The sequence below is a fragment of the Adiantum capillus-veneris genome, chromosome 28 (genome assembly GCF_014529385.1).
Source record: "Adiantum capillus-veneris isolate H3 chromosome 28, ASM1452938v2, whole genome shotgun sequence".
In the NCBI taxonomy this organism is placed as follows: domain Eukaryota; kingdom Viridiplantae; phylum Streptophyta; class Polypodiopsida; order Polypodiales; family Pteridaceae; genus Adiantum; species Adiantum capillus-veneris.
In genome coordinates this window covers 45,242,075-45,386,253 of record NC_140958.1, presented here as the reverse complement: position 1 = coordinate 45,386,253, position 144,179 = coordinate 45,242,075, and the positions used below count along the sequence as shown (strand labels likewise).

The window sequence follows — 144,179 nt, the reverse complement described above, 5'->3', positions numbered from 1 at the left end:
AAGCACACATGCTTATAGTCTCAAATCTCACTTTCAATGAGTGGCAAAAAATGTAGAGAGATTTTGACCTAGTTGTTTTTTGACCTCGAATGCATTTAAATGCTTAGCAATTATGCCCCAATACCCCGCCTATACTTACTTTGTGATTTTCTAGCTTAAATTTCTACTTATGATGAAATTTAGGCCATGGTTTGGTAATATCAAATGCTATGATTTATCATGATATGTTAACGTCAATGCGTAGAGATCTTACCTGTGGTTGCAACGCAATAGACGGCACTGCAATGTGACAACCGACAATGGAGATAGAAGAAGGAGAAGGAGAGAGGAGAGCCCCGTAAGCTCACGCTGTGCATTTCATTATCCAAAAACTTAATAAAAACTTTACAAAGTTGGCTTTTATACCTTAGCCAAGTTTTCTTAGGTCAAAAACTAATCATCTGGAAGCTCTAACCAAGAATTAAGTGATAGAATCTAGAAGCTTATAGCTCCGGCTCATAGATTACAATATCCACTCGTCAAATAGGAGTTACACTATTCTCAATTTATCAAAAGAATTTGCATTTTTACAATGAAGCTTTTGAAAAATGTTACATGGGTTAGCTTGCTACTAATAGGATCAAGCTTCATCCTTGGTTGACATCTTATTTGTTGGCCTAGTTCTCACTTTGCTAGCAACTACGAGCAGCGAATTTCCTAACAATAGCTACAAAAAGGAGCTACAATTAGACCAACCTCCTCAAGTTATTACTTAAAGAAATAGTAAGACATGCTTTTCTCACACACTTTCACAGGTGGAAGACCCACAAAAGGTATGGCAGTCTATTCAAGGCTTGGTACAGGGTGAAGGCAAGACCATAGAAGACTTTGTGAAGGCATTCAATGTGTTATGGAAAAAGTGGTGTACATCTTTGGGGGCTGAAATTCCTCCATCCATGTTGAAGAAGGACAGGTTTCTTGCAAGTTTAAGGAGTAGTCTGTGCTTGAAGTTGGAGCTTAATCAACCAAGGACATTTGAGGAGGCATTTGAAATTGATAAGAATAAAGAGTTGAAAGCAAGGGGACATGGTAACATCACTCTCCACAATAGAAGGGGTGATAAGAAAGGTTTGACATGGCTAGAAAGAAATCTTTGGATGCTCATTTTGATGAGAAAAGTGATAGGACTTTCTCATCTCTAATGACGCACACAAATGCTGCCACTATTACCATATACATGTCGTATTGATGTGTGTGCACACACTTAGGACCGCCGGGGCATTTTCCCCTCTTTAGGAAGTTTTTTTCCCCCGTGCATTGTATATACGCCCATTCATTCTAGGTCTATCTATCTTTCCATTGCACACTAACTAATACACTCTTTGTTGTGTGCCTTGAGCTTCCTTTGTCTTCACCAAGCTATGTTTATTTTCCTACAACCCTAATTCCAACAATTGGTATCATAGAGGGTTGCGTCCTCCCGGGCTTAGTCACCAGCAGCTTCAATACACGCCTGCTCACTTTCTCCGATTTTTGTGAGCTTTGGCGCGCGTTCGCAGGTCGACAAAAATTTCAAGCTATCTCACAGAGCTTAGTCTGCTCAGATTTCTGATTCAGGCTCATTTCGGCCTCCGTTTCCACTACAAGCAGTACTGCACACGTTATTTTGTCATTTTGTGCAGAATTTTTGTCAGAGCCGTTTTTGTATAACAGGTCCCTTATAGTCTTCTACGGTTTGTGCTATATATCACGTGTTGTTCCTGCTTCGTTTCTCCTCTTTTCGGGCAGTTTTCACATCAGCTGCAGCATTTACCATGGCTGACAACAACACAGTTGTGTACAAGATGTTTGTTGTGCGGAGGACGGATTGGATGGGGACAATTACCCTATGTGGGCTTACATGATACAACATATTCTTGTGTCAAAGGGCGTATGGAATATTGTGCAAGGCATTGATGTACGTCGTGGTTCTAAGGATATAGGCAATGTTGAGGATGTTGCAGGTCTTGCTACAAGGATTGCTGCTTTAGAGTTGTTTTGCCTACGGCACAACAAGCTCGTTGGGATGTAAAGGATGCACAGGCTCATGCGTTGATTGTTTGTGAAGCGCACCCTTACTCCTCACATTTGTTCAATGAAATTTGCAAAACAAGCTTGGGATATTCTGGCCGGTCTTTTTGCAAGCCGCAATGAGGCAAAAATTTCATTGTTGCGTAAAGAGCTGGAGTCAAAGATTATAGCATGAGGAAGATGATATGGACATTTTCCTTGCTGGTGTCAAGGATATCAATGAGCAACTTATTTCTCCAGGTGAAGTCATTTCAGACAATTCCCTTGTGCAGACTGTTCTTGATGCCTTACCAGACTTTTGCTAGTACTTAGAGACTTATGACCCAAGGAAATCTTGAAGCTGTCAAGTTTGATGCATTATGCACATTGCTGTTGCAAGAGTCACTTTCAAAAAAAAATAGGACTAGACAACGTGCAGTTGAACAGGCTTTTATTGCTGCTCAAAGAAAGGGTGGTAACAGCAATGCAACCACTTCTTATGGTTCTTTCCTTGTCGTTGATTTGGATGTTGGATAGGACTGCCAACACTATCTACACTGACAGTCAGAGCACATTGGCAATTGCGAGGAACCCAGTTTTTCATGCTCGCACAAAGCACATTGAGGTGCATGACCACTATGTCAGGGAGAGTGTCTCAACAGGAGAAATTAGCTTGGCTTATGTGCCAACACAGGACAACCTTGCAGATCTTTTCACAAAGGCATTATCTTGTGAGAAGTTTGAAGCTTTCCGCAAAGCTTTGGGCTTACTCCCCTTTGTGGACGGATCATGTCCTCAAGGCATGGAACTTCCCTTTACCTCATGTGCCAGCTCTTGTACACCGCTGCTCCTAGCCCTGGTATGGCCTGATATCCACCTCTATTTGAGTTTCATTCTGGTGTTGCATACTGCTCAATCCATGCTTGAAATGATAGCAATGTGGCTTGCGGGTTTTGAGGGTTGGGAATTGTTGGCCACTGGTATGCGATGTTCAATGGTCATAGTCTTTTGAGAAGGGATTTGTGGATTTGCTAGGGTTATATGTGGGCTTTTTCTTCTCTTCAGAATCTTGTGTCAACAATTCTAGTGTTGTCACTCTTCCTACATCCCTTGGAAGTATTGGCTCATATTCTTGTCCGTGCTTATTGACAAAAATGATATTGGTTCCTGTTGGTGTGTCATAAGAAAACAAGTACATGACATTTTGTCTGTGCTTAATTAATTAAGGTAGGGTTCCACGCATTGGTAGTAAGATGAGACCCTCCATCCTTGTGCTTGTAGATCGCTACATTATCCTAAACGGTAGCTATTTTTACCACTCTCTTGTCATGAATATACAAATCTCAAGGAAGGTTAAGCTTAGGAGGTAGTTCTTGAGTCTCCATGACCATCTTTCCAATTGCCATGTTGTCTCCATACTGATTGTAGTTTTTTGGGTCTCTGACAATGAGGTAGTGGTTTCCCTCTTCATCGTGGCATCTATCACCATCATCGTATACTCGAATTACTCCTAATCCTTGAGAGACCGTTCTTCAATACAGATGCACTTGCATCCTTGAGCATCCACATAAACTAGGGCTCCATAGGGGGTTTGTTCCCTCTAGGAAGATTGTCGTGTGTTTTGGTGTGGTCAAAGGGGTTTGGGAGGTGCTACCTTCTGCGGACCCTTGTTGTTAGAAGCCTCCTACTTGTTACTAGTTAGCCATCCAATGATATGATTTTTTAGAAGAAGTGTCAGTATTACTACCCTTCTCTATGATTGGTGCTAAGGGACCTATCCTAGCTTGGTTTATGCTCTCTTTCATTGATAGTAGACTCCCTTGGTCAGTCGCTACTCTATCACCTCTCAGAAGATATCTACTCGATGTCAAATACATGAAAACAGACAGACACTCTCTTGCAAAAATCCCAACCTCTTATTTGTGAGGTTAGCTAGCTCCTTAGTGCAGCCTTTGTTGTTGGATAACCTGGATATGTGTGTACACAAGATCAAGCACTTTGCCTCTTGGCCCTTTGAGTGATTAGTCCAATTTTCTCTCCAGATTCTTCACTAAAATTCAAAAACTTGCAAAAAATTTAAAACTTAGGTCAAAATTTGACAATTCAAGGCCTAACTTTAACAAGGTTTTTGAGAGTGATTATGGAGTCTGTTTGGCTCAACCAAGGTATTTCTAGAAACCTTGCAAGATGGCTTGTATGGTCAAATTCTCAATCTGGACCAAATGGAAGTAATCGTGGTAGCTGCCACTGATGAGCTTTTTGAGCCTAGTCACTTTTTGTTGGTTGGTCTCTATCTGATGAGTCTTTTAACACTTTGTATGAAGTGTTTGAATGCATTTTGATGCGTGTCTGGTCAATTATCAAAATTTGGCTTTTGACATTCAGTTTTTGGCTTTTATTGGTCCAAATGAGTCATGGAAGGTATATCTTGGATCCTTGCACTGCTAGGAATCAGATAAAACCTACTTGGTCCAAAACTGGCACATGTGACAGCAATCACGGTAGCTACCACTGAAGTGATTTTTGTGTTTTGACACTTCTTGCAGCTTTGTTTTTGCACCTATGGGGTCCTGAAGTTTTGGAGTTTGATCTATCAAAAGACACTTTGTTTCCTGAAGTCTGGTCCAGTTAGGAAATTTTAGCTGGCTCTACCATTGTTTAAACTTTTTTGACATGTGGAAAGTGGATTTGGTAAGTACAGGGCTTGGGGATCATCATGGTATTCTATGGAGATGAAAATGTGGCAGATGGCAACAATCACGGTAGCTGCCACTGATACCTGCCTCCTGTCGTGCTACTTCCTGTAGGTTCCTTTCCTTTGGGGCTTCCCAATGACACGTTGTGCCACTCAAAAAGACCACTTTTTGACCTCTATCCAAAGTTTTAAGCCCAGCTTAGCCAATTACAACAGAACCTACTCTAACTCTCAATTGATGACTCAAACAACAACCGAACTTTCCAGATATGTCTCCCTAAAGTATATGCAAGTGCACAAACAAGAATTCCTCAATTCACACGTCCCATTCTCAAATTATGCACACTTCTTGCCAACACCAAAACTTGATTTTAACCTAACTACTACATCTAATCTAAACAACAAAGTAACAAAATATAAAACAAAATGGAATAAAATGAAGTGAGAGCGAGGTAAATGATAGCGGAATTTTCAAATCACAAATTACAAGAAGAATCAAAGCGTGGACTCAATGCACAATGCACTAAAACCAACAACTAAGGTCATCCTAACCTATAAGGAAACCAAAAGACAATGTACAGCTCTTCGGTCTACCTCAAAAATCAGCAAGCCTCACTGACTCTCCTACCTAAAGATAAATGTAATGAGCTGTAACACTTGGGCACTGGGTAAAGAAGAACCTCACCTGACCTTTGCCACTTGTGTAAGTCCTACGCCCCTAGCAACGGCGGCAATGTTAGCGGACTGTCGCAATCGAACGAAGTAGCCTAGCGAGAACTCAAACCAACATAAATATGTCAATTTGAGGACGTAGCTGACTCGCCTAGTGCATGGAAACATCAAATGCAATGTCCTAATGACAATGCACTTAGGAGAAAGGTGTCATTCTCAAACGAAGAAGCAACTAAAGGGAAATATGCCTAAGTTTCCCTTGTGGTCTATATTTCACTCTGATGGTCATAGCGATGTCAAATAAACTCCAAATGGAATGAAACTTGAGATTAGGGGTCTCTAGGCTATAGGCAACAGGTTTCCAACAACAAAACCTGCAAAAGTCACCATCAGGTAGGTGAGCAACCGCAATTGTTGCCACCTCTTATCTTTACCAAAAATGACGAATGAGGGATCACTTGGATCCTCTTGAGGCCTATTTACCTCTGTTCATGCGTAGCTTCACTTAACACACCATTAACAACTCAAAATGAGCAAATAAACACACCAAGAAACCTAGAGCTAAAACCGTTCATTGTGTCACACACACAACCTCAAACATAGCACATTGAGCATGTACATGATGCCAAGAGTATGAGGTAGCAACACAAGAGATTTCATTAGCAATGCTTACCCCTACAAAGAGTAGTGAGTAGGCATACTCTTCACTATGTGAGCTCAAAATGTTATCCGATCCCTTAATAATTACAACTTTTGCCTTATATACCCAAGGTTAAAAATTAAATATTCTGCTAGAAAGAGATAATTATTTCAAAAATGTGGTGGACTAGGGAATCTAGTCTCTCAATTCAAGAATTACAATGCCGGATTTGGAGAAAAATAAATAATTAAGTGGATGAATTTTTGTAGACCCGTCCAAATTGGTGTGATTGAGTCCCTTTCTTCGATAGACCAAGAAAGGAGCTTGCCACTTCAATTCCATCCCAAGATTTTCACAATGATCATTTCTAGAGATATAAACACAAAAGGCATTCATAAGATCCTTCACAAACTTGCCAAGAAAGGGTGAGAACACCTTATTGACGTGCTTTTGGTACCACGCCAGCCATTCATAAGACCAAAAGGAAGCACACAATAACAAAAGCATCCCCATGGTGTGATAAATGTGGTCTTCTTTCAATCTTCTAAAGCCAAGGTGAGCTGAAAATGTCCAGAGAATCCATCACATACACTATACCTCTCATGCCTTGCAATAGAATCAAGTATGTCATCTATGGAAGGAAGAGGGTATGGATCTCTCTTCATAGCTACATTTAGAGGCTTAAAATCAACACGAATTCTCCACTTTCCATCCTTCTTTGGTGTGACAACAACACGATTCACCCATTCTATAGTACTCACAGGACATATAAACCTGCTTTGAGAAGCATGTCTATCTCTTTGTTTAAAGCATTAAAGTTGTACCCGTCCCATTCTCCTTAGCTTTTGGCGTACGGGCTGAGCTCCTTCCTTGATTGAAATGTGGATTTCCTCTCTTTTGAAGCTTCTAATTTCCTCATAAGAAGAAGTGATAAACAAATTGGAAAATTGTTGTATCATGTGTAGGTACTCACCCTTCTCATGACTAGTCAACTTGAGGGACAACATACCTTGTATCAGCTCCTCTTTGACATTAGGTTGAACTTTGGGTTGCATCAGCTCTTCAATTTTCTCATAAGAACTAGAGATACCCTCATTCTCCATAAGGCAAAGAATAATTTGTTTCTCATCATGACCTTCTTCAAGAAACAAGGAGAAAACATCTAGATCATTATCGCTGCTATCTTCCACCTCACTGCCACCATCCCCATTGTCTTCTTCTTCACTTGAGTACTCAATTCTAGATAGATTCACAAGGTACAGAATGGGGAATATATGCTTATATTATAATGCCTTTCGGCTTAACAATGCACCTGCCACACTTCAAAGGCTAATGGAGCACACCTTCAAAGAATACTTGTGGATATTCTTAGAAATTAGTTTCGATCTTGAATTTTGTGTATGATGAAAACAATATCTTTGCTTAATCTTTTGACATTGCAGTTCAATTCTCCCGTGATTATGTGTAGGTGTAGGGACAAGAAAGTGAGGGATGCAATTTCAAACTCGGTAGGTTAGTAAGGTACATCATATCTCTATTCCACTAACCTATTCTATATACTCTAAATGCTCATCATGCACTTAGTGTACTCTTGTGTGTTATCTTATAGACTTGTAAGATCCAAAGAAATAGAAATAGAAGCCATCTCTACCACTCAAATGCTTGTTGTAAAAACAATGTGTGCCATTGAGGATGCAATTTCTCGATCCGTTCTTGCTAGTCAAGTTCACCTCCTGGTTCATGTGGTTGAGAACATAGGTGTTTGTGAACATTTTCCATTACCCTTGTGCTGTTTTGATGAAGAAGAGGTTAAGTAGACAACTCAATGGATTTCCTACCTATCTCACTCTCTAAACGGACGTCAATGAGCATTCTTTGAAATTTTAGATTTTCTAGGTTCTAGACTCCTAATATAAGCTTAAAAGGTGGTCAAAAAGTGAAAACTAGTCTTGGGAGAGCCATGTAAACGTTGTGGTAAGTCAAACCAGCATCAAATTAAATTTTCAAAGTTTGGCTAAAAAAGAGATGATTATCTCCTCTATGATTAATGCATGCAAATCTTAGTCTTTCTAGCCAAAAGTGCTTGTAATCCTTTGTGAAAGACCTCAATGACACCAACATTTCAAAAACAAAAAGCAATTTTAGTTAGGTCTATAGACAATATTTTTTTTTTTGGGCGAGTTGAGATTGGGCTTTAAGCTCATGAGTGTTTTGTCAAGATGAAGTATAAACACCTTTTTGAAGGCTTGAGAAGTCTTGAGTTTCATTCGTGTACAAATTTCATGTTGGATCTACTTCCACCTCTGAGCAACACGTAAGTGAAGTTAAGTATACCAAAAATGATCCAACATGCTTGAAAACTCTTGACAAGTCTCAAAACACTTTGTACTAACTGTGGAAACAATTCAAAGTAAAACATTTTGCATATCTAGGCTCTATGATAATAATTATGATTATTATCAACAATCCTAAAATTGTTAAATTTTCATCATTTGGACATACCACAGGTTAAACCATAGTATATTGAGCCTCCAATTCAAACAAAAGAAACATCAGACAGACAAAGTGGACAACACCATAGCTTAGCTTCCCATTCAAGGAGCTCGTGCAAAATACAACTGCAAGATGATAGTTATAACTGTCCAACAAGATGTTATTGGCATAAAAGATTAGACTCAGCAAAATCCGACACAACAATATTTCGACTCAACAAATATCAGACTCAAAAAATATCAAACTCAGCATATGACTCAGTAGTATCTGGCTCAACAGTAAATTTGACTCAACAAAAATATGACTCAACAGAATTTTGACTCAACAAAAATCTGACTCAACATATATTATCTAGTCAGCACATGGCACGTCTCGATGGTGGATTTTGTAGAAATCCGACTTGAATCCACATATCCCTTGATAAAAAAACATTCATAGACTCTATTTGTACCTTTGCAACACTAACTGGACTAGGCACGGATATTTCAAACTCAGCAATATCTGAAGCCCTAACAACATCTGATTTTTGTCCTTCAACCACTACCTCTGAAGTTTTTGCAGATACTAGAATCTACTACTCCTCAAAGACTTGCTCTTGACATTCCCCATGCTCAAGCTGACGTGTGAGACCTTTTTTTGATTCATCCTTATTTAGATTGAAACAACAACCAATCTACTTCTTCCAATTCTCTGCAAACAACTAAAACCTATTCTTGCTCAATATCGACCTACGACATCAAAATTTGTCCTTCAAAACATTCACAACCAAAATTTTGATTCTCTTGATCATCCGCAATATATGGCATAATGGTTTGATTTTTTGAGTGAATTTACCAATCATCAGAATTAGCATCTATAACTCCTTTAATGTTCCTTCAGCACCTTTTGGCTACATTTTCACCTTTACGAATCTTTTTGGTGGAATTCCTCTTGAACCGATATGTTTTCTAGAAATTCCTTCTCAGCAAATCTGATTTCAAGAAATCTCATTTCTAGCAATTCGTTCTCTGCATTCATCTCACTATCCACCTCTTCAAATGGGCTTTGAATAACATGAACAACATCATGGTTATGTATGACATGCTTCTCCTCACAAATAGGGTAGCAACATTTCCCATATGCAAACAACATAAGTTTAAGCAATGGACCTTCCTCTTCCACTATCATCTAACTTCTCTAAGGCTCTTTCCATCTTGTTGTAGGAAGTTGCTTTCTGCAATTTGTAGCTAATGTTATGAATTTTTGTGCACAAATCCACCATGAACCACTTCCTACAAGAATCTCTCTTTGAGCACTCATCCACTACACAAGGATAATCATCCACCTCATGCATCTTACTCATGCAAACCTCACATTTATCTTTCTTCCTTTTACCCCCCATAACATTCACTTCATTAAAATACAACAATCATGTTTAACCCTCAAGATCGGTGCACCACACCAATCCGAGACCCATTAAATTTGCTAAACGAAGAGTCGCGGATGTTGTACTTGGATCTACAAAGTCCATTTAATTGGCTGCTTAAACCGATTGGGATATTTTAGTTTAGTGATGTATTTATATGTTTGGAAAAATTTAGTAAAAGATACCATTCTTGAAGTTATTTGCTTTGACATATCTAATTATCAACATCAGATTCAACATTATATTTCTATGTCTGATTTCAAAAAAATGTGCTTTTGTCTCTGCAAAATGAGCCATATTTTTGCCATTCTGCACAACTTGTATATGCAGAGGTTGAATATGTGCAACCTGAATCTGCAACACTTATAACAACAAAGTCTAAATTTTGGAATCTGCAATAATGCTTCTAATCAAACATGATGGCTGAAACCCATCATCTCTGTTTCTCCTGAATTTTTTCTCCTTGGTGTAACAATTTATCCTTTGGGGTAGGTTCTTTCATAGCATCATTACTCGTGAAACACAAATAGATACATCATACACATTAGAGAATGTTGGCACAACAAACAAAACAGGCACAACACGATTGCCAAATGTGTTGGCAATTGTTGATTCCTCCCAAGTCAACATCAAATGGACCGTCATGATCGCCAAATGTGTTGGGGTTCAAAAAACACACGAATCTCTCTCACACACATGCTCGCAAACAAAGAATAGACACTCACTCCATGATCAGACTCAACTGAAAATCAGACAGACAACTTCAGAGACAACAAAGAATGCACAAAAGATACATCAAACAAAGTGGAGAACACCATAGCTTAGATTCCCATCCACAGAACTCATGCAAAATACAACTGCAAGATGATAGTTATAACTGTCCAACAAGATGTTCTTGGCATAAAAGACGAGATTCGAAAAAATTCTACCCAGCGATATTTTGATTCAGTAAATATCAGACTTGGAAAATAATCTGACAACAAATATCAAACTCAGCATTTGACTCAACAACATCTGGTTCAATAGTAAATTTGCCTCAATAAAAATTTGACTCAGTAGAATTCTGACTCAACAAAAATCCGACCCAACATATAATAGACAATCAACAACTTTCTCCTGACTCAAAATTTTAACGTTTTGAATTTTTCTTGAAGGGAATTTGATCTATGATAGTAAGAGAGTGCATATGTGTTTTGGAAAAGTTTTGATTGAGGTAGCCATTTGCATTGTATCAAAATCTAGCAATCATTGAAATTGCTAAGAAATTGTGCAAAACTTGTTCAAAATTGTTAAAATCTAATTTAGAGCTCTCTGAACACACCCTAACCAGTAGGTATTAACAAAAGTGCAAGAAGAGGCATTTCTTTATCAATAGATAATAATCATGCTTATTATCTCTTGTCAGCTAGAAAATTTTTGATTTTTTTTGCCAAGGGTAGAGCATCTATCACATAGATAGCTCAAAAATTTTGAAGTCTTTTGGACATTGTTTGCTCCTAGAATCTGCATTTTGGAAATTGAAGGTTGCAGATTGGTCATTTGGCTATTTTTGCAATTTGGGACTCAAAATTTGTGGCCAACATTTACTGTACATACTTGCAAATAATAGAGTGACTAGTAGACTCTTTGGTTTTGTAGGACGAGTTGAGAGCAAGCGTGCAAAGAGAGGCTGTTCAAAAAAGGATAATTGTGATAACTAAATCGAGTTGGTATTGAATCAAAAGACCAGATATTCAATTTCATTAAGGATTGTCAGTCTAATATATGTACCTTAGGTTAGGATGTGTATTAGCAAATCAAGATTTCAACTGAGAAATAGAGATCAAACTGTCAATTGAAGAGAGAGTGTTAACAAAGAGGGACCCTTAAAGACCATAGTCGAATAAGCGCCAGATAATTACTATGATTCGATTTCAAAGATATCTTCTTTTTTCACTCATTTGGGTGTTGAAACCTTGCTACGGTTTAAGCATATATTAACCTTTTACAAAACCATTACTCATGAGGATTACGTGCTTAGGGTCGATGAACGTAGTGTTGAGTTTGAAGAGGAGGTTAGAGCCTATACATATGATTATCATAAATTAGCATGATTGATAATATGTGTGTGTGTGTGTGTGTGTGTGTGTGTGTGAGAGAGAGAGAGAGAGAGAGAGAGAGAGAGAGAGAGAACGAAAGCGACGACATGGCAATAAATCCACATAGAATACAAATTTTTTATGAATCATCTTCAAAAATATGCTTACAAATGGCATCATCTAGATCTAAACCTATGGCTCCTAAATCAACAAAGAGAGAAGTTTAATTGTCATTTGTAATGTGTTGGCTTCATCATCTTCAAATTCACCATCTTCCATCTCATCGTCATCATCATGACAATCATCCTCCTCGATAAGATTGACAATAAGACTTGATTCATCGATCTCTATCTCCCCTCGATCTCCTCCTCATCCAAAGTAGTAGGTGGAAGAGGGTCAAAGATGGTCTCCACTTCATTACAGGTAAAAATAGTCCTTCCTTAAGGTGTTCCTAGAATTAATAATCAAAAGTTGGGCTTGTGGATTGATGGAATATAGATGACCTATAGAAGAGAAGCTCAAAGTGAGTCACATTGGTATATTTTGGTACAAACAAATAAAGGTAAACTTGGTAGTTACTCACTTGCTCACAATTTCCTGGCAAAACTAAGTTGTCATACCTTCCTTTGTGATGTACACTAAAGTCCACCATGTAGATTCCATTCTCATGCCATCTAGACACACTTGAAAACCACTTGCACTCGAAGATGTAGATATGAAAGGCTCTAAAATCGACCTTTAGTATCCTTTCAATAGTCCCACAGTACCTACCTTATCACTATTTATGTCAAATTTTCCCATGATGCCACAATCCATGATGGTTCAACGCTTGTCAATGTGGCTTGTGCAAAAGTGTCGACTCTTTGACCACATAGAGTTGAGGGAAAGACACTATAGAATAGAAAAAGTATCCAATCAATTACATAGGTAACATTAGGAAAAACATGAACCCCAATGGGGTCTTGTAAGAGCAACCAATTAGATTTCAGTAAACATTAGGGCATAAAAGGGGGGCCATGGATAACCCATATCTACGTACCTCAAAACTATATCATGTAACATAACTATGGAAAGAACCTAGCAATGCACTCCAAAAGCACTATTGTCCGACAATTCGAAGTTAAATGCTCAAGTTATGGCCATTTCAAATAAAATGAAAAAGCTGGTGGGATCGTGGCCACAAGCGCATTCTCATTGGTGTAGAGAGTATATTCCAAAAGCATCTTTGACCCTAAATGACCCTTTTGGGGTTCATATGTTCCCTAATGATATTAAGTAAAAACTACAATACGGTTTATGTGTATGAGTACTCTACCTTTGGCATGCAACTTCATGCGAGCCTTGTGCAAACTTCCACACTTTTTCGGTGTTACATCCTCTCCATGCGCCTTTGCTTTGGTTATTCTCTTGTGGATCCACTTGAGATTAATAAGATCTAGGAACCTGGGGTTCCCTCCCACCTCCATGAGCTTTCTTCCATGCTTCCCTCTCTTGCATGCATTGCCTTTGCCATTGTCCACAAGTCCACTCATTTGGTCATAATCTTTGCATTGAAAAGTCATATTTTTTTGAGCATTTGGCATAGATACATGTCCATGTTAGATAATTTTCCCTTTACACTTGTCAAGTGTGAGCACTCTCCTTATTTGAGGACATCCGAGGCATAGAGGGATCAATAGAAGCCAAATATTCCAAGATATATACAAATGCCTCTTGCACAATCCATCCTTTGGCCATGCATGCCTCTAGTTGGGCCCGTAATCGCACCAAATCTTTGAGAGTTTTTTGAAACCTCTCAAGAAAGAACATCCATTATGCATGCACTACTCCACATATAGAGCTTTCACTTGTGAATGCATAGAAGCAAATGACACTTCAATCGGGCAATCCACAAAGTAGATACGGACATTGAAAGAAAGAGGGAGAATGTACAACACTCAGAGCAACAGCATATGATTCATTATCTAAAACTTCGAACTTTTTACATAAGTTGGTTTTTATACCTTAGCCAAGGTTTAAAAATGACAAACTAGCTCAAATTTGGGGTAGAATGGGACTTAAGATTATATCTGCGTAATACTGACTTACAAATTGGGAGCTCATAGACCTACCAACTTTACAACTCTATAAGAATAATTAAAAGTATAGGATTTGGACATGATGGGTTTTACATTAAAAAATGAAATGAAATTATAAAATTTGAGCTCAAAAGAAAGCATATTTGTTAGCTTGGTGCTAACAAGCTACCTTTATAAATGTGCAATAGTACGGGTTTGATCATTGCTAATGGTGTAACTTTATCGAGTGGAACCAATGGATTTATATGTAGAAAACATATTGTGGATAGTGTGATTGACTATATGCTACTCTTTAAAGCCATCATATATCGGATAAAGAGTTTTATGTTTGGCCAATGGACCCCATTATGTCCTCAGCATATCCTTTAGCAGTAGATTAATACTTGTAAATTGCGTTTGCCTATCCATATCTGGATTGGTGACAGCGTTGAGGTGTGTTTTTCCACCGTTTACAAATAGTCCTCCAAAATGACTGGTAAATTGGGATCACAAATTCTTACAACGTTGCTAAGTATTCAACAATTTCATGAACAACCAACTTGGTTAACTTAAGAGTGGAGAATAATAACATGTAGAAGTTTAGTCAACTTATCTACAAGCACCCAAACTGAGCCATGACCTCTAATGGTGATTGGTAGACCCACAATTAATCTTGTGGAAATATTGCACATATAGTGTGAAATTCTTTTTAAGCTATTAATTTCATGAATTTGCGTGCCACTCCAAATCAACCTTTGCTAAACAATAGGGCCCATAACACCTAGTGTGCATGCATTTAGCAAACACAAATCCAAACCTACATATCCATGACCATACTTGCCAATTCTTATGGTTAACATTATGCTCATAGCCCATAGGGAAATAACTAAATACTTTCCATGTGAAAGCCATGCTAACATGTTTGGACCATAATAGAATGTGAAAATCAAGCATTTCTAGGTACCAAATGAAACATTTTCATTTACAAAACATAGCTTTGCTACATGTGTAAACAAACATCCCTGTTAAATTTGTTTAACCATACTTGTAACCTTAACAAGTCTTACTAGGTATCTCACAAATTTTGGCCATTGAAATTGTTTTTGATACAACGTGCTCATATTCTCCACATGTGGAATATGTCTAATATAATGATGTCCGAAAAAATGAAATTCTTCAAGTATGATATGTACTTTTGTTTGGAGCTAACTATAAACACTCAGTGACATGAGTGAGAGGGACCCTGCTCCACACTGGCTAAACCAAACTCCATGAGTTCCTAGACCATGTTGTATCCCTTGTGACAATATGTGCCAAACAAAACCTAGCACGTAGGTGCATAACTACAGGATACAAAAATGTATCTGATACACTACTGTCCCAAACATGTTACAACATGTGCCAAACAAAACCTAGCATATAGGTGCATAAGTACAAGATACAAAAATGTATCTGGTACACTACTGTCCCCACAGTCTTTGCTTCTCCATGGCCTTGTCATGCGTCTGAAGAGTAAAATTGATGAAAAGATTCTAGCATATACATTCTACTACGAAAACTCAATCAATTCGTACTCATAATGAAATGAAAGCAAATTATATGCATACCACGAGGTTGAACTTGGTGTTCATTTACTTGTAGTCAAGTACACTATTCAAACCTGAACGGTGCACATGGAAGGTACATTATCAAATATTTTGGAGCATTATATTGTAAATGGTGGGGAAACACGCCTCAGTACTACCAATCATCTAGAGAGGATATGCAAATTACAAGGTTAATCTTGTGCTAAAGGATATGCTAAGCGCATACGCTAGCGCCAAGCAATCCAATTGGAAAGGTTATCTCTCTAGTTGCTTACCATAAAGCAAGGCATGTTGTAACTAAGTTTAGTCCATTCATATTTTGATTTGTTCTTGACCTCAACCACCAGCTATGGTGGGGTTGTTTACTGATGAAGAAGGATAACAAGTGAAAGGATTAATTTTTGCTAATGGGTTATGTCAACATGTTACTTGCATGGAAAGTGAGGAGAGATATTCTTTTAGACACCTCTTAGTTGTGGTAACTCATTTAGCATACTCTAGTGAGTTATAAATAAAGTTTACACACTATGTTGGATATAAGCCGACACAAAACGGTTGCAAGGAGAGAACAATGTGGAGAATCAAGATGTTCTTCTTGATTTAATTGAACCTCCTATTGAACCGTGTTCTGGTCAAATGGTTAGTTGGATCCAGAAAGGATTCCACTATGGAAAACATTGATGTTCTTATGAAGCTATCATCACTTTTGTTTTTTAGGACAAAAACGCTTCTCCAAGGGGGGAGTAATGTCAGGCCTAAGATAAGATTGGGTAGGCCAAGGATCAGGACAAACATGCAGGTCAAGGGGGTCCTATAAGTAGCATGGCCAAGGGCCTATATAGGGCACGATTGAGTGGTGATTTGCAGATGCTAGTCCCCTCAGTCCTTGTATTGGAGGATTGGGGACTAGCTTTGATACCAATATGAGACTAGGGTTGTCTGAACCTACACTCTCCGCCTATCCACTACCTTTATATAGGCACCCTTGAGCCATTCAAACTGCTGGCCCTCCTAGACTCTAGCCCTTGGCCTGGCATTTTTCCCCTCTCTACTGCTCAAAAGGCTCTCCTTGTCCGAAGCTAGTTGCGGCAACCACCTCCTGACTAGAAATCTGGCATCATGGCCATTGTGGTCGTCACCACATTGGAAGGGGGAAAGGGGAAACACACCCCAAAACACACATGCACCTCTCTATAGCTCATATGGAATCACAACACCTCGATCCACATAAAGAACTTTTCACAAACACTGTCCACAATAGCGATCCGGATGAACCGCCAACTTCTTTATTAATGACTTACTTGTGTTTGTGAAGTTTGGAAGCCAAATGGATAGTACAATGGGAGGTTACATGGGGAGTTGAAGAGCCTTCTTGGAAGATGGTGGGGCGGGGGGGGGGAGAGAGAGGTTGCTGGAAGGTGAAGAGGCACCACACACACACACACAAAGCAGCAACAACAAACTACAACCTTCGGACCTATCGGGTATTCAAATTTGTCGACTTTCAGAATTGCAAAGTGCCATTCTTGACTTGAGGGAAAGGTTATCTCTGCTATGGGTGGTCATCAGTAGTAGACATTATCTCTGCGCAACAACAAGGCTATCTTCAAGATGCCAAAAAGTCAATGACTCAAGACATGGACTCATGGGGGACTCACAAAGATAGGAGTAAAGGCTTGTAAGTTTAATATTCTCTCTCTCTCTCTCTCTCTCTCTCTCTCCCCCAAAAAAAAAAGAAAAAAAAAAGTGAACCTCAATCATAGATAGTATTCTCCTTAGCCGACTCCAAGACAATTCCATCTTTTACAATATGCAAAAACATTATGCTCTTGCGTGAGCCTCATCTTAAAAACATCACCCTAGGTGATGAGCAAGCTCAAGATCAAGCCTCTCATGCTACCTCCTAGGGACGTGTCTATAAGCCACGATCATGGAAAAGCTTCTCCTCATGGTGCTATGGGAAGAAAGGATACCAAATTTGATAAAAAGCTCGGTATGCTCTCATGTGCGCATGTGAGAGATTTTGAGTTGACTGGGTGGAGGTAGCGTAGGAGATCAAGGCCTTCTTGAGGGGAGCAATTCGATGTCTGGGAGTAGCAAAAGAATGTGGAAGCTCCTGTGAAATTTATAAAGGTTGGGAGAAAAAGGGCAGAACACATAGTGACCTCATATTCCCTACATGATACACCTATCTATATCTATATTATTTGTAATGGAAATGGCTTATGAACTTTGAGAGTAGCAGAAATTAGAGATAGCACTTTCATGGAATTACTTTGTGAGCATAGAGGGTGAACTTAATTGATGGTAGCAAAATAGTAATAGCATTTAGTTAACTTGGCACGAACAATATTTTTTCAAGAGAGAGAGTTTAGAGAACATGACAACAGTTGAGGACTGGATTTACGTGGATCCGGTCCCCCCTCCCATAGGCATTTGTATTATAGTTTCTCCCATTAAGAAAGACTTGGTACAATACAATCTTTGTGTTCCTTGTGACCTAGGTGATGCAATGAAGATGGAAAGCTTCATGCATCATGAACATAACATAAACTTTGTAGAAATCATTAACTATCCCCAAGCCTCAGTCCCAAAGTTTCAAACACCTTCGAAGGTGGGGAGAGCTAGCAAGGAATGAGGGTAGGGAAGAGGAAGAAGAAACATTTCATAGGAGAAAGAATTAGTTCCTCACTTATCATTACTCTTCTTGATAGCATACATAATAGCATAGTAATGAAGATGGAGAAGATGCCAAGCTTAAGCATTGAAGCATGGCTCTTGGTTGGATTTGCATTCCATAGCCAAGAGTGTTGGTGTAGGCTCTCAACCTCTCTACTTGCTTGGAGAAGGAGATGGAGCTCTTGCACTTTGCACTTCACACAATGAGAGAGTGTGTGGGAGAGTATACCCCTTAAGCAACCCCCTAGCTTGCTTTGGTCGACCCCCCCGTTGTAGCTCATGCTTAAATATCATTGGACCTCTCCATGCCTAGCCAATCACATGCAAGGGCATATCAAGCAACAAGGGTAGCCTTGGGACAAGTTCCCCCCTTTCCCCTTTGAGAGAGAGGACTTGATAAAATATTAAAATAATTAATTAAATCTACTTAATTATCATTGGACCCCTTGGGAGGCCAACCAATAGGCTTTGGATACTCCTTGAGGGTAACCTAGCAAGGGGCTTGACATGTGTCCCACTTGCCTCCTGACCAAGGGGTGCCCTTTGGGAGAGAGAGTGGTCAAGCAACCACCCCCCTACTTGCATGGCTCTCCCCCCTCTTTGTAGGGATATGATTTGACTTTTGTGACACCTCAAGCCCCTCAACCTTGGACCCAATTCTCACCACAAGCTTGGCCCTTAAGCCCTTAAGCTTGGGTTGGGTTCCCACCTCAAGTACAACCCTAGCATCTCAAGCATGACAAGCACCTCAAGCATCTCAATCATCAAGCACTTCAAGCATCTCAGTCATCAGGCACGAGAAGCACCTCAAGCTTGAGCTAGGTTCCCACCTCAAGCACAACCCTAGCTTACCTAAGGTCAAAGGACTTTTAACAGTAACTATTGCAGGTCTTCAATGAAGCTAACCTTAAGGTCTTTAAGCTCCATTGGTTAGCCTTGCTCTTTGACAGACCATCTCTCATTTGCCCCTTACCATTGGCCCCATGTTGAGATAGATCTGTAAGCACATGTCTATATCCTAACCCTTGTTCCCGTTTATTCTCCCACATGAAATGATCAGTTTAATATGAGAAAATTATTTGCGTTGGTTAGATATTAGATTTTATGACATTACCTCTCTCTTGAAATCATAGTCGCCCTCGACTATGAGGAGAAGAGATAAAGCCTTAGTCATTAGTCAATTTTGCTTAGCGGGTAGAGGTTCCCTTTTTACTCCTACGACATCTTTCCAAGATGGATGACTAGTCCATTTGGTGCTTGGGAGACATAGCTGCCGCAAGCATGTCTGCTTGTTAGTCCATTTCATTCTCCCAAGTAGAGTGACAAATTCTACTTGGTGTTTGAGAGACGTCGTCATCAACACAAACATGATTCTAAGCATGCCTACTATTTAAATTTGTGCACAATAAAAAGAGAACTAGTCTTATAAGACAAAAACATTGGTTATTTATAAGAAATTTGTGCATTGGCTTACTCTAATGTGGCATTGTAAGCATTGACAAGGTTCATACTATCCTTAAGTTGTATTCCTTGCATCCATCTAGCATCTTCAAAAGGATAATTTTTGAACTTAATAAAATACCGTTGGATAATCTTACCATGTCGTAGTACCTTGACTTCATGCCAAAGGATAGCTTTGGGTTGTATCACCTCTTCTTGGTCTTCAGTTTTGGGAGGGTCTTCAATAATTGGTTCACTTGGTGGCTCTCCTTTGTAGGGCTAAAGTAGGCTCACATGAAAAGCACTGTATATGAGCCAATGGTCAGGAAACTTAAGTTGATAAGCCATCTCATTGATGGGTTTCAAGATTTGTAAAGGACAATAGTATACTTTTGATGGCTCATAGGATTTTTGCCCATCGTTTGCCTCAATCGAGCCTTGGGAAACATAAGTAAGACCCAATCATTTTCTTTAAACGTTAAGGCCCTTCTATGCTTGTCACCAACAGCTTTTTGCCTTTGTTGAGAGATGGATATAGCCTCCTTAATCTTTTGAAAAGATTCTTGTAGTCACGGCTATACTCATCGGCAACGAAGATCTTCCCATGTACTTTACGTAGCAAGGGACTTTTAGGTCTTCCCTCAATTATTTCAAAAAGTGTTTTTCCTGTAGAAGTATATTATTGTACGCATACTCTACAAGAGGTAAGTACTTTTCCCATTGTGAGCGTTGATCTACTTTGGTAACATAAGTCTTTAGTAGATCAAGGTCAATCCTATTGAAGTAGGTAGAGCCTTGTAGCTTATCAAACACATCTTCTACAAGAGGCAGAGGGAAATCTATTTTTGATAGTGATATGGTTTAGTGCTCGATAGTCCACACACATACGGTATGTACCATCTTTCTTTTGCACTAAAAGGACTGGAGAACAAAAGGGAGAGGAGCTAGGCCTCACCATCCCTTTGTCAACCAATTATTATACTTGCCTCATAATCTCCTCTTGTTGAGCTTGAGAAACTCAATAAGGAGGCTTGTTAGGCGGTGAGCTTCCTGGTAGGAGCTCAATTCAATGGTCATCATCCCCTCGTTTTGGAGGTAAATCCATAGGGATATCATCGATGAACACATCTTGGAATCCTTTTAGAAAATTAGACAAGTATAACTCTTCTTGATTCCTACCATTTACATTTGATGAAACATGAGGACCTTTTAGGGACTCTTTGACAAAAATCATGTACGTAGAAACTCAGCTCTTCGTTGATTTATCAAAAGCATGTGAATTTACAAGTGGTATAGTACAACAAAACTCACTAGCATCTATATACATGTTCTTTCACCTGTAGGTGAAGTAGATTCTCCTTTCAGGGAACGTCATGTTGGCAGCCATGTGGTTGAACCATGGTGCCCCTAGGATATCATCCTCATGTTCGAGAGGAGAGATGAAAAAGTCTTCTTTGTTGACATGGCTTTGGACATGAAGCCTCAACTTCCCAATCAAGGGAGTAATGGAGGCTCTCTGTCCCTTGAAAGCAGTGTTGGCCGTTACAACATCTCCCATCTCGAAAGCTTGAATGCCCAACTTGGTGGCCAACTCCATTGATATGAAGTTGTGAGTAGAGCGCAAGATGAGGCATCGTTCTCCCTTACCGTTCCCCAAGCATACGAGAGAGGTGCACCTTTGCAATGAGAATCCTCTTTTGGAGCTTCGATGGTGGAAGCCCTAGGAGTCTCATTGCGAGCATTTTTCTTGGGGCAAGAATGATAGCCATGTCCTTGCTCCCTACACTTAGAACACTTATGGTCCTTGCTTCAATCTCTTCAGGAGAGAGTTTGTTTTACCTTTGTAAACTCCCTTCTTCTTGGACCGATTGTTATTGTTGTTGTGGTTGTTGGAATTGCCTTGGGAAGAATTTTGAGTATTGGTTTTCCCCTTTGCATCATTTTTGTCTTTGTTTTCCATGGGCTTGACATTCCGTATAGCCCCTTGTTGGAAATTGATGCGCGAAGCAACCATGGTGTGGTGGATTACTTCGGTGATAGAACCAGGCCATTGAGAGTTGACATACTCGGCCATCTCTTCAGGTAATCCCACACAAAACTGTTGATTTTGCTTGGCAAAGTCTATCTTTTGGAAGACAATAGCCTTGAGATGTAAGTCCCAAAACTTATCTATGTATTTGTGGATAGACTCATGAGAGAGAAGCTTCAAACTGTGCCATTCGGTGAGCACTTTGTCCTTTTTGCAAGGAATTGCTTCATGATGGAAACTCGTTGAGTTTTCCATGTCTTTGGGGCTTCTCCGTTGCCACGAAGGTTAGCCCACCATTGACGAGCCGATTTTTGGAAGTGTATAGCTACATGGTGTAGCTTGGAGAACTCCATGAAGCCCTTGTCTCCAAAGGCCGCATCAAATTGTTGGATGAAGGCCAATACTTTGTCGGTGGCACCAAAGGTGCCATTATAGGTGAGAAAAGAGATACTCTTTCCTCCCTCTTTAAACTTCTTGAGCTTTTGTGACCTTCGCCATGTAGGGTATGATTTGCGATGTCCTCCCCTCTTGTATTCTCTAGGAGAATAGCCACAGCTTTCGTCGAAAGAGCAGGAAGGTGAAGAAGAAGGAGAAGAGGGTGACCTCTTTCTTATCCTTTTCTTCCTTTGTTTCCTCTCTTCCCTTTCGGAGTGACGAGGAGAAGGACTGTGTGTTGATCTTTTCCTCTTGGGAGGAGTTGGCAATCGTCTAGACCGTCATCTTCGTGGAGCCACATCTTCAAAAGAACTTAAAGTTTTATTACTTTCTTGCTCTTTGGATTCCTCCTCTCATATGGGAGAGAGTCTTCTTTTGGGGGTCTCTTCAAGAGGTCTCTTAAGCTCTCTCTCCTCTCGGAGAGGAAGGGTAATCTCATAAGCACGAAGTTGTTGAGTAACTTTGTCTTGCAAAGCAGGGTTGCCCATAGCTTGTTGCAACCTAGTAAAAATATAATTGACAAACATGGGGGCATCATCATTAGCACCTTCATGTGCAATATCAAAGTTATCAAGGTTCATTCTACTCTCTTGGTTATTGTTAGCCATGTTAACAAAATTTGTGTACTTACTTAGTGTATGCTTTGCCAATTCAAAACCTTAGTTGCTACTCCTCTTAGCCTTTGAAAATCGGCACTTAAGTATCACGGCTCGAATTGGTTAATTATAGAGAGTATTGAAGTGGATCTAATATTGCAGAGTTGTCGAGGGCTAGCTCCTTTCGGACTTCTTATGGCTCAATAATGGTAAAGCCGTAGGCAAGTCTAAAAATACCCCATTATTAAGTCCAAAGGCTCCCGAGGTGTGCACCATATCTCACATAGTGGGCTCAACAAAACCGATAATATATTCGAATCCCACTCACCCTAATATAGTTGACAAAATCAACCATTTATAGGGTACTTAAGGACCTCTCTTCTTAAGCAAGAAAAGAGAAACCAAATGCTCTGATACCAGTGTAATGGAAATGGCCTATGAACTTTGAGAGTAGCGGAAATTAGAGATAGCACTTTTATGGAATTATTTTGTGAGCATAAAGGGTGAACTTAATTGATGGTAGCAACATAATCATAGCATTTAGTTTTGGCATGAACAATACTTTTGCACGAGAGAGAATTTAGAGAACATGACAACATTTGAGGACCGGATTTATGTGGAGCCGGTCCCCCCTCCAAACAATAGGCATTTGTATTGTAGTTTCTCCCATTAAGAGAGACTTGGTACAATACAATATTTATGTTTCTTGTGACCTAGGTGATGCAATGAAGATGGAAAGCTTCATGCACCACGAGCATAACATAAACTTTGTAGAAAGCATTAACTATCCCAAGCCTCGGTCCCAAGGCCTCAAACACCTTCGAAGGTGGAGAGAGCTAGCAGGAAATGAGGGTAGGGAAGAGGAAGAAGAAATATTTCATAGGAGAAAGAATTAGTTCCTCACTTATCATCACTCTTCTTGCTAGCATACATAATAGCATAGCAATGAAGATGGAGAAGATGACAAGCTTAAGCATTGAAGCATGGCTCTTGGTTGGATTTGCATTCCATATCCAAGAGTGTTGGTGTAGGCTCTCAACCTCTCTACTTGCTTGGAGAAGGAGATGGAGCTCTTGCACTTTGCACTTCACACAATGAGAGTGTGTGTGGGAGAGTATACCCCTTAAGCAACCCTCCAGCATGCTTTGGTCGACCCCCCCTTGTAGCTCATGCTTGAATATCATTGGACCTCTCCAGGCCTAGCCAATCACATGCAAGGGCATATCAAGCAACAAAGGTAGCCTTGAGACAAGTCTCCCCCTTTCCCCTATGAGAGAGAGGACTTGATAAAATACTAAAACAATTAATTAAATCTATTGCATTATCATTGGACCCCTTGGGATGCCAACTAATAGGCTTTGGAAACTCCTTGAGGGTAACCAACAAGGGGCTTGACACGTGTCCCACTTTCCTCTTGACCAAGGGGTCCCCTTTGGGAGAGAGAGTGGTCAAGCAACCACCCCCCCTACTTGCGGCTCTCCCCCCTCTTTGTAGGAATAATATTTGACTTTTGTGACACCTTAAGCCCCTCAAGCTTGGGCTGGGTTCCCACCTCAAGTACAACCCTAGCATCTCAAGCATGACAAGCACCTCAAGCATTTCAATCATCAAGCACTTCAAGCATCTCAGTCATCAGGCACGACAAGCACCTCAAGCTTGGGCCGAGTTCCCACCTCAAGCACAACCCTAGCTTACCTAAGGTCAAAGGACTTTTAACACTAACTATTGGAGGTCTTCAATGAATCTAATCTTAAGGTCTTTAAGCTCCATTGGTTAGCCTTGCTCTTTGACATACCATCTCTCATTTGCCCTTTACCATTGGCCCCGTGTTGAGATATATCTATAAGCACATGTCTATATCCTCTTGTTCCTGTTTCTTCTCCCACATTAAATGATCAGTTTAATATGAGAAAATAATTTGGATTGGTTAGATATTAGATTTTATGGCACTATCTATTATCTATACGTATCTATAGTACTTACTCTATTATGGTGTGGGCATTTTCAGCCTAGTATGTGGATGGAGGCATGAGCACACATGGCGGAGAAGCTTGAGGAAGTGAGAGGAAAAGGGGGGGAAGGGAGATTAGTTCCAAATTCAACTTCTGTAGCTTGGATTGTCGTCAACAAACTGCATGAAAGAGTGTCTATGATTCTTGGCAATTGTCTCTGTAATGTGGGGTGATTAATCTAAGTTGTACTTAAAGAGTCATGACCGCATGCTATCAATACTTGCACATCCAACCAACATTTTATGGGCTTAGAATACATTTCGGTCTTATCCCCCTCCATGCCCCAATTGGTTACTGGGTATGAACGATTGCTTAAACAGGGTGACGTTTAAACAATTGTGTTTGAAGAATTTAATATCTCTGTAAATGTGTGACATATGGTGCTTTAAATGTGCACCCACCTCTTAAGGGGGAGAATCATTGTGACCATTATGCCTCAACGTTTCTTTTGCACATTTTAGATGTTCAAACATATCAGTGTGCGCACAAAATGTGGGCACATCAAAAAACGAGGGATGGACTACTCGACCAGTCGTACAATGCAAACGTAGGCCGACCAAACCGCCATTTATCTAGAGCCCATTACATGCCTTGGCTACAATCCCTAATGATGGCAACCATGTTGTATAAATCAAGCAAGCATTAGAAAATCATGTTCTTTGCCAACCGTATGGGATCGGGTCGAGGCTCCCCTACTCCACAAAATAAATGTTTGGCTCTATGTGTGTCTGTGTGTGCGTGCGAGAGATAGATAGATAGATAGATAGATAGATAGAGAGAGAGAGAGAGAGAGAGAGAGAGAGAGAGAGAGAGAGAGAGAGAGAGATCATGGTAGTGATGGTAGTTGGGTAGAAGAGTACGAACGAATAGTCAGTCTGGGCCGGGGTGGTGATTACAAGCAGGCATCAATTGTGTGGCACAACCAATGCGAAACATCACAACCATTTGCTGGCTGTTGGAGAGTGGGAGCCAGAAAGGCAAGAGTGGGATCTGGAGAGACGCTAAAGGAGGGAGTTGAACAGTCGGGCACTGAAGCGTCCACTCAACTGTAGCCCAAGCGTCCACTTGGGGGGGTGTTGGGGAGAGAGAGAGAGAGAGAGAGAGAGAGAGAGAGAGAGAGAGAGAGAGACTATGGAAGGTAAGAGTAGGGGGAGATAGATAGAGGGTGTGAGAGAGGAAGAGAGAGAGAGAGGTGAGGGTGGTGAGGAATGACGACAAGGAAGAGAGAGAATGTGATGTGTGTTGTGGAGAGACCCCGGGGCGGTCACTTATCAAAAGCTTCCTTATCACGTGCGTTCAAGAGGTTATTAATAATACCTCAATATACATACTATACTTACACTACGTGCCTATTTAAAAAACCCACCCCCCTCTGTATGTATACATTTTGATACATTTTGATCTTTTAATAATCCTCTCCGGTTAACTCACGTGATAGCATACACATTCTAAAAAGTAACCGCCCCGGGGGAGAGACGTATAAAGATAGACACACACACATAAATATACATACACACACATGTATACACACATATATATATACTATACATATATATATACACACATATATACTATACATATATATATATATATATATATATATATATATATATATATATATATATATATATATATGTGTGTGTGTGTGTGTATGTATGTATGTATGTACATATAGATATGTATAGTAATGTACTAATTACTATACATATCTATATGTACATACACACACACACACATATACGTACACAACTATGTATATACACATATATATACATACTTACATGCATACATGATGCATAGAGACATTTGAAAGTGAGAATAGAGAAAAAAGAGAGATATATTGTGAGTGTTTCTATATGTGCTCATGAGTGAGCTTGAGAAAATGTATTGATTGGCCATTCAAAACCGTTGGTGAGCAAGACCTGTAGTAGGCTAGTTGCACGAGCTCGTAAATACTTAGAAAAGAGAGAAGAATTTGTATGCCTGCCCGAATCAGAGAGAGAGAGAGAGAGAGAGAGAGAGAGAGAGAGAGAGAGAGAGAGCGCACATGAAACTCCCCAACCGGTCTGCAAGCCACCAATCTTCATTCACCGGACCAACGTGCGGCGCGCACATGTAGAGACAAAGGTGTATTCGACCTGCCAGTTAAGGTGCGCACATGCATACAGTTTTTTGCCGATAGGTAGCTTGGGGTAGGAGACATAGACTCACAGGCACCACATGACAACAACGTGCAATGGATTCTGTAAGTGCTACTAAATTTAGTAGATGACTTTCTCACCATCACTGCAAACGACTAGGAAAGCATAGTGCAGTTCCTTTACAAGGGGTGATTTGCGAAGCTCCGATTGCAAAAGGGTGGGCAAAAGTCCAAAACATTGGCATACCACCCTCGGGACTAAGTGACACGGGCATGGGAGGGTGGGATCTACGACAGGGGGATTGTGGGCCGTAGATCTAGGTGGCGACGCCGAAGTAATCTAAGGTACCCTAAATTACTTTTGTATTTTAAGGTAAAAAGTAATCTAGGGTACCTGTGTTTCGAAAGTAATCTAGGGTACCCCATTTTGGGGACGTGGGGTTGGAACCCATGACCTCACCCATGAGAGGCACATGCCCTAACCACTTCGCCATGCGCGCGTTCCGAAGCCTGGGGACCCTAATTTACTCAAAACACGTATGCAAAACGACGACAACCACAAGTAATCTAAGGTACCCTATATTACTTTCGGTGCCACCACCCAGATCTACGGTCCACAATCCCCCCGTCGTAGATTCCACCCTCCCATGCCCGTGTCACTTAGTCACGAGGGTAGACCACCACAGAATCTCCACCCATCGGACCATGCTTTTGCGTGTATGTGTGCACCCCGAGAGAGAGAGAGAGAGAGAGAGAGAGAGAGAGAGAGAGTCTGCTGAGCATTTACGATCCTGTCTTGCTAGTCCATTGTGAAGTTGCTGTTTCGAAAAAATAACGGATAACCCTTTACACGTGTTCAAATCTGCTACATGAAGGTTAAACTGAGAGAAACCCTTGTACACGTGAGAGAAAAAATGCAGCTCATTCGCTGCTCGCCCACCTCACGCCTCTGGCTCTCGCCTTCACCGTCAGCCTCGCAGCGCCCCCTGCCTTCTCGGGATAAAGCTTTGCAGCTCGGCTTCATCTTCAAGAGCAAAATTCGCAAGCAATCTGGCCAGAGCTTCACAATCTTGCTGCCCCTCGCTTCTGCTCGTGATAGTAGCTCTCCGAGTACTAGCAGTTCTGACAATCCCTTGGCTAGGTACTATTTGTTTGTGCGAGAGCGAGAGCGAGAGAGAGAGAGAGAGAGAGAGAGAGAGAGAGAGAGAGAGAGAGAGAGAGAGAGAGAGTATTAACGTCCTGTAGTTGCCAAAGCAGACCTATATGACAAATTATGTACGTGCATGCTACATTCCACTCTGGGTATCAATGCCATAGAGGCAAGACAGATAGGAACAATGGGGATTCATTACATGATAGAGGCATTCATTACATTAGATGAAATGGCTGTCACTGTCCATCTGGAAAGTGCTTGGCGAGGGTAGAGAGAGAGAGAGAGAGAGAGAGAGAGAGAGAGAGAGAGAGAGAGAGAGAGAGAGAGAGCCAACCCAGAAGTTGGGTCGTTAGCAAGTTGTCTTAGTCGGTAAGGCTCCTTTCAGAAACCTCAAGCTTAACCCCTTGAGGTGGAATTTTGTGTGTACTTGTGAAGTTCGTCTTCATCTCAATTAGAGAAAGAACTTTCTTCACAATTTTCCAAATAGAAAGCAGGTCTGTGAGGTAACAAATGTGAATTCAATCAGCAAGTAAAGCTGGTGTGGAAACTTCTTCGAAACATGTGAGAGATGGCAGCGAATATGAATTATAGGTGAGTCTATGCTGCCTCAATTCTTTCCAGCTATGATGCTTGGGAGATGGACATGAAAATGGATCAAAGCTTAGTTAGATCATTGGCTATTGACTCATGTGGCCGCCCGTGGTCCTCCATTAACTTTTCTGCTAATACCTTTAGATTATGCAGATGTAAACTCATCCAATCTTGCATATGCGTAGACATATTGGTGCTTATTGCAGAGATCCATTATGGTTGACATGTAGAAGATGCAATCATTGGTTTGATCTACCATTCACTATCCATTCTACTTGTTTAGACAACCTACAACTACCCATTCTACTTGTTTAGACAACCTACAACTACCTTATCATAAGAGGCAAATAAATTTTATCATTCTTGTACAAGCAATAATGTACAGGTGGCGGGCTTTAAGAAAAGAGGATTAGAACAGAAATTGGCATGCTGTTTTCCTTGCTTCCGTTACTTAATTTGTTGTATTCAAATAATGTAGCTTGCAAGGACTTGTTTATAGCATCAACACATGCGACATGTTTTTGGGGAGTTAATGTACCTTGTTAAATTTTAGTAAAAGTTGTATGTGCCTAACACCCTTCTCGTCTGCGCCCAGTCTAGGAGATGCTGCAGGGTCTTTTTGCATTATAGAGGGTCCTGAAACAGTGCAAGACTTTGCACAATTACAGCTGCAAGAGATTCGTGATAACATCAAGATTCGACGAAATAAGATTTTTCTCCTTATGGAGGAGGTAAGTGACTTTCTAACTTTCTGTAGCGTGCAAACACTTAGTAGTGTACCTCGAAGCCCCTTCTTTTACCCTTGATGATGTTTGCAATTAGTTTTATGTGTCTATGCATCATGTGTACTTATGTTTGGGAGTATTTCTGTGAGAGAGAGAGAGAGAGAGAGAGAGAGAGAGAGAGAGAGAGAGAGAGAGAGAGAGAGAGTCCAGAGCAGAGAGAGAGAGAGAGTCCAGAGCAGAGACAATAGAGAGAGGCCCAGGAGAGATAGGAGTTTTCACCAGGTTCTAGGAGATCAAAGGTAGAGAGGAGCGAAGCAAAGAAGAGGAGAAGGCAGGAGAGGTAGACAGAGGTGCTGTAATATTTTTAGCTACGGCTACAGATAAATGAAAATGATTTTTGTGCACACAGAATGACTTATGAATTCATGAATTTATTGGTACCAATTATGAACGGGTAAATTTTCTGGTGCAATGTGCTTTTGGAAATTTATCTGTGTTCGGATAGTATGATACATAGAACAATAGGTGGACGTAGTGCAAAATAGTTCAGAACAAGCACAGGAATAAGATGGTGTCTCAAGATCGCTCAGAAAAGCTATGATTTAATAGTTTTGCGGTGGCTGCCCATGAAGTGGCTAGTCGGACACAATAGAAATACGACCCGGCGGAAGCCAGTTGACCAATATGGGAGAGTCATGAAATCAACTGAGTTATTAATACTCCAATCTTGTTTGATCCAAGCTCCATCGACTATCACAAACTATTGACGTGTCAATCCCATCGAGGAACGGAGTCAACCTGTAGATCTTGGGCGAGGGGTCTAAACCTGTCACGTGCACATCTAACCCTATGTGTACGTGGACAAACGACTTCATGATATGGGTTCAATTCAGTTCGGTTAGCTTAGCTTAGGAAGTGTTCTGGCACTTTTGTGAGTCTGTTCGCAGACCGTGCATGACCAGGCACTTAGAGTAGATGCATATCCTCTGGTTGCACACAGCATGACCATGAGATTTCAGTCATCAGAACCCATCAGGAGCATTTTTACAGTGCATAGACCTACTTTCCCTATTTTAGTCAATTTTCACTTATTATTTTTAAGTGACTTTTGTTGGGAAAAACTGGGTAGGGCAAATTGGCTATGAATATATATAAGAAAAACTAGCGCTAGCATCCTCTGGCAAAAGAGGCAGTAGAAACCTGACATCCAACAGAGCACCTTCTCGGCAAGACCCCCCCCGATATGATCACCTAGCGTTTTCAGCCAATAAGAAGTCCAACGTTTTCAGCTTGCAGATCACCTTCAAGCCTCAGTGTTTTTGGACAAGCAAGATCACCAAGCACTAGCAGATTCCCAGCAGTTTACCTAACGTTTTCTGTAGCAGACCTAGATCAGCCCTAGCGTTTTTGGAGCAGCAGGCAACCTAGTGTTTTGCAGTTTCTTTGCGACAGGATCAGCAGATATACCAATGTTTTCAGTTTTCAGCATTTAGACACCGTACCGTAGCCCCCGAACCTTGCAGATCTCACCTTCTTGCAAGAGATCCTCGCCGCACGGTCAGATCAGCCAAGGTTTGCAGATTCAGCCCGGAAAACGCAGATTTCAGCATCTGTGTTTTCAGCACGTCGTCATCGCATCGTCGTCATCGCCGTCGTCACTGACATAGAGTCAGAATTCAGCAGATAAAGATTTGCAGATTTCAGCCATTAGCGTTTTTAGTTTTCAGCCCGTCTCGTCGTTGTCCTCATTGTTGTTGACATGGTCGGCAAGTCCATTGCATTGTAGAGATTTGTGCAATCAACAGTAGACCACTCCGCCATAGAGAGTGGGGCCTTCGGAGGAGGGTTTGACAACATTCTGGTGTCGTATTCTAACTATAGGATACATTACATTCCTTCCCCCTTAAGAAGAATTTTCGTCCTCGAAAATTTGATTGGAAGGAACAATCCTAAAGTCAGGGAACCTTTTCCGGAGAGTGTTTACTTGCCCCCATGTTGAACTCTCTTCAGCACAATCTCTCCATTTAACTGAACACTCTTTATGAATTGTATTTCTAGTTCTCTTTTCTCTATTGTCTAGTATATTCTTGCTCATGTGGAAGAAATTGAGTATTTATGAGTTTCTATTTGATCATCTTCTATAAGATTATGAGATTGACCCAACCTCTTTTTGGGTTTGCTAACGTGGAATACTGGATGTATGCCACTTGTGTTTGGTAACTGGAGTTTGTAAACCATATCTCCTACTTTCTTTAATATTGTGTAAGGTCCACAATACCTTGGTGATAATTTGGACATGGCTTTGTCTTCATGGTTTCAGACTTTTCAGGCACTTCCAAAATAGTTTTGCTCCCCTTTTTCAAAAGTAAGAGGCCTTCTATGCAAATCAGTATATGTCTTTGCTCTATCTTGAGCCCTTTTAATACTGTCTTTAGCAAGTTTAAGCATTTCATTCATATCTTCTAGAAAGTCTTTAGTTGCATGAACCTTTTGTTTTTGCAATCCTATTGCTAAGGAGCTCTATGTTGAAACCCGTACATTAACATAAATGGACTATATCTAGTGGAAGAGTGCTTTGCACTATTATATGCAAACTCTACTATAGGTAAGTACTCTACCCAATTAGTTTGCCGTCTGCTTACATATGCTCGTAGCATATCTTCTAGGATTTGATTAACCCTTTCAGTTTGACCATCCGTTTGAGGATGCTCAGTTGTGCTAATGCTTAGTTTAGTTTCCAGCCTCTTAAACAATGCTCTCCAAAAATGGCAATTAAACTTCCTATCTCTATCTGACACAATGTCTGTTGGTAAGCCATGTAATTGATAGAGATTTTCAACAAATAATCTAGCCAAATCAAGAGTTTTAACATTAGATTTGGTTGGAATAAATCTAGCCATTTTGGTTAATCTAGATTCTATCCACTATCACCTAGATAGAGTCGTGTCCCCTCTGTGTTCTAGGTAATCCCATTATAAATCCCTGGAGATACTCTCCCATTTCCTTGAAGAAATATCTAATGGATGGAGTAGTCCTCCCATCTTTCACATTTAACCACATATTCCAGGATGTCCTTATACGTTCGAGACCATTAAAATAACCTTTTTACAAGAGTTTTGTTTACACCTGGGTGTCCCGCACAGAGTATCTGGCACCTAATTTCTTCGTTTTTTGGGACACATACTCTGCCTTTGTAGAGTAAATAGCCATTGTCGATGGAAAAATTCTTCCACTTGAATCCATCTAAAGCACTTTTCGATGCTTCATTTTCATTAGAAACCTCTTGTATTGGATCCCCTTTTTGGATGGTTTCCCATATCTTGGAATATGCAAGAACAATCTGGCATTTCCCTCTTAATGATTCAAGCAGATCACTATTGAATCGAGTAAAACTCAATTCGCTAAGCGAATTTGCCACCACATTATGTTTCCCTTTGCGATACCCAAGCTTATTATCGAACTTTTGTAAGAGTTCAACTCATCTAGTCTTACGAACCTTCAATTCTGTTTGATTAGAAAGCCATTTAATGCTTTCCTAATCAAACACTATCATAACCTTAGCACCATATGAATAGTGCTTCCATTTCTTCAATGCATGGACAAAAGCATACAACTCGCTCTCATATATTGAGTAATTTTGCTGTGCATGGTCTAACTTTTTACTTTCAAATGCTATTGGTCGACGCTCTTTTTCCCCCATTCAAAGGCTTTTCCCTTTCCTATGAGTTGACTAGTCATGGGGACTGCTAGCTTGGCATAATCCTTCATGAATCTACGATAAAATCCATATATTCCTAAGAAGATCTGCAACTCTTCTAGGTTCTTAAGTTCAGGCCATTGTAAAAAAGCTTGAACTTTCTCTGGATCCATCCTAATTTCATCTTAGAAATGATATGACCAAGATATTTGACTTCCTCAGCAAAGAATTCACATTTGGATTCTTTTGTATAAAGGGAGTTTTCTCTGAGCAATTGGAACGCATTTCTAAGGTGTCCTAAATGCTCCTCTCGAGTACGACTAAAGATGAGGATAGCATCAAGAAACACTACTACAAATTTACCTAGATTGGGCCGTAGAAGACTATTCATCAGCTTCATAAAAGTAGCTGGTGCATTGGTGAGCCCAAAACGCATCACCAAAAACTCATAATGCTCATATCTAGTCCTAAAGGCTGTTTTTGCAACATCTTCAGCCCTTATTCTAACTTGATGATAACCGGATTGTAAGTTGATCTTGGTAAAATACTTGGCTCCCGCTAATTGATAAAAAAGATCTCCCATTTTAGGTATAGCGAACTTGTTCTTACTTGTAAGATTATTTAATGCTCTATAGTCGACACAAAGTCGCAGAGAACCATCTTTTTTCTTCACCAATAAGATTGGCAAAGCCCATGGAGAATTGTCGGGTTTTATGAAACCTTTATCTACATAGCCTTGCAATTGCTTTTCTACTTCTAAGAGCTGTGCTTGGCCTAATCTATAAGGTGGTTTACAGATAGGCTTGGCATCTTTAACTAAATCAAGACCATGATTGTCACAAAAATACGGAAGTGTAAACTGACTTTTAATTGTATTTCAAATACTCAAGAGAATTAGAGAGAGAGGAAAATCTCGACACTTCATTGGGGACCAGAAGATGGGATGGTCCCCCCCCCCCCATAAAGAGATTATCTTTATTACTAAGGGAGAATCTTTACAAGCACAGGAACGGGGCAATAGCCTGTCCTCTATTCTTTCTTTTCTGCTTCTGACTGAGAGAGTGGAAAGCTACTCTCCGAATACTGAGAGGATTTTCCCTCTTCTATGAGATTTTGGGAAGCTCTCGAAAACGAGTCTATCTTCCACAAAACTCAACGGAAGCTCTCGAAAATGAGAGTCTACCTTCCGCTAACTGTGTCCCTTTATGCATAATCATTCCTGCAACAAAAACAAGGGAGAAACACACAAAAATGCACGCACACATGCTTGCTGTAATTTCTGCACATAACCTGAAAATGTTACTTGAGCACCTTCCAAAGCCGAAATAGAGACCTTTTTCGCGAGTGTACACGTAGTATAGGTAGAGAAGAACTAGATTCTATGTGTATTTTGTTGAATTCACCCTAAAAGTGATGATTAGGGGGCTGAAAACAGTGAATTTACAGCCACCACACTCTACGAAGAGAGTGCCTGTTGCAACTTCTCGCGATGAAACTTCACCAAAAGTTGGCTATGGCTATGAGAACCCTTGTCTAAACAATGGGAGCACGAGGCCACCACATATGTCTCAAGGGGCTGCTCTCAAGCTTCCATGGAGAGCTCCAATGCGTAGAGCATACTCACAATAGGGGGGGGTACGGGCACTGCCAACTTGAGAAATGGGGGAGGGAGTGCTCTTATCAAGCCAGCAAGATGAGGGGGCACTAGGAAGAGAGAGAGGGTGAGAGTGAGTGGGAGAGCTAGTTTTGCATTGGTAAGTGTGCCAAGTGGCACACTTGCTTAATAACTTTAAAACCATTCAACTTTCACCTTTAAAAGTCCCGAGGCTATTAATGAAATGTGCAAATTAATTCACAACTGCACACACAGATGCTACCCATGAAATGTTAGCTGCTCCCCAGCACACTGCCGTACCGACACTGCTGTGGCATTACCTGTTCGCACTTGTCCGGCCATTTGGTCCAGCGCAAATCATTTAAAATAATTCAAATGACTTATCCTAAGGCCGAAAAAATAATTCAGGCCTTAGGGTTACTGTTGTTCTAAGGACCCCATCTCATTCCTGTGCTTGCACTAGCGCGTATAATTTTCTGAGCTTGAAATTTGAGGCTACTATCTATCCCTTCATTGAAGACCCGATTTCCCAATCACTAGGGCTTTAGGATATTTTCTGCTAGGGTCTCCCTGAGGTGCTCTGGCCCAAACTTGGGCGCACCTGAGCTCCCAGAATTGCTAGATCTATTCTGATGTGCACACAACTAATTAGATAATTCTTTTCTCGTAAATAAATTAATTATTTACAAAGTCTGTCATAGTCACAATGATCTACTTCACCTCTTTTTGGAAGTAAACCTTTTGGCAAATCAATAGGAAAAACATCTTTAAACTCTTCTAGCAAGACTTTTAAATCACTTTCATAATCACTATGAGAAGACAAAGACGAGTAAGAAACCTGGTTTTTCATTTCAACATCAGAGTCCTTATTTACAACAGATCGACACCAAAGCATATATACATGACAAATCTTTTATTTACAAGTTTCTGCAACTCAAGAGAACATATTAAAGGACTATTCTGTACATCATGCTCACCTTGTATAACAAACGTTTTACCTTCTTTTTCAAACTCTAGTAAGTCCTTATTTACAACAGATCGACACCAAAGCATATATATATGACAAAATCTTTTATTTACAAGCTTTTGCAACTCAAGAGAACATATTAAAGGACTATTCTGTACATCATGCTCACCTTGTATAACAAACTTTTTATCTTCTTTTTCAGACTCTAGTAAGTTTTTCTGGTAATTGCATTTCAAAGAAGGTCCTAGTCCCCACAACCATTCCCTTTCCAAAACCAAGTTTGCAGATTCATGTTCATAATTGGAAGTCAAGTGTATCTTTATACTTATCTCAACCTCCAAATTGGATACTAAAGTATCCCATATCTTCTTGTCTTTACCATGCATCATGGAGACGACATATTGGTGAGCACTTGGTTGTTGAGGAAACTTTAGTAGAGCATAGTTCATAAAGTTGTGCGTGGCAGATGTGAGTGCGCGTGTGCGGAAGGGTGAGAGAGAGAGAGAGAGAGAGAGAGAGAGAGAGAGAGAGAGAGAGAGAGAGAGAGAGAGAGAGAGAGCACAAATGCTAGTTGTGGAGAATAGGGGGCGATCAACCCTCCTGACTACCAGAGCATGAGACCGTAAAATGTCAAATCTGTATCTAGTGGGTACCCCCCGGCCTCATATATATAAGTGCCCAAGAGGAGGTCGAGCATGCATGAAGGATGCCCCACGGTCGAGCATGAGACCGTAAAATGTCAAATCTGTATCTAGTGGGTACCCCCCGGCCTCATATATATAAGTGCCCAAGAGGAGGTCGAGCATGCATGAAGGATGCCCCACGACCCAATAAAATAAGAGTTGGTGCCCATAAAAGGTGGGTGGCCGGCCCAAAAGTGGACGGCCGGACAATGCAGTGGGTGGCCAGCGCGGAGACATACTAGCCGTACATGTATGCCCTAGACATGAGTGAAGTAGCAGAGTGGTGTAAATCTAACACCCTCTCTCGGCACCGGATGCTGAACAAACCGCCTGAAGCTAAAGATGGGAGGCAAATGATGAAGATGTCTGGTGCGATGTCCACTAAAGATACTCAATGAGTGTAGCAGCAGTTTGGGGTGTCCCAACCTCCGAGAGATCTCCATGGTAAAAATGCCGTCACGAGTAGTGTAGCAAACTGTTGTACTCCGCCGACACAGGGTGAAGATACCGCATGAAGATCCCAAATTGAGTGTAAAAACAACTCCTTGTCATAGAAGAAGTGCCAATAGACCTGCAAGTGTCCTGCCCAATAGGATTTGTGGTGTTTGTAGTCAAACCGTTTGGAGAAAATGGGGAAGCTCAAAAACTGTCATGAGAATGACCGGAAGCCTGTCAATGCATGAACCTGTAACCCAGTGTGGCAAGGTGGCCAAGCTGTGTAAAACTCCAGGAGACAACATTCTGCGCCGTAACCTCCTCCGATTTGTGGTGTCTGTAGTCAAACCGTTTGGAGAAAATGGGGAAGCTCAGAAACTGTCATGAGAATGACCGGAACCCTGTCAATGCATGAACCCGTAACCCAGTGTGGCCAGGTGGCCAAGCTGTGTAAAACTCCAGGAGACAACATTCTGCGCCGTAACCTCCTCCGAAACAAAGAAAGCAAGACTAAACAGTCTGCAATGTAGAAGCTACCGTGAGCTGTAGCAGTCACCGAGAGACCGCATGGACCACCAGCGGATGGTGTTCTGTCTAATCCAAGATGAGGGGAAAGTGAGACTCAACAGTCTGCGTTGTGAAGGGTCTCTGAGAAGAGGAATGGTCAGACCAATTTGTCTGCACCGTGATCATTCTATAGAAATAGGAAAGCCAAATTGAGCATTCTGCGTTGTAAATAATTTTTGAGAAGAGGAAAGGCTAGACCAATCTATCTACGCCGTCTTGCTTGCATTGTTAGAGTTACACCACCGTTGCTTCCCCATTTTGTATGGCTAGCGATTGTCCCGGGTTGGCCACCCATCGCACATCATGTAGATTGCATGGGCGGACATTTTTAGCACGTGTCCGGCCGGTCATTTTCTTAGCCTGGTTGGGTGCACACATTTTTAAGCCATTTTTGGGCTTTTATGTTTCTTGCACAAGTTACACATTTTGCCCTACCTCAAACCTAAGATTCTATAAATAGAATGCTTAGGGTATTGTAGTCATTCAGATTGTGTATTGAGAGCATCATTTGCAGAGCACTTGTGTTCTCTCTCTCTCTCTCTCTCTCTCTCTCTCTCTCTCTCTCTCTCTCTCTCTCTCTCTCTCCAACGTTTTCAGTGCGCGTGCCTCAGACACTCTTTCCGTTGCTCACTCTCACATGGTATCAATCGCCAAGACGCGGAGAATCTGTATCGATCCCTCCTCTTGAGGCTAGCGCTAGCACTTCTACTGGTTTCCATCGTGGTAAAACTCAAAAACGCTAATCAATGTTCTTTTCAGCCGTAGCGTTTTTTGCAAGAACAGCCATCGTTTTTGCATCCTTAGCCTTATTTGCAACCTCCCTCTCTAGCGCTCCCCTTCAGCAACAAAAACGCACCCAAATCGGCATCAGATCAATTTGCGTTTTTCAGACCAGGTTGTGTTTTTTGGATAGATTTGCGTTTTCAGATCTTGCTGCGTTTTTTTGTACACTTGCTGCGTTTTTTGAGGTTGCTGCATTTTTTTGCAAACGCTAAGCCTCTTGCACGATCGGGAGCGGCCAAGACGCACACGGGAGACCCTTCTACTGACAGGCACTTGCAAATCTACACCTTGGACATGTATCTACACCCAATCGGCACCATTTTGGTACTTATTACTTGCTGTTTTTTATCTGTTTCCAGCCCCTCCTGTCACGTGCACATCTAACCCTATGTGTACGTGGACAAGCTGCTTCATGACATGGGTTCAATTCAGTTCAGTTAGCCTAGATTAGGAAGTGATTTGGCACTTTTGTGAGTCTGTTCGCAGACCGTGCATGTCCAGCATATCCTCTGGTTGCGCACAGCATGATCATCAGATTTCAATCAGAACCCATCAGGAGCATTTTTACAGTGCATAGACCTATTTTCCCTATTTTAGCAAATTTTCACTTATTATTTTTAAGTGACTTTTGTTGGAACTAGGTAGGGCAATTTTGATAAGCAAGTACATAAGAAACCTAGCGCTAGCACTTTCTCGCAAAAGAGGCAGCAGGAACCAAGGTTCAACATGCACCTTCTCAGCAAGATCCCCCCTCCCCCCCCCCCCCCCCAAAAAAAAAAAAAAGAAAAGCAAACCTAGCGTTTTGCAATTTGCAGACCTAGCGTTTTTCAGCCATCTCCAAGCCTGGTGTTTTTGCATTGCAGATCAGCCCGTGCATTGGCAGACCCAGCAGATCTCTAGCGTTTCCACAACAAGACAAGAATCAGCCCTAGCGTTTTTGCATCAGCATGACCTCCTAGCGTTTTGTAGATTCATTGCGACAAGACTCAGATTAGCACCAACGTTTTCAGTTTTCAGCAGTCAGATCCCACACAACAAGTCCCGAACCTTGCAGATCTCACCTTTCCGCAGTAGATCCTCGCCGCACGATCAAATTTAACGTAGTTTGCAGTTTCAGCCCGGAAAACACAGATTTCTGCATTTGCATTTTCAGCACGTCGTCGTTGCATCGTCGTCATCGCTGACATAGAGTCACAATTCAGTAGATAAAGATTTGCAGATTTCAGCCATTAGCGTTTACAGATTTCAGCCCGTCTCCTCGTCGTCCTCATCGCTGTCGACATCGTCGGCAAGTCCAAAGCATTGTAGAGATTTGTGCAATCAATAGTAGACCACTCTCGCCATAGAGAGTGGGGCCTTTGGAGGAGGGTTTGACAGCATTCGGGTGTCGTATTCTTCTCTCTCTTTCTCTCAGTTTCAGTACCTTCATTCACAGTGTTCACCACTTTGTTTGTGTCCATTGCACTCTCTCACTAAAGGAACGGAAGGCTCTCCCTTCCGTAAGTAAAAAGAACCTTGAGCACAATTCGGAGCACTCATCTTGAGCAAAGTTCAATATTCACTTCCGCTGCACCTTGCATTGGTATCAGAGCTTTGGCAGTGTTCTGTATTACTAAAGGAAAGAACCACAAGATTTTTTTTTTGCTTGTTGCGGTCTCACGTAACCCAAGTCCTCTTGGGCTTGCCGATTACTAATCGTGTTTTTGAAGAGTGATAGGAATCCCAAGAAAGAAGTGCTTGTCCAGCTCAAGACCCCCAAGAACCTCAAGAACCCAAGAACCTCAAGAACTTAAGAACCTCAAGACCTCAAGAACCCAAGACCCCAAGAACCACAAGAACCACAAGAACCAAGTTCCTCGTGAACTTAAGAACCCAAGACTTCAGTGTATGGTCATTACCCGAAGCGGAATGGATACTTCACATGGAGGTGATGAGCATGGCAGTGGCGAAGAAGAATTCTCCCCACCAGGAGGTTTTTTCGACCCTCCCCCTTCCCCATCTACGCAAAGAATTGCACTAACTCCTATGGAGGCTTTCGACAAGATGATGGTGGACATGAAGTTAGAACGCGAACCTTGATAGAGAGAGGCGTTGAGAGCCTAGCGCAGTGGGTTGAGGAGATTGGAGTGCATTGCGTGCTATAGCATGCTCTATTGCAGGTTATTATCGCAAGCTCGTAAAGACCAGCTATGCTGAGCTTGGAGGGCCATTGAGCAGCACACGACAGATGTAAACGAATGACAGTGATACCACTATTGGGAGATGCAGAGCTTGAGGCTCAACACCCCACACACACACCTCTCTACCATCTGGTCTAGTTTGGTCTACCATCTGGGGTACAGGTTCTCCACTCTTGTACAAAAAAAACCCGTTATAATGGTCATGGAGTGTGTCCAATCGTTATAATTGGTCATGGACTGTGTCCACATGCTTCCAAATTCTTGTAAATCCATCTTTCTTGGTCTAAAATAATTCCCCTTCACTTGTTATTTGTAAAGAAATAACAAGAGTATCGAGAAGTGACATGTTGAAGTTTTCAGTAAAAAATTTAATGTCTTGCTGAAAACCCGAATTTTTAGAGGTGGTCAAAACTGTTTGTGTCAATGTGTAGGGCTCGTCGAGAGGATTCTACAGTGTTTTTGAATTCGCAACCGTTGAAGTGATTTTAGAATATTTTGAAACATAGAAAAGGGTCAAGAAGCTTTTTTTAAATGGTGCTTAGAGAAAAAATTGCCATGGAAATGATTAGTATATAATTTCCCATGTTGGCATATGCTTCTCCGGTTAATTGTCGGTTAACCATTGGTTACGCTGGTCAAACCTATCACAAAGGGGTAAAACCCCTTGCCTGCTTACTTCTTTCTTCCTTTGCTATCATATATATATGTGAGTATGTAGTTATTCCTTAGAGCAATTAGTAGCACTCAAATTTGTCCAAAAAACTAACTGACATTTGCACGTTCCGCACCTTTGGAAACATGTTTCAAATGTATCTGGATTCTGGTATAACTCCGTATGCACATCCTTTTTTAGTGCATCTCGTGTGTGTGGGAGCATATATCGATTGATACCTATTTAAAGGCCTAATACCATTATTGCGCACTGACTATGTCAGTCTTTAATTGGTACTGCGCTTGTTGGACTTAATAAATATGGTACTGTGGACGAGAATGAGTCTATAGCTCGCATTTCAGGCTTCTTGTGGATTAATCTAGGAAAAAACTATGCTTTCAAACTAGATTTTTTTGTGTTTTTTCAATTGTGCTAAATAATACAGTTTCTTTGTCATGGTATAGATTATAAATGGGACTTTATGATTCAAAAATGTGTGTGAGCGAGTTACACGAGATATCCTTGCCACATTTGTCCAGCATTTGAGATCCTTGGAACTTTCAGCAAAAAATCTGTGTTCTCTCAGGTCAGGCGGCTTCGAATCCAGCAAAGAATAAAATCAGGACAGCATGAAGTCACAAATGACGATGAGAATGAGATGCCTAGTTTTCCGTCTTTCATTCCTTTTCTACCCTCATTGGTAATGCTTTTTTGACATCTGGTGAGCTGCATGATTTTCTCTCAACTGTCTATATGATGGTCGTATGCACCTGATTTCTTTTCATTATATAAATAGTCGTCTCAGTTGGGAAGATAGAATGAAGTTTAATGGCTGGAGTGATATTTTGATGTTTGTAAATTTTCAGCATATACATCAAAAGCCTAAACAATTTCTTATAGATCATGTTGAGCTTGGTGAAGCTGTCAAATTTGAATTAAATATTGTCTTTATCTTTAGGAATCTATCAAGTAAGAGGTATTGAAGTTCAGTCATGAATATTTTCTACATTTGGTAGGAAGGAATGTCTTGGGGCTTGTGCATTTCATTGGAGGAAATATCAATACTCCGAGACCCTTCTTTCTGAAAACACACACACACACACACACACACTTTTAAAAAAAAAGTTTTTTGTAAATCCTTTTTGATTAATTTACAAGCGGGAAATCTCAAGGTGAGGAAAACCCATTAGAAAGATCAGATACATCGAGAAGGATACAGAAGGGTTCCGTAATGTGAAGGCTCTAAAAGCAAACATAGGAGAGTTATAGGATATCAGGGAATATGTCCCCAACATCAAGGGCAGAATGTAAGGAAGTGAAATCTTGAACGAAGGAAAGGATCCGCATCATGCTGATGGAACATGCGAAAATTGCATTGACACCACAAAGACCATAGAGCCCAAAATCTGATCCATGTGAAGAAGACCGCAAAACATTGAAGGGAAGTTGGGAGAATGCCAAAAGCCCAGAACCATTTGTGGAAAACTGTCGAGGGAAAGCGGAGGGGCATACAGGCTGATATGTGGACAAGGAGGCTCTGGTGAAGCGACGATCCCAAAGCAGGTGTCAAAGTTCAGGGTAGTTCACACCGTCCGACGGACGTGACGTCCCGTCTGGTAGTTTTAATGGCCATTACAAAAAATCCTCAAGCTCTCCATTGCATAAACCTCTCAAGCTCAAGTTTCAACCCTCAAGAGTCAAGCTCTACATCTCTCAAGTGTTCTATCAACTGTCTAATTGTCTCAAGTGTAAAATTTGGGCTTAAGAATTGCCTGTTTTTATTTTCGAACATACGTAACGATGTCGTATGACGTAAAATTTCCTAGTTCGATGAGTACCGCACGTCTTTGTCTGTGGACAAAACGTGTGTGACCGTACGAGACCACTCTGTGTCAAACAGTCTCATCATGGACTGAAACATCTGACACAACAAGAAGAGCTGCTGTGATGTGCACCGAGGAGAGTTCCAATAGGGAGAACTCCCAGCAAACAGTGCCATAGGAACGTGCCTTTCTCCACCAATGATCAGATTTTTGCAAAGACTACAATATCCAGCCAAGACTCATGCAGGAGAGAAGCATAAATGTTGTAGGCAGAAATGGAAACAAAAGGTGTGTCCCATAAAGTCTAGTCCGATGTACGACATCTATTGGCCAGTGGCGGAATGGGCAGGAAAACAGCCAGCATGTGCTCAAGTGCGCTCCAAACCTGACGATAATGCACGCCCAAACCAAAGCGTGCTGCTGCCTGAGAAAAACTAAGCATATTCCTAGACATGTCAACCACATCAGCCACCGTGCGTATGCCTTGGCAAGAAAGGAAATATGCTTGCCGTGGTGACCGGTCAACAAGAGTAAGAAAGAATGCCCTACTCTAGAGGAATGCTTTCCAAGTGTAGCAAATTGCCATTTGGTCATTGTTTGCCATGCCCTGAAAGATGAGCCGTAACGGCTTTCCAAGCAAAGAGTAAACTAGAGGTAATTGGGCCACAAGGATTACGACCGATCATCTTACTAAACACAATCTCCCAGAGGGAGGTCTGCCAGTGACCAAAGGGAAGTGGTAACATGCTGACATAGTGAGGCAATCATGACTGTCCATGGTTGAGACAGCTGTGCAAGGGTAGATAATAACATGGCCTTCCTCACAAGAGCGTGGTGGCGAAGGTCTAAAATATTCAACCCCCCCAAAATGCTTCGAAGTGAAAAGTTTCTCCATCAATAACAAGCGGAGCCCTTTCTTTTGGAAATTAGTGCACCACAAATGAGATAAATATCATATATGAGCGATGTGAGGCGAGGACGAGGCCAATGCAACATTGGCAAGTAGAACTGAACATATGCCATCATGATGCTCTGGACCATACGGAGCTGAACATGTAATGGCCATGTGGATAGTTTCCAATACTGTAATTTGACATTCAGACGTTGCATAACCGAATCCACATGCTGAGTATTAGTTACCTTTGAGCCAATAGGATACACTTGTTGAGCAATATAAAGAAATATTGACCCAAGTCGGAAATCTGGCACGACACACGAGAGAATCACTTAAAATACTTCACAACATTAAAATTTGAGTCGATACGCGCTTTCTGCCAATGGGAATACACCACATCAATCGGGTGCCGAGTCAAAAATTTGGCATAGTGGGGATCCTTTGCAAACTGAAGCATATGCTTTGCACAATCATCAACATGTTGTTGACACTGCATTTCCATCAATTGATATCCCGTAGGCTGAGGGGGTCCGTACTTTGGATCTGCTGGTTTATTCGAATTTCTCGTGCTGCCTCCCGTTTTAGAAACGTCAGGAGGGTTCGTCTGATTCGTGCGGGACCTTCGTTTGAATCCATGTGTGTCAACAACATAATAGTGAATTTGGGAATTTTCCAATTCCCACTTTCAAAATGAGCTTAAGATTTGACCACATGGACAAATCTTAGCCAAAGTTTTGAGAGCATGGCGTGAAAGAGCTATTCAAGTACTACCTTGTGGAAGGAGTTGGCCTTACAACATAATTTTAGATATGTCCATATGGCCAAATATTTACGATATTGGTGATTCCCAAATTGTCTCTAAAGTCTCAAACTCTCTAATATGGTGTTCGCTCTTCGCAATAAGAGGATCGGATTTCTTGGTAGAAGAGAAATTGGTCGTGCTCTGATACCATTGTCACAAACTTGGACACCCCAAGTCGGAAATCTGGCATGACACACGAGCGAATTACTTAAAATACTTCACGACTTTAAAATTTGAGTCAACGTGGCCCGATGTAGTTCCGTGCCCAAAGGTATTGGCCCCAAAACCTGGCGCCCCTTTGGGTACTTATTTTTATATTAACAATTGAGCAAAGTACAACACCCGAGGGGTCTTTTGCTCTCAGACTCTGCGTCCAGATGCTCTAAAGAGTGAGGCCCATGTGTCAAGGAGTTGGCAAGCTTTCAAGAATATTTTTGCCTCGAGCCAAATGGCATCTCTCTTTGAAGTACAACTTTCGGTAGAATGGGGTAACTTGAAAATGCTTGCCACGTGAACCATGGAAGACTACAACCAAAGGTTCCTCGACGTTTACCTCTCGGCGTCTTTCTTCAAGCTAATAACCTTGGAGGACTAGTGTGACGCTATACCATTGGACTACCATTAGCTTTACAGGAATATTGTTTGTCTAAACAAGTTGCTACTATGCAAGAGCTTATGGACCATGTTGCGGTCGGTTACAAGCTTATGAAAGGATAGTTGACCTTGGAGTTTTCTATGGAAGATCTATTGGCGAACACTCAGAATCCTCGACGACAACGCACAAATTCTTGGGATTCTCATGACAATTTGACCCAATCGGCAAGACCTTGTTTGACATCTCGCTAACGAGAAACTCTAGATCAAGAAGGCTAGTGCTTTGAATGTTTCCAAACGGGACACAACTCCTATGCATGTCCTACAAAAAGGGATAAGCCTCTAGAGAAACCTTCATGCTAAGAAAGCTAAAACTGCGCAGGACTTCTTCCCAACATTTATGGCATCTCCCTTGATGGTCCCAAAGAGTTATGCAGAGCATATGGAAAGATTAATGGCTTCAAGGCACTTATCTTCTTCGACCGAGGAGCCACCGAATATTTCATCCATCCAGAATTCTTGAAGTAGATGGACTTTGAGTACGATCAGTTTGCTTGAGAACTTGAAGCCGAGCTCGCTATCGAGCAAACTCAAAGCGTTGTACCCCTCATTGGTGCTCTTCCGGTCACCATCCAAGGGTACCATGGCAAGGCATACTTTCACATCATGAAGTTAGGGCATTGTGACACTCTTTTGGACATGCCTTGGCACGACCACAACGACGCTACCGTCCAAAGTCGAAACTGTATCATCACTTTGGTGCAGAAGGACAAGCCAATACTTTGAGTTCCACTGACCGAGACAAACCTTGAATGATTTTGGTTTTGCTTTGTATTTAGATACTTTTAACTTTGTTTGAGATTACTCTTTTGAAATTGCATGAAGTGGAATTTATTAGTTTTGAACTTGTTGGAACCGGCCCGTAGACTCGCTAGAGGGCAGTGGACTCTTAAACTTTACGACACAGAGGAACTTCACAAATAAGCCTTTGACTAGAAACTAAACACTGCTTGGGAGCTAGAGTGCTTCCAAGCAAACAATGACACCTCATTGGCCCCAAAAGTTGGCGCCCCTCTCGGTATTTCTTATTCAATTAAAACTTTGGAGAAAACCTATAACTTCCTACGAGCTGTCCCACTTTTATCGGGCTGAAAATGACCTACTCTAGCCCGATTTCGGCAGCATAATTGCAATAGGAGGCTTCACAAACACAATCCCCAAGCAAAAGGTGACTTTCCTGGCGTATTTGAGCACTTTTCCAAACGTGGCGAGAAATTGCAGCACGCTGAATTCTCTGTTTTCTGCCCCGAAAATGCACCATAACACTTGTACAGTGATCACCTAGCTTCCCCGAAGCTCCTGAGGGTATTAGGGATCAAAAAGGGTCAAAACCCTAAACCTGCAAAAATACACAGCAGGTTGTAATTTACTGTTTCGGGCTCCGTTTTGTGTGTAGGTCCCATCTGTAGCAAGCCCTCGAGCTTCCACACCTATGGGACTACTTGCCCTTTGAATCGGACGAGATTTCTCGCGTGCTATCTCTATGAATTCATCTGTACCTGTGGGGGATTATCAATTAGCTAATCAAATACCCGTGCAAGAGGCTCTTGCCTCGGTCATCGCGCATGAACCCACACAACTGTACATACAGATGGAAAGCCCTTGAGCTGGGCATTACGTTTATGTATTCATAGGGCAGGAGAGGTGCACGAGAGTGGAATCATTGTGCTACATAGAAGAGTGTCACGTGCACATTTAACCCTATGTGTACGTGGACAAGCTACTTCATGACAGGGGTTCAATTAGCCTAGCTTAGGAAGTGTTCTGGCACTTTTGTGAGTCTGTTCGCAGACCGTGCATGTCCAGGCACTTAGAGTAGATGCACATCCTCTGGTTGCACACAGCATGATCATCAGCATTATCATCAGAATCCATCAGGAGCATTTTACAATGCAAAAAACCTATTTTCCCTATTTTAGCCATTTTTCACTTATATTTTTAAGTGACCTTTGTTGGGAACTAGGTAGGGCAAACTTTGCAAGTGAGTATATAAGAAACCCTAGCGCTAGCACTTTCTGGCAGAAGAGGTAGTAGGGACCAAACATCCGGCAGTGCACCTTCTTAGCAAGATCCCCTTGGCAGGAGACATAGCGTTTTCAGCCACAAGAACAGCCAACGTTTTCTTCAAATACAAATTCAGCCCAGCGTTTTGTAGTTGCAGTAGCGCGGCGACAACAGAACACATCAGATCCACTAGCGTTTTTCGAGCAGTTCACAGATCAGCCATGGCGTTTTTGCATCAGGCAGTCAACCTAGCGTTTTGCAGATTCTGTGGAAGCAGCAGGTAGACCAGCGTTTTCAGTTTTCAGCATGAAGACACCGCAGAACAAGCCCCAAACCTCGTAGATCTCACCTTCCCGCAGCAGTTCCTCGCCGCACGGTCAGATCAGCCAGCATTTGCAGATTCAGCCCGGAAAACGCAGATTTCAGCATCTGCGTTTTCAGCGCGTCGTTGTTGCATCGTCGTCATCGCCGTCGTCACCGACATAGAGTTAGAATTCAGCAAATAAAGATTTGCAGATTTCAGCCATTAGCGTTTTCAGATTTCAGCCCGTCTCGTCGTCGTCCTCATTGTCGTCGACATCGTTAGCAAGTCCAAAGCATTGTAGAGTTTTGTGCAATCAATAGTAGATTGCTCTCGCCACAGAGAGTGGGGCCTTTGGAGGAGGGTTTGACAACATTCTGGTGTCGTATTCTTCTCTCTCTATCTCTCAGTCTCAGCACCTTCATTCACAGTGTTTTTCCACTTTGTTTGTGATCATTGCACTCTCTCATTAAAGGAACGGAAGGCTCTCCCTTCTGTAAGTAAAAGGAATCCTTGAGCACAGTTCGGAGCACTCATCTTGAGCAAAGTTCAACATTCACTTCCGCTGCACCTTATAAACAGGGGAGAAGGAAAGCTTTTTATTAAAGCTGTGATCACTTGCACCCACTACTCACACACACTGGAGTTCACAATGAGGGAGGAGGCAGCTCAGATCAGCCCAAATTGATATGGGGCGCCCAATTCCTAGCTGAGGTGGCGTGCAGGTTGCTCACGTCCTGCCAAGTGTCCTGTATGCCCTATTGAATTATGTTCCTAGTACCCACCAACTTATAAAGTTATTGAGGGGCCTAAATGACTTTGAACTGAGCCTAGAAATACTTTTACTGCTCGGATTTCAATGCCGACTGGCCTGACCAACTCATGGCGATCTGACCTTCACTACTGCGGGTGAAACTCTCGGCCGTCGACCGTTTCACATTGGCCATACAATGTCTGGCCATTTGTGACTTCAAAAAGAGGGTCCCAAAAATTTAATAAAAATCAAGGGAAAGAAACAAACAACTAAGGTTAGTGGTTGCCACTGCCTCGCGACATACCCCCCTCTTGTGAATTTGAAAATGTTCTCGATTGCATGCGAGATATGCATGCCATAGATGATTTAGTGTGATTAGCACCCTTTTATCATCACATGTATCCGTAGGTCATGAAACATAGATGCAAATGACTTGATGAAACCTTCATACTTTTGTCACTTCGTCTACGATAGAAGTGAACATAATACCTTTAACATTTCTAGAGCAATTTACACTTCTATTTCACTGAATCCGTATGTTCATTTGATGCGGTAGCTCCATCATTACCCTTCTTTTGAGCACGTTGAGTTGGGGCATATGTAGGCTGTAACCCAAAGGCCTCAAGGTAAAGCTGCAGTACATTTGGTGAGTCTAGCAGTTCGTTCTCTTCCATCTACTTTGCATCCTAGGTGGATAGCTCTTGAACTTCACCAAATACTGTAGTGCAACTTTTCCCTTAACTTTTCTTTCCTTAAGTGCCAATATCTGCTTAGGTACCAAGATCTCATCAAGTTCCTCAGATTCTGGTTGATCCTCATCTAGCATATCTTTTGGCACATCTCCCACGAAGGGTCTTAGAAGACTCACGTGAAACACATTATGAATGTTCGAAGTGTCAAGCAATTTCAGCCTATAAGCAATATCGTTGATCTCGTCAAATACTTGAAAAGGCCCATAATAATGCATACTCAGCTTAGGAAACAATTTTTCCTTGCCCTTTATCTTCTTTAACCTTGCCTTTCCAAAGCGCAGAAGAACCCAATCACCAGGTGAAAATAACAATTCACGTTGGTGACGATCAACAACCTTTTTTTGCTTTACGTGAGTCTTCTCCAAGGCAAGCTTGATTTTCTTATACATTTCATCCATGTTCTCAACATATCAATTGCTTCAAAAATCTTGTCCTTTGTGTGCAAAATGGGAGGAAACTTTTTTCCACCCTCAACAATTTCAAAAGGTGCCTTGCCTATTGACGAATGCATCGTATTGTTGTATGCATACTCAAGCATGGGTAAATATTGTTCCCACTTGCCCTTATTATCTGACACATAACGTTCCAACAAATCTAAGACAATAGAATTAGCCTCTTCTGACTGTTCATCAGTTTGTGGATGAAATGAGGAGGAAAACTTGAGCGTGGTGTCCATGTTTTCAAATAAGCCTCTCCAAAACAGGCTCGTCATACGACGATCACGGTCATTGGCAATAGACTGTGGCATACCATGGTACTTGAACACATTGTACATAAACAATCGTGTCATCTGATCACATTTTTTCTTCTTCTTGACAGGAATAAAATGGGCTTGTTTACTGAACTTGCAAATAATGGTCCATATATCATCATTCCCTGTAGGCGTTCTTGGAAGATCAAAGATAAAATCCATAGCAATACTTTTCGATGGCTTATCTGGAATAGGCAGTGGCTGTAACAATCTTGGTGCCTTTTGCGTGTCAAACTTGACCTTTTGGCAAATCATGCATGCTTGCACAAAGGCTCCTCAAAGTAGGCCAATAAAAGAATGTCGAGGGCTTTCACTGTCGCATCTATACAGCGATGTTCTGCATGCATAACTTCATGTTGCAATGGCCTAGTGACGTATAGTCTACCATGCATCATTATAAAACCGTCCCGAGGAGATAGTGCTCATGGCGTTTCCCATCTTGCAACTGTTCAAAGATCCTTGCAAAATCTTCATCAGTAGCATACAATTTTTTCATGTCATCAAGCTCATGATGATAAGGAATTGACACAGTTGAAATTTGTGGCTTTCTTGATAATGCATCAACCACAAATTCTTCTTGCCTTCCATATACACAATCTGAAAGTGGAACATAGAGAGAATGTTTGCTTATCGCATGTGCTTTTCAGATGACTGTGACTATGTCAAGAAGTATTGCATGGTCTGATGATCTGTCTAGACAAGAAAATCAGCACTTGGCTGGTAGTGCTTCCAGCATAGTTACAGGGAATGGCCATTTTCAGGTCTCCGTTCCCCTTTCCCATCCCAATTTCCCGTTTTGGATCCCTGTTCCGTGTTTCAGAGGTGAGTATCCGAAGTAGGGAATGGAATTTCATGCATGTTGTCGTTCCGCGTTTCTCGTTCCAATTTCCCGTTCCGGGTAACTATGGCTTCCAACTAGAAAGCACATGAATCACAGCCAGTAGCTTTTTCTCTTAGATTTGCATAGTCTTTTCCGGCCCTTGCAAGATTCCGCTTTCATAAGCTACTACTCGACCATCTTTCATTAACATTGCCACAATACTATTGCCACACGCATCACACTCGACCACAAATAACTTCCTGAGTCTAGTAAAAGAAATACTGGCTCCGAAGTCATCTTTTCCTTTAAGAGATTAAAAGCTGAAATCTTTTTTTGTGTCTATTTGAAACCGACCTCTTTCTTTTGCAAAGCATGTAGGGGTGAAGCAACCTCGGCAAAGTTCCTGCTAAACCTTCTGCAATAAGAGCATGAGCCCAAGAAGTTACAGACATCATGTACAGTCTTCAAGTTTGGCCATGTCTTAATTGCTTCAACCTTGGCAAGATCCATTCGGACATCATCCTTTGATACTATATGGCTTGGAAGTGGATCTCTTCAAGAAGAATTCACTTTTCTTAAGATTGACGTGTAATCTGTGACTGCGTAGCTCTTCAAACACAATGGTCAAGTGACGCCTATGCTCCTCTTCATTCTTCGAATAGATTATCATGTCATCAAAGAATGTACCAACAAATTTTTGATGTGGGCGGAAAATCCGGTCCATCATCCTCTTGAACGTAGCAGGAGCATTAGTAAGACCAAATGGCATCACTAGAGACTCCTACATACCAAATGTCATCCGAAACGTAGTCTTGTGCAAGGTTGCATCTGTACGTCCGTACGGATCCTATCCTACTGCACGGCCATACCGTACGGATCCGTATGTACAGATAGGAACCGTACAGATGCTTTTTTTTTTTTTAGCCCTATTTTAGCCGATTAGGCCTCTTTTCTCGAAAAACGTCTAATTGCGGCTGAGAGCGACTAGCTTTAGCAGAGGTACAGGTACTTTGCATTGTGTGCTCCTCTCTTGCAAGTAAAATGCCTCGCAAACCCAACCTTGTGTGGGACACACACACCCACGTGATTAGATTAGTGACTACGCGAGGTCAACAAGGGCTGGGTACTTGTCAGTGGCAGTGCAAGTATTGTGGGGAAGGCGAGACGAGTACTATTACTCGTATTCTCATGATTCATTATGTATTTATTTTGATGCTCTTAGTTTTAGGTGACCATGACATCAGACACCTGACACTATTTGGTTGTAGACATTGGTTAGCTAAACTCAGCTTTGTGTTTCATTGTTTGGTTACAGTCGTGGACTCTAGTTTTTGGCTTTTGTAATGGTCAATTGTTGATTTGCTAGTCTTTATTTGAAGTCTTGGTGAATGCATATGTAAATGTATGAAGTACTCTCAATTTTAGGCTTTGTGAAAAAAAGTACGAAATTCTACGTACATAAAAACTCAATCCATTATGTACTACGTACCTTATGAACCAAATTTGTACCGAACATTACGTACCTAACTACCTTGGTCTTGTGCACATCTTCAGGCCTAATATAAACCTGATGGTACCCGCTTTTAAGATCTATCCTGCTGAAAATTGCCGCACCCTCTAGTCAATCAAGAATATGATCAATCCTTGGAATAGGAAACCCGTTCTTGATGGTATTCTTATTAAACGCACGTAATCAATACACATGCGCCAAGAGCCATCCCTCTTTTGCACTTGAAGCACTGGGGAGCAAAAGGGTGAAGAACTAGGTTGAATCAGCCCTTTTTCTAACAACTCTACTTGGCCCATAATCTCTTTCTACTAGGCCATCCTAACCCTTTAGAGAAGCGTGTTTGGTGGGCTACAACCTGGCACCAAATCTATCGCACGATCCTCAACCATCTTCGGCGGCAACTGAGACAGTAACGAATCAGAAAAACAGTCACTAAACTCTTGCAAAATTGTTGACCTTTCTTTATCTAACATAGATAAATTTTACCGACAATTATCAGAAACATCACATGCAAAAATCAAGTATATCGAAAGATGATTCTAAATTTGTGATAGCCGAAGCAGCTACAACAGGGATAGACTCCCCTCTAAGCTTTACATCAAGGATGTGAGTTTGGCCCCTATGCTCAAGGGTGATCTTTTTGTTGAAGACATCCAACACTCCATGTATACGGAACATCCACGAGATTCCCAATAGCGCATCGCACCCTTCAAGTGGCAAGATATAAAATTCCTCTATGTCCATATATGACTGAATATGCAGCAACTTTCCAATGATAGGAGCAGCACACTCCGAGTGGCCAGGACATGCGAACCCTGCCTCTGTTGTATACCCCATCTCTTCAGCTTCGATGCTGTCACAAATTGTTGACGTGTCAAGTCACTAAAGAACGGAGCCAACCTGCAGATCCCGACCGAGGGGCCTAAACCCTAAGAAGCAGAAGTAGTAGAAGAAGAAGAAGCGGAAGAAGTTCCCACCAACTTATGTGGCCCAAGTGACATAAAGGCATTAAAATAAACCTGGACCCAACACATACACACACACAAGCTAATTTGCGTAGCAATTGATGACGTGGCAGACCTGTACGGATTTTCGGATTTTGCGATGATGACATGGCAGCCTGTACGGATTTCCACGTTTCACATTGATTGCTGACATGGCAGAGCTGTATGGATTTCCGCAAAACGCGCTAGCAGCTTTTGACGCTAGTCCTTTTGGGACCAGTTGCTTTTGAGTTTGACTAATTTTCATGTAACTGATTTTATGGCCAAGGGCCTTTAAATCAGAGTTACCGGGGAACGCCCCCTAGCCCCCGTTCCGGCGTTCCGGCGTTCCGGGGGGTAGTTCCCTTCCCGAACGTTCCGAAACGTCTCGGAACGTCTGACGTTCCAGGTGGCCAGTGCAAACCGGAATGGCCGTTCCGGAACATTCCGGAACATTCCGGAACACCCCCGGAATGTTCCGAAATGCCCCTGGAACGACCAACGGCTACAAACAAATTTGGCAAAAACTGGAAAAATTGAAGTAAATGTTTGGGCTTCTTTTTGAAGTGTGCAAGGCCTCAAGGACTCATAAAATGCACCCCCCTCCCCCTTTCTCTCCACAAGCTAATCCTCAAGGGTCAAGCTCTCTCCCTCTCACACTCTCAAGATCTCTCCCTCTCAAGACTCACTCTCTTAAGGCTCAAGGCTTCAAGCCTTCAAGCTCTCTTCCTCTCCCTCCCACTCTCTCAAATCTCTCCCTCTCCCTCTCACGCTCTCGAGTCTCTCCCTCTCACTCTCTCAAGCTCTCTCTCTCTCTCTCATCTTCATCTAGTCATAGCAAGGTTGAATGGTCTTCAAAACGAGTTTTTTGTGAGTATTAGAGTCAAAGCACTCTAATACTCCTTGTATTTAAACACAAGGAGCTAAAAAATGCACTATTTGGGTGTTTTTTAACCTCCCGTTCCGTGCCGTTCCCGTTCTGGACCATTAGCCGTTCCCCCGTTCCGCGGGGATCCCGTCACCATTCCCGTTCCGCGTTCCGGGTAACTATGCTTTAAATATGAGCCAAGGGCTCATTCTTTGGCATGCTTCAGTTCGAAGGTGCAGAGGGTGGAGTACCGTCGTTGTACAGAGTTCAAGTAATATAAAGAAATACCGAAAGGGGCGTTAAGGTTTGGGGCCAATACTCTCTGGGGTGGAACTTCGCCACTCCCCGTGTCGTCGCTCTCTTTTAGTCAGTTGTTATTGAAGTGCTTATAGTTGTTCAATCAGGTATTTTCCGTTGGCACGTGGTGCCCGTTCTGTGATAGTGTTCTTAGAGCATCAGGCGTGTGCTTTTCTGAAAGCATACCGGTCCTACAAGAGAGCAGACAGAGCAAACCAACTCTTCCAAAGGCTACTGGAATTTCATTTGAAGAATCTTCGTGCTCCGACCCGGACCTATTAGCCACTCCCACCCTTACTTCATTGCGCATCGGGCGCGCTTCCGTCTTCATTGCTCATGTCTTATAGGGCATAAGCCATACAGATCACTTGCAAAGAAGGATCAAGGATTCTTTTCAAGCCTTTGTTTTTCTCAGATGCAGTGCCATGCAGTGGTGGAAGTTTATAGCTACCAAGCTGCATGCTCCAAGGACTTGAGTGGGGTATCCTGAAATGCTTGCCACGGAAACCCTTGCAGATTAAAGCTTGAAATTTCTCGACATCTCTGATCAGGTGCCTCTTCCAGAGCTAAAAGACCTTGGAGGTCTAGTGTGATTCCTATGGCTTGGGACTAACATCATCGCCAGAGGAGCATTGTTTGTCTAAGAGCTGATGGACCATGCTATGGTCGGCTACGATGGAAAGTCAGTCGACTTTTCGAGCTTGAGTTGAAGTCGAGATTGCTTTTTAAGTTTGAATTTTGTTTGAGAATCTATTTGAGAACTTGTTTGGTGATCTTGTTTGGAATTTGTTTGAAATGGATGGTATTTGTTTTGACCTGTCTTGGTGTCGATTTGAATTGTCTGAATCTTTTTTTAATACTGGTTTCAATGATTGGTGTTTTTTACTCCCGGGTGGAGTAGTGAGAAATGATGTTTAAGAATGCTTGTTCATGCTCATGGCCCAGACCCTTGTGGTTATTTGCGGGGGGGGTATTGAATGATTGAAAAGTGTTGTTGCTACTCCCAGCCCGGTTTTGGATGGTTATGCTGGAGGAGTATCAAGAAGTCTGAGCAGTGGTTACTCTCAGCACCTCCAAATGACGCAGGCTGCGGTCTAGGGGGCGTTTGGTTGTAAAAGGCCTCTATATCTCCCGGCCTGGACCTTTTAAGATTATGCGGGAGGAGTGATGAGGGAGTCGTTGAAAATCTCCCACCCGGACTTTGTTAGGTTATGCGGGAGGAGTGTTCATCGGCGACTTAATGTTTCTGTCTTGTAACATGCATATGTGAGCATTTGTGTTGCATCCTACCATTGAATATTCCTTATTGGATCAGATACTTCTGGGAGGTCAATGACCCAGGATATCAAGAGTTCCGATTTGGAACGAGACTCCATATTGGATGAGATTCTTATGGAAAGCCAATGACCCAGAAAATCAAGAGCTCCAATTTGGAATGAGAAAATTGATTGTCCCTCAGAAATTTTTGAGCTAATTTGAGCTGTTTTGCAGTTATGCTGTTATCATAGACGATTACTTTCTTTCAAGGAGGAGGGATGTCACAAACTGTTGACGTGTCAAGTCACTAAAGAACGGAGCCAATCCGCAGATCCCGGCCGAGGAGCTTAAACCCTAAGAAGCAGAAGTAGTAGAAGGAGAAGAAGCAGAAGAAGTTCCCACCAACTTATGGGACCTTGTCTGATGGGACCCAAGTGACATAAAGGCATTAAAATGAAGCTGGACGCGCGCGCGCGCACACACACACACACACACACACACACACACACACAAGCTAATTTGTGTAGCAATTATGACATGGCAGACATGGACCGATTTTCGGATTTTGCGCTGATGATGTGACAGCGTGTACGGATTTCCGCGTTTTATGTTGATTGCTGAGGTGGTAAAGCTGTACGGATTCTCGCAAAATGCGATGGCAGCTTTTGACGCTAGTGCTTTTGGGACCAATTGATTTTGAGTTTGATTGATTTTCATGTAACTGCTTTTTATGGCCAAGGGCCTTTAAATATGAGCCAAGGGCTCATTCTCTGGCATGCTTTAGTACGAAGGTGAAGAGGGTGGAGTACTGGCGTTGTATAGAGTTCAAGTAATATAAAGAAATACCGAAAGGGGCGCCAAGGTTTGGGGCCAATACTCTCTGGGGTGGAACTTCACCACTCCCTGTGTCGTCTCTCTCTTTTAATTCAGATATTATTGAAGTGCTTATAGTTGTTCAATTTGCTCTTTTCCGTTGGCACGTGGTGCCTGTCCTGTGACAGATGCCCAATTTGATGATCAATTCTGGTGAGATAAAGTTTGCTTTGGCACCTGTTGTAAAGAAGATAAGTGCTGTCTGATCCTTGACTTTCCCCCACGTCCTGCATTACTCATTGGCATCTGAGTTTGTCCTATTACCCACCATATCTGGCACTAGGCCGTGGGTTTGGGCTTCTTCCCTTTCTTGCCCTTTTTGTCCTCTAAGGTAGCTGGTCTCTTTCGTGTGGACAATCTACAGCAAAATGATCAGGATGCTCGCATATAAATCATTTGTTCTCAGCCCTTAAAGCCTTCTTTTCCTCGAACAACATGCGCACAAAAGGCTTCCTTTTCTTTTTCGTAGCCTATCCTTCAGATGTCTCGGCTGAGTCCTTGCCTTTGTTTTCCTTTTTTGACCCCTGTGACGCTTCAGGAGCCGCTTTTGTAAAAGGCTTCTTTGCTGAATTTTTCTTTGTCTTGCCCCCTTTCGTGTTGCCCTGGAACCCACGGTCTTCTCCCTTCAACAAGGCATGACCAGTTTTGGCAACTTCCGTAAGCTGAGAAAGGTGGCCACTCTGTTCTTTGTACGGTAGTTCCTAAGCCCTCTAGGGAATCCACAACAATACTTCTCAATCTGCTCTGTCAGTGGCACAAACGTGTAGGAAGTTACTGAGAGCAGTGCTTTACGGAACCTCTGAATGTACTCCTCTAGGCTGCTGTAACTAAGTCAGATTTTGTAAATAATTAATTTATTTACGAGAGAAGAATTATCTAATTAGTGTGTGCAGATCAGAATAGATTTAGCAGTTCTGGGGTCTCAGGTGCGCCCAAGTTTGGGCCAGTGCACCTCAGGGAGACCCTAGCAGAAAATACCTTGAAGCCCTAGCGATTGGGAAATCGGGTCTTCAATGAAGGGGTAGATAGTAGCCTCAGATTTCAGGCTCAAAAAATTACGCACACTAGTGCAAGCACAGGAATGAGATGGGGTCCTTAGAATAATAACCCTAAGGCCTGATTATTTTACAGCCTTAGGATAAGTTAGTTAAAAGTATTCTTAAATGATTTTTCACTGGACCAAATGGCCGGACAAGTGCGAACAGGTAATGCCAGAGCATTGCTGGTACGGCAATGCGCTAGAGAGCAGATAAAGTTTTCATTTGTTGCATCTATGTGTGCAATTGTGCACTTAATTGCACATTTCATTAATTAGCATAGGATTTTTAAAGTCAAAAGTTGAATGGTTGTTAAATTTTAAAGTAAGTGTGCCACTTGGCACACTTTCTCATGCAATCTCTCTCTCTCTCTCTCTCTCTCTCTCTCTCTTCATGCTAGCGCCCCCTCTTCTGGCTAGCGCCCCCTCTTCTGGGAGGCTATAAGAGAGCAGCCCCTCCCTCTCTTGCCAGGTTGGCAGTGCACTACCCCCCCCCAAGTTGACCATCCTCTACGCAGTGAAGCTCTCCATTGAAGCTTGAGAGCAGCACCTTGTGGTGTATCTGAGCACCCATCACCTAGAACAAGGCCTCTCATGGTTGCTTGCAGCTTTGGGAGAAGTTTCATCGCGTAAAGTAGTAGAAAATTCTCTTTCTTCCTTGTCTAGCTGCTGCAAATTCCCTGTTTTCAGCCCCTAATCACTTGTATTAGGGTGAATTTCAGCAAAGTCTTAATAGAATCTCATTCCCCACTACCTACTCTACACATACACCAAGTTTGGAGCATTTCCATCGCGAAAAGGACCTCCAATTTGGCATTGGAACACGCTCAGGTAACAATTTCTGGTTATGTGCAGAAAATTACAGCAAGCGTGTGTGTGTGTGTTTTGCATGTTTCTGTGGTTGGTTAATTGCAGGAATGATTACGTCCAAAGTGGCACAATTAGCGGAAGATAGACCCTCATTCGTGAGAGCTTCCGATGAGTTTTGTGGAAGGTAGACTCTCCCCTACGAGAGCTTCCCAAAATCTCGCAGAAGAGGATAGATCTCTCAGTAGTCAGAGAGCAGTTCTTCTACTCTCTCAGTCAGAAGCAGAAAAAGGCCAAGAAAGAATAGAGGACGGGCTTTCGCCCCCTTCCTGTGCTTGTAAAGATTCTCCCTTAGTAATAAAGATATTCTCTTTATGGGGGGGGGGACGAGCCCATCTTCTGGTCCCCAATGAAGTGTCAAGCTTTCTCTCTCTCTCTCTCTCTAATTCTCTTGAGTATTTGAAGTGCAATTAAACGTCAGTTTACGCTTCCGTATTTTTGTGACAGCTGCTGCAAGTAGCTGCAGGGAGTTGGTGCCAATTTGTCATGACATCGGCGTCAAATTCATTTGATAGCCTCGTAGATGCAAACATTTTCTTGAAGTAAATCCCTGTGGTGAGTGCGTGCCCTTGCATCAACAGTGTCGTCCACCATGTACGCGCATTACCTTTCAAGAAACTGGCAGCTTTGCTAACCTTGGAGGCTTCTGTAAAATTCTCCTCTACATAGGCACTATCAAACTGTTGGAGGAAAGTAAGAGCCTTCGTCTTATTCTGAAATTCACTGAAAGTATCAAACTTCACAGCTGCACCACCTTCTTTGTATGGTTTTGTCTTTTCCAGTGCTCCCAAATTATCATAGGGAAGTCTCTGCAATATGGGCACTGTAATAGGGATCATCGGCGCCCCTTGGCCATTGACATTTTGAGTCACTGGTGCCATATTTGCCTGCGTTGGAAAAGCGAGCCATGCCAAAATTGTCCTGTGGCACCCCAAATTGGTCCTGATTGCACTGAAACCCTTGTTGCATGCCAATATTACCATACATGGGGTTTGGCCCATGCCTTGCATACCTTTAAAGACTATTCCTGATATTAATGGTTTCCGCGCATAACCAGCCATGCTCTGAAGCACAGGTCCACCCCCGAAATACCGAGGATGTATCATGGGTGGTGGAAGAACCTGTTGCATACCCTGGAAACTGGTTCCCTCTCCATTTAATACAACATTTGGACTTTGAAAGGTGGCTGGCTGAACTGGTAAAGCCTGTGGAATAGGTGTCCTAATCACCTGTTCGTGGACAGAAGGAATTTTGTCTTGGAGCCCCAACTAACTCCGCAACATGTGAATGCTCCCTGCCCTGCTGAGACGCACAAGGAACCTGGGCTTGAGCCTCAACAGGCTCTCTTGCATGAGAAAGGTGCCTTGTCTGCTGTGATACTGGTGGCGCTTGCAGAAATTCTGTAAATCTAGGATTCTGCACCAACTGAGGAAACACATTATGCCTAATACGATGCTTTAGCATTGATGTGGTTGATATGTAATTGATTGTGGTGCCCTTATGGAAGCACATAGAGTTATTGATGCAGTCTGCTCAAAATGTTGTTTACTGGAAATCATTGATTACAGGATATGCCCATTATGGCTGTGGCAAGGTTTTTTTGTGGGCAATGTTAACCGAATGCGAAGGGAAGGCCTTTCGCCAAATACAATCACCTATACTTGCATCTTTTAGGCATGTGGCACCATCCAAGACACTAAAATGGGCAACAAATGTAAGGTGCAGCGGATGTGAATGTTGAACTTTGCTCAAGACGAGTGCTCCGAAATGTGCTCAAGGGTTCCTTTTACTTGCGGAAGGGAGAGCCTTCCGTTCCTTTAGTGAGAGAGTGCAATGGACACAAACAAAGTGGTGAACATTGTGAATGAAGGTGCATGAGATTGAGAGATAGAGAGAGAAGAATACGACACCAGGCAAAGGCCCCTCTCTCTATGGCGAGAGCTGTCTACTTTAGATTGCACAAATCTCTACAATGCTTTGGACTTGCCGACGATGTCGATGACGATGAGGACGACGACGAGATGGGCTGAAATCTGAAAATGCTAAGGGCTGAAATCAGCAAATCTTGAATTTGCTGAATCATAGTTCACCCGGAACGCGGAACGGGAACGGCAACGGGATCCCCGCGGAACGGGGGAACGGCTAGGGGTCCGGAACAGGAACGTCGCGGAACGGGAGGTATAAAAAACACCCAAATAGTGCAATTTTTAGCTCCTTGTGTTTAAATACAAGGAGTATTAGAGTGCTTTGACTCTAATACTCACAAAAAACTCGTTTTGAAGACCATTCAACCTTGCTATGACTAGATGATGAGAGAGAGAGAGAGAGAGAGAGAGAGAGAGAGAGAGAGAGAGTGAGATGGAGAGGGAGAGATTTGAGAGAGTGGGAGGGAGAGGAAGAGAGCTTGAAGGCTTGAAGCCTTGAGCCTTGAGAGAGTGAGTCTTGAGAGTGAGAGGGAGAGAGCTTGAGCCTTGAGGATTAGCTTGTGAAGAGAAAGGGGGAGGGGGGTGCATTTTATGAGTCCTTGAGGCCTTGCACACTTTCAAAAGAAGCCCAAACATTTACTTCAATTTTTTCAATTTTTGCCAAATTTGTTTGTAGCTGTTGGCCGTTCCAGGGGCATTCCGGAACGGTCCGGGGGCGTTTCGGAACGTTCCGGAACGGCCGTTCCGGTTTGCATTGGCCACCCGGAACGTCAGACATTCTGGGACGTTCCGGAACGTTCGGGAAGGGAATTGCCCCCCGGAACGCCGGAACGGGGGCTAGGGGGTGTTCCCCAGTAACTATGTGCTGAATTCTGACTCTATGTCGGTGACGATGTCGATGATGACGATGCGACGACGACGCGCTGAAAACGCAATTGCTGAAATCTGCGTTTTCCGGGCTGAAACTGCGAACTTTGTGGGATCTGACCGTGCGGCGAGGATCTGCTGCGGGAAGGTGAGATTTGCGAGGTTCGGGGGTTCTACTGCGGAAACTGACTGCTGAAAACTGAAAACGCTGAGTCTAGGGCTGATTCCGTCGCAAAGATTTGCAAAAACGTTGAGGGGTCAGGCTGATGCAAAAACGCTAGGGCTGATTTCTATCTTCTGCTGCTACCGGTTGTCTTGCAAATGCAAAAACGCCAGGGGTTGATCTTGTCCAAAAACGCTAGGCCTTGCCAGAGCAAAAACGCTAGGTCTGCTGATGGAGTGAGTCTTGCTGAGAAGTTGCCTGTTGAGCAAAGGTGCTCCTGCTGCCTCTTCTGCCAGAAAGTGCTAGAGGTTTGCTTATATACAAACTTAGCAAAATTGCCCTACCTAGTTTTCAACAAAAGTCACTTGAAAATATTAAGTGAAAAATGTCAAAAATAGGGAAAATAGGTCTATGCACTATAAAAATGCTACTGATGGGATTTGACTTGAATCTGATGGTCATGCTGTGTGCAACCAGAGGATATGCATCTAATGCAAGTGTTTGGACGTGCACGGTTTGCGAAGAGACTCACAAAAGTGCCAGATCACTTCCTATTCTAGACTGACTTGACTGAACTGAACCCTGGTCATGCTGTAGCTTGTCCACGGACACATAGGGTTGGATGTGTCACGTGACATTCCCTCCTTTTCAAAGTGAGGTGCTGGTACCGAATTGTATGGCGTCGAGGGAGATGGCCAATAGCATATGGAATCCTGGAAGGGTCTTCGCCGGCCCACTTTGATGTGTGGGTCTTGTGGTACTTGAACTTCATAAAGGTCTACAACGCTTGCTTCTTTGGGCCGCGCTGAAAGCGACACAAAGTCTTCTGTGGCTCCTTCAATGCTTCAACTTCGTCTAGAGTCATGCTTCTTTCTTCTTCAAGAATCTCCATGGCTGAAAATTCCTGAAACCATTTTCAACACAAAACCATGATTATACCTATTCCATGTAAAGTGACTGGAAAAAATCTCGTCTTCCTAAAAGACTGTGCATGCAATGTAGATGAACCAATAGACGGAGTGCCAAACCGTTCACCACACACGCAAACAATGAGATCGAATCTTGTCTTGTTGATCTAAATTAATCTACTGTGACAATTCACAACGGAAATGCCCAGGCTTGGTTCTGATACTTTCCTGTGCTCTTTCTACAAATGTGTCGTGCCAAGGAAGAGACATGGAATGTGACTTCCTTGAATGCATACTTTTTAGCTTTTCATGAACAATTTGCATACAATTGTGATCATTCATGAGTAAAACGTACTCAACGTACAATATGTCATGCCTAGGAAAAGGGGTCACATTAAGACGTCGACAAAAATACAGGAAACGATCACGAATGAAACACTTTTACAATACGTGCTGACGAATCATTCGAACACATAGTATTTCCTGTAAGGGTTCTTTGGATCTAGGCTCGAGAGCCAAGATCGGTTCTTCGTGATTGATCGAATCTGCAATGAGGTTAGCTTCGTTAGAAAAAGTATCCACTAACTTATCCTTCTTGTGAACAATCACATTTTCTTCATGCAAATCATCATGCTTGTCATTGTCATCCAAATCATCATGCTCATCATTATCATTCAAATCATCATGCCTATCATCATGCAAATCCTGTGTATCATGCTTTGGAGAAGACGAGACCGAGAGAGTCTCCTTCTCCTGAATCCGTTCAATCTTCGCCTGCACATTAGCAATGAGAGATGGAGAATGAACAACTTGCTCTCCACGAATGACAATGGGAGAGTCACTTTTGGCATTGAAAGTGAACATATTTTTCACCCAATCAATGAGAGGGTTATGCCCACGAAACCATTGAATGCCCAAAATCATATCACATCCTGAGAGAGGAGAGACAAATTTTTTTCTACGGAAAGCAGCTTGTTGAATTAAACAACACATCAAGGCACTCTTTCGTGATGAGAGAGTCCATACTGGGAGTGAAGCCAGAGATCTCGAGAGGAGATTTTCGACTAACCTCTAGGCGGGCTCTTTCAACAAGAGAGGGACTGATCACATCATGCATACTGCCTGGGTCAAACAATATGACAAAACGTTGCCCCGTCTTATGACCATAACATTTAATGAGAGACTCATCAATGGGAGGGTTAGGAGAAACTTGGGGCACAATCGTGTTGTCATTGATTGCATTGACAGAGGAAGTGGGTTCTGTGGATTCTTTAGATTCATTAGAGTTAAGCTTAGGACATGTTCTTTTTATGTGACCCTTAATGTGACAATGAAAACAACGACCTTCCTTAGAATAAGTGCTTTGCTCTTCTGACGTGATGTATCCTCCTAAAATTCCTTGTGCTACTTTTTCATATGGAGTGAGCTTAGGTTTAGCAATTGTGTTAGCCTTACCCTTAGGTTCATTTTAAGAGTTCTTTTCTGAGAGACTATTGGAAGATTGGTTAGAAGAGTTACCGTTCTTACCATTCTTACCGTTCTGAGGGTTTTGAGAAGTTTGAGAGGTACTTGTGGAAGTCTTGTTCTCCTTAGGCTTTCCCTTGTTGTGCTTCATCTCCTGTGCGAGAGCAATCACTACCGCCTTGTTGAGATCGATTGGATCGAAGACTTCTACATCAAACTTCATATATTCGTCTAACCCAAAAAGGAAAGCCTTTTTGCGCTCATCATCCGATTTGCGTAATTGAGTGCCGAGCTGCAAAACACGGTTAGAAAAAGACATGACTGGCATACCTTATTGCTTGAGATTGTGCCAATCTTCTTTCAATCGTGCTAGGTACTGAGGAGGCATAAACCGCGCCTTGAGCTTGTCTTGGAAGTCGGCCCAATTGAAGGAAAGGGGCGCGTCTCCGTCGGCTTCCTCTAGGTGCGCGGCTAGCTGTGCCTCTTGCCATGCGTGGTACCAATTGATGGCATCACCGACAAGGTACATAGCTGCCGTCAAAAACTTGCTATTTCTTGTCTTCTTAGATTGATGCAACCAAGAATGAACAACACTACCGTCCATCTTACCATCATACTTACTGAACGTCAACTTCTCGGTGATGGGGTTGTTGGAGTCCGAATCTCGGCTTGCGTCACTTGATGAACCACCAACTTCTTTGGCCGGTTCGGGTTTCGAGGTGAGGACATGTAGTACCAAGTAGTTCATGCGTTGTTCTCTTTGGGCCTCGCGCTCTAACCCCAAAGTAGCCTTTCTTTCTTCGGCGGCTTCCCTTCTTGCGTCGGCCGCCAAGCGCGCTTGCACAAGCTCACACTCAATAGTAGCCTTTCTTTCTTCGGCCGCTAAGCGAGCTTGCTCCAAGTCGGCCTTTCTTGCCGCTTTTTTTTCTTTCCGTTCCTCGGCCGCCAAGCGACCGCGATCCTGTTTGTCTTGGCAATCACGCTCCGCGGCATCCTGTTTGTCTTGGTGGTCACGCTCCGTGGCAATGCGAGTCGCCTCTTGCTTTGCCATCATGTCCATCATCGACTTAACCAAAGCTTCCATGGGGTTTGGTGCAATTCCTGGCGTAGATGGCGAAGGGGGAGGTTCAGGAAAACCTTCCTGTTGCTGAAATTCTTCTTCACTACTTTCCTGCCCATCACTCTCATGTCCGGTATCCATTTCGCTTTGGGTGATGACCATGCACTGAAGTTGTGGGTTCTTAAGTTCACGAGGAACCTGGGTTCTTGTGGGTCTTGGGCTCTTGGGTTCTTGAGGGTCTTGAGTTCTTGAGGGTCTTGAGGTTCTTCTTTTGCTTGCAATCTGTGTTAGAGAAGGATCTTCTCTTCACCCGAGTTCTGCTCTTTTCCGTGGGCGCACCCCTTGGCGGCCTTGTGCTCACACCGAGGTTGCTTTTTCCCACCTCACGTCGATTGGCCGGCCGCTAAGTGCACGGTCTGCTCTCAATGAGTGAAAAGAGGCACAAGGGGAGGCTGGACAAGCCCTTCTTTCCAGGGATTCCTGTCACTCTTCAGAAACACGATTAGGAATCGACACGCCCAAGCGAACTTGCGGTCGCGCGACCGCAACAAGCAAAAAAAATTCTGTGGTTCTTATGGTTCTTTCCTTGAGTGATACAGAACTCTGCCAAAGCTTTGATACCAATTTAAGGTGCAGCGGATGTGAATGTTGAACTTTGCTCAAGATGAGTGCTCCGAACTGTGCTCAAGGGTTCCTTTTACTTGCGGAAGGGAGAGCCTTCCGTTCCTTTAGTGAGAGAGTGCAATGGACACAAACAAAGTGGTGAACATTGTGAATGAAGGTGCATGAGATTGAGAGATAGAGAGAGAAGAATACGACACCAGGCAAGTTGTCAAACCCTCCTCCGAAGGCCCCACTCTCTATGGCGAGAGCGGTCTACTTTAGATTGCACAAATCTCTACAATGCTTTGGACTTGCCGACGATGTCGATGACGATGAGGATGACGACGATACGGGCTGAAATCTGAAAATGCTAAGGGCTGAAATCTGCAAATCTTGAATCTGCTGAATTTTGACTCTTATGTCGGTGACGATGTCGATGATGACGATGCGACGACGACGCGCTGAAAACGCAGATGCTGAAATCTGCGTTTTCCGGGCTGAAACTGCGAACTTTGCGGGATCTGACCGTGTGGCGAGGATCTGTTGCGGAAAGGTGAGATTTGCGAAGTTCGGGGGTTCTACTGCGGATACTGACTGCTGAAAACTGAAAACGCAGAGTCTAGGGCTGATTCCGTCACGAAGATCTGCAAAAACACTGAGGGGTCAGGCTGATGCAAAAACGCTAGGGCTGATTTCTATCTTCTGCTGCTGCCGGTTGTCTTGCAATGCAAAACGCTAGGCTGATCTGCTGTTCTAATGTCGCCAGGAATCTGCAAGTGCAAAAACGCCAGGGGCTGATCTTGTCCAAAAACGCTAGGCCTTGCTAGAGCAAAAACGCTAGGTTTGCTGATGGAGTGAGTCTTGCTGAGAAGTTGCCTGTTAAGCAAAGGTGCTCCTATTGCCTCTTCTGCCAGAAAGTGCTAGCACTAGGTTTGCTTATATACAAACTTAGCAAAATTGCCCTACCTAGTTCCCAACAAAAGCCACTTAAAAATAATAAGTCAAAAATGTAAAAAATAGGGAAAATAGGTCTATGCACTGTAAAAATGCTACTGATGGGATTTGACTGGAATCTTATGGTCATGCTGTGTGCAACCAGAGGATATGCATCTACTCTAAGTGTCTGGACGTGCACGGTCTGCGAACAGACGCACAAAAGTGCCAGATTACTTCCTATTGTAGACTGACTTGACTGAACTGAACCTTGGTCATGTTGTAGCTTGTCCACGGACGCATAGGGTTGGATGTGTCACGTGACAACAAAATTCACGATGATATTGTCAGTTAGGGGCTTTTCAAAATGGGCGGTGCCTTGGTCAATGTGTATGCCCCATGTGGTGTCAAAAAGGGAGCCGACTGTTCACTACAAAGAAAAAGGAGGCCGTCGAAGGCCAAAGGCCAATGGCCGTTGGCCGCCCAAGTGGGGAACTAACTTGATTGAGTTTTGGTAGGTCTAATGGCGGACGATTGCTCTTCTTTCAAGAGGGGATTATGTCACAAACTGCTGACGCATTAGGACTCCCTGATCCTAACCTTGGCAAACCTGTAGATCGCGGCCGAGGGCGTAAACCCTAACAGAAGAAGTCCTAACCAACTTACTGAAGCCGACCGAGGGGCCTAAAGACAAAAGGGGTTAGGATTGAAATCCTAACCCGACCAACTTACAGATTAGTAGCGAGGGGCTTAAAACCCTGAAAACACTCTGAGCACACAACTTGCGTAGCAGATGATGACGTGGTTGGATTGTACAGAGAGGTCCGTGATTTGTGGAACCAATTGATGGCGTGGTAGCATTGTACGGACAACCATAAGGATGCTTGCTTCTTGAATAGTAGCTTTTAGAGTTGATGCTTTTCATGTGAGATGCTTTTGGACAGGCCAAGGGCCTTTAAATATGATGTGTGGGCTCTCTCTCTAGCACTCTACCGTGTGGAGAAGCAGAAAGACTTCCTAGAGCTTGTACCTTGTTGAGCAATATAAAGAAATACCAAAAGGGGTGCCAGGGTTTAGGGCCGGTGCCGTTTGGGATTGGCACTCTACCACTTCGTGGCTCATGTGGATTCTCTCTTTTGGTTCAGTTGTTTTGAAGTGCTAAAAGTCCTTTCCAGTCTAGTATTTTTTAGTTGGCACGTGGTGACGTCTCGTCACAAAACCTTTCTTTTCGGGGAAAGCACAAAGCCTTCTTAACCTTGGGAAACGCAAAGGATGTCTTGAACGCGGTCTTGTATACATCTTCCCTTGAATTGAGGAAGGCCATTTTTAAGATCGATTCTCTTGAAACAAGTAGAAGCCTAAGTATATTACCAATCCTTGGTACTGGAACAAGTGACTTGGCTCATGATCTCTTCCTGCTGAGCTATGTGTAAGGTGGTTGGTTTGGAGGGTTACTCCTCGTTATCAAGTCAATAATATGATCCTCTGGCCGTTCTAGATCGCATGTCTGAAGGAAACTTAGACACTTTGACTCCAACTTTGATGAACTTGAATCCTCAGATTCACTCATAGGTTCTACAATGTTCAAGTAAGAAAAAAGGCTTGATTTCATTAACTTTGAAATGGTTGAAGGCGATACAATAGGGATAGACTCTCCCTTTAGCTTGACATCAATGACCACATCTCTACCCTTGCTATTCTTCAATTGGAGTTTTCTAGCCCTAGAATCCACCAATACATTGTTGTTCTTGTAGTGCCAAGGCATCCCCAAAGCACATCACACCCTTCAAGTGGTATGATATGGAAGTCTTCATGCCCTATGTTACCTTGGCAATGCAAACGAAGCTTGCCAATGATAGGCATTACTGTAACTTCATGCCCTTATCGTTAACATTGCATCCATCTCTAGTTCCATATCATCACGCTTCACTTCTTAACGAGCCGCCATCTACATAGAAATAAAGTTGGTCTTCGCTCAAGTTCTGAAGAAAATTAAGGTTTCTTGATCTTGTGCTTTGCCTGACGTTGCAAGGTTGATACTCTTATGCTTATGGTCTTCGGGCCTCCCCATGAAATGTGCATTAATTTGCATTCTCAAAAGGACCCTATAAGCATGTTGACTTTCTCTCTGTTAACTGAGAATGACTGCGTGGTAAAAAGATGACAAATAAACTCAAAATTTGTTAGATTTTTTGGAATCAAAATGTACTCTTTGAGATCTTTCTATTGATATATAGGATGCCATTAGATTCCTCGTATTATAAAAAATTCCATTCTTTGATATGACAACTCTGTCTTATAAATAAAATCCCCCCACATTTGAGCTTCAATGGGAAGGGCATAGCTTCTATGGATCACGAAGTCTTCATGAACTTAACCAGGTTGCCCACTTTAGACAAGAGAGAAAGTAACATCTTTATAGGGTCGTTTTGAGGTCCAAATTTTCTCAATGGGACAAGTCTTACTTTCGTGTTTTCTTTCTTTAGCCGCTCGCTCTTCGTGCTTCGAACATTTCACGTTTATCTTCGAGCCTTTTCTCTTTCTTGGGACACTTCGCAAAATGTGCCCTTTAGAAGTCTTTTTCTTTGATGATTTGGGTGCCAGAGTACCGTTTGGATGGTAAGGAGCTGTCAATAGATAACCATTTAGAGCACGGTCTATAAGTTGCTGAATGCGATAAGACTTGTGTTTGAGACAATATCTTTGTAGCTCCTCTAGTAAGCCACAACAATAGCACTCCAACCATCTTTTACACAGAGACTTTTCTAAAAGAATCTGGTAGAAAGGTGTCACAAAATCTCTAACTGTAGGTAGTAAATGATTCCAAGCAGTCAAAATCTTTGCTTCATATTTTGGGACTAACCATAGAACTAGAAAAGTCTCTTAAACCCCATCCAATTGCCAGGTGCTTTGCCGTGCAACAAAAGAGTTAACCACCGGACCACGCCTTGTTCGTATCTGTGAACACTCGGAAAAAGCATCAAACTTGACACTTTGATTGCCATCCATCTCGGTTCTAAGGCATCATAGATTGTCGGCCGAAGTATGTAACTTTGCTTTCGCCCAAAAGTAGATCCAAAAGTGGAAGATCTGTTGTCTTCCTCATCCTCATCCTCATCTGAACTTTCATGGCGCCTTCTGTGCTTACGGGACTCGGTTCTTCTAGTGCTTTCTCTTCCCAGGCCGCTTCTCTTCTTCTTGGTCTCTAATGTCAGAGTCCTTGTCCTCGAATAGTGAATGGCACGTCGACAATTTTTTCTTCTAGACACGTGCTTCACCTCTTGATCCCTTCGTTGCTAGATCGGAAAACGTAGGCTTCTTGCCCAAGACTCAAGTAGCTTGAAAAAGACTTGAGCTTATATCCCTTGCTAGTCTATGAACGCCGCAAGCTCTACATATGCCTGCTCACTTGGCGCTCTTAGTTGTATCGCTCTCTGAATGTCCTCAGGTGTAACAATAGACTGAGAATTCTTCTTAGAACTTGTGGCTTTTTGCTTTACTTCAACCTTCATAGCTGACTTTACTTTAGAGGGTTCGCTATATTCTGCCACCTCTCATAAGTGTCAGTTAGTAACAGATTTCATATACGTTCAGTGTAAAGAAAATCCTTAGTGAAGCCAAGAATTCAATCCATGAAAGCTCTCTAATTGCAGATTAAAATTTGCAGCGGTTGGACTGAATTGGAGAGTAGCGTCCACTGCTGGAACACCTTTACCAACAATTTCCTTAGATTCGGTCCAAACTTAACCTCATCTACCCGCTTTTCTTCATGTTGATCAGCTTCTTCATCCTCGGCTTCTTTGTCAAATTCCTTTGCTTTATCTATAAATTCTCTCTCAAAATCTCTTCTCTTTAGATTGTGTGTCGCTCTCGTATTCTTTGTCCGATTCTCTGTTAGAATCCATGTCGTGTGTTGCAATGTCAGATCAGAATCCAGATCCTTAGTAAAGAAGAATCTGTCAGAAGAGCACAATGCGGAAGTGTAGTTGCGACACACTTGTGGCACAAACAGGTACGAGAGTGAGAGAAAGAGAAAATAGAGAGATTGACAAGCCAAGCTTGAGATTGTGTCACGAGGACGTGGCAACTGCTAACCTTAGTTGTTGGTTTCTTTCCAATAGCTTGTACGCAAAAACTTTTGAAATAAGAGACTTGACTCTAAATTTAAGGTCCTCCAAATCACGATGAAATTTCCTAAGAGCATCACGATTAGAAGAAGATAAGCTATTCCTTCCTAAAGAAACGTTCCGAGAGCAAGATGCTAATTTCAAAGAAGCTTTCTTGAGGACTACAGACTTCCAATGGGTAAAAATACCTTGAACTCCTAAAGACTCCTCAAACTTTACTACGAAACTAGAAATTCCTTTTTCTATGGCTTTGAGAAGGCAAGAGTTGTTTGAGGAAGGGAGCCTATATTTAGTACCTCTTGAGAAAAGGTCTTTCAAGGAATCTGAAAGAAGGATAGAACAATCGGCAGTAACTACATGACCCAAAGCTCCATTTACGTAAGAAGAAAAGACAGTTTTACTACAAGGGCAATCAATACTTGAGATTGCTAGCCTTTCTTGCTTTTTAAGATTACGTCCTATGTCACTATAGTTGAAAGCTTTTTGTCCTAAAGTTTTCACATATTTGAAAGCTACGACAGGATGGTTCCATACCTTTCTCACACAAGGAGGGAGAGCATCCAAAGCTTCTTGAGATCTCAAAATAGAGCTTAATCCAATCTTGTCTAAGTCAGGGGAGGTAAAGATAGTTATCAACAAATCTTTCTTTCCAACCAAGTTGAAGTTGAGTACTATGAGACTCTCTGAACTCCAAATCTTCATAAGCGTAGTTCTCAAGGGTATACAAGAGCTTAAATAGGATCCTTATATTATACCTTTCAAAAAATTTATAAGAAAAAGAACCCAATTCCATGGCTCTAGATAGGTAAATCAATCTCCGTTTGAAATCTCTATAGGCAAAAATTTTATTTTTTGAATGGTCATCACTCTCAATTCTAGAGATTGAAGCCCTAGGGAGACCTTGTACTCTACTAGAAATAGTGTTGTGCAAGACAACTGGATTGATTTCAGGGATAGAAGGCGGATCTGAAGAAGAACCTTTAGGAATCCAAGTTCTTTTAAACTGACTTGAAGGGAGAACTAACCCGGGTTTGGGATGCCTTCGCCAAAGCATAGGTTTCTTATGGTAAATTGTCTATTTTTACGTAAAGAAGACTTTCCTTCCACGTTGAAACCTTTAGGGAAAAAAGTATGCTAAGTTCTCATCGAAAACAACTCTCGAGGCCATGCTGATTTATAGAACTCTTTAGAGTTTCTAAAATTACCCTCTATGTGCTCAATGGGAAAACAACAGAAAGACTCAAAGCCATGTTTTGCTATTGCCGCATACAAGGGTTTTACACTTTCACGTACGGTGCTTTTACTCTGAACTTTTCTGGCTTCTTTTACATGTTCCTGTATACGGACAAAAGCTGTTCGAAAGGTTTGGCCAACATACATCATAGAACTATCGTGAATACTATAAATAACATAAATAACTTGAGAGGTATGAACCGGACTTAGAGGACGATCTACCACAAGATGTTTTTTCCTTAAACGCCTCAAACGATTGAGGGCTTTTATGGAAGAACTTGTGTAATGAGTACTAACTAAGACATTCTTAAAAGAAGCCCAACGAATAGGACCATCACCAAAAACATGCAAATTCTTCAAATTAGACTTAGCTAAAAACTTAAATCTTTCTTGATACAGATTATGACTACTTCTAGCTACTGAAAAGAAAGAAGGTTTGAAAATACGTACCTGAGAGTCATCAACATTGCTCGTTGAAGCTAAAGAAGAAGTAGAAGTTGTTGTGTGAAGTTTGATTTTTAGGATTAAGTTTTTAAGATGTCTCATCCTTTTTTACTTAAAGTTGAGTACCTGTTTTAAGCCAAGTAAGTTGCGTCAACTTATTTTACACATACCTTTTCTAAAAACATTTTTAAGTTAATAATGTTTTGTTTTATCTAGTTTTGTTTCGTAGCAAACAAAGTGATTTAGTTTGTTCTGTTTGTTTGTTTTTGTTTTTCTTTTCTTTTCTTGGTTCCTTGCTTTTATAGTTTTATGAGCGCTTTATTCCCTCTTATAATTCGTGAGTTCAGACTATTCTGAACTTATGAAGGTATATTTACTTTTGAGACCCTCTTTTTGAAGTTGCAAATGGTCGGACATTGTATGGACAATGTGAACGGTAGTTTCACCCGCAGATAGGAAGTTGGTCGGCACTGGAATTCGTATAGTAAGAGGATGTCTAGGCTCAGTGCAAGGTCATGTAGGTCCCCCCGTCGCACTTAGCAAGTTGGTGGATACTAGGAAGTGAACTCAATAAAGGCATAAAGTCAAGGTGGGATCACCAATGGAAAGTATCCGACCGTTGGGCCACATTGCACTTTTGGATGCGGTCCCAATGAGGATAGATGGTCAAATAACCAGTGGGAGCCCAATGGAAGCATCTCCTAAAAATTAGGGAATTGCTATTTTGGGCCGTGAAATGTGTTCGCGTCTTTACCTTCGGAATGACAAGGGGAACATTTTTACAACTCTGTCGCGAAGTCAACTGGGCAACTAGTCGGGAGATTTTTAGGCGGCAACCCTGAAACGGGAAAATGCTTGTAAATGTGCTAAGTGGCACTTTCCTGTGTGCTTGCCTCATGCAAAAAAATGGGCGCTGAATTTTAAGCTGAGAGGAGCCTCTTTTTGCAATTTGTCATAGGTTAAGAGCTATGGAGTGCTTTCTTTCCACTCTATGTACAATGTGGTGCTAGGAGTGATGCCTTGCACACTACACACTGCTCTCTCTCTCCCCTACGTGTAGTTATGTGATGCCCCACAAGAGGGCTCTTCATTTGACTGATGTATAATTGTGTGGTTTCATGATTTTGTGTATGCGCTGTAATTTGACTGTTTTTCAGCCATATGGATGCCAGAACCATTGGGAACAATGCCCCACTGGCAGAGGACAATTCGGGGACTGTTTAGGGCTGAAAACAGGGCAAAAACCAGTAAATACAGTGTGTTGAATTTACTGTTTTTGGGCAAGCATCAGAGAGTTTATGCTAGCGGAAGCGAGTTCGAGCAAGGAAATTGGTTTCGCGCAAGTTTTGGGGATGTTATGTTACCGAAATTTGGCCAAAACAGGTGGTATCTAGCTGGATACAGGTAAAGGATTCCCAGGACTCTACCTTGTAATTTACCCTCTCAAAGTATAAAGAAATACCGAAAGGGGCGCCAATTTTGGGGCCTACAGGTTGTGGGCGTCTGCTCTGAGCATTCTAGCTTCCAAGCCGTGTGTGTGCTTAAGTGTTAATTCTCGTGGCAGGTTTCCTTTGCACGTTCTCTTTGTGTGTGTCTAAAGTAAAGAATTTCGGGTGAAAGCCAAAGCCTACCACCCCCCGGGCCGGTTTCAAGGTTCCGTTGTCGGGGCATCAATCACTTTTTTCTCAAAGAGTGAGTCTCGGTTGTTTTGGGTAAAGACACAGAGTACAGGAACGCGGGATTACACTATGGCCGACAAAGGGAAGGACATCATGGAAGAGGGTTCCTCTTCGAAGGACAGACAAGAAACTCCTATGGTCTTCGAGATCGGCGAGAGCTCATGGCCACTTCAGTTTGTACCTCCTGTTGATGTGAATGTCCCTCCAGTAGTACAGGGCTTTATGACTGGGCAACTTGAGGATGATGCATTCAGGACTCAGTTAGTTGCCGCGGTGAATGTCTTTTCGCAACTGGTGCAAAATCCAAGGTTTATATAGTTCTTGCAAGCGCCACCAGTGCAACAACAAAATAGGCAACCTACACCGCGCACAGAGCTTGTTGAGGCTCAAGCCCAAGTACTTCATGCGACTCAGCAAGATAGGGAACACTCGTATGTTGCGGAGTCAGGGGCTCCAAAACAGGTTCCTCCCGTGCTTGAACAGGTGGCCAGAATGCCTATTCCACAGGTTATGCCAGTTTAGTCCGCCACCTTTCAGAGTCCGCATGCTGTCTTGAATGGACAGGGAACTGGATACCAAGCAATGCACCCAGTTTTTCCACCACCCACGATACATCCTGGGTTTTTCGGGGGTGGATTAGTGTTCCAAAGTATGGCTGGTTATGCACCTGGAAGTTAGCCGTACATGCCGGGAACAGTGTTTGGGGGTATGCAAGGCATGATGCCAAACCCCATGTATGGTAGCATCTACATGCAGTAGGGTTTTCAATGCAACCAGGGCCAGTTTGGGGTGCCACAGGGTCATTTTGGCATGGCTGGTTTTTCTCGACAGCAGCCAAATATGGCACCTCTGACCAGTGTGACATAAAAACGCGTTTCATAGGTATGAAACCTCAAAACCCCGAAACGGACGAAACGTTTCGGCGAAACTCAAGAAACGGGAAACTGTCCGAAAAAAAAAAAGTCAATTTTTTGAAAAAATTTAGCGATTTTTTTTAAATTTCAGTAGTTTAAAAAGATTTTTTTGTACTCTTTGCACTATTGCCTCTCTTTTATGCACATTGTACATACATATACATACGTACATATATGTATATATGTACACACATATATGTATGTATGTATATCTATTATACACGTGTGCTTATACATATGCATATGTATGTGTATAAACACTAATAAGAGTACATAATAAAACCAGTTTACTAGTCCGTATGTACACACACACATGAATCTTTAATCTATCCATCCATCCATACATAGATACATACTTACATACATACATCCATACATGCATGCATGCATATATAAATAAATAAATATATTTATATCTTTATTTAAATGTATTTCTACGAAACCCGTTTCATAATTTTTGTGCCCTGAAACGAAACGTTTCAAACCCTCGAAACCCCGAAACGGGCGAAACCACGAAACGTTTCATGTCACACTGCCTCTGACACAAAATGTTAATGGCTAAGATGTGCCGATGATGCCTACTACAATGCCCATGTTGCAGACTATTTCTTATGACAATTTGGGAGTACTGGAGAAGCCGAAAGCTTACAAAGAAGGTGGTGCAACTGTAAAGTTCAGCACTTTCAGTGGCTTCGAGGATAAAGCAAAGGCTCTCACTTTCCTCCAATAGTTTGATATAGCTTATGCAGGAGGGAATTTTACGAAGGCCTCTAGAGTAAGAAAAGCTGCCACTTTCTTAAAGGACAATGCGCTTACATGGTGGACGACATTGTTAGTGCAAGGACAGGCACCCGCCACTTGGGTTTACTTCAAGCAAATGCTTGCATCTGCTTGGCTGTCAAATGAATTTGAAGCCGACGTCATGACAGATTGGCACCAACTTACTTCGGCTACATGCAAGAGCTTGCTGGAGTACAATCGGAGGTTTTGTAAAGCGTTACTCTCAGTGACCTCCTACAGATTTGTGCCATTGACAGAGCAGATAGAGAAGTACTGTTGTGGGCTGCCTAAAGGGCTTCGTGATTATTGTACCAAGAATAGAGTGGTTACCCTCACTCAACTTATGGAAGTTGCTAACACTAGTCTTGCCTTGTTGAAAGGAGATGACAGTGGGTTTCCGAGCAACGAGAAAGAAGAGCAGCAAAAGAAAATTCAGCAAAGAATCCCTTTGTGACAACGGCTCTTGAAGTGTCACAGGGGTCAGAAAAGGCCACCAAAGACAAGGATTCAGCCGGGACTTCTGGAGCGCAGGCAAAGAAACAAAAAAGGAAGCCTTTTGTGTGCAAGTCGCTCGAGGAAAAGAAGGTCCTAATGGCTGAATATAAATGCTTTATATGCGAGCAACCTGGTCACTTTGCTACCAATTGTCCACAAAGGAAAAGACCAGCTGACTTAGATGATAAAGAGGACCAGAAAGGCAAGAAGCCTAAACCCACGGCAGGTTTGGTGTCAGACATGGTGGGTGATAGGCCCAGTACAGATGCCAATGAGTTATGCAGGGCATGGGGTAAAGTTAGGGATCAGACGACACTCATCTTCTTTGATCTAGATGCCAAAGCAAACTTTATCTCACTAGAGCTAGCTATGAAGCTAGGCATCAGAGCTGAAGAAATGGGGTACACAGCACAGGCACGGTTGGCATGTCCTGACCACTCAGAGTGTGTTGCTCCCATTATTGGAAAGCTGCGTCTGCATATTCAGTCATATGTAGACACAAAAGAATTTTATATCATGCCATTGGAAGGGTGCGATGCGCTACTTGGAATTCCATGGATGTTCATAGTACATGGTATGTTGGATGCGTTCGGCAAGACGATCACCCTTCAGCATAGGGGCAAAACTCATGTTTTGGATGTAAAGCTCAAAGGGAAGTCTGTCCCTATTGTATCTGCTTCTGCTATTACTTCTGTAATAAAGAATCATCTTTTTGTGTACTTGATTTTTGCACGTGATGTCTCAGATAATTGTCAGTCAAATTTATCTGTGTTAGATAAAGAAAGGTCAGCATTTTTGCAAGAGTGTAGTGACTGTTTTTCTGATTCATTACCGTCGCAATTGCCGCCAGAGAGATCTTAGGACCATCGGATATATTTGGTGCCAGGGTGTAGCCCACCAAATAGACCTCCCTACAGGGTTAGCGCGGCGCAACAGAAAGAGATTATGGGCCAGGTTGAGGAGCTATTAGAGAAGGGGCTGATTCAGCCTAGTTCTTCACCCTTTTGCTCTCCAGTGCTCCTAGTGCAGAAGAAGGATGGCTCATGGCGTATGTGTATTGATTACCGTGCGTTGAATAAGAATACCATCAAGAATAGGTTTCCTATTCCTAGAATTGATGATATTCTCGATCGTTTAGAGGGTGCTGCAATTTTCAGCAGGATAGACCTTAAGAGTGGGTACCATTAGATTCGTATAAGGCCAGAGGATGTGCACAAGAATGCGTTTAGAACGACGTCTGGTCTTTATGAGTTTCTAGTGATGCCGTTTGGGCTAACAAATGCTCCATCAACAGAATGATGGACCGGATTTTCTGCTCGCATCAACAGTTTGTTGGGACGTTCTTCGATGACATGATAGTGTATTCGAAGAATGAAGACGAGCATAGGCGTCACTTGACCATTGTGTTCGAAGAGCTATGCAATCACATGCTACTTGTCAATCCTAAGAAAAGTGAATTCTTCCTGGAAGAGATCCACTTTCTTGGCCACATAGTCTCAAAGGATGGTGTGAAAATGGATCCCCCAAAGGTCGAAGCTATTAAGACATGGCAAGACTGTGCACGATGTTAGAAGCTTCTTGGGATTGTGTTCCTACTATAGAAGGTTTATCAGGAATTTTGCAGAGATAGCATCACCTCTTCACGCTTTGCAAAAGAAAGAGGTCACTTTCAGATGGACCCAAAAAGAAATTTCAGCTTTTAGTCTCTTACAGGAAAAGTTGACTTCAGATCCGGTATTTGTTTTGCCTGATCTCACGAAGTCATTTGTGGTCCAGTGTGACGCGTGTGGCAGTAGCATCACAACAGTGCTAATGCAAGATGGACGGGTAGTAGCTTATGAAAGCCCAATTTTGCAAGGGCCAGAGAAGACTATGCAAGTCTATGAGAAAGAGCTCTTGGCCGTGATTCATGCGCTTTCCAGCTGGAAGCCCTCTTAGGTGCTGATTTTGTTGTCCAAACAGACCATCAGACCTTGCGATACTTCTTGACACAGTCAAAGTTATCCGAAAAGCATATGCAATGGGCAAACGGTCTTTCTATGTTCCACTTCCAAATTATGCATGTGGAAGGCAAGAAGAATGTTGTGGCTGATGCGTTATCAAGGAAGCCACAAATTTCAGCTGTGTCAATTCCTTATCATCATGAGTTAGATGACATGAAGGAACAATATGCTACTGATGAAGATTTTGCAAGGATCTTTGAACAGTTGCAAGAGGGGCAACATCATTAGCACTACCTCCTCAGAGATGGTTTTATGATGATGATGACAGACTTTGTGTCACTAGGCCATTGCGACATTTGTAAAACATAAACTCAAGACGTGCAAAAGTTTCAAACGAACTTAAGAAGAGTAAGTGTGGAGGAAAAATAATATGGAAATTGGAATAGAGTAGATTGTCATGGAAGAGAGTCGTGTCCTACCGTATGCAGGGCATCGTGGTATTGATGCGACAGTTAAAGTGGTAGAGACATTCTTCTATTGGCCTACCTTGAGGAGAGATGTGGGTGCCTTTGTGCGAGCATGCCTGATTTGCCAAAAGGTCAAGTTTGACAGGCAAAAGGCACTAGGGCTGTTACAACCATTGCCGATTCCGGATAAGCCATGGGAAAGCATTGCTATGGACTTATCTTTGATCTTCCAAGAACGCCAACAGGGAATGATGGTATATGGACCATTATTTGCAGGTTCAACAAGCAGGCCCATTTTATCCCTGTCAGGAAGAAGATAAAATCTGATCAGATGGCACGCTTGTTCATGTACAATGTGTTTAAGTTGCCACAATCAATTGTCAGTGATCGTGATCCTTGCATGACCAGTTTGTTCTGGAGAGGATTACTTGAGAACATGGACCCTACGCTCAAGTTCTCGTCTTCGTTTCATCCACAAACTGATGGGCAGGCAGAAGAGGCTAATTCTACTGTCTTGGATCTGTTGAAATGCTATGTGTTAGATAATAAGGGCAAGTGGGAACAGTATTTGCCTATGCTTGAGTATGCGTACAATAATACGGTGCATTCGTCGACTGGCAAAGCACCTTTTGAGATTGTTGAAGGCGGTAAAAAGGTTCCTCCCATTTTGCATACAAAGGACAAGATCTTTGAGACGGATCGATATGTTGAGAACATGAATGAAATGTATAAGAAAATTAAAGTTACCTTGGAGAAGACTCAGGCAAAGCAGAAAAAGGTTGCTGATCGTCACCGTCGTGAATTGTTGTTATCACTTGGTGATTGGGTTCTGTTAAGGTTCGAAAAGGCAAGGTTAAAGAAGATGAAGGGCAAGGAACGGCTGTTTCCTAAGCTCAGTATGCGTTACTATGGGCCTTTTCAAGTGCTTAACAAGATCATCGATGTGGCTTATAGGCTGAAATTGCCTGATGCGTGGAAGATTCATAATGTGTTTCACGTGAGTCTTCTAAGACCCTTCGTGGGTGATGTGCCAGAAGATATGCCACATGAGGATCAGGGAGAGGTTGAGGAACTTGATGAGATCCTAGTACGTGAGCAAGTTTTGGTACATAAGGACAGAAAAGTTAAAGGACAGGTTGCAAGACGCTATTTGGTGAAGTTCAAGAATTATCCACCTATGGATGCAAAGTGGATGGAAGAGCATGAACTGTCAGAGTCACCAAATGTATTGTAGCTTTACCTTGAAGCCTTTGGGTTACAACCTACTTATGCCTCAACCCAACGTGTACAAAGGAGGGCTAATGATAGAGCTAGCACATCAAATGTACATATGAATTCAGTGTAATAGATGGAAATGACAAAAGTATGAAGGTCTCATTAAGTCATTTGTATCTATGTGTTACGACCTTTCTTGCGGAAACATGCGATGATAAAAGAGTGCTAACAACACAAAATCATCAGTGACGTGTATTTATGATATGCAATCGAGGACGTTTGCAATTTCAAGAGGGGGGGTATGTCACGAGGACGTGGTAGCTGTTAACTATGTCACGAGGACGTGGCAACTGCTAACCTTAGTTGTTGGTTTCTTTCCAATGATTTTTGTTTTATTTTTGAGACCCTCTTTTTGAAGTTGCAAAGGGTCGGACATTGTTTGCCAATGTGAACGGTAGTTTCACCCGCAGACGGGAAGTTGGTCGGCATTGGAATTCGTATAGTAAGAGGATGTCTAGGCTCAGTGCAAGGTTATGTAGGTCCCCCCGTCGCACTTAGCAAGTTGGTGGATACTAGGAAGTGAACTCAATAAAGGCATAAAGTCAAGGTGGGATCACCATCAAAAAGTATTTGATAGTTGGGCCACATTGCACTTTTGGATGCGGTCCCAATGGGGATAGATGGTCAGATGACGAGTGGGAGCCTGATGGAAGCATCTCCTAAAAATTAGGGAATTGCTATTTTGGGCCGTGAAATGTGTTCGCGTCATTACCTTCGGAATGACAAGGGGAACATTTTACAACTCTGCTGCGAAGTCAACTGGGCAACCAGTCGGGAGATTTTTAGGCGGCAACCCCGAAACGGGAAAATGCTTGTAAATGTGCCAAGTGGCACTTTCTTGTGTACTTGCCTCATGTAGAAAAATGGACGCTGAATTTTAAGCTGAGAGGAGCCTCTTTTTGCAGTTTGTCATAGGTTAAGAGCTATGGAATGCTTTCTTTCCACTCTTATGTACATTGTGGTGCTAGGAGTGATGCCTTGCACACTACACAGTGCTCTCTCTCTCTCCCCTATGTGCAGTTATGTGATGCCCCACAAGAGGGCTCTTCATTTGACTGATGTACAGCTGTGTGGTTTCATGCTTTTGTGCTATCCCACTGTAATTGGCAAGTCATTGGCGAGGCGGCGGTGAGGTGAATCCATAGCAAACACACAATTGATTTGAAAACTTGATATTACTTACTCAATTCTGTTCAGTTAACTACTACCCGTGTTTTGAAGTGCGAGTTGGTAGTCGGTTTCACATGCTTTATCCAGAAACAGGAGGAAAATTTCAAAGACCTTTTTTATTGTGTTGACATTGGATTTCATCTTTTTATAGCAACTTTTCAGGTGTTTCATGTTTTGTTTTGTTTAGGGGATTAAATAGGTTCTCTTGTAATTGTGGTTTTTTGTTGCATAGAAATTGGCGCGATTTCTTTGGTTGGGAGTTTGGCAAGGCTGCTTTGTATAATAATCTGTAGGCCAGTTTAGCTTGTGTTTGTCTCTGTGGGAATTGTTTAATACCATTGCAGTGTTTGTTGGGCAAAGTTTGCTATTGTTTGTTTGTATGTAGTTGTTTCCTTTAACTTACTATCTAGTCTGGTAGTTAGGTCGTGTTGTATGAATATTTTAATGAAGGTGTAATTGGAATACTCACTCACCTTCTTTATTATCATGAAGTTTTTGACTAACATAAATGGATGGCGAGTCTCAGAGTAGCAATTTGTCTAACATATTTTTCTGGCCCTTCGTGCTTTGTGTCACAGAGTACGGCAACATTAAGACAGTACTATATATTTTGTTGTGGACTTGTGGCTGCAATAATTTTCTTTGGAGGCTTCCTGGCACCCATTGTATTGTATTCTGTCTCGATTGTGTAGCATCTCCTAGTTTGTATCTCCCTCTCTTCTTGCTTGCGAATATTTTATAATGCAAAATTGTGAAGAAGTAAAATGGTGCAGAAGATTCACGGACATGTACACTGCAAATACAGCTAGAATTAAAGCTTGGATTGGGAGGCACGTCATACGAGGATTTTATCAAAAGCATGAATCTTCCTCCCCAACTAAGGTATGGCACAGAAATCATCAGGCAGTCGGAGAAAGTATGCACACCGTTGTTGACGTATATTCTCTCATCAGATCATGGTCTGATGGTCTTGTTGTTACGACTGTTTTCTCTCACGTCTTCCTTTTATTTATTTCAAAGCTGAGTATTTAGTAAAAATGGTATTTGTAATAAATGTGCTTAGAAGCTCTGTTCTTTAACTGTGTTTTTCCATAAACTGTGTTTCTTTTGATTTTTTTATCACAAATACGTAAGTATTGCTAAGTGCAAGCGCAAGCATGACTGATTGCCTGAATGCATGGAGACATGCACGTACATGTGTGCAAGGACGTACATATTTTTGGACCTATGTTTGCATGCATGTACATTTATACAAGTTCTGGCAGTGTCTTTCAAGGGCTGCTAATAGCTCAGCTCGTTCCTGGGCTAACTAAGCAAGGGGTGTTTGATTGTACAGTGAGGTAGATCCTATTGTTGCATCCTTTTCTGGTGGTGCAGTGGGTGTCATCTCATCTTTGATGGTAGTCGAAGTGAATAATGTGAAGCAACAAGAACACAAGAGATGTATTTACTGCCATGGAACAGGTTAGTTTGTCGTTTCCTCTGGTGATGAGTTCTTTGTAAATTGTATGATTGCGAATGTTGGCAAACGACTGCAGTTGTGGCGAAGGCATGACCTTTATCTTCTGGATCTCTTTGAATGCTTCAGATATGTACTTTTGCCGCTTGGGGATGTCATGTCTTTGCTCATGAAAGTGGGAAAACTTGGGCTTTGTGGTTGCAAGTGGGATTTGAAAGATCATTTTGACCAGTGGTTTATCATGTAGGTTACTTGGCATGTGCGAGGTGTTCAGGATCTGGAGCTATCCCACTGAAATCTGTCTCACTGCTTGGCAGTTCAAATGGTGCAATCGCACCAACATCAAAAAGATGTCCTAATTGTTCTGGGGCAGCAAGGGTATGCAGTTGTTACATTTTGCTACTCAGTTTCGCAGGTGTTTTGGTTTTCTAAAGCAATCCTTAGTCAATGAGGGAGATAGGCATACATTTCTCATAATAGAGATCTATCTTTAAGTGTCTTAGACAAACATTTCACCCATAAGCTAACAAAATAGTGTCATTTGTGTCTACAAATAATGAACTTCTGATCCTGAGAGCCCACAATACGATCACAAATCGTACTTCTAATATTATCTAACGTTAGAGAACCCATATTCCTATAGAGAGTTGCAAAACATGATGTCTCAAGAGATGTTGCCGGATTAATGAAGAGTATATTGGGAAGTTGATAAAATTGAAGGCATTTTGGGAAGTTTTAGCCAAATAAGTGGGGTGTTTTGGGAATTTTTGAAAATATTAAAATTTGAGGGCTATTTTGGGAATTATGACAAATTTTAGTTGTATTTTGGTAAATTTTTATTTTTTCTACTTATTGCACCTGCCTTTGCATGTGAAGCATGTAAATATTCTGCGGGTTTTAGCTTGAAAATGGGTCCCTTCATTTAAGAGCTTGATATGATTTCTTTTTAACTTTTTTTGTTTTAGAATGTCAAGGTGACCCTTCACCTTGTTTTTGAGAGTGTTAAATGCCTAGGTGTGCAAACTGATTATTTTTATACTCTCCCTTTGCATGTGAAGCATATAAGTATTCTTTGGGTTTTAGTTTGGAAATGGGGTCTTTTCAATGAAGAGCCTCATATGACTTCTTTTTCACTTTTTTATTTTAGAATGCCAGCGTGACCCTTCACCTTAGTTTTGAGAGTGTTTTTTGCTTAGATGAGAAAACTGACTGGTTTTCATGCCTCCAACATATTGGCAGGTGATGTGCCCAACATGCTTATGCACTGGGACAGCAATGGCAAGTGAGCATGATCCTCGTATTGACCCGTTTGTCTAAGTTTTATTTGGCGGACAGCTGGATAAATTGTGTAGATTTGTTGCAGCAGTAGCAATTGTTTTGTACAGTGTCATGTAAAGTTATTGAGCTGAGACAATCATTGGACTTAAACAAAAACAATCATTTTTAGACTACGTGTTCTAGAACCCACTTTTTTTGACGATGCTGTTGGACATGCAAAGTGGGATCAGGCTATGGATGAGGAGATGGCTGCTCTTGAAGACACGTGGTCATACATCTTATTAACTCGTCATTTTGGATCGTTGGAGTCATATATACCCATAGATTATGAGTAACGCTTCATGGACATGGCCAATTGGCATCTCGACATAAATCTAATACTTGCTTTGGTGTGTGCAAGTGCGGGTGCGTGCATGCATGTGAGCTTTTGCTCCCGAGATGGATAACTTCACAATGATGTGCATCCATTCCATGTAATGGTAATATAATGTGTGATTTTCAGACAGAAAAAGTGGTGGAATTCTTAGTGAACCATGTTCAGTTTTGGTATTAGATTGAATTTGGCATATGTCAAGAGTTGTGGAGACCTTGTGGGGCATATGTCTCTGGTCCTTAATGGCGATGGCGCCTTTAAGTGTACATTAAACATATTCTGATAGAATGTCTTACAGCCATTTAGCATCCTGGAAGTCACTCAATGGTTGCTTATGAAAATTATGGCGGCCGGGGTTGAGCGTCTATTTTTGTAATCGATTGATCAACGCATTTTACAAGACCATCCTTGGAAGCCTTGAGGAAAATGGAATCCAAGGAGATTAGCAAGCACATTCTCTCTCTCTCTCTCTCTCTCTCAGCTGAGCAGGGTTGGCATGTGCTGAGGGTGCAAGGAAAATCCACTTGTCGCATGCACCACACCCACTTCCAAGTTGACGAAGACTGCCACACTAAGCAAATCATCAACCATGCGCCAATGGTAAGCCATGCCTGGAGAGCCATGCCCCGTGAGAGCAATCACCACCCACAAACGTGATCGCTCGTTGCCTAGAAAGCTGCATCTCGAACGATGAAGCCGCCGCATTGACCTCCAAGATGTTGCTCGAGGAGAATTGGGAGAGGGGGCCGCTCCCAAAAATTTGGGTAGAGACTGAGGGCTGTCAGAACCTCCCAACCGAGGAGCCAGACCAGCGCGCAAAGACGATTGAGGCCCTGCTGCAGCTGCAAGCTTCCCTTGGGCTGGGCCCTCGCAGGCAGCGCGCAATGAGAGACTCTCTTCAACCATCTGTTCTTCAAGAACGATCTACTCTTGGGGAAAAAACCATTTTCTAGGCCTTGATTTAAGGTCATCTTAATAAGACAATTGGAATTTATGCCAAAATGTAAGGTATAGATAGCAAATTATAACCAAAATGGCCACCGGCTTACTGTGAAAAATAAGGTCCAATGAAATTACAATCGGGATTTTTTGCTTTCAACCAGGAATTTGACACTACAAATTGGAACATGTAAGTATTTTTCTCGCATTTTTTGTTTTGCTTTTTTGCTTAATCTCAAATGCCTATTAGGCTTCAATGGAGCCAAACATATATTTTGATAATTTTGTACTTCATCTAAAGAGTTGTTGCAGGAAAGTTGTGATCCTATTGTGCACGTTTTTAATTTATTACATTTAGGGGTGTACATTGCTTGAAAAAACCTATGTTTTGGTGTAATCCCACAAATTACGAAATTGACTTCTAAAGTTTGAATTTGCAGGTGAGAAAAGCTTCAAAAAATTTGACAAATTTAGTGGAAAACCCTCAAATATAGTGAAATTTACCTCTAAAAGTTTCAATGTGTTGGTTTCCAAGCTATTAAAATAAAGTTTATTGTATGCAAAATGTTCTAAGATATCAACTTGTGTGCACAAATTCTGACTACAAATGAAATGGAAGCATTTAACAATAAATCTCTAGAATAATGACTAATCATTTGTGAAATAAAATCTATATGCAGAGGTTTATCTCCTAGAAATAAGATCAATGGTGTATGCTTAACATAACAAAACAAAAGATAAATGTAGAGTTGGATGATGACACTCAAGAAATTATGAATAGTTATTTCATGAAGAAGGTTCACTCTATTCAAATTTTTGTTATTAAATTTAGATGCATGTAAGACCATGGTAATTTTTTATTTTTTAATTTTGGTAGCAAATCACACATCTTGTATGAGACGATACAACATCCTAGCTAGACTCCTAAATGTATTTTCCATTTACAAAATCCTAGCTAGACTCTAAGCTTGCCTTGAAGAAAACTATCAAAATTTTACATGTAGTGGTGTAAAAATTGAAAAATCCTTCAAAATTTGACCTAAAAACCCCGGGAGTTTGAAGAGTATCCTTTTTCCCTTTGGTTAGAAAAAATAATTTTGGTGAGCTATAGACCACAACAGCATGCGATAATATATATTTAGAGGTGCATGGAGTGGTTGAAGAAACCTAGGTTTAGTGCAAAGCCATCTACAAATTTTGAAATTTACCTCTAAATTTTAAATTTGATGGTGAGAAAGCCTTTTTCCTCACAATATGTGAGGGGTAATATTAATAAGAGAAAACCATTACATCAGCACCATGCTCAATTCGAGTCATAGCCACATACATTCAAAAGGAAATTGACATTCAAAAGGAACCCTAACCTCGCAAACATCAAATTGTCATAGACTTGACGGTAAGAAGTACTTGATTTCACTCGTCAGAGGTCTTGCCTTTTTCAATCCCAATAATAGTTTCCGTGCTATTTTGGATAATCTTTGCATAGCTAGCTAATGATAGATCTTGGACGAACACTTTGCCAGTCCTGGCAGAATCTAATGAGTTGACTACATAACAAGATCAATGGCGTTTCATCCCTTTCCCTCCAAGGAGCAATCATCTTGTAAAACCCAATCTTTAAAGTCCTTTGGATCCATTTGCACACCTTGCCTGCCAAGCCTCTAACCCTCGGGCACTAGAATAAGTGGGGCAGGTCCTCCCTAGTAGTTCTGTAGCCCGAACACCTATTTGAGCCGATACCTCGAGCTAAGATCTTGTCACTTGTTGGCAAGGTCCCCATATCACCTTCCATAGAAAGATCTTCATTAACAAGGGTAACTGAGGGTTCCATATGTTCTTCGTAGACGTTAGCCACTGTGCCTTTGGGGGCCATTGCTTACTAAATTTTAAGAAATGTTGTGTAAAAACCTTCAAATAAAGTCAATTTGGGGGAGCGTTTGAAGTAAAGTGTGTTTGATTTACTTCAAACGCTCTAAACCAAAGAGTGTAGGTTCGGTTCGGTGAAAGGGAAATCCCTTTGAGAACTTAAATACCCTTCCGCCTACTAAGCACCTCTTGGTGGACTCAAATTCACCTATATAATTTTCATGCGTTTCTTTTTCAAGTTTCAAGCAGAAGTTATTTCTAGCACTTGACGATACCGAGCATGAGCATGTTGACGTAAGAATCATGGGATGAGCCTCCAAATGGAGTGTTAGAAAAATGAAGCTCCAAAACTGTTGGCCACAAGAACATACGACAATGTGAGAGGTGCATGTGTATGCAAATTAGTAATGACCATATAAAATTTAAATACATGACAATCTTAGAGGTGCAAGTGCCAACTTGCCACGTGTGTGTGTACCCTGTAGATGGGGACAAGTGACACATGGTTTTTATTGATTATGTGATGGATGTAGTGAAGCATGGGGACATGAAGATCTTTAGACTTGAGTTGTCATCATGTCCATAAAGTATGAAAGTATCAAGTTTTGGACATTTGTTGTACCACCTACTATCTAGGAAGAAGCCTAAAAGGTACTTGTCGGTGAGAGTGATACCTTACAGAACATGGAATTGACTTTCTAAAAGGCCAAGACCCTTAAAGCCTTAAACTAAGGCAAGAAACAACAACCAACAACCCCCACACCCCCTTGTCACTATATGGCACGGCTTTGGCTGGGCTCAAATTTGGGGGCACAAGGCGGCTTTAATCTTGACCGTCAGATCACGCAGTGAACTAGGGGTGAACTCGGGGTAAAAATGGTGCCCTGAGTTCACTCTTAATTCACCCGCCTCGTAGGGTGTGGGTCGAACTTGGGACGTTTCGATTGTCACACAAATGCCCTACCACCACGTTAACGCGCGTCATTGTTCATGTTGGCATGGCACATGATCATATGCTAATTTAGGCGCCCCTAGTTCACCCCCAATTGACCCACCATTAGCTTACCCGCCTTGAGTTCACCTTTAGTTCACCCCTAGTTCACTCCGTGATCCGACGGCTGAAATTAAAGCCGTCTCGCGTCCCCAAATTTGGGCCCTAGATTCCCTCTGACCCAGAGTCGTGCCATATAGTAACGAGGCAACCCCCCCCCCCCCCCCCCCCAAAAAAAAAAAAAAAAAAAGTGTTACAAAATAACAAGGGTAGAGTGTATTTTACCCGGTTGAAATCATAGAGTCCCGCTGAGATTTTGAGCTTGCCTCGACGAAAACCGAGAATTTTTCACAAGTTTTGGTGTAAATACCAGATTTTTGTTTTCAAAATTTGACCTAAAAATCGGAAGAATTTCAAGTTTGCCCTTATTTTCTTCCATTAGGGAGAATATTCCCCCCCCCCCCCCAAAAAAAAAAAAAAAAAAAAAACACACACCAAGAAACCTACGAAAGGACTAAGTCCCATGGGTCTTGAATTGAAGTGGTAGTATAGGAGGGATAAACCCACACAAACCAAGAAACTTACAAAAGGACTAAGTCCCATGGGGTCTTGAATGAAGTGGTAGTAGAGGTGGAATAAACTTGTATGCAAATCCATGATGCTATATACCATGAGGTCTCAAATGAACCTTGGAAGGTGGGATCAATGGCAGGCATTAGATTGCATGGATCTCGAGGTAGACGAACAATTGAGAAAAAGGTCGCCGCGTTGACCTACCCCCTTGCAACCCAACTTTCAGATCCCCGACCAACGTGCCATATCCATGTGCCCATGTGGGTTTCCTTGCTCCCCTTGCCACTTCACTTCCCTATAAAGGAAACCGCCTTGGGAAAAAGTAAACTCAGATGAAAAAAGTAAACTTAAACCCATCGGACTACAAGCATTGTGGGAAATGTGCCCTACTACTTTGCTATCGGTCCCACCATTTGCTACCGCTCCCACCATCTGGTATGTAGTGCTGAGGTGTTGTGCTCGGACAAAATCTAGGTTTTTTGTAGTCTCGAGAACCTATAATTCTTAAATTTAGCTCTAAACTTTGAAATTGAAGGTGAGAAAACATGCAAAATCTAGTGTAAAAACCTTAAATTCTAGTCAAATTTACCTTTATAATTTTCCATGTGTAGATTCTTAAGTTTATTGAAATTATGGTGTGCGAGCCGCTATACGATCTGTCGGGATAATAATCTCGGATTTGGGGGGGGGGGGGGGGGGTCAAGTCTATTTTAACAATGTTATGTTTGCCCACTAGAGCAACAAAGGTGGAACTTTGTGGTTAATGTGCTAGGCTTTGAGAGAGGTTGTCTCATTTAGGGTACAGGAGGCATGGGATCAAACAATGCATATCCCATGAGCTAGACTCATCCATGTCAACTTGGGTGTGCCCTTTGCGTTGCTTGACTCAAGATCTCGAGTTCAAGTCCCAGTGGGGCAATGACCACCCAAGCCCAAATTTACGTTCTACCGGGGGATTGTCAATTCACATCCGACGGCCCTCTTGGCCCCACCATTGGTCAAGTTGATCCTAGCCCTCCTCCATTTCTTTTTCTTTTTCTAATTGTTTTCTCCATGATGAAACACCTCTTGACCACTTACATAATGAGAGTGGCCCCACTTCCCCATCAATGCCACTATAGCTTATTACCATTATAGCTTCTTCACACACCATTGTGACTTGCTGCAAGTTGCAAATCTAAAATCTTCATGAGCAAAGAACAATCAAAAGTAGACATCATGCCATATCTTGAGGCCTTCCTCCCCACGAGTTTCATGTGAACTTCTCCATTAATCACCCTCATTAAAACATAGAATTAACACACTAATTAAAACTAATTACAAAGCTTGTCACCCTCATTAATCAAAACAAATTACAAAGCTTTTAATAATTAAAACTTACACATTAATAAGTTATCATGTCTCTTGATTAAGGGACAAACCAGTCTAGGCTCCACATTTCAAGCCATGAATATCATCTGCCATTACATAGTCTGCATAATACAATTGTACTTGGACAAGAAGCTCCACTGGCTTTCAAAGTAAATAAATGAATAAAATCATGATCAGATTGAAAAAAAGAGAGGAAAAATCACCTTTGGAAGATGAATATAATAATCTGAGTGAATTAATGGCTCATGCTGAGGACATAAGAGAATTTTGAATATCTCTTCCTGAACTGATCTAAACTAATAGTTTTCTAGTAGAATAGACTATCACCCGGCTCTGGCACCTGGCCAAGCTCTAATTATTGATCAAGTCAAGGGTTCAATAATTAGTTCTGATCTGAAATGGTAGAATCAATATGTACTCAGAGATAATTAGCTGACATAATTAATGTACTCAGAGATAATTAGCTTCCCTAATTAAGCTACAAAAAGAAAAAGAAAGAGTTCTCTGATGCAGACAAGAACCCTGTAGGCTATATCAATGCTTTGATTTTACTTCGCCCTCATCTCGATGGTAGACTTGTCGATTGATTCGTTGATTCGTACTACGCCGCCAGAAGATTTCTGGCCCATGATTCCAGAGTAAGACAGAATTTCATGCATTGATCAAAAAGAGTTTACTGAATTTGTTGGAATTCTCTTCCTCAACCCACCATCCCCTACTTGCAGTCCAGCAGGGAAAACCTTTCAGATGGTCATGATGACTTTCTCAGTAGAGAAAACTTGAAGGGCTCTCTAAAGCATTTCTAGTACTAATGAGAGTAACATCAGAGAATTGAGTACTAGGGAGCTCTGTACTATATGGAGAGTTATTCAGCTTGACTTTAAACTTGCTGATTAGGTGTTGATTACTGCCGTCAGTGTGCTTAGCCAGAGCTGGTGCGCGCACATGATGATGCGCCGTATACTGCTGTTGTTGTTGATTATAGTGAAAAGTCTTCCTTCTCCTCATCTCCATGACCTTTTTGTGAGAATTGGAGTGCTTGTAACTGAGGAATGTTGGGCTCTTGGCCGGCCGGTACTCATTGAACAGGCGGCCGGACTTGTATCGGACTCCGCATGCGTTGCAGAGAGTTTTGGGTCCTTCGGACCCTGCTCTCCATTGTGGAGTTTTCTGAGAAAGGCAGTGCGTGCATCTCCGGGTCTGTAAGCCACTACCATAGTTGCTTACACTTTCCTCTCTGGTTGTGCTGTCTTCTTCCTTTGGCCATTGCTTGCTGGAGGAAAACTTTCCACCCTTGCTTGGCGAATCACACAGAGCCGGAGTTCCAAGAAGCCTGGAAGTGAAATTGACCTCCATATTACCATGGGAAGGAGTAGTATACCCCTCTTCCTGCTTGTAGATGAGGCTATGGACATTGCTGTACTGTGGGCCCGCCGGTGGCATTAAAATTTGGGATGTAGAGCCAAGGCTATCAGTAGGAGATGGGCTTTCCGGCCAGCGGTCACACAAAATGCTGCTTGACGACCACCCCGAGGAGCGTGCTCGCTTGCTTCGTGCCGACCTTGATCCTGTAGCATGGGATGCAAAATTAGTGCCGGCGACGTCGCTCTTCAGGCCATTTATGATAGTATTCGACCACATTCTCTTCTCTTGGCCAACAGCTTGCTCATATTCAAGGGTACCTGCAGCTGTGGTGCTTATACAGTTTTGTCCCATGTTTATATCCCTCACCCTAATGACATCTTCATATTCACCATGCTTCATCATCAGATCGTAGTCACCAAAGGGTTCAGCATTGCTTAACAAGAATGAGTCGGCCACACCGAAGTTTGGTCCATTGTGGATGAGGTCGTCTTCTCCTAGCGAAGTGAGCCATTCGAAGCCCGTCTCATCCTGACACTGCCAAAAAGAGAGTCCCCAGTATGAGATGTGCATTCCTTCTTCCTCATTTAGGCAGAAGCAGAGAATGCTCTATGAATATGAACAAAGCATGAAGTCACTATGCAAACAAGCATGATATACCCAATCAATAAATGGACAAAAGTATAAGACTTAACAGATCAGCATTGCATGGTCTTTGGAGACAAATATTTAACAAACCATATACCTAATAAAGCACCTGTGTTCTTGCAATAGGATGCAACATTAGAACATATAAATGCAGGAGCACAGACACAAAATTAGGCACAGAGGAAAATCACAATATAATTGGACACTCAATATATAGACGGTTTTTTTGGTGCGCATAAGGTGCACAACTAGATAATTAAAAGCTAGCCATGAACACATGGGGAACACATGCAAAGAGCTAGCAAGACACCCTTGCAAATGCAATCCACAAACAGACTTGTACATGCGTCAGCCGAGCAATGCAACTCACACGGTAAATCACTGAACAAACACATATAACAAAGACTATATGTACAATACAAATGACTATGCAATATAAATGTAATTCAGATCAGGAATATATAATTGGAGCTTACAGGGAGAGAGAGAGAGGAATCATGAAACTCGCTGAGAAGAGCCGCTTTGAATTCCAATGCTGAATCTTCGAGCAAATCGGAGGCCGGAGAGGAGCTTGTATGCGTAGCAGCAGCAGCGGCAGCAGCAGCAGCAGTAGTAGTACATTCTGATTTGCCTGTAGAAGCACTATTCTCATCAGAATGTTGTTGTAATGGGGAATCATAATCACTCTTGATGGGGGCTGCAAGTTCTTCATTGGAGAAGTCAGAGAGTTCCTCAATGAAGAAACCCTCAGTAGCACTAGAGGTATGAGTACTGCCTACAGGATGATGCTCAACATACTCATCACACTTGAAGCTCCCCATGGCTGCTTTCATGCTCTCTACATGAATATGCTCACTAACCAATATAGTGCTGTTCCCCTTGCTCATCATCATCAGACAAGAGAGCTTACTCCAAGGCACATGAGCCAACTCACAGATACTACAGGTGACTCTCTCATTCATAACTTTGCATTTATATGAGATGGGCCCTTTCTCCCTTTCAATGCACAGTCCCAAGAAAGGCAAACTATTTGTAGAGTATGATGTTTTCAATTATTAAGTGTACAGCTTTTTGCACCTCAGATTGCACCTTATGCATGTGTAGAAAGAAATGTAAGCTCAGCAAAAGAGTGTACTAAAGGGAGATGATTAATTGAAGAGATACATATGATCTTGCAGCTTTGAATGGTTATATTTATATGAACACATGCATATGAGGTACAAGGCCAGAAAGAGGGACTATCTTAGAAGAATCAGGCCAACTCTGCTTTAGAATATGAGCAAGACTCGGAAGTCTACTTGAGCTTTTTGACAAAGGGCTCAACTAGGCTTTTTTCTACAGTAAGATTTTGCATGTAAAGCTCTTAACAGCTTGGATGCAATGGATGCTCAAAAGAGATGCACAATGTGGTGACATAGTGTATATATATAAATATTGTAAAGTTACAAGTAAACTGTTGAGGGTAGTAGTGTGTGTATAGCTGAGCAATCAAAGTTATTCACTGCCTTGTCAAAGCAAACTAAGGGTCATAGTCTCAAAGAAGGCTGGTCATATATGAGAGTGAGAGAGAGAGAGAGAGAGAGAGAGAGAGAGAGCGAGATTGTGTGTATATGCACTAAATTACAAAATGTGGATTGCATAGCTTCTTCAAAAACCTATCTTAGGTTGTGCTTTGTTCCCCATGTCACCTATTAAATCCTATGCGAGTGTTATATTTTACCAGAGAGAGAGAGAGAGAGAGATAGAGAGAGAGAGAGAGTGTGTTGTGTACATGTGCACTAAATTACAAAATGTGGGTTGCATAACTTCTTTAAAGACCTAACTAGGGGTGTGCTTCGTTCAACATTTCACCTTTTAACACCTATGTGGGTGTTATATGAGAGAGAGAGAGAGAGAGAGGGAGGGAGAGAGAGAGAGAGACAAACACACACACACACACACACACGCAGGGAGACTAGAGTCTGCACTAATAAATTACAAAATGTGGGTTGCATGACTTCTTCATAGCCCTAACTTGGGTTGTGCTTAGTTCACCATTTCACCTTATGATACGTCCTATGTGGGTGTTATATGATAGTGTTTGAGAGAGAGAGAGAGAGAGAGAGCACTAAATTACGAATTGTGGGTTGCTTAACTTCTTCAAAGATCTTACTTGGCTTGTGCTTAGTTCACCATTTCTCCCATCAATGGCTATATTATGGCGGGTGCTAATTAGCAGCAGAAGGGCAGCAATATGGACTGTTTGTGTGATTGGGAAGGCTGACCTACACTACTAACGAGAATTGACGTGCTGCATTACTCGCGCAAGACTTTCCTGGAATTTCACTGTTGCTTGTAAAGAGAGTGATGCAAGAGATGTAATCAACCGCACTCGTTATAAAATTAGGCGCGTGTGTGTGTGTGTGTGTGTGAGAGAGAGAGAGAGAGAGAGAGAGAGAGAGAGAGACGGCACCTGTGCATGTTCCTCATTATCCTTATCATGCTTGCATTAAGACAGCTAGAAATAGACCAATGGGAGCTCACTAGAAGAGGCTGTTAGCCTCTGTGTGTGTGTGTGTGTGTGTGTGTGAGAGAGAGAGAGAGAGAGAGAGAGAGAGAGAGAGAGAGAGAGAGAGAGTATACTGCGGCCTGCCTATTGAGGTACAGGAAAAGGAGGGGTGGTGAGCGTAGTCCTTTTTGGGCATGATGAGAACTTTGATAGGCCAAGTCTCCCAAGAGGGGACCACGTTTAAAAGTCACCTAACTAATGTGAATTCAGACAAGATCCCCTGAAGGCCTTCATGTCCTAAGAAGCTCCTGGCAGGATGGCTCCAAGGTCTGGATTGGAGCTAGTTCATATGGGAGAGTGGTCCTCAACTGTTGGCAGCCTTTATTGTTCCCATGGATGATGGATGAATACCAAGAAAACTAGTTGCAACGTGGCTTCATGTGTGTGGGGAAGAGCGGATCTACAACCCGAGATAAGACAAACTCTGCCTTTGTTTCTAGTCAATAGATCCTAAGTACGTGAGCTTGCAAGCTAATTAAAGGTGGCTGGACTAGAGCCTCTCTCTTCCCTGGGAACTCAAAATTTGTGAGTTGCCACTTACGAACAAGTTCGCAACCCTCCATGCACGTGAACTGAATCTTGGACATGCACCCCAAAATTTCAATGGACATTCAAATTTGAGAATAGCCATCCCACATAGCATGACAAAATCTCCCATTGTCATTTCTTTCTTCATGTTTTACATTGCACCAGGACAAAGATGCCGCCTCTGCCTGTGCTATGTGAATTTTCTTAGTGTAGACATGTTAACATTATCTACATGAGCTCTACATTTAGAGAGAGAGAGAGAGAGAGAGAGAGAGAGAGAGAGAGAGAGAGAGAGAGAGAGAGAGATTATCCATGCAAGAGAGCAAATTAGATCGGAATAGAAGTTTGAAATGTGCTTGACACCTTTTTCTCTTGCCTTGAGATGATGGCATCCTTTCTCCCTCTCTATCTATTTGATTTGTAGCTCCACATTGGGCTTTATACCCCAACAACCTCCCACTTAAAGTCCAATGTGGTACTTTAAGTGTGAGAGAAGCTACTATACAAGCTAATATACAAGAGATGTAGAGAAGTGATGTACTACCCTACACCTAACTGCTTGCGAAAATGCGCAAAGCTCTCTGAGGGAAGTCCTTTTGTAAGTAGATCAGCAGGATTTTCTGTGATGTGAACTTTGACAAGCTGAAGTTGCTTATCCTCGAGCATTTCCCTGATGAAATGATACTTCACATCCACATGCTTTGTCTTTGAGTGATAAACTGGATTGCGAGCCAATTGTATAGCACTTTGACTATCACAATATAACACAGGCATCTCTTCTTTGATTCCCAAATCTGTTACTAGTCGATTAAGCCAAATTGATTCTTTGCATGCCTCTGATGTTGCAACATATTCAGCCTCTGTAGTAGACTGAGTAACACAATCTTTCTGGAACGCCATGATACTGCTCCACCAGCCAATGTAAAGACATACCCTGACATAGACCTTCGGTTGTCTAAGTCACCTGCATAATCTGAGTCTATAAAACCCTTTACACTTAGCTCCTGACTCCCATAGCATATACGCATACTCTTTGTAGCTTTCAGGTATCTCAATATTCCTTTCACTGCCTCCCAATGTTTCTTGCCTGGGTTTGACATGTATCGACTTACTACTCCCACTGCAAATGCAATGTCTGGGCGAGTAGCAATCATTGCATACATCAAACTACCCACTGCAGACGCATATGGAATCTTATCCATTTCAGCCTGTTCTTCCTCAGACATAGGACAATCTTGTTTGCTAAGTTTCACATATGGTGGCAATGGAACACTCAATGCCTTTCCCTTCTCCATATTGAAACGTTGCAAAACCTTGTCAATATACTCTGTTTGAGATAACCGAATCAACTTCTTTGATCTGTCTCTCTCAATGCGCATACCAAGTATACGACTTGCCTCACCCATGTCTTTCATGTCAAATGATTTTGCCATCTTTGACTTCAAAGCTGAAATTTCTTCCAGGTTCTTGCCAACAATCAACATGTCATCCACATACAAAATAAGGATCAACCAACTGCCATCCTTAGCCTTCTTTGTATATAGACAGTGATTGAACTCACTACGTTTGTAGCCTTGAGAAAGCATAAACTTGTGGAACTTATGCTACCATGCCCTCAGTGATTGTTTTAAGCCATAAAGACTCTTTAACAACTGGCATACCAAATCTTCCTTGCCTTTCTCAACAAACCCTTCTGGCTGCTGCATGTAAATTTCCCATCTAAATCACCATGCAAGAACGCTGTCTTGACATCCATTTGGTGCAACACCAAATCTAATATGGCAACCAATGCAAGAAAGCATCTCAATGTAGTCATCTTGACCATCGGAGAGAAGACTTCATCAAAGTCAATGCCTTGTTCTTGCTTAAAGCCCTTGGCAACAAGCCTTGCTCTGTACTTTGGCTGACTATCATGAGTGGTGATCTTATACATGTAAACCCATTTACAAGGTAGAGCCTTTTTGACCTGTGGTAATTTAACTAGCTTCCATGTCTGGTTTTTATGTAGAGCTGTCATTTCTGACTGCATGGCCAATTGCCAATTCCCGGAGTCCTTCATTTGCACTGCTTCCTTGTAACATGAAGGCTCATTGCAATCAGTCAACATGACATAGTTCATAGATGGAACAAACCTATTAGGAGGTCGCGTGATACGTCTAGATCTACGCACAATAGGTGGCTCAGGCTCGGCCACAACCTGTGGTTCCACTCTATCCTGTCCTTGCTCCTCTTGAGCCTCGACATTTTGTCTTGCACGTGTAGGTCCATCTTCTTGGAAGACAACTCTTCTAATCTCCTCAATCCTCTCTGGTTTAGAATGATATTTGGCTTCATTAAAGTGAACATCATTGCTGCGGATAACCTTTCTGGATTCAGGATCCCAAAGTCTGTACCCCATCTCACTAGAATTACCATAGCCTAGAAAGATGCACTTTCTACTCTTTGGCTCAAGTTTGTTCCTAAATTCCTTTGGAACATGAGTATATGCCTCACAGCCAAAGACTCTGAGATGCTTGTATGAGGGCATTTTGCATGACCATACCATCTCTGGCACTGAATCCTTCTGCAAAACCTTGCTAGGAGATCTATTTATAAGATGAACAGATGTTGATACAGCTTCAGCCCAAAACCCATTTGGCAGCTGTGCATTAGACAACATACTTATGACCTTCTCTTGTATGGTCCTATTCATCCTCTCAGCAACACCATTTTGAGGAGGATTGTAAGGAGCAGTAAGTTCACGTTTTATACCTTTTGACTCACAAAAGTCCTGAAAGGCCTTTGAACATACTCTCCACCATTGTCAGTGCGTAAGCATTTAAGCTTCTTGTCACTCTGATTCTCCACAAGTGTCACAAACGTTTTGAAAACACTAAACGCTTCATCCTTGTGCTTGAGAAAGTAAACCCATACTTTCCTCGAGTAATCATCTATAAATGTCATAAAGTAAGAAGCTCCCCCTAGAGATAGGTTAGGCATAGGTCCACACAAATCACTATGAACAAGTGCCAACTGTGTATCTCTTCTATTGCTTCTATGCTTATGTGGCTGCGGTGTTTGCTTACCATACAGACAATGTTCACAGAATTCAAAATCATTAAATGAAAAGCCAGGAAAATAACCAGAACGAGACAAGATTTCCATTCCCTTCTTGGACATATGTCCTAACCGGCTATGCCACAAAGAAACGTTCGATTGCTCGGTTACATTGATTACATTTTTAGAGACATTTGATACATAAATCATGTAAAGTCCTCCAGACTTTACTCCATGTGCTACTGTCATGGAACCCTTGGATATCTTCCACATGTTCTGTCCAAAAGTGGTAACGTAGCCAGCATCATCAAGTAAACCTGTGCTGATCAAGCTCTTTGTAATTGCGGGAACATGTCTCACATTTTTCAGCGTGAAAGAAGAGCCATTCTGAAAATTCAATTGAACATCTCCAACACCTAAGATCTCACATGTCTGCCCATTGCCTAGCCGAACATGATCTTTAGTGGTCACATAAGAGGTAAACCACTCCTTGTTTGGAGACACATGAAGTGATGCCCCTGAGTCTATAATCCAGTCACTCAGTGCATTTCCATCAAATGCTGTAAGAAGAGCTAAGTCCATTGTATTCTTCAAGAAGTAGATGTCTCCTGACACTAGACTATCATCCTCTGCAACAGTGTTTGTCACATTTATTTCTTGAATCTTCACTGAGGACTTGTTCTTCTCACCATGGTCTTCAGCTTTCTCTTTGCCTTTTTCTGCTTTCCATTCTCTACAGTCTCTTTTCATGTGACCCTTCTTGCCACAATGGTAGCATTCTATGTCACTCTTGCCTTTAGCACTGCGGAACTTGCTACGAGACTGATTCCTCTTTCCACCTTTGTACTTTTCTTTGGTCCTTCCCCTGACAACTAAGGCTGTTCCTTTGACTTTGTCCATTGTCTTTCTATTGGTTTCTTCAGTAAGCAGACTGCCTTCTACACTTGCTATGGTTAAACCATCTGGAGGTGCAGAATTACTCAAAGCTGTGCGAAAAGTGTCCCAACTTTCCGGCAATGTGATCAACAGGAACATAGCTCTAACAGGTTCATCAAACTTGACACCTTGAGCTGACAATTGACTATAGATGGTGTTGAATTCATTCAGATGATTGGACATAGGTATCCCTTCTTTCATATTCAAGTCAACAAGCTTCTTAACACTAGGTTGGTAACCTAATAGGACATAAAAGTGTCCTTTCAGGGTTTTGAAAAAAACCTCCAAAACCATAGTAGATCCACTCATTTTGTAAAATCCTTTCATGAGGTTATAGTTCAAGGCCTACTACACATGGAAAAAATAAGAGACTTGTAAAATTTCTCATCTTTTGGTCACACCAAGCCTCCAAAGTTGATGCACCAGTACATTTTCATCAAAACAGTCATTTCTTACGTTTTTTTGTATAAAAATAAGATTAGGGATTTTTGTAGGACTTGAGATAAATTCCCTTGTTAACTTCAATGGGTTGGTGATCAGAACATATGATTGCTTCTCACTCACTATTTTTTGTTTTGACAAAATAAATAGGTACAAAAAAGTTGAATTTTTACCATTCTGCAAACCTATCATCAAAGTTTCTATAGCCACGCTGAATACAAATAATATATGCATGTTTTCTTAGTTCCCTATTGTCCTTTAGGTTCATAAGGAGCCATGGAGCATGTCAAAAGAATAATACATCTCTTACCAAGGGGAATCTTGGGGACAAAGATGAAGTGCTAAATACAGCAAACATGAAAAAATTGGGTTCAACATTATGAGTTGTAGAATCCCATAGAAACTATTGAATATCTAGCCAAATTTGATCCTTATGACTAGATATGGTTACTACCTACAAAATGCATATAGTTGTCACAAGAAACTAGCAATATTGGAAAACCTATACTTGATATACTATAATGTTTTGTTTTCTTCTATAATAGAAAAAACCAACCATCGTTGTGTACTATGCAAAATAGGGTATTAGGTGCCCAAAAACTCAAGGAATATTAGCTTTATGTTACAATATGGGACATAGAAAATCAAAACTACTGATATCATGAAAGCCACCAAAAAAATCATAGAAGAGCTAAAATTGGCTAAAAAACAGGATTTGACAATTTTTGTAATTTGGTCATAACTTACAACTTTAATATTTATTTCTCCCTAGAAGCATCAGGACATGTTGAGGACTACTAAAGATAGTTCTCTAGCATTATAGACCTCACAAACATGAATTCTAGAGTGGTATAGTTGCAAAAAAGTTGAAAAAAAGCCAAAAACAGGACCCGTTTTTTCACACAGTTTAGGTTGTGAAATGTTGTGCAAGGACAAGGTTAAAGATGGAATTGATATTTCAGCTCATGAGACAACTTTCTAGATAGATAGCACCTCAAAATACATTTTGAAATTCTTGACATAATTCAAGGAAAATGGTCACTTAACAGGACATAAAAGTGTCCCATTACCAACCTAGTGTTAAGCCAGTATAACTGTGAAGCTGCACTCTGCTTCTCATAAAGATCACTCAACTTTGTCCATGCTTCATAAGCCGACATCTCGTCTGCTACATTGAAGTAAACGCTTTCTGCCAAAGTCAACATAATGGTAGAAAGTGCCAATTCATCCATTTCGCTCCATTCATCTTTGTCCATATCTTCTGGTTTTATCCCTTTGAGCTTTATAGTTTTTATCTGCTTCTTTTGTACCAACACATGCCAAATCTGCTTCTTCCACAATGGGAAATTGGTTCCATCCAGCTTCTTGATATTGTAAAGAGCGGTGTCCTGTGATCCAGCCATAGCTATGCTTCACAGTAGTTTACTTTCCTGGGAAAAATTCGACAGAGTTTCCCCTGTAAACTGACCTCTGAACCAATATCAACCTGTCAAATGAACCAAGAAAGCTTCAGATTCTGCAGAAATTTCGGTAGAGTCTCCTTTGTAAAATGGCTATGGTGTACTAAAAAACAGACCAAAAAACAGCTCAAAAAACACTGTCTCTCTAAGCTGTGGGTAAACCTGTCTTGCATCTGTACTGACTCTCACTGTCCTGTAAGCATAGACTGCGACAATGCCTCAACGGCAGTAAAGCAAAGATGCAGTCCCAACTGTCTAACTCACAGTCAATACATCCTAGCTGCCTATCTAAGGGTGCTCAAGGGATCGCTCCAAGACCTGTATCGCCCAAAGGATCTCAACATTCGAGAATCCCCCAGCTAAATAAAACCTCACTCAACCCTCAAAAAAGGCAGCAGTAAATCTGACAATACATAGACTTCCCACAAAGTCATACATCCACAAATTTTCCACTATATGTTGTAACTGCTGCGGCGGTTGTTTGCTGCGTGACTCACAGCCAACAAACCCTCAACAGATATACATCATCTCTGACAATACATCCCATGTGGAAGTACCTGCAATGTCAGGATGAAATCTGGAATATCAAGCAGCAAACACAAGCTACCTGATGAACTAGTGGATGTCGCCTACAATCTGTGTAGATGCGCCCGTGTCGTATGTGACACGCCTCCAAGAACTGTGAGCCGTCCTTCGATGTGTAGACAACCACAAATCAGCACTCTGGGAGTGTCGATATCCTCAGCACCTGCAGTCGTAGGCCGAAACCCCAAATTTGCAGAGTCGGATCTGCACCAGCCAAGACCACGTAGTCGAAAATGGCCTGCGCAAAACTTTGTCGAAGCCGAACGGTGGCCGAGATGACCTCAGAATGAAATTCTGAGAGCACCAAGCCCTTCGGGCTTACCGACAGGAATTGGGGCCGTGTCTTCGCCTGTCGAATCTCACTCCAATCTGAGCACGTGACTCTGGCTACCTGCAAATGCTGCCCCGAGCCTCGATCTGAGCTCTGATACCAGTTGAAGGACTACGAGCGGAAGTGCGATGCGAGAGAGAGTGCGAGAAGAAGAGCACGACGATATGGTGAACTCGCTCTACTGTAATGTGTAGAGCATAGTGAGTTCTTATTAGGTTTTTACAAAAGAATATGTGTACATACCTGGCGGCCTGCCCACTTACCTGGGCGACCACATTGGGCTTTTTAGAAATCTCTTGAAACAAGATTCTACACCTAAGGAGTTTCTTGCGTACCTAATACGACCATCCCATACCAAGTGAGAGCATATACTTTTCCATGATTTAACTAGTGCATTCCCTAGCTATAATTCCACAAAGTTTTAATCAACACAGTAGAGAACAATTCGTCCCATGGTTTCATGTCCCAAGTGCCGTGATAATATGATAATACACCACAGACTTCTCTATCCATGTGTTTGAGAAGTGTTGCTCGTCTTGCCTGCATATGAATTTTCAGATTTAACACCCCTAAGCCGCTTGAATGTATAGAGTGTGACATATTATCCCAAGAAATCCATGCTTTTCCGGGTGACCACGACAAAAATTTCAAAAAAAGAGATTTGAATTAATGCATTATACGGCCAGTCCAAGAGAGGTAAAAAGTGAAGAAGATATCAAAACTGCCTGTAAGATCCGACCAGTCCAAGAGAGGTAAAAATTAAAGTAAATATGTGATCAAAATTATCCGGCCAAACCAGGAGAGGTACAAAGTAAAGCATATATGGGATCAAAATTGCATGCAAGATCCTCACTCGCACATGAAAGGGCCCTTCATCACAATACCATGCTGCAATTTTCCTGTACACTCGCTCTTCAACCCAATCATACAGTTGTTTACGAGCTCCAATTGGATAGCCCACGTGCCTAAACACAGTCCCCCTTGGGATTCTTTTCCCTCCCCAAATCTGATGGTCAAAATTTTAGACAAAGATATCTATCAAATGAGATATAGCTAGATTCAATTCGAGGCTTGCATCCAAGGAGTACAAACTTAAGTAGTTCAGAAATTTACTAATATCCAGATTATCTGCTTGCAAGAAGGTGATTGTGTCATCAACAAAACCCAAGGTAGTTATATGATCATTTCCAATTTGCGAGCCTTTTAAATTACTCTCTTTAGTCCGAGCATTCAAAAAAAAGAACAGAGGGTGGGTTGCCACAACAAACAACAAAAGGGCTCAATGGACATCCTTGCGTGAGTGATCTAGAGACTGGGATTGCTATAGACAATCTCCCATTAACCACAATGTTAGACATAACATCCTTTCCCAAAAGCATAATGCAGGCTGCCTTCTAGTGCCAAATTCTAAATTCTGCATAATTCTAACCACAAAATCCAAATGATAAAGTCAAAGGCCTTAGCAAAGTCTAACTGCAATAGGACCATTTTTTAATTTGTCTTTTGGCAAGCTTCCACCAACATTACTATTAGAATGTTATCCAGAATAGATCTACCACCTATAAAACCTGAATGTGCCTGAGAAGTGTCCTTCTTCAGAAAGGGGAAGATCCTTATTGCAATGGCTTTGGCCATCAATTTGTACAGAATGCCCATCATAGTAATGGGTCTCCAATCAGACAAGGAGGAAGGAAATGTCTTCTTGGGTAGTAGTTTAATAATCCCTTGCTTCAGTGCAGGGCCCATGCATTGAGTGGTCCAAATATGATTGATAGTTGCCACCACTAAAGGGCTCAAAGTCTTCGAATATGTTATCATGAATTCCTTGGTCAGACCACATATACCAAGGGTCTTATCAGTACCCAAATTTTTTAGTTCCCATAGCAATTCTTTCTCATCAAATGGAATTTCCAATCTTCTAGCATTACATTCCTCAATATTGCATGGATCCACCATCGATAACAAGAGATCAATAGACTGATGTCTCTCAGAAGACAGATTATCCTTCTTATTCAGAATGTTCTGATAGTATTGATGACATTCCTCCATTACCTCAATAGGAACAGTGAGGAAAGTCCCATCTTATTCCACCACCTTATGAAAACCCTATTTAGCCTGTAATGTCTTTAAATTCGTGTTGCCTGCATAAAAATATAGCTCTAGTAGCTTGTTCTGCTTCAAACTCTCTGAGAACTCTTCTAGCATCCAAAAAAATACAATGTCTTGCTCATCCAAAGTGTGTACATCCCTGTCCATTAGATATTTGAATACCCTAATGCGTGCATCACATTGGTTTTTTATGTGCCGCCACAGTCTTGTCTATGTTTCTTATACAATGCTGCATCTCAGCATGGAAAAGGCGCCAAGTTTTAACCGGGTGTTCCAACCCATACTTAGCCATGGCCAAATCTAGAACATTATGTACAACCAATTGAAATGTCTTATTATTTAGCAAGAAATTATTAATCATCAAGGGCCTTGCATAGCCACACAATTTAAAAACATCCACATCAATTGCATCAGGCAAAGTCAAAATCAAGGGAAAGTGATCAGAGAATGGCATTTGAATATTAACAAGCATATTAGCAGAGGGTGGAAGCCATTCAGATCCCAAAAATACATTCTATCCAATCTAGACCAAGAGGAGGTGTGAGATTGGGAGTGATAAGTGAACCCAACATTGCCAACATGGGTTGATAGCCAGGAGTCATCCCAATTAGTTCATCCCATTCTTCTCTTCCCAGTTTAGTGATGATATTCCTAGTGGAAGTAGTATCATTTCTATTGCAGACCATATTAAAGTCCCCCCCCCCCCCCCCCCCCCCCCCCCCCCCCCGCAACAATTTTATCAACCATATCCATATGTTGTAACCATTGCCACACTTCTCGCCATCGCAAGGGGTTATTTTCAGCATAAATGTTGGCAATAGTTTTCAACCCAAGGGGTGGAAATAAAAAATATTGAACAACAACCACTAGGGTGGTCTAATAGCCATTGGGGATGCAAAGTTTCCTTGATACAAGTCAACACTTCTGAGTACCCCTTATGTGCTCCCCCATAAAAGCAATGAAACCCTCTCTAATGAAGCAAATTTCCTGCTCTAGCGTGCATTTTATGCTCTTGGATGCAACAAATAAATATCTAACTCCGATGCCAACAACCTTCTATTAAAAGAGTATAGTCTAATGGGGTCATTCAACCCCTTAAACGTTGAATGTTGCGCACTTCATTGAGGGGTATTTTGTACAGTTTGGGTGTCTCCATAATTGCTGTCAAATTCCTGCATGTGTACTTCCATGTGTATCCCATGACGGCCGCCCTTCTCACTTGACAGTTTTGCCTTTTTACTGAAGTCGTGCTGTTCCACGATATTGTCCATGGTAGCCAATGTTTCTGGGGAGGGCATATCCTCCATTAGCACTTCATAAAAGTTATGTGATGAATACCCCAATAAAAACCCTTTAGATTTGAAGGTTTTCTTGAAGATGTAAACCCTTCTGAGTCCATGAACCTTTCCCTTTGTCAACTGGTTTTGGGTTTGAAGAGGAAGGTGCCCCTATGTTACTCCCTATGTTTGAAAGAAACAAAGACCTTGGATTGGAGGGAACTTGGGACCCAGGTGTCCTAGCATAATTAGGACTAAGAGGAGTTGTTTTAGATGAATTGGTTCCTCCTTTGGGAACATCACCTTTAAAAAACACTTTATTGTAAATTTGTTCATGGGGCACCTTGGTTTTGCTCCCCGGATAAGATTGATGAGATCCGTTGCTCAATTAATCGAAGGGTAGTTTTTTAAAAAGTACCCTTGGTGCCCACAATGGAAACAAGAGCCATCCAGTTTCCCCCATTTTAGGTAAATCACCAATTTTCCCACAGTGTCAAGGTCTATCTCCAATGTGTCGGGGAACTTCTTATCAGTTTGCCAAAGAATTACATGCCTTATTCCTATTAGGGTAGTGAATGGAGGGAGAAAAGAGGAATTTTCCCATAGAGGCAACTAGTTCTCCAATGCACGGCCAAAGAAACGTAGGCAAATCAACAAACTCCACCCAAACCAGGCATTTTGTGAGCATTTCATCCTTTTTATCAGCTTAATAGGTTGCCATGGATGACATGCACCACCTGGCTAGATGATAATGACACCATTTTGTCTTCCTTCCTAAAGAAAAGTAGTCCAAACAACCTTGACCTGGAATAGAAAATTTTATCCACTGCTGGACGTTTGAAGATTGAGTCTATTTCACTTGCAATGACTGCCAAATCAGGGAGTTTACCAATGAAGAACAAGACGATAGATCTTTCTCAAAACATAGACAAATGAGACCACCCAACACATAAATTAATAGCTAATTTATGTTCACCAATGACCCCGGGCTCCGATGTCAGAGTATCCTTAAGGATGTTAGCCATAACATTTGGGTCGAAGTCCTCATACCCTTTCCTCATGACATCATGACCAGCCATAGTATGAGGGTCAAGCTGGAAGGCAGGGGGAAGAGAGCCCATTGCTAAATAGATCAAATACAAACCTTAGGACGATGCCTTAGTTGGGGGAGGTAGCAGGCTTTAGGTAGAACCACCCCTTTGCACATTCACGCTTGCGCAAGTCACGTTGAGGCAGAAACAAGCTCAAGCTTCAAAACCCTAGTTTGCCATTCCTCTCCTCTCCTCTCCTCTCTCTCTCTCTCTCTCTCTCTCTCTCTCTCTCTCTCTCTCAAATTTAACCTTGTTTATCTTTTGAACTCAAACTTTCTCTAATTCCTAATCATGCGTATGTGTGTTTTTCTACTCTATCATATCTACTGATCTCTCTTAGTTTAAGCACCCATTGTGCATACACCGCATGTTGGAGAGAGAGAGAGAGAGAGAGAGAGAGAGAGAGAGAGAGAGAGAGAGAGAGAGAGAGAGAGAGAGAGAGAGAGAGACATACACACACAGAATGTACTACGATTGAAACGCTAAAAATCTCTCCAATAATATTAAGAAGAAATTTTCACATACTAAAAGTTTTGAAGCTCCCTTTCAAATTACCCCCCCCCCCCCCCCCCCCCCCCAAAAAAAAATAAAAATAGAAAATCCCCCACAATTGTTGACATAGTAAAGCCGCCTCCGACGATGGCATGGCCCCTGTGTTAGAAATTTTTAAAATGGAACATCTAATTTAAGAATAAGTATTTGAGAAGACAACATTTGTATATTTGTAATTTCTAATGGAAACCTTAATGCCATGCCTTGGGCAAAAGCCTTCAAATCACGCACTCAAAATAACTTCATTTAAACATAGAGAGTAGCTCATAGTTCCTATGCCCAAAAATTTAACAATGTCAAAAACAATAGTTATGCATAGCACATAGAGACTGAAGATTTCTAGCCTCTAAAGTGTAGCCTACGACATGCCGTACCATGGTATCGAACCACCCATGGTCCATGATGTAAGACACATTGATCAATCACTAGAGGAAGAGACCTTAAAACAAAAACAAGAAGGGACCAAGCACCATGACTAAGACTAAGCAAACATAGCATTGATTGGGTGGGTTTTGCCTAACTTTGCATTGGTGATACATGCTCTGACTCCTATCTACATAGCAACCTGGACGTAGCGAAGCAAGATCAAATCATTCAAGGCATGAAATATACCCAACAATAAGAACTGTGGGTAATATTGTCCTACAACCAAACAAAAAGCTATTAGTATAGATAAATAAGAAATAGAACCTTATTACTTTACTACATCAATGTTGTTACTTTGCTACATCCAAGTTCTTGAGCAGATGATAACTTCCATGGCTGTGATTGGACCCCTCCATAATGGTGGGGATCTAAATTGACTGTGAGATTCAAGTTCTTTAGAGTATCAAAACATCATAAACATACATACAATCTTTTATCTTGGACGTATTGAGGTTGTCTTGCTAGTGTGTAAGTCATAGAGGCCTTAGGATCCATCTTCATTCATACAAAAAAGATTAAGAATGTCATAAAATATAATATCTAACTTTACCAAATTATTTACCATATTAAACTGATCATTTAATGTGGGAGAATAATGGGAACAACAGTTAGAATAGAGACATGTGCTTCTAGACCTATCTCAGCGTAGGGGACCAAAAAGGAGAGATGGTTACATCTCAATAGGGGTCCATAAGGAGATTTTCTACCAAAGAGAAATGTGTAATAAGTGCTTCTAGACTTATCTCAGTAGGGGATCAAGAGGAGAGATGGTTACATCTCAATAGGGGTCCAAAAGAGATAGTCTATCAAAGAGCAATGTGTGTCTAATGGAGCTTAAAAGACCTTAGGGTTAGCTTCATTAAAGACCTCCAAAGGTTAGTGTTAAAAGTCCTTAGACCTTAGGCAAGCTAGGGTTGTGTTTGAGGCGCTTGTCGTGGTTGCTGTCACACTAAGGTGCTTGTCATGCTTGATGAGGAAGGTGCTTGAGAAGCTTCCCATGCATGGGGGGTAAGGTGCTTGAGTAAAAAAGAGACCCTACAAAGGAGGGGAAAAGCCCCAAAGTTAGGGGAATCTTTGATCTAATAGTTCCCAACGGCGTACCTCAAACTAAGTTCTTCTCAACCAAGATAATAGCTCCCTGTCCCACTTACTCTATTGATGAACATGCCCAACCTTTCATGGACAACTTAAGGACCTCTCTTCTTAAGCAAGAAAAGAGAAACGAATAGCTCTGATACCAATGTAATGGGAATGGCCCATGAACTTTGAGAATAGCAAAATTAGAAGAATTAAAGAGAGAATTTTTGTGAGACTACTTTGAGAACATAGAGGGTGAACTTAATTAATAGTAGCAGCATAACCATTATACTTAATTAACTTGGCATGAACAATACTTTAGCAAAAGAGAGAGAGAATTAGAGAACTTGACAACAGTTGAGGACCGGATTTATGTGGAGCTGGTCCGACCCTCCAATAGGATTTTGTATTATAGATTCTCCCATCAGGAGAGACTTGGTATAATACAATCTTTGTGTTCCTTGTGATCTTGTTGATGCTATGAAGATGGAAAGGTTCATGCATCATGAGCATAACATAAACTTTGTAAAAGCATTAACCGTCCCTGGCCTCAGTCCCAAGGCCTCAAACGCCTTCAAAGGTGGAGAGAGCTAGCGGGGAATGAGGGTAGGGAAGAGGAAGAAGAAACATTCATAGGAGAAAGAAATAATTCCTCACTTATCATCACTCTTCTTGCTAGCATACATAATAGCATAGTAATGAAGATGGAGAAGATGGCAAGCTTAAGCATTGAAACATGGCTTTTGGTTTGATTTTCATTCCATAGCCAAGAGTATTGGTGTAGGCTATCACTTCTCAACAAGCTTGGAGAAGGAGATGGAGTTCATCCACTTCCACCAAGTGAGAATGAATGAAAAACATGAGTGTGTGAGAGGTGTATACTCCCCAAGCATATCCTTTGCTTACTTTGGGCAAGCCCTCGTTTTTTCTCATGCTTGAAAGTCATTGGACCCCTCTACCCCTAGCCAATCACATGCACAATGCATTTCAAGCACATGGGTAGTCTTTGGACAAGTGTCCTCTTTACCCCTTTGAGAGAGAGAGAGAGAGCTTGAAAATATCCAGATATTTCTTGAATTGAACTAGAAGCTCATTGAACCCCTCTTTAGCATTCAAGCACACCATGTGGCTAAGCATAGGGAGAGTTTGCCATGTATCCATGTGCCCCTTGAGAAAAAGGGGTGTCCTTTGGGTGAGTGGGAGGTAGTCTTAATAATGGAGTCTCTCGGGGATTGCCTTTGGCTTAACCATTATTGAGCTACTAGCAAGCTCAACATGAACTATAATCAACCGAGAAATGTTAGACCCTCTCCACTAGCCTTTGCAACCAACAATGTCTAAACCATGGGTGTGGCTGCTTAGAACTAATTTTTAAAGGTAAAGAAGAGTAGCAACTAAGTTTTTGAGGGTAGCAAAGCACAAATTAATTTAATACATAAGTTTAATTAACCAAGAGAGTAGAATGAATATTAACAACTTTGATTATTCACACGAAGGTGCTAATGATGATGCCCCCATGTTTGTTAATTAGGCAACAAGCTATGGGCAACCCTGCTTTGCAAGCCAAAGTTACTTAGCAACTTCGTGCTTATGGGATTTCCCTTTCTCTCCAAGAGGAGAGAGAGCTTAGGAGGCTCTTGATAAGACCCCCAAAATAAGACTCTTTCCTGTGCGAGAGGAGGAATCCAAAGAACAAGAAAGAAGCGAATCGTAAGTTCCTCTAAAGATGTGGCTCCATGAAGATGACGGTCTAGACGATGGCCAACTCATCCCAAGAGGAAACAATCAAAGTATGGCACCTAAAGTGAATGCAATATTAGAAACAGTATTCAAAGAGCAGTGGGCTAAGCTGAGAGGTTTTTTTCACAGAATCATTGTAGTGGCCGCCTTGGTAGATATATGATAAGCCTGTATTCTTGAAGGATTTGAGATTGTTTTGGAAGAACTGCAACTTTGGGCCCCAAAATAGTCTAATTATTGACGATAGTATGTACAAAGTGTGCAAGAACTCTGAAGGAAGTTGGCTTGTTACTCCTAAGATAGAGGACCAGACCAAAGAACAATGGCAAAACTTCTTGATAGATACTTTGAGCAGCTAGCTATTCCTATGGCTGCAATCAGAGGACCGTGCAACGTATACAACTAAAAATGAGTTTGATACTAACCCTGATCTGTTTTCATAAGCTGAAGAAGTGATCAAGAAGCTAGCATCAGAAATGCAAAAGCACAATGAGGCCTAGCGTAAGGAAGCCTTGCGTAGGAGACAAAGGGGGGCGATGAAGAAGCTGAATGACATAAGAGAGAGAGGCTACAAAGGGAAAAATTATAGAAGAAGTGGCAAGAAGAAGAAGAAAGAGAGTTGGAAGAACCAAAAGCTCAGCAAGAAGAAGAAAGAGAGCAAGACCCAAAAGCTCAGTAAACAAAGAAGCAAACGGACACTAGGCAAAAGCGAGCGTACAAGCGTGCTAAAACCACGATCTTATCCAGAGTAGGAGGCTCTCTGCAGTTTTGTAACGTTATAAGGAAAATTTATAAATTGCCTTTCCAATGTTTTTAAGAATTCCGACATTCACTTTAGATAGTAATGATCAGATCCTGTACCATTCTCTTTTTGAAGACAATACTATGTGTACTGTTTACATTCTTTTTTGTCTTGTAAACATTGAATTTGTATACATTCTCATTGGAAATCATCAAAGGCATGCTAATTAGCATAATGTTTATGCTAGTTAGCATACTATTTATGTCAAATACCAAAAATAGTATGCTAATTAGCATATCATGTATGCTATTAGCATGCCCACAGTAGCTAATTAGAATACATTCTAATTAGCATACTGCACATTTTTGTTTGTGCTAACTTCACTCACAGCATACCATAGTATGCTAATGTGAGGCACCCATCCTAATCTTCCACCACAAAATGTCACAAGAGGAGAATATTGCAACCTATGCTTTCAAGACATTATCTCGCTTCTTAGGTGGTCCAATGCTGCCACAAAATGATGACAAAGTTATCCTCATCGACAAGGTTTTTGGGAGAGAATGTTTTGGTTACTCGCCAGGATATACTGAGGGCCGTGCAACATATTACTACACATATATAGCAATGGAATTATCTTTAGGCAAAGAAAACCCTATTGGACTCTTAGAGTATGGCAAACATTTAATGATCAGATACAAGGGCGAGGTTCCAAATGATATTTGCAAATCATCAAAAGGTTGAAATAGTTGTGGTACATATTGAATTTAATTCTACAGGCATTTGTTGTACATTCGATCATCTAAACTCTAACTCTCTTGTTCCACCGATGATTGGCATATTGCATTGTCTCCCTCCACCTCATTTGAATTTCAAGAGCACTTGAGTTGTTGAATGCGTCTGTCCTTTCTTTTATGAAGTTGCAAATGTCTGATTGCCTGTACGGTTGGTGAAGAGGCCAATACCTGCTTTTGTTGCATGCGATGAATGATTCTGAGATAAAACCACTGAAATAACTTCTTCATACTGTTTGCTTTATTTCGAGAGCCTCCATGAGCTGTGTGTCTGAAGTAGGCATTTCTAGCCATGTAATGAGACTTCTCCAGGTCCTGGGTGTTCCATATACCTGGATTCCCATACTTTTGGATGAAGTATGGAAACTGATTAAAAATAATGTGTTGCAAAACAAGAAATCTATTTAGAAATTTAAAGACAAACTTAGTACTAAGACTATCTGAGGTGCTTTGAATTTACCATGTAATGAGTGATTTGAGTGTCAGTCCATGCTGTCTTGAAGGATTGAATGTTTTGTTGCATGTGATGAATGATTCTTCAATGTTTTGAGGCCACCTGCAAGATGCCATTGAACTTGAAATTATCCTCTCCCATCTACAGCCAATACCTCTCCTCGATTTATTTGCCTATCAATGATATCTGGAATAGGTGTTTGATGGAACACCCAAAATAAAATGTCATGGTCTTCTTTCTTTACCTGCAAGATTAATCCTTATGAGATACGAAAAATAAATCTAAAATTTAGGTACAATATAGGGCTTGCTAGAGCTGCAAAATTGCAGAAAACTGGATTACGTGAAATGCACCAAGCCACCATATGTTTGTGATTGAACACTGAAGTATGAAGGGTCATCAGTGGGAAATTTGGAAAGAGACCTATTCATTAATGTGATTGTAACTCGCTCTAGCTTCTTCTCTTTAAGAATCTCACACTCATCTAGCTTCAAAACAAAATGTAGAACGCCACCTATCTCTTTGAATGTGATATTGTAGAACTCTACCATTCTAGTTTGCAACAAAGGAGGTCCATGAAGGTATTGTTGTACTGATCATAAGTGACAGTAGTTCCCTGTGAGCTATAAATATCTTGAATATGAAATGGACATCCAATGAAGTCTGTCTATTCATTATTAAGCTGTAGTCTTTCCTTCCAAACACTTACAGCTATTGGTAAAAGCTTAGACTTTATTCCCTTCTTCACAAACATGGAAGAGATAGACTGTTGAATAGCTGAGTAACCTCTTTTACTAACTCCAAGGGAGTCCAATGTACCATGTATATGCTTGGTAGGCACAATATTCTTTGAAATGAATCTGTCAACAACATCCCATTGCAAAACCTTAAACTTTTTTTCATGCATTATATCCTTTACAAAACCACTAGTTATCAATGGCTTTAACTGCTTTCCTACATTGGCCTTCGGGTCTATGTTTTCTTCGTCTGGATAGATGGAATCTCTACAAAGAAAGCATAACTAACATAAGCAAAAACTTAATTTAGTTTAAATTAATTAGACAGTTTACAATACTCACCTCAATGCTTGGATTCTTTTCTTAAGGCCGCAAGAGCCTACCTTCAACGTTTCAAGATTCCGTAGTTTCTTCTTTCGCACACGAGTGCCTAACATTGTCTCTTTGTTTTGTAATGACCATACCTTTGTTCACAAGACCTGTGATTCTTGTGTGGGCTGCATTACAGTCTTTTGGTCCTCATAATGCAAGTTTGAAAGTCTCTGAATCTCATTTGCTTGGTGCTTCACCATGTCTTTATAAGTTTCTGATTTGTTGTTTAGAGATTTACAGTAGCCAAGCAATCCATTCTCTCCATTACCTGCAAAGGTCAATAAGTTAGTGGGATTTGAAAATGCATGGAAAGCATTGGTCATGGGATTCAATGGATAGAGTGAGCCTTTTGTCCAAATATGTAAGTGTTTTGGTCCCTCTGCTCTGAGTCTTTCTGTCATGATCGGTGTCACTTTGATGTTAGTTTTTCCTCGCTTACACAGTGGCGTATATTGGGGATCCACGTCAATGTGTAGATGATAGAAGGGTCTTTTAAGGAGGACATTTGTGGGGGTGGAAGAAGAAGCCATGTATGCAACAATGCAAGAAAGGGAGGATTTCTTTAAGGTCAACGCACAAACAGTGAGAGAGTCAGGAGAGAGCAGGTTTGGAAGGATACGTCCTATTTCCTTTAGTCATACATTCCATGTACAAGAAACTCCCTCCAATTCTAGGACGTTCATTAAATGCAACTGAAAACAATTTATTCTTCAATCATCACGATCGTTATGAAAATATGGCAAGAATCTACTTGTGAGTGCACTTTTTGAATGGTTATTCCAAGTTTACAATCGCTTTTACCACACCTATTTTCTAGAGAGAGAAATTCAAAATTTTAGAAGGCCCTCCAAATGACCTCCAAAATTTCCTAATGCAAAGGCTATACCTGAGAGTAGAAATTAATAAAGGGTCTTCCAAAGGCAATCGTACTCTAAAAATAACAAATCCAATGGACGAAGATGGACCTATTGTGAATGAGGAGAGAGAGCGGGTATGCACTCAAACTAGAGAGAAAAAAATTGGAATTATTGCACTCATAGTGAAGTGCATGGTACACATTCCCTCAAAACCCGATTCATCTAGTCATGCATCTAATTCAAAAAGAAGCTTTCAAGATGGCATTGGGAAAAGATCTTGTATTGATCAAACTCTTGATCAAGATGTTGATAAACAATGGTTACTAGTGATACACTTAAAGTAGACATAAGTGTTTCTTGTGTACGGCGGCATTCCATTCAATATAGAGTGCAACCCTATCTTCAAATATGTATTGATGAGAATTTCCAAAAAAAAAAATTGTGCTGTTGGACTATAATAAAAAGCACACAGAGCATGTTGAGTAAAGGATGAGATAGAAAGTATCCTCAAACATGTAGTGTTGGAATGTGTTCTTGCCGTTGGCTACACCAAGCCTTAGATGGCTACACCATAGCCTTGGATGGATGGACTACTTGCCAGAAAGAAGCCTTTGATCAATGCGATTTTAATATATCCGCAAGGTTTAGTTTTCTTAAAGGCCATCAACACATGTTTGAAAGAAATAATGGTTCCCTTTCTTACAAAGATATACTAGCATGCCATAGAAAAGCTGGAGGATCAAGGAATGTAACAGTCATCGTCATCAACAATGATGCAAATTATACAGGCTTGTGTTTTGCAATTCAAGAAAAATGCACGGAGTTAACATGCGTGCCATGTGGGGTACATACTATCAATTTTCTTTTGAAAGATATTGGCAATGTGGATAAAATAAAGAGAACATTGTTGGAAGCAAACATAATAGTAAAGTTTTTTAGGAGCATCAATTTTCATATGCTCTATTTCAAACAAAGTCACCTAGCAAGGCATTACAAATCTTTTGTGCAACTAGCACTATAAGAGAAAAAGTCAAGAATCACTGCTAATATTGTCGCAAATTAACAAAGGAAAATAGGAAAATAAAACATTGGGTGTATGACAATAATAGCAACAAAGGACGTGGTAAGGTCCAATAGAAATATATGTAGTAAGAGAAGTGGATATATATTTGTATCTATTACCGCATGTGTTACTGCATATATTATTGCATATATTGCCACTACACGGATTTTTAAAAATAAAGATGCTCATTTGGGCCATCCATTTTGGATGGCCCAAATGAGCATCTCTATTTTTGACCTACATAAATCATATCAAATATCAATTGCATTTTGAAAAGTGTACAAAAAATAACAATAAGCTTTGAAATTAGCAACATACTTTAAATTACATATCACCCCTTACTTGTATAATTTGAAGCACAAAAAAACAATATTGAAATTCAATTATAGATGGATTCAGAATTCCAAATGAGTCTTCTGTACAAATAAGTGTTTGTTGTGCCATATTTGCACTAGTAAAAGAGGACTACAAAAAAAGTATCAAATTAGGTCATTGTCTTCCTCATCCTGCTCTTCCTCATCTAGAGGTACATAGGTTTGATCACTTGACTCTACAACAACCAAAACCAAATTGGATAAATCAATAATTCAAAATCATTATTATAATATCTATTAACTATATCTCTTGTAGCAATCCAATTGAGAGTTGAATTGCTCATGAGAGGTATAATTGTTTTGCAACAACCATTGCCAAGTATTGGACTCCGTGTATCTCTCTTGATATTTGACCATCTCTCTAGTAGTATGGGTTAGAGTGAAATATCTCCTTTACAAAACTTACATAATTGAAAATTACTTACGTGTTTACATTTCCAGGTTGCTTTGCCTTCGAAACCATAGTGTGTGAGAGTTTACCTAGCCTGAGCTTTGCATTGTCGTTTGTGGATGAGCTCCTTGCTACTTCATCGCTCTTTTCTTGCATATTGTACACTTGATTGCTTATTTTTTTGAAATTTTTTAATATATTTCTCCAACCATTGCATGGGGAAATGCTCATTGTAGGGGTTCACAAAGCGAGCATGCAATGCTTCCTTGACATAACATAAATGATTGAAATATTGGTTTTGAACTTGATAAAACAAGATGTATAAGAATCTATAAGTGGCGCCAAAATATCATGCCCCTGCACAATGCAAAAATCAACCTTACAACCATACTTAACCCTATAGTAGCCTTCGTGTGTATCTAGCATGATCATATCATAGTCCTCCTCTAAAATTGGAGTAGCACACTCAAAATAGCTAATCTTGTCTCTTGATCACCACCAAAATAGGGATCCTAACAAGAGTCCCCTCACTCTGCCTATCACGGTGCTCACTACCTTGAGATTGAACGCCTACGTGCACTACTAGAAGATGTTCATCAACCACTTGTGGATTATCAACAAAACTTACATAAATCAAGAGTAGAATGGAATGGTGTGGGTCTCTGAGATGGAAGGGGTGGGGTTCGTACGACGGAAGGGGGTGGGTCCCTATACGATGGAAGAGGGGTGGATCAATAAGAAGTCGTGAAGAAGGGGATGCTATCAATATAAGGCTCTGGATGTACGGAGTTCTTCCCTGACTCCCCCATGGTGTGATTTGCCATGAAATATCATAAGTTGCTAGCTATTGTAGAGTGTAGTGATCAAACAAACCCTACATCAAACGTAGGTACTCCTCTCGCAAAGAGAGTATGCATTGTAGCTTCGGATCCATCACTAGTGGCTGAGGAACTTGAGTAGATGGACCAAGTCCACCAAAACCATAAGAGGGCCATTTCTACAGATAACAAAAAAATAGCTACACTTAAGCTTTCCTTTAAATAACTATAGATAAACCTAAATTTATTGATTAAATTTACCACCTCAACATTGGAGACGACGGCCACTCGGTGGGGGACCTGGCTGTGCAACGTGAACCAACCAAAGGAAGAAGATGGGGCTTCTCCCTAGCACATAGTCTCTCATTGGCATCTTACATATAAGTTTGTAAATATTGAACTAATCTCTCTCTCTAATCTCCATATACCCTATATTCTGTCTGTCTAACATAAAATCTACCTACACCCAATCATGAGTCTCCCTATAGGTTTTTTGCTTGAGCTTTGGGTAGAAGAAGCAAGTACAAATATCTACTTGATAAATCAATCAAATAGCATTGGATATAGGAATTTTAGAAGAGGTGTGGACAGTAAAAAGTGAACTATGTGTTTCTTAAAGTATTTGGATGTGAGGCCTTTGTGCACATAGATGAAAGTCTAAGGTCTAAATTAGATGCAAAGTCCAAGATTTTTTTTTTCATTGGTTATAGAGAAGGAAACTTTTAGGTATCACCTATGGGATCCTTAAGATGGTAAAATCTTGGTTAATAGAAATGTTATTTTTTATGAGCATAATGTGTAAAAAAATTACTTGGAAAGAAAACAGACAAAGAATGCTTTGGTGACAAGGACATGGATCTTGAGGACTCAAAAAGTGCAAGTAATGATAGGATGCAACAATGCCAATAAGAAGATAAACCTCAACCTATACCCAGAATATCTTCAAGAGTTAGTAGACCTTGAGAGAGATTCATTCCTTCCTTCAACCATCTAACCATCATAGATTTTGGAGAGACAGAGTCATAAGAAGAATCCATGCAAAATGAATCTAAAGAGGAGTGGACGAAGAGCATGCAAGCATAGATGGAAACATTCCAATAAAATAAAATTTGAAAATTAATTGATTTGCCTAAAGGTAAATGGGCATTACAAAATAAATGGGTGTACAAGTTGAAAGTGGGAGAAGGCACCAAAAAGAGATACAATTTTAGGCTTGTGGTGGTGGTGGACGGGTTTTCTCAAAAGAAGGGTGTTGATTTTAAATAAATATTTTCTCTTATTGTCAAAATGAATTTTATTAGATTTGTTTTAAGCCTTGTGTCTGCTCAAGACTTGAACTTGAAAAAATGGATGTATACACGGTATTCCCTCATGGCGACTTGGAGGAGGAGATTGACATGCTTCAACCAAAAGGGCATGAAGAAAAGGGTAAGGACAAAATGTTGTGCAAGTTGAGAAATAGATTATATGGTTTAAAGCAAGCATCAAGAAAGTGGTACCTAAAATTTGAATGATGGATGCTAGATCATGGACTCAAACAATTAAACTCAGATCACTATACACAAAAAATTTAAGCAATGGGAAATATATCATCCTAATGTTTTATATTGATGACATGCTAATTGAAAGTGCTAACATGTAGAATATAAGAGAGCTAAAAGGAAAATTGTCTAAATCTTTTTCAATAAAAATATAGGTGCTGCAAAACAATATTTGGTATGAAAATATAAAGGGACTAGTTGAAGAAGACATCAACATTATCTCAAGAATATTACATCAAGAAGGTACTAGAAAGGTTTGCAATAAAGAATGCAAAATTAGTTTCTATACCTTGGCTAAAACAAAAATATGTGTCCAAAGACACAAGAGGAGATAATTTATATGTCTAAATTTCCATATGATGTAGTACTATGTTCTTTAACATATAATGTGGTCTAGACAAGGCCAATATTACACTTGTAGTGGGAGTTATGAGTAGGTTCATGGAGAATCCAATCAAAGAACATTGGTGAGTTGTGATATAAATACTTAGGTATCTAAAAGAGACAAGCACAAATGCTTTATATATTGGAGGCATTGACATTTCTTTGTAAGGATATACTAATGCACGTATGGTAGGTGACAAATAGACTCATATAGGAACTAAAGGATGTCTCTTCAGCATTGGAGGAACAACAATAATTTGGGGTTCAAAATTGTAGAAAGTGGTCTCATTATCTACCACGAAAGTAGAACATGCAAATCTTACAGAGGGTAGCAAAGAAATTTTATGGCTTCATAGATTTCTAGGGGAGCTTGGATATAAGCAAGACAATTGTGCTTTGTATAATGATAGTCAAAGTGTCATTCACCTTGTGAAGAATTTAGCCTTTCACTCAAGGACAAAGCATATAGAAGTTATCGCTTCATATGTACTCTTTTGGAAGAGGGATAACTAAAGCTTGAAAAAGTGCACACAAATCATAATCCTATAGAAACATGATGACAAAAGTGGTTTACGAGGAGAAGTTGAGATTTTTCTCATCTTCAATTGGTATTCAAGGATAAGAATCTAGAACAAAAATAGTAATGATTTTGTTGGCCATCGGTCTCCAAGTGCGAGATTATTAAGTATGAAGCTTAATGTATTCTTGTAATTTGTTATTCTAGGAAAGCACATTTGTAATGGCTCCATTATAAGGATATTCATCGTACATGAGATAGAATATTATTTTTTGTCAAAACATCTTGGCTGGATGATGGTCGAAAAGTGATCGGTGGATACATGGCAGATAGTCATTGGCCGGTGGATGGTGGACGATGGTCAATTGCCAGTGGATGATTTAGGGCGACATATCTACACATGGGTGGCTACCTTTCATGTGAGAGGGAAGCCATAGAGGCTCCTTGTATCTATAACAAGAGGACTCTTTTACACGTGAAGAGAAGCCGGAAGTGCAAGTTAGAGAGAGAATCAAGGGAAAACGACCATTAAGGGATTCTAAGGCCTTTGTAAATCACTTTAAGTTTGAAATGTTAAGCCAATGAGTGGGTGATTTCCCATGGACATACCCTACATATGTAAACCATGTGTATCTTGTGTAAACTCTCTCTCTCTCTCTCTCTCTCTCTCTCTCTCTCTCTCTCTCTCTCTCTCTCTCTCTCTCTCTCTCTCTCTGTTGTATCTCTCTCCATTAAGCCCATCTCTCTAATCACAAATATTATTTTTCTTTAAAACATCTTGGCCAGACGATGGGCAAGAAGTGGTCGGTGGATACATGGTTGGTCGTCATTGGAGGGTGGATGGTGGACGATGGTCAATGGCCAGGGTCCGGTTAAGGGTGACAATTCTACACATGAGTGTCTTCCTTTCATGTGAGAGGGAAACCCATATAGGCTCCTTGGTATCAGTATGTTGCAAACATGGTATGCATAATTTTTGCAATTTCAATTTTTCTTTGTTTCAACTATGCAACTGTCAATTGTTACACTAGTCCAAGGCTCAATTGACCTTCAAGGTGATCTTTTGATAGTTGAGCAAAGCTCAACAAAAGAACATAAATAGATGATGCAATTCTTTTTACCTCGACGATAAGGTACATTTCAATGTTTGCATTCTCTTTGCTATTTCGATGTACATTAGTTTGTTTTAAATGCGAATCAACACCATTTCTAGATTCTAGATTTTGTAGAAACCAACACCAAATGAGGGACAAGGGAGGAAGGCTTCTTCCCCATTCTCCATGCCAACTCACTGCTTGTTGAGTTGGAACCAACGACGGGGGTACTGCCATCATAGGAATTCAATTCACATATTTTGTATGACAAGGTTGAATTATGTCGTATCAAGGGCAGTTCAAGATATAAGTGTGAGGAACTTAAGAGGAGCAGCTAAATCCAATTGACGCCATCATTTAGCCAAGGGCTTATCCATTTGTGATTTTTGCTAAGTCACATGCAAGGTGTGTCTACCCAAGTAGTTTTTAAGCTTTTTCAAGGACATCATTGCCATCTAATAGTTGGTTCTTCTTGATAATTGCCAAGAATTCAAAAAAGTTTTATTCGGATGCACATAATTACTTTAGAATAGGTATTATGACAGAGTTCATATATGCTTGTCAAATCCATTTAATATCCCGCTTCAAGCCTGCTATCGGGAACAATTTTATTGGCCAAAAATTCTCGAATACCTAGTAAGATTTGTTAATGTAACAAATACTGAGAAACAACATTTAGGTTGCAATTTGCATCCCTATTCTACCTAAAGCAAGGCTATGTCATTTCAATGAAAATGTTTCATTATTTGTACCTAGATGTGATTTATGTTCACATTCTATTGTGGTTCAAAGCTTTTAGCAGGGCTCTCTAGTACTTGTTCCGTATCGCCTATTGTGAATAGCTACAACTCAAGGTTACAAGGACTATGTGCACATTTATTCCCTCAAGTTTCATGTATGCTATGAGCATAAACCATTCCAATCACAGAGCAATTTTAAATAAGTTTTCATTAATGTATGCACATTAGGTGTTATTGGCCCTAGTGTTTAACACTGCCATATTTGCAATAACATGTAAATTCATGTAGTTGATTGCTTCTTTATGGAGTTATAGCAGGTTTATCAATCACCATATGAGGTGATAAGTTAGTATGGGGTGACTGTAGATAGATTAACTAAACTCTAGACTCTAACCTCGTTGTTTGTTGACAATTTGTATATGTTATACAAATTGCCCAACAATCTTGTGAGTGATCGTGCTCTCAAGTTTAATAGTCACTTTGAGAGGGTTCTTTTGTTTAAACGATGAGGAAGAGAACTCAATATAAGTTATGTGTATCATCCTGAGATGGATGGGCACATTGAACGTGGTAATTTATTGCTAGAGGATGTGCTAAGAGCATCCACTAGCAAGAAGCAATCCAATTGGGAAGGTTATCTCTCTATTTTGGAGTTTTCTTATATTCTTGTATAGCATGTTACGATGAGGTTTAGTGCCTTCATGCTTATGTAGAGTTTTCAAACTACATCCCTAATTGCGGTGGGGTTGGCTTTTGAAAAAATTCAGCAAGTCAAGAACTTTATCCAAGACCGTATGGACACACTGAAAGTTGCTCAAAGTTACACAAAGTATGATAATAAGAAACATCATCAAGTCGCTTTTATGGACAGCTATGAGGAGGTACTCTTATGTGTTCCAGAACCTTCAAAAAGTTTGATTCATTTAGTTATGTCTTAGATATTGTGATCCATTTCCAATACTCAAGTGTGTTACAAACCATTTGGTATTAATCCGATCCTAGGGACAACGCTAATATCATCATTCAAGATGTTCTTGTTGATTTCATTGAACCTCCCACTCAACCGCATGACCCCAAATATCTTATTGACTATCATGGTATAGCTCAAGTGCAAAAACATTAGACTTCTTTAAGGGAGCAGTAACACAAGGACAATGGTAGGACAAGTGGGGCATGACCCTAGGCTAAGCATGCAATTCAGTAGTCTCTAAGCTAAGGGCCATATAGAGAGAGGTTGGGAGAGGAAGAGCATGAGTTAGCTACCATTGGCCTTTCAAGTTCATATATATATTTTTTTTTAATTTCAAAGAGTTATAGAATTACATTTACACTCGAGATAAAAAAAATTCGAAGTTTTACGAAGAAAAAGAGGTCATTAAACTCAAGGTAAAAAGTGTGTATATGTTGAGAGATTTAGCGATACCTCTGGAATAAATGTGGCTTTTGGAAGGTAAACCTTTTAAGTCGTCACTTTTGGGAATTTAGGATGTATTTACAAGCATAGTCGCTTGTAAATACATCCTAAATTCCAAAAATTGGCAGGGCCTACTCGCTTTACTCTCATTTTGTTAGGCATAATCTCATGAGATACCCTAGTGATATTCCCTTTCTTGTGTACCGGTCAAAAATTTCAACCCAACAATGGCTTTGCAACAAACCCATGCGGGTTCGCTCATTATTCCAGATTGCTTCTCGTAAGCTAGCCGGACAATAACCCTTGGGAGCTTTTTGTAGAAACATGCCCTCACCTTTCCCAGTGTCTCTCCCCTCTCTCTTTTATCTTTTTGCTTCGCGACAAAACAAAAAGGTACTCAAGGGAGCCTCCATGTGAACTTGAGTACACCTAGTTGTTGGTTGCCAAGTAGTTCCCAACCCCACCTTCGTGTGAAGTGGCTCATAGGTGACCCAAACACTAAAATAAAAAGTGAACAACCCACCCCCTCCCCCTGACATCGTCATGCATCTCTGCCTGTACGTACATGTAGCTCTTTGTGCCCCCTCTTGCGTTTCCGCAATTGTCTATGCCATGTTTCCTACCAACCTCTTCTACCATGTGTCCTCTATTGCATAGCCCACTCCATTTTCCTTTTCTTTGTTTTCTTTTCGTTTCCCTTTTGTTATGCCTCAAAGGATCTACCAAAGATTCCCTTAATATAAACGGAGGCCTCCCCCCTCCCTCCCTGAGGCTATGGTCACGCGAGGCTTAGTTTTCAGTAGCGCCGCTCGACAAGCTCTGACGCAGGCAGCTTTTCGAAGCGCTTCACCGACATAGTTATATAACTATGCCAAAAAAGCCTTAGTTACAAAACTTACCCAGTTAGTTGGAGGTCAATTCTCGCATTCTCGTCTACCTCTCTCTCTCTACCCGCTGCTGCCCGTCACCCTCTAAGGGTTTGTATATGCCATGGTCAGAACTGGTCGAGGCTTACGGAAAACAAAACCTTGCGTGACCATAGCCTAAGCAGTGAGCACTATTTGAGAAGGGGTATTATATAAAGTGCAAGCTGTGGGATCGTGAGCGGCCGTCGGGCCATTGTGGTTGTTTCGAGCACTGAAAGAGACTTTCAATTTTCAAACTTTAAACAAGAAAAAAGAGAGAGAGAGACTGTGTGTGTGTGTGTGAGAGAGAGAGAGAGAGAGAGAGAGAGAGAGAGTGTCGGTGTCAGGGGAGTGAGAAAGGTGAGTACCTCAGACATTAATGATCGAGGACATGGGACAACATGGCCGGCCCGTATCACGACTATGGGGCTGACGTCATTACGTCGGTTGTTCTTTCCTTTCCGCTCCAGCCCCCCTCTCTCTCTCTCTCTCTCTCTCCAGGAACTGTGAGAGACACAGAGACACAGGAGTTGGGCGCCTCTCTCTTTCCTTGCAGAACGTGCTATTGTTTCACCATGCACCTCGTCCTCGGTCCTTGCAGAAGGGGTGGAAAGCTTGGCCTCGCTTCACGTCTCACAAACGTGGCCTCGCACTTCCGCAGGCTGTCTTTGATCCTCTCTCTCTCCCTCTCTCTCTCTCTCTCTCTCGTCACACTCTCTCGAGTCACTCACACACACCGCCAATAATTAGGTGAACGATTAGAACTTTGTTCATACTCTCTCTCTCTCTCTCTCTCTCTCTCTCTAAAATTTCCTAAAGATGTTAAAGAGCCAGTTCACATGGATGCTTGGTTTGCAACTGGTTTCCTAGTGATTGCGAACATTTTTTGTTCACGTGAAAGGAATTTCAAAACCATTGGGCGACCAATTTGACAAGTTGCCAAACCTGCTCCTTCTTCAGGAGATGGAGTGATATGGAGCGAGCGGTTGCTTTTTATCGTGAAATAGTTAGAATCCAAAGATAGCTCAGCTTTTCCAGCTATCTGCGACTCTGGCGTGAAATCACGAAAACTAAATTGCTTCTGGTCACTGGTTGCACACCCAACCCCCATGTGAACTAGCTCAAAATCTCCCTTCTCTCTCTCTCTCTCTCTCTCTCTCTCTCTCTCTCTCTCCATTTCAAGGTTCCAACTTCTAAGTCATAGAGCACTTTAGCATGCTTTAGAAAGAAGGTGCAAAGAAGAGTTATATGCACTTTTTGTTTATCACTGAAAAAGCTGAAACATTGTTTTCTTGCTAGCAAATGCTACCCCGCTCAAGCCAACTCTGCCAAAAATGGCTGAGTTAGCTAGGTTTTGAGGAAAATTTTATCCCAAACATACACATACTCCATTATGCCAATTCCTTATAGGAGGTTTTGTAAATTATACTATATTTTTGCCCATATTCACACTATATTTTTGCCAAAATGCAAGCAGTATGTGTGGTACATTTTGGAGGGTTTGTTTTGGAATCTGACCAAGATGCTTTTTGGAAAAGTGGAGGCAAAATGGATAAGGAGAATTAGGGGGAACTAGGTGGCATGCAATGGGCAGGACTGCAGATGGGCGGGGGCTGCGAGGCAATATGTCACCAAATAATGACAAAGAATGTCAGGTCGCAGCACGGAATCTAGGTAGGCGGCACTGCAACACACTTTTTTTAATGGAGAAGTGACTACTACAAGCAGCGCAAGGTGGTCAGCTAATTCTTGGTTACCTGAGCGCATTCAAAATTATCATCCAATCCGTGCGAGGTCAAGACTGGGCGTGGGAGATTGAGTTGCAGATTTTGATTGGCAGAATTTTTCCTTCTCCTACTCCTCTCAACCGACTATCCCCCTAATGTGAATTGACTCCAAACCACGTTTGCCACAATGGCAATTGCTACAACATATGCTATGAGTCCCTTCACCCGCTCAATAAGCAAGCGATGGTGTTGTACGTGTAAGGGCCATGTCGCATGACACTCTGACCCAAACCACCTTTGTGAAAGTGACAATTACATTTGTCTTCTACAACATATGCTATGAGTCCCTTCACCCATTGAATAAGCAAGTGATGGTGTTTTAAGTGTAAGGGTCATGTCACATGGCACTGTGACCCAACATTTTGGCCCATCTCTCGACATCACCTTTATTTGATTTTAATGCACCAAAAAGTGCAAGAAGATGAGTAAATCTAGTCGTTTTTTGCCTTGTCAAACAGCCATTGTGCGCTATCGCACTATTCTTCAAGTTTCCCACACTTTTGATGCTTCTTTTTGGACATTTGAAGTGCTTGTGGACTACAATAAATGATGTGGTCTTCACTTGAGGATGATCAACGCTTGAGCAAATTTGCAAGGTTGCGGCCAACATGCAACCTAGCCCAAATGTTTCTTTCATTCTCTCCCTCCATGTGCGTGCGTGTGTGTGTGTGTGTGTGTGTGTGTGTGTGTGTGTGTGTGTGTGTGTGTGTGTGTGTGTGTGCGTGTGTGTAGCATTGAGAATCACTCTTTAGTTGAACATAGAGCATGTGGGATATTTCATTTGGTCCCATCGACCATCTTTGACCTTCGACAAAAATATTATCTCTCTCTCTCTCTCTCTCTCTCTCTCTCTCTCTCTCTCTCTCTCTCTCTCTCTCTCTCTCTCTCTCTAATTTCCTAAAGATGTTAAAGAGCCAGTTCACGTAGATGCTTGGTTTGCAACTGGTTCTCTCTCTCTCTCTCTCTCTCTCTCTCTCTCTCTCTCTCTCTCTCTCTCTCTCTCTCTAATTTCCTAAAGATGTTAAAGAGCTAGTTCACGTAGATGCTTGGTTTGCAACTAGTTTCCTGGTGATTGCAAACATTCAGGTGAAGGGAATTGATCAATAACCATTGGGCGACTAGTTTGGCAACTTATTGCCAAACTTGCTCCTTCTTCAGGAAATGGAGTGATATGGAGTGAGCGCTTACTAATATTTAGAGTCCAAAGATAGCTCAGCTTTTCCAACTATCATGCAACTCTGGCGTGAAGTCATGAGAACTAAATTGCTCATGGTTGGTGGTTGCACACAAGCGTGCAATCCAACTCCCATGTGAACTAGCTCAAAATCTCCCTTCTCTCTCTCTCTCTCTCTCTCTCTCTCTCTCTCTCTCTCTCTCTCTCCATTCTTCATTTCACGGTTCCAACTTCTAAGTCATAGAGCACTTTCGCACGCTTTATGAAGAAGGTACAATCAAGCTCCCGTTATGTGCATTGTTTGTTTATCACTGAAAAAGCTGGAAAAAATGTTTTCTTCTAGCACTTTATACATGAGAGAGAGAGAGAGAGAGAGAGAGAGAGAGAGAGAGAGAGAGAAAGAGGCTCTTTGTATAGAAATTATCTGCATGATATCTAACGCAAGTGGGTTTTTTTTGTATTTTAGAGGAACGACTATGACACATGTCTTACGAATGAAGAAGGGGAGCAAGAGAGATAAAAGTTCACAAAGAGAGACAATTCTTATTTTTTGGACTGCCACGAGAGAAAGATATTTTTAGGATTTTCAACGTCCTTTAGTATATAGTAAGAAGCCTATCAATTTTCTAAGAAAAAGAAATCAGTTTATTATCTTATATAAATGAAATACAAGGATTTTTTGTTAGGGAATAAGACGTAGCTAAATAGATAATTGAGTAGATTACTTAATGGAGAGAGACAGATTTATATACACGAGATTATAGAGTAGAGAGAGAGAGAGAGAGAGTACACACGATATACGTGGTTCACCCAATGTGGGCTACGTCCACGGGAAAGCAGCCACTCAATGGCTTTAGTACTTCAAAACAAGAAGTAGTTTACAAAGGGATTATACCCTTAATGGAGCTCCCGCCTTGCTTCACTCTCACCACCTCACACTCACCTTGTTGCATCAACTTCACACACTATCAAATGTGTGTAGAAATGGCCTCCTTTTATAGGCCAAAAGGGCTGCCCTCTCTTATGAGAGACAGCCATGTGTAGCCGCCCTTGTGCGAATAAGTCCAAATCGGACCCTCCAATCCACCCATGTGTGTCCGCCCTTGAGAAGACAAGTCCGCTTTTGAATTCGGCCACCGGCCACCGGCCATTGACTTCCGACCACCGGCCATCGGCCATTGACTTCCGACCACCGGCCATCGGCCATTGACTACCGGCCACCGACCAACCGACCGGTTGTTTTCCGACCACTTTCCGGCCGTAATATTCCGGCGAAAAAAAAAGTCTCGGGGGCCTCCACCCCCGAGGCCTTTAAAGTTGCCCCTGATTCTTGTCCGTGAAAATTTTGGTTTCCGGTGAGTGATTTTCCTTCACGCACGATGGCTTCTCCTCATAATGGGGGCCTTACAAATGTGCGCTTTTACCACAGAAAATTACAAGGGTAAATCAGGCTCCATACTTAACAATCTCCCACTTGGAGACTGATCTCCAAACCAAACCTGTGACTGCTTTCCATTCTGGCTTCTTATCCTTGAATGCCGATTGAAGATGAGCAAAAGCTCAACTTCTCCTTGTTGACCACCTTTGTAAACATGTCTGCAGGATTTTCACTTGTATGCACCTTTCCTAGCTTTAGCTGTCCCTCTTCCAAAAGAGTGCGTATGAAGTGATATCTCACCTCAATGTGCTTTGTCCTTGAATGAAAGGCTGAGTTCTTCGCAAGATGGATAGCGCTTTGGCTATCACTGTACAAGACACAATTGTCTTGTTTGAATCCAAGCTCTTCTAAGAATCTGTGAAGCCACAGAATTTCTTTGCTTGCCTCCGTCGTTGCTACATACTCTGCTTCCGTGGTAGAAAGTGAAACCACTTTCTGCAGCTTTGAAGCCCAGCTTACTGCTGTGCCTCCAACCGTGAACACATAGCCAGTAGTTCTCCTTCGAGTATCTTTGTCACCAGCCATATCTGCATCAGCATACCCTTCTAGAAAAATATCAGCTCCTCCAAAATACAAAGCATTTGTTGTTGTCCCTTTTAGATACCTAAGTATCCACTTCACAGCTTGCCAATGCTCTTTACCTGGGTTGTCCATGAACCTACTCACAACTCCCACTGCATGTGCAATGTCTGGCCTTGTCCAGACCATAGCATACATTAGAGAACCTACCGCTGCATCATATGGAACTTTAGACATATAGGCTATCTCCTCTTGTGTCTTTGGACACATATCCTTCGTTAGTTTAAAATGACCAGCCAAAGGTGTAGAAACTGGTTTTGCATTTTGCATTGCAAACCTTTCTAGTACCTTCTTGATGTAATCTTCTTGAGATAGCTTTATTGTCTTCTTCGTCCTGTCCCTTGATATTTTCATACCAAGTATCCTCTTTGCAGCACCTAAATCTTTCATTGAAAAAGATTTGGATAGCTCCTCTTTTAGGTCTTTGATGTCCTGCATGTTAGCACTTGCAATCAACATGTCATCAACATACAACATTAGGATGATGAATTTCCCATCCCCCAAATTCTTCGTGTAGACGCAGTGATCCGAGTTGCATCTTGTGAATCCATGATCCAACATCCATCGATCAAACTTCAAGTACCATTGTCTTGATGCTTGCTTTAAACCATACAAGCTCTTCTTTAATCTGCAAACCATTTTCTCCTTACCTTTTACTTCATACCCCTTTGGTTGAAGCATGTAGATTTCCTCCTCTAAGTCACCGTGAGGGAATGCCGTATTTACATCCATTTGCTCGAGATTTAGATCATGAGCAGCCACAAGGCTTAAGACAAGCCTAATTGAGTTCATTTTTACAACAGGAGAAAATATTTCATTGAAGTCAATACCTTTCTTTTGAGAAAAACCTTTTACCACAAGCCTAGACTTGTACCTTTTCTTCCCACCTTCTTCTTCCTTTAGCTTGTACACCCATTTGTTTTGAAGTGCCCGCTTACCTTTAGGCAACTCAACCAACTCCCATGTTTAGTTGCGATGTAGTGAGTCCATCTCCACTTGCATGCTCTTCGTCCATTCTTCTTTGGATTCATGTTGCATAGCTTCTTCATATGATTCCGGCTCTCCAGAATCTGAGATCAAGAGATGGTTGAAGGAAGGAACAAACCTTTCTGGAGGTCTACTTGCTCTTGTAGATCTTCGGGGAATAGGTTGAGGCTCCTCATTTGGTTGACGTTGTTGCACATTGTCACCGTTTGCAGTCCTTGAGTCTTCACCGTCCTCAAGCTCCATGTACTCATGACCTGTTTCTTTTGTTTGTTTTCTTTCCAAGTAATCTTTGTACATATTTTGTTCGTTAAAAATTACATCCCTACTCCTTAAGATTTTACCATCTTCAGGATTCCATAGGCGATACCCAAAGTCTCCTTCTCCATAGCCAATGAAGAAACACTTTTTGGACTTTGCATCTAACTTTGATCTTAGGCTTCTATCTATGTGCATGAAAGCCTCACACCCAAACACTTTGAAAAATGCATAATTCACCGGTTTACCTGTCCATGCCTCTTCTGGAACTCCCCCATCCAATGCCGTTGAGGGTGACCGATTGATTAAGTACACAGACGTACTTACAGCTTCCGCCCAAAGTTCAAGCGGTAGGCCTGCATGTAGCCGCATGCTTCGTGCTCGTTCCATGATTGTCCTGTTCATCCTTTCCAAAATCCCATTTTGTTGAGGTGTCCTTGGGGTTGTCCTTTGCCTCTGAATTCCATTGCTAGCACAAAAGCTTTCAAAAGCTTGGCTGCAATATTCACCTCCATTGTTGGATCTGAGGCATTTAACCTTGGTACCTGTTTCATTCTCCACAAAGGCTTTCCACCTTTGAAATATGGAAAATACATCAGATTTATTCTTCATGACATAAACCCATGTTTTTCTAGTCGCATCGTCTATGAATGTTACATAGTACAATGAGCCACCAAGTGATGGTGTACTTGCAGGACCCCAAACATCAGAATGAACCAACTCAAGTTTTTTATTTTTTCTTTCATTTCCTGATTTTTGAAATTTTACCCTCTTTTGTTTACCATAAACACAATCTTCACAGAACTCTAAGTCCACTTCTTTCAAACCTGGTAGAAGCTTCTTTGTTTGAAGGATTTGCATTCCTTTGGCACTCATATGCCCAAGTCGGTAGTGCCACACCGCACTGTCAACTTCTGTAGTTGCTGCACAAGCTGAAGGTTGCGTGCTAACAGTACACAAGTAAAGTGTACCGACTTTTTCACCCTTGGCAACCACCAAATATCCCTTTGAGATCTTCCACCGTTTGTTTCCGAATGCAATGTTGTGACCTTCATCGTCCAATTGTCCTGTAGAGATCAAATTTTTGCGAAGAGAAGGAACATGCCTAACATCTTTAAGCTTCCATTCATTTCCGTTAGCAGTTTTGACAGAAACTGTACCTTTGCCGACAATCTCACAAGCTTCATCATCTCCAAGTATACATACCCAAAATTACCTTTGGTGTAGTCTTGGAAATGATGCTTGTGTGGTGTCGCATGGAATGAAGCCCCGGAATCTACTATCCAGGAATTAGACACATTGTCTAATGAGAGAATTAGAGCATCTTGCTCTACTTTACCTGCCACATTGGCCTCCGATGTTGGCTTGTTGTCTTGAGACTCTGTCTCCTTCTTCTTCTTGGACCAGAAATCCTTCTTGACGTGGCCCTTCTTGCCGCAGTTCCAACATTCAAGAACTGACTTTGTGCGTGACTTGCTCCGCCTTGAGCGATCACGACCCTTTTGGTTTTTGAACCTCTCCTTAGGCCTTCCTCTTGTTTCCACTGATAGTGCAGCACTTGATGATTCTCCTGTGCTTCTCCTTCGCATTTCCTCGCTTAGAAGAACACCCACAACATCATCAAACTTAAGAGTATTTGTGCCAGAGATAGAATTACTTACAGCCATCACAAGGCTGTCCCAACTATCCGGTAGAGATGATAGTATAAGGAGAGCTCGCACTTCGTCATCGAAATTGATTTTCACTGATCGAAGTTGACTTATGTTTGTGTTAAAGTCATTTAGGTGTTCTGCAACTGAACCATTCTCTGCCATCTTTAGATTGAACAAGCGCTTCATAAGAAATACCTTATTGGATGCCGATGGTTTCTCGTAGAAGTCGTCAAGTGACTTCATCAAGTCCTCCGTGGTCTTCATCTCCGAAACATTGAAGGCCACCGTTGACGCCAAGCTTAACCGGATTGTTCCCAGTGCCTTTCGATCAAGGACAATCCATGCTTCATCTGCCATTGTTGCGGGCTTCTTCGCAAGACCGCCTAGTGGCAAATAGAGGTCCTTCTGGTAGAGATAGTTTTCAATCTGCATCTTCCAATGTTGGTAGTTTTTGCCGTTGAACTTCTCAATCTTGAGCTTCCCCTCCTCCGCCATAACTCCCACTCAATTCAAGGAATCCTTTCCTTGAGATAATTTAGCTACGAGCAAACCTTGCTCTGATACCAGTTGTTAGGGAATAAGACGTAGCTAAATAGATAATTGAGTAGATTACTTAATGGAGAGAGACAGATTTATATACACGAGATTATAGAGTAGAGAGAGAGAGAGAGAGTACACACGATATACGTGGTTCACCCAATGTGGGCTACGTCCATGGAAAAGCAGCCACTCAATGGCTTTGGTACTTCAAAACAAGAAGTAGTTTACAAAGGGATTATACCCTTAATGGAGCTCCCGCCTTGCTTCACTCTCACCACCTCACACTCACCTTGTTGCATCAACTTCACACACTATCAAATGTGTGTAGAAATGGCCTCCTTTCATAGGCCAAAAGGGCTGCCCTCTCTTATGAGAGACAGCCATGTGTAGCCGCCCTTGTGCGAATAAGTCCAAATCGGACCCTCCAATCCGCCCATGTGTGTCCGCCCTTGAGAAGACAAGTCCGCTTTTGAATTCGGCCACCGGCCATTGACTTCGGCCACCGGCCACCGGCCATTGACTTCCGACCACCGGCCATCGGCCATTGACTACCAGCCACCGACCAACCGACCGGTTGTTTTCCGACCACTTTCCGGCCGCCGTCCGGCCATAATATCCTTTAAAGTTGCCCCTGATTCTTGTCCGTGAAAATTTTGGTTTCCGGTGAGTGATTTTCCTTCACGCACGATGGCTTCTCCTCATAATGGGGGCCTTACAAATGTGCGCTTTTACCACAGAAAATTACAAGGGTAAATCAGGCTCGATCCATACTTAACATTTTTCTCCTTTGTAAAGATAAATTCCAAGATTAAGATAGATTGTCACACACACACACACACACAAAGAGAGAGAGAGAGATGATATTGTTGTCTTCAAAGGTCAAAGATGGCCGATGGGACCAAACGAAGCATCCCACATGCTTCATGTTCAAGTAAAGAGTGATTCTCAATGCTACGCAGACACACGCACACACACACATGGAGGGAGAGAATGAAAGAAACATTTGGGCTAGGTTGCATGTCTGTCAGGCAACCTTGCAAATATGCTCAAGCCGCCGGTTATCCTCAAGTGAACATCAACATCACACCATTTATTGCAGTCGGCAAGCACTTCAAATGCCCAGAAAGAAGCATCAAAAGTGTGGGAAGCTTGAAGAATAGTTCGATAGCCCACAATGAGTGCTCTGACAAGGCAAAAAACAACTAGATTTACTCATCTTTTTGTGCTTTTTTGGTGTATTGAAAGCAAATAAAGGTGATGTCTCGGGTTAAGGGAGATCAACCAAAATGTTGGGTCATAATGCCATGCGACATGGCCCTTACACTTACAACACCATCACTTGCTTATTCCGTGGGTGAAGGAACTCATAGCATATGTTGTAGAAGGCAAATGCAATTGTCATTGCGGCAAAGGTGTTTGGAGCCAGTTCACATAGAAGGTAGTGAGCAAGCTGCAAATAGACAACATGGCTTATGCGAGCCATAACCTATCGAGGTAAATTGTAGCACATTTGTGGTAGTGTCATGCTAAAGCTTGCAAAACAAATCCCTTGTCAGTAGTGTAAGGGAAAATTAGTGTGTCATAGCCTTGACCCATTCAAAAATTTAAGATAGCCAATTGAGAGGAATATGAGAAGGAAAAATTTTGCTTGCATTCTGACAAAAATATACTGTAAGTATGGGCAAAAATATAGTACAGTTTACAAAACCTCATGTTATGAATTGGCTTAATGGAGTATGTGTATGTTTAAGATAAAAGTTTTTCTTAAAACCTAGCTAACTCGGCCATTTTTGGGAGACATTGTGTGGGTCCTGCTTTATTTTAATCCTTTATGTCACTTGGGGCCCCATCGACGGGGTCCCCATAAGTTGGTAGGACTTCTTCTTCTGTTACTTGTTCTTCCTAGGGTTTAGGCCCCTCGGCCGGCATTTGCAAAAAGCTGGCTCCATTCTTCAGTCTTGACATGTTAGCAGTTTGTAATAGTGTCTGATTACATTGACAGAGAGGGTGATAAAGGTGCCCAGCTGGCAGGGACATGGATCCCATTGTTGTTATATGCTGATGATATTGTGTTGATCTCTGACTCACCAGCAGGTATGCAGCTATGCAGCAACAGTTGGATGCATTACACAATTTTGCAGAGGATAGTGGATTGTCTATAAACCTTGGTAAAACAAAGGTAATGGTGTTTAACACCACACCATATTGTGGACCAGCAGATCAACACCGACTTTCACATATGGTCAGGAGATTGTAGAGTATACAGATGCATACACTTACCTTGGGGTTGTCTTCACTGGGCCGAGGTTTTCTTTTGAAAGAGCAATAGACACTAGATTGACTAGAGCTTTTGCGGCCTTGGGAGGCTTGGAGAGGATGTGTTTGTAGGTTCAGTTCCATGAACCTCGGACAAATTTATGGCTCTTTGATACTTTAATAGCCTCAGCTATGTTGTATGGGAAGCAGATATGGGGGCCTTCTGTAGACCAGGATGGCCGGAGACGTATTGAGAGGCCCTTTGTATCTATGATCTCTCGACTAATCAGAGCCAAAGCCTCTGTACCCCACGCTATCATTCGAACAGAGCGAGCTGCCCCTCTCTCTCTCTCCATCCATCTTAGCAATTCTAGCAGTGTCTTTGCATGTTGCTATTTTGTCATATTTTCATCTTTGTTTTTTATTAATGCATCCTCTATACCTAAAGTAACAAGGACATGTTTACCATGTAGCATGTTCAAACATGCACATCCTCAATCAATACTAGAAGCTTCATTCTCATGTCACTCTCAGTTTCCTTTCATTCAAACCCCACTTTCTTACTTTCATTCTCAGCCTCTCTCTACTATCCTTGCCTCGCTCTTCTTTTTCTTTCATGTGATCCCCTTTGCCTCTCTCTCTCTCTCTCTCTCTCTCTCTCTCTCTCTCACACACACACACACACACACACTCTCACACACACACACAAACATAAATGAACCATACACATAGATTGTGTGTTTTCAAGGAAACTGAATATCCACATTATATTAAGCTGCATTATTAGTTTTTGAATTATTATATTTGGATGAATAATTGTTTAAAATTATCGTGTTCTTGAATGATACCCAACTAATCAACTCCTTTGATTAAAACAAAATATTCTTCAATATGTATCGATAGAATAATAAATTTTAAAAATTGGTAAAGTTAAGAGTTATAACATAATATTATTTCACATCTTAATTTTAGACCTAGTTTATACATGGTTAACCGTATGGGTTTTTTGAAAATGAGACTCCCTCAAATGTCGTTTAAATCCTTAACCGACTCTGTAGAATAAACAAAAACAATGTTTATACAATGATTAGGAAAATAAAACAACATCCTATTTAAGTCATAATGGAGAGAAGAGGTTTATACAAGGTAAGGAAAGTGTCATGTGGATGACAGAGGTAGCAACCCAAAGCTGAATGCTCTATTTTCAAAAAAAAAGTGGTTAACCATCATTAACTTCAAAATATGCATACAATAGGAGCACCGATAGGAGCACCGTGTTAGCATGACAAAACGAGGAGGAGGTGTGTTAATTTTCTCTCTCTCTCTCTCTCTCTCTCTCTCTCTCTCTCTCTCTCTCTCTCTGGCTGGGAGAACTTTGCTCTATATTACATTTTCTTACATGTTTACATCATGGTGAGGCATTCCATCATCACATCCTGCTGAGAAACTGACAGTGCTACACAATCCTCTAGCAATTTATCTCGAATCATAGACCAAGGGAGTCATGTGAAACTATGCAAGGTGTGTGTATCAAACATAACCAAGTTTCTAGCATTCCACAAAAAGGATAACATCCAAACTTTGAGAGAAGAAATACATAAGTCCAAACCTACATGACCAGTTTGATTTGTTCCAAATAGTGGTCTGTATTTGGAAACTTTAATTATAAATGCATCATATAGATATCATACAAACAAATCCACCAAGCATGTACTATAGAAAAATTCCAAAATAAGTGTTTGGTTGTCTCTAGTTGAACACATCTGGATCAGATATTCTCTTTCTTGCTAACAGTTCAAGACTCACAAGGGAACATCAAACATCAGATACCTTCTTTAACCACCAACTCTGATCTCAATTGAAGTGCCAAATCATGTTGCATACGACCTCTATCTGAGGTTGAGGGATCAAGTGTAGATAGAAACTTTTGGTTGGGGGGTTCCACAAATTTGTTGAAGTGCCTGGCAATGCCCAATCTTTGAACCTTTGACTAACATCCTGATTGCAAGGCACCTTCAAGTTGTTGACATGGGCACACAGATTCCCCCAAGAAATTTCAAGCCCATTTCCCAATCTGAATCTTCTCTTGGACACCATAAAAGCAATAAGACAACTAATAGAGTTAGGAATTTGATTGATTGAGCTTAACCCTCAAAGAGAATTAATGATTTTTTGCCTAAGAAAACAGCTAATGGTTTTTTAAATACAAAGCTCCAAAAGCAAGACTCAGCCCTTAAAGAATTGCCAGTATATCTAGCTCTACCATCCCAAATCAGCAAAGCGCACACACTTTTCCAAGACTCAACCAGGATATTAGCATTATTCCCACACAATTTAATAGGAGTAGTAGAAAATAGTTTGTGCCAAGTAGGAATGTCCCACACCCCATGATGACACACAAAAAAATTATCCATCAATGCCCACATCATTCTAGCCTAGCGTGTATCAGAATCTAACATACACTACAAGAGGTTCTTCATATTAGCGACGCTAGCAGTGCGACGCTCAAATGTGTAAATCCTCAGTGTCGCTATGACCATCGCTATGACTATTTGTTAAATAGCGACGATCATTGCAACGAACAAAGAGATGCCGACATGGTAAAAAAATAAACCGAGAGCGCCAAAAACTCAGATCTCATATCTAAGTTTCGGTGCTCTAGCGAAACAGGTATATGCCCGCCTCTCTCGCTCTCTCTCTCTCTCTCTCTCTCTCTCTCTCTCTCCCCCCCCCCCCCCCCACAAACACACACACACACACACACGAGGAGAGGAAGGAGAGCCAGTTATGCTCCTCTCTCCTCCCTCTCAGGTTCCCTTCGCCTCTTTCTCTCTTTCCCTCACACACACACACACACACAACCACACATTGTGTCTAAGAGAGAGAGAGAGAGAGAGAGAGAGAGAGAGAGAGAGAGAGAGACAGCGAGAGAGAGAGAGAATGTAAACACATGTATAAACAAACAACACATACACACACATTGAATGTACACACATGCATAAACAAAGAATGCATACTCACACACATTGAGAGAGGAAAAGAGAGAGAGCTACTGAGAGAGAGATAGATATAAATTAACAAAGAGAGAGAATGATATAGAGAGAGATATAAATCATAGAGAGAGAGAGAGAAAGAAAACAAAGAGTGAGAGAGAGAGAGAGAGAGAGAGAGAGAGAGAGAGAGATAAGGGGAAAAAACAAAGAGAGAGAGATGAATAAAAAAAGTAGAGAAAATATGAAATGAAATGTTATATTAAGATTTAAAGTTATGTTAGATTTAAATTAGATTTAAGATTAGGTTAACTTACATTTAGGTTTAAGATTAGATTAGATTTAGGTTTATGTTAGATTTAAAATTAGGTTAAGATTTAAGTTAGATTACATTTAAATTTGATTTAGGTTAGATTACATTTAGGTTTAGGTTAGATTTAAGATTAGATTAGATGTTAGATTCAAAATTAGATCAGATTTAAGTTTATCTTTTATTTAAGATTAGGGTAAGATTTAAGGTTAGGTTAGACTTAAGATTAGATTAGATTTAGGTTTATGTTAGATTTAGATTTAGGTTAGATTTAAGATTAGATCTACCCTAGATTTAAAATTAGGTTAGATCTAGACTAGATTTAAGGTTAGATCTAGTTTACCTTTAGGATTACGGTTTATATTTAGAGTTAGATCAATGGTGATCTCTCTCTTCCTCTCCACGGATGTAGCCACTTGGTGTAATCATATACATGCTACCTGTACTTATCTATTAGAGCTTTTAGGGCATGTCCCTCGAACAAGTGTAAAGGAGCTGTTGTGAAGAGATGTTAAGTTGCTGTGAATTGCTACAGCTAAAGAAGAGGCAAAGGGGTTTTGTCCACTACATGCGTTGTCATGTAAACGTGGTGTGTAGATTTCTCTTATCCACAAATATAGGAATTGACCAATAAAGAGATTATAACCCGGTGATTCTGATCTCTGTGCACCTCTAGACCGAGGTGTGCGGGAATTGGACATGACTAGAGAATGTGAGGTAGTTTACAATGTGATCTGAGAGAGAGAGAGAGAGAGAGAGAGAGATAAGAGACGCAGGATGCCAATAGAAGATTAAATTTATGTCCAGATGTTATAAGGTTTTTACATTCATTATGAGTAGTGATGATGATGTGGGGGCGTCCAACCGAAACACCTATCTCTCAACAAGAATCTTATGTCCTTGTAATCAATGCAAACATGATGTGCGACGGACAAGACGCATTTCTTTGCAGCACGTTCACGGATTTGGCGAGTTTGACCTATCTATTATAGATCGAGTTTTTGCCAATTACAACTCGTCAGACTCTGACGCTAGCCAACATGCAGCAATCTTGCAACCCAATAGATGTATTCGCAGGCGCTTTGGTCAAGCAGCATACGTGAGGCCACAAGATGCAGCCTTTGACAACTCGGAGGGTGATCATGCAAACAACCGTCCCAACGAGGCTATGTTTGAGCCCAAGATCGATGAAATGATTGAGACGATCATGGATTGAGAAAGGCTTATCTATGATGACATGAAAAGTGAAGTCGATATGCCATTGTATGGTGGAGCACGTGTGTCTAGATTGAAGGCACTCTTGGTTCTTCTCAACATACATGCAAAGTTTGGATGGAGTGACACTAGCGTCACAACACTTTTCAGGTGATCTATTACAGTGTGTTTACTTCAATAAAAAACTATAGATGTATAATGATTCAAGAGATTACTTACACAAGTGTCTTCTTTTTTTTTCATTGTGTAGATTGCTCAAAGAGCACATACTGCCAGCTAATAATGTGATGCCAGATTCCAGAGAGGAAGCAAAAAAGATCTTGTGAAACTTGGGGATGAATTACAATTTGATTCACGCTTGTCCTAACGACTGCATTCTTTTCAGAGGGGAATACATAGACATGGAGAAGTGTTTGAAATGTGATTCCGAGAGAGATCGAGTAGATCTCCATGTACAAAAAATTCCACAAAAGGTTTTGCGACACTTTCCTCTGCTGCCTCGCATCAAGCATTTCTTCGAATGTAAGTACATGGCCTCCCTAGCATCATGGCATGAGGAGAATAGATCTTTGGATGGTGTGCTACAAATTCCTGCAGATTGTGCAGCCTGACACAATTTTAGAGAATTGATGGTCTAGAAACAATCATGTAAGTTATGTGGCTCTTGCAGGTGGTATTTCATCCTACAAAGTCTCCATCAAACTGGTGGTATGTCATAGAGGTAGTCCCTCATAGTGAACGGGCGTATGAGGGCTACCATGTGCCAATCACAGCGGCATTAGTAGAGGAGATTGAAGAGGATATTGCGAGTCGGAAGCCACTGAGGTGGTACATGACGAGCCTGGCGCTGCTACTCTCTATGGGATGCATGCAGCGGATCTATAAAATGAAACGGAGGTCCTCTGCCTAAATGGAGAGCTCTATATAGATATAGAGAGTTATGTTGAGTTATGCGAGGATGAGAGAGAGACCTCTTAAAGCCATAAACATTGTATTTGAGCAATTTTCTCATTTTTATAATATATATTGTATTCACGTGGAGTTTTGTCCATTCTTGTCTATATGCTATACTTGATAAATTTAAATTGTGTTTAATTAAATTATAACTTGATGAGATTTTCTTTTTCATTTATCATTAAGATTTAATGTTTGTGTGTTTAATGCAGGTATGGACGATGATCAGTTTCTTTCTTCCTTGTCACCCCAGCAGAGGAGGTGGTACGAGGAGTGTCATCACTCTGGAGCACCGTCGTGTCGTTCCACTCCTTCAGCATCTCCCTCTATTTCAGAGCACTCAATGCGCTCTGAGAGTTTGGTGTCGACGAGACGATCTACACACTCTTCTAGGCACCGACGTTCTAGTGGTGGCAGAGGTGGTTGATGTGGAGATGTCACCACCCACTAATGCTTCGACACCGCCTCGTAGTCGACGAGGCTCCTTACCTTCCCCTTCTTTGCCCGCCCCCACACCAGTCACTGTGTCACCATCTACTCCAGGTTTGAAGCGGCTATGTGCGGTTACTGGCTACACACCACTCGCTACTCCTCTCGGAGTCAACCCAGTCGACACTCCTCACTTTAGGGCCCAGACTCTAGTGGAGACACCTGTCGTCCGTACCCCCATCAAGACACCACTCAATACGCCACTCGAGACCCCTGTCGAGACACCCAAGTTCACACGTCACAGGGGAGAGGGCTTACCGTACTTGATCGACATCAGCGGCGGCATCATCTTGGATGACAATGGCAAGAAGGTGACCTCGCTCATGCACGGCCTTTGCTCTCAGGTGTTTCAACACTACATACTAAACACCTAGAGTGAAGTGCCAAATGAATTAAAAGACAGAGTCATCAGCATGTTGCATGATGAGTTTTCTGTGTCAAGTCGGGATGAGCGCTTCAATGAAGACCTGATGAAGGTGTAGATGCGCGAATACTGCAAGCACAAGTGTTCTGAAGTTAAAAAAGCAATAAAGAATGGGTGGAACATGCCAGATTGGCTAGCCAAAGAAGATTGGAAGAATGCAAAGCGAGCAGCACGCAAGATTCTTGACAAGTGGAATAAACAAAAGGAGCCAGCCAAAGCGCGAGTAGAGGCAGGGAGTTTACACCACTTGGGGAGCGGCGGGTGGACATCATTTGAGGCCAAGTTTGTAAGTGTTTTTTTTTGGAATTAGGGTTGCAGAGAAACGCACACAGCTTGGAGACGATGAAGGAAGCTCAAGGCACACAATAGAGAGTGTGTTACTTTGTGTGCAATGGAATGATAGATAGCCCTAGAGTGATGGATGTATAAATGATGCATGGGGAAAAAAACCTCCTAGTGAGGGAAAAAATGCCCCGGCAGTCCTAAGTGTGTTCAAACACATCACTACCACATGTATATGGTAACACATCCCCCCTAGGAGTGATGTGGTGAACAAGAAATGGCACATAGAGTATAGGGAAGTGCCAGGACATGATCAATCCACAAAGGGGAGTAAGCCCAAAGATTTGTGGAAAGCTTTGAAACTTCTCATGAGACAATGCCTTTGTGAAAAGATCTGCAAAGTTTTCCTGTGTTGGCACATAAGCCAAGCTGATCTCTCTTGTTGAGAGCCTCTCCCTGACATAGTGGTAATGCACCTCAATATGCTTTGTTCAAGCATGAAAAACTAGGTTCCTCGCAAGTACCAATGCGCTTTGACTGTCAGTGTAGATAGTGTTGACAGTGTCTTGTCCAACACCCAAATCATCCATAAGGCGTCTGAGCCATACACATTCAACCGTAGCTGTGAAGACTGCCCTGTACTCAGCCTCACAACTCGAAGTGGCCACAGTAGGTTGCTTCTTGCTCAACCATGATATACATGAACTGCCAAGCATGAAACAAAAACCACTTGTGGACATTCGCGTGTCAAAACAACCAGCCCAATCTGAGTCCGAAAAAGCATGTAAGTCTGGTGGCAGTGATCCCCCCTTGGGATAAAACAAGCCAAGATGTAAAGTGCCACTAAGGTAGCGGAAAATCCTCTTGACAGCCTGCCAATGCTTAGAGCCTAGGCTATGCATAAATCTGCTGACCTGTGAGACTGCAAACTGAATGTCTAGCCTCGTGTTGCATACATAAATGAGTCAGCCAACAACAGTTTGGTAAAGAGTGACATCATCAAGATCGCTAGCATCATGTAGACTCAACTTCAAACCTGTTTCCATGGGAGTGGCAATAGGTTTGCAATCCTCAAGTCCAAACTTACATAGCAATGTCTCTATGTAACTTTTCTGACACAAGGCAATACCACCATCACACTGCTTAAACTGTATACCCAAGTAATGATGCAACAACCCCAAATCTTTCATCTCAAAAGTAGCATTCAAATCAGCCTTAAACTCAGCAATATGTCTCTCATTTGGCCCAATGATCAGCAAATCATCGACATAAAGAACCACAATGAGAAGTACATCACCCTCACGCTTTACATACAATGTGCTTTCTGTTGGACTGTTACGAAAGCCTCGTTTAACCAAATGAGTGTCAATTTTCTCATACCAAGCACGAGGAGATTGCTTCAACCCATACAAGCCTTCTTAGAGCTGCACACTTTGTCCTCTTGTCCTTTTATAACAAAACCGCAAAGCTGCGTTACATAAACTTCCTCAGATATGTCACCATTCAAGAAAGCCGTAACAATGTCTGATTGATGTACATCCTGACCAAAATGAGCTGCCAATGCACATAGAAAAAGCACAGTAGTCATACGACAAGTGGGAGCAAAAGTCTCTTCATAATCTATGCCTTTTTGTTGTGCATAACCCTTTGCAACAAGCCGAGCCTTATGGCGATTGATCTCACCATCCGGCTTGCGTTTCAACTTGTAAACCCACTTTGTACCAATGGCCTTTTTTCTAGGAGGCAAATCACATAAAGTCCATGTGTCATTTTCTATAAGTGCATCATATTCTGATTGCATGGTAGCCTGCATCCAATTTTCTGAATTCTATGCTTCATCAAAAGACAGAGGCTCCTCAACATCATGTAAGCTAGACACAGTCAAAGCATAACAATCTGATGCATAAGATGCATGGCGAGAGCCTGAAGAAGTACGACTAGACAAAGGTGCATCCAATTTACTGTCATGCAAAGTATGCACCAGCCATTTTGGCATACCTCTGGCCTACTCATTTTCAGCCCTTTCCTCATCAAGTACATCATGTACATCTGCATCAATAATAGGCTAATCTACAACATTTTCAGAAACCCCCATAGGTTGTACATTTGCCTCATTGGAAATTACATTCGTATTTCCACCACTGGAAAGCGGCAACAAAGTGTCATAAATGTCCTGTGAGCTTACATTATTGTCTCTAGTATATGACAGCAAGGGCTGAACAGAATCTTCCACAAACACTACATCCCGTGAAACCAGCATATGCTTTGTTTGCGGATGATATAACCTATAACCTTTGCTTTCAGCACTATAACCAACAAAAATACATTTGACAGCCTTATCATCCAATTTTCTGCACTATGTTTGTGGCCCCAAAGCATATGCCAAATAGCCAAAAACATGCATGTGCTTAATAGAAGGCTTTCTATCATGCCATGCTTCATATGGAGTAATAGATTGCAAAGCTTTTGTAGGACACCGGTTTATTACATAAGTGGCACACATGATGGCCTCAAGCCAAAGGGAATGCGGCAAAGCTTGACTTTTGACCATACATCGTGCCATTTCCGTAAGTGACCTGTTTTTCCTCTCAGCAACACCATTTTTTTGAGGTGTATAAGGCACTGTACATTGGTGTTTTATCCCACGACTAGCCAAAAATGCATTGAATTCATGAGACATATACTCCCCCCCTCGATCGGAACGGAGGGTGCCCACAGTACATTTCGAGACATTTTCAGCCATAGCCAGAAATTGTTTGAAGCACATAAAAACTTTGGACTTCACTTTAAGCAGAAATACCCATGCATGCCTGGAGTAATCATCAATGAAAGTCACGAAGTACAGGTAATTGCCCAAGGACGGAGTTTGCATGGGCCCACAAACATCACTATGCACAAGCTGCAACCTGCATGTGGCCCGAACTGGACCATCCTTTGGAAACTTAGAACGCTGCATCTTACCTAAAATACAGCCTTCACAAACATGTTTGACAGGTGCTTCAAGAGGTGGCAAAGAAGCAACCATATCAGATTTCTGCAAACGCAGCAAACTGGCAAAATTCAAATGACCAAAACGTGCATGCCAAAGTTTTGCATCTGAAATAGCCCTTGAATCTACAACAGCATTTGCAAAAAAATTTCCACACTTGTCATACAAGGTAAGCTTATACAACCCACGGCACAAAAGGCCAAATGCAACAATTTCATCACCAAAATTGAGATCATGAATTGTACATCTGTCATCCACAAATTTGACTACAAGTCCAAGTCTAGCAAGTGCGAATACAGACAAGAGATTCTTCTTGATCCCAGGTACATAAAGTGCATCAACAAGTGTGAAAGAACTGCCATTAGGAGCAGTAAGCACAATCTTTCCAACTCCCTGAACCGGATAAGAGGCATTGTTGGCACAAGTGACTGAATTCCCATGAGGAATAGACTCAAGAGAGGTGAACAATTCACGATGTGAGGTAATGTGCTTTGTAGCATCACTATCAAAATACCACACATGTGAATCTGCAGCAACTGACAAGCATGCATCATGGACAACAGGATTGTAAGTGCACTCTACGCAAAAACCCATTCTGCATCGACATCAGCATCACAGTCTCCTTTCACAGAAGACTCAACAATGGCTGCATTTGTAGTGGAACGAGCATTTGCAGTGGAACCGCCGTCTTTCTTCTTAGCCTCTTTGGCCTTCAACTTAGGACACTGCTTGATCAAGTGATCATTAGCTTTTCAATAATGGCAACGCATCTTCTTTTTGCCCTTATCACCAGAATTGCTAGACGAAGTGCTGCCAGCAGAAGCATTAGGAACAGAAGTTTTGCCACTCGCAGCCGAACCATAAGAAGTGGCTGCATTGTTGTTACCACCCTTTCTTTGAGAAGTAGTAAAAGCCAGTTCAACTGCGCGCTGTC

General features: G+C 41.6%; 2 protein-coding genes across 3 annotated transcripts; one reads left to right on the top strand and one right to left on the bottom strand.

The window, feature by feature from the left end:
- The first annotated feature begins 27,839 nt into the window (after positions 1 to 27,839).
- LOC147420364 (protein ORANGE, chloroplastic-like) lies at positions 27,840 to 83,866 on the top strand. 2 transcript variants are annotated; one of them, XM_086504840.1, is made up of 8 exons: positions 27,840 to 28,126; positions 29,325 to 29,460; positions 41,620 to 41,733; positions 81,309 to 81,395; positions 81,536 to 81,612; positions 82,067 to 82,194; positions 82,437 to 82,567; positions 83,429 to 83,866. In XM_086504840.1, the coding sequence occupies exons 1-8, from the start codon at positions 27,855 to 27,857 to the stop codon at positions 83,504 to 83,506; spliced, it is 1,023 nt and encodes a 340-aa protein (XP_086360966.1). In that variant the 5' UTR covers positions 27,840 to 27,854; the 3' UTR covers positions 83,507 to 83,866. The 2 variants fall into 2 exon arrangements, with proteins under 2 accessions (XP_086360966.1, XP_086360967.1); XM_086504841.1 differs by lacking the exon at positions 81,309 to 81,395 and having other exon boundaries at positions 27,872 to 28,126.
- Positions 83,867 to 89,772: 5,906 nt separating this feature from the next.
- LOC147420363 (uncharacterized) lies at positions 89,773 to 92,963 on the bottom strand. The gene is made up of 2 exons (XM_086504844.1): positions 92,067 to 92,963; positions 89,773 to 91,479 (listed from the first exon to the last, which is right to left on the bottom strand). The coding sequence occupies exons 1-2, from the start codon at positions 92,550 to 92,552 to the stop codon at positions 90,346 to 90,348; spliced, it is 1,620 nt and encodes a 539-aa protein (XP_086360970.1). The 5' UTR covers positions 92,553 to 92,963; the 3' UTR covers positions 89,773 to 90,345.
- Positions 92,964 to 144,179: the final 51,216 nt, after the last annotated feature.

What these genes read in the sequence shown, in the direction of transcription:
- LOC147420364 (XM_086504840.1), top strand. Translation starts at nt 27,855, where the DNA reads ATGAAGGTTAAACTGAGAGAAACCCTTGTACACGTGAGAGAAAAAATG. An exon ending in GAGGCTTCCTGGCACCCATT is followed by an intron (nt 81,396 to 81,535) that starts GTATTGTATTCT and finishes CTGCAAATACAG; the next exon opens with CTAGAATTAAAGCTTGGATT. An exon ending in ATTGTTCTGGGGCAGCAAGG is followed by an intron (nt 82,568 to 83,428) that starts GTATGCAGTTGT and finishes ACATATTGGCAG; the next exon opens with GTGATGTGCCCAACATGCTT.
- LOC147420363 (XM_086504844.1), bottom strand. Translation starts at nt 92,552, where the DNA reads ATGAATGAGAGAGTCACCTGTAGTATCTGTGAGTTGGCTCATGTGCCT. An exon ending in ATTCCTCTCTCTCTCTCCCT is followed by an intron (nt 91,480 to 92,066) that starts GTAAGCTCCAAT and finishes TCTTTTTGGCAG; the next exon opens with TGTCAGGATGAGACGGGCTT.